Raw genomic sequence first — 122,050 nt, 5'->3', positions numbered from 1 at the left:
CACCAGTGTTTCCACTAGCCATTTATCCTCTGGCTTTGTTTTCCCGTCCGTCGATCACAAATTCTCAAAAATCCAGACTCCTCTACTGTCACAATGGCTGCTATTAAACCTCCTACGTACATACTTGGTGATTTTTTTCCGTAAAGCTTACACATATAGCTGTGAGTGTCACTCAGCCATGAATAAGAACAACTGATATCAGGTTGCTATTTGTGTTTTCAGTATAACCATACATTGTAATAAAACATTTAAACACATCTAAAACATATAATGGAATAAAAAAGGTCAAGAATGTTGTACTTAAATTTGTACTTAAAATGTTGAGGTTAGATTTGCTGATATTAACAATTAGTAATCTTTTGTTGTTGTTATTTTATTAAGGAATAAAAGACAAGGGTGTGTGTGTTAAAATACTCATGGAATATGAAGGTGTGATGATCATTGACCTATAACAACATGTTTTAAAGTGTTATTTCTTTTTTTAACACAAGAATTTTGTAACTGATGACATTAAGGTTTATCATCTGCATTTAATGTTCTGCAACATCTGTGAAACATGTTAAATGTGTTATTGCTTACATTCTATCATATATACAGCTTCTCACCAGCCTCTATTATCTCGATCTTTTTAAAAAAAATACATAGTGTAGCATATGTTATATAACTTAAGAGAACACCTAAGGGGATGGCTATACCTCTGACTCTTGCAAAGCACTGAAACTAGAGGCTCCTTCCAAACATGCTTCTTGAGAAAACTTTCCCATTGAATCAACTGCTTCACAGCCTTTTCTTTAAAACATATCTGCCACCCCTGTGGACATTTATACATTAGCATTGATAGTGTATCAGAACAAGCATATCAATGTATGTAATAGTTTTCACATTTGTTTTTCCTCTTTGAAAATTGACATAAAATCGGAGTTATTGACTCAAGTAGACTCAGCTAGTTAGTGCCATACAGATACAGCTCTATTTGTCATAAAATGGATTAAAGATAAAAGCTTTACACAACTGACAGATTCATTCAGAATCATTGGTGGAACTGTGTTTTCAAGTCTTATTAGTGATTTATGGAATGGTTATAATTCAATTGCGTAGCCCTGACATTAAAAGAATATGCACTTGGAGCCAGTAAATATTTAAGATGGTTACTAATTTATGTCATTTAATATATGTGCAGAAGGGTTAGATCCAATATATGACTTTTCCTTACTCAATTTTAACCAGAGAGCTTGCAAAGCTCCAGATATTTGAATGATGGCTTTGACTCTGCATGGTTCAATAAATAATTATTTAATTGGATAACACATGCTAATCTAGTGGAGGGTACGTGCCTGAAAACACCCACAACAACATGATTAACAGAATTAAGGCAGCTCCCTGAACCTCAACGAGACTAATCCCAAGACAATAACCCATTGCTTTGTACGCATTTTGGGAATACTGAACTGAATTTTCCCCTTTCTTTTACAGTAAGCCTTGTTTTTAAGTCTCCATAATAAACTTGGTGAAGATTTTGTGATTTGATTTTTTGTTCTCTGTGCTCTCTTCATGAAACCTTAAACTGCTATGTTTTTGCCCAGCTTTGCTCTCAATCAACACACACTGGGGGTGGGGTTAAGCCTTGTATACAGATATGGGCCCCTTCTGCAGCTGCTGTAAATCACAGTTGTTTAGTTTGGTTTAGCTCTTCTTATATTAGTGAAATTAAATCACAATTGAAATGAATACATTCATCATCTAGTTGTTGTCTTTACTGTAACTGAATGATAAGACAGACATATCAGTCTTAAACATTTTTAATTGCCTGATAATATGCAGCTACAGTAAAAAGACATTCAGAGATCCCACATGTAAAAGTGCTGTTTGTTAGGAGCTGATATTTCATCAATCATACCTTTCATACAAAAACATTTAACACAAAATTTAATACAAAAATAAGGAACATCACTTCAGTGCATTTGTGCATGTAAGTGCACAACAACAAATTGAAATGGTTAGCAGTTAACAGTGACATACTGTTCATGTCTATCAGTTAAGTTAGGAGTGCTAATTCTTTTTTAAAACCAGAAGAAGAAAACAGTGTTCATATCTATTAAACCTGAATAGGATTGAATATATTTAAAAATTTGAATAGTATGACACTTTGCTATTTGACTAAAAATAATCATTAATATTCTATTAGCCACTATGTGTGTAGAGTTGCTTTATTCATCATATGTTGTTCCCATAAACTGAGAAAATAAAACAGTGTTGGACCTTTACAGTCAAATTTAAATAGTGATAGTTTTAAGCATTCAGCCTGAAGGCTTCAGTCAAAAAGTTAAAATTCCAAATATTTCCTCTGGCTGAACAAAATCCTTAGTCCTAAGTCCTTGGTACAGACCTTATCAAAGCTCCTTAATTGTGGATACTGGTGATGTATATTCTGCCCTCTCAAAACTGAGTCTCTGTAACCCGTTCTTTTCCATTGCTGGTCACACGATAAGTTTCTACTTTTTCAGTCTCTGTGTTCTCTTTGCTAGACACAGGCCCTTCAGTGCGAGGCGTACTTTCCTGCTTCGTTTGACATTTCCCTGTGGTCAGAGACTTCTTAAAAGACTCTGAAGTGAAGTAATATACCACTGGATCAAAGCAGCAGTTGAGGGTGGCCACACAGAGCGTTACAGGATAAAGAATTCGTGCTAATCGTTCAAGCCAGCAGCTTGCCAAGGCTTGAGTGCGCACCATAGCGTAAACAAACAGAACAGAGTTGTATGGCACAAAGCAGACAATGAAAATGGCTAAATGCACCACAATCATGCGCAATACACGCTTCTTGTTGGTGCCAATTTGGCAGAGTGTAGCTGGCTTTCGAAGAGTTCGTAGCACCATGGAGGAACAGGCCAGGTTGATGAGCAACGGAATGAGGAAACCCACTATCTCGATGAAGATAGTGATCTTAGACAGGTAGGTCTTCCAGGTTTTTTGGGAGAAGCCTTCGAAGCAAGTAGTGATGGTGTTGGCCTGGTTGGTTGCAGAGAAGAAGGTCACAGACATGCCTCCACCCAGGATCAGCAACCAGATCAGAGCACATACAATGCCAGCGTTGCGGCGAGTACGAATGGCACGTGATCTAAAAGGGTAAACAATGGCCAGGAAGCGGTCCACACTGATGCATGTAAGGAAAAGCATGCTGCCATAGATGTTGGTGATGAAGGCTCCTCCAGAGATCTTGCACAGCCCATCACCAAATGGCCAGTGGCGCCTGATGTTATAGTAGATTTTAAAAGGTAGAGTAAATACAAAAATTAAGTCTGATAATGCCAAGTTGGTCATAAAGAGAGTAGTTTCATTGCGTATCTTCATACGACAGCAGAAAACAAAGAGTGAAGCACAGTTGGTGATGAGACCCAACACGAACGCGATACTGTACACTACACCATACAATTTGTACTTGAAGGAATCATCAATGCCGCAGTCCTCCAGCCCTGTCTCATTAAGAGCCAGACTTGCCATTGTGGCATCAGTAGACAATGTGGGAGGTTTGCTTTTTGGTGAATTTCCAACTGTCAGAAAGTGTTTTGGCTGCAGTGAACTTCCCAGCCCATCACTGGTACCCTCTGAATGCTACTGAAACAAGCACTTCTCACCATCTTTAGTACACACAGATAGTCAGTTTTTGCTTTCTGTAAGAGGGAACAAGATAACAAAAATGACAACATTAGTTAGCAAGCTGTCTGAGCATTCTTGGCAAAATTATGTCCATCCATCCTTTTTCCTTTTTCATCCTTTAATGTCAAATCTGTCAATAACAACTCATTAGAAGTAATTACTCAACACTATAGAATTAGAAATATGGCTATACGGCTGAAGGTGTCTTTGGACAAAGAATTTAAAATTTAAAAAATTTAAAACTTTACTTGACAAACCAGATTTAACTCACCAAAAACAGCTAAATAAAAATAAGAATGTCTTTAATGTATTAGTAGACGGACAAGTAAAATGTAACTCAATGTACAACTCTGCCTCTCCATGACCGAAATCTGTTTTAGGTGATTTGTATGTTTATATTGCTAACATTCATTTGTTCAATATGATTTTTATATGAACTCTAAAATCTAGACATATATTACTAATGAATGTTGTAACCTCTTAACTCTGTATTCATATACTTTCTCCCATGGAAACAAGTGGTGTGTTGGTAGGTTTCTAGTTACTACAGTAATTAATTGCAGGACTTCCACACCCAGAAGCTCTGAACAAGTAATTTTTTTAGTACTGCAGCAATGCTGACATTTTCTATAATAAAAATTAACGAAAATCGTTAATGAATTAGTGGATTCCAAGAAAAAACTTATTGACTATTATCGAAGTCTAATGTTTTTCTGAGGCCACACATTATTTTCCTTGTGGTCAAAGAGGTACTGTTAAAGAAGAAATCAGGAGAAAAAATCACTGTTAAAGAAGAATCAGGAGAAGGATTCACATTATGATCTCAGAATTGGTGAGTATCCAATAGCATATCATTCTCTTTTTAAAATCCAGTCTTAACATAGGTTTCTACATTGTAAAAAGAAATATGCATAAACAAAATAGTATTAAATACACGAGTACAGGTTCTTTGGCATTACAATTAGGCTTTTAAGAAAAACTTTTTAACTTTGACTTTTATATGGTGACTTAAACCTGTCCTGAGACCAAAGTTGTTTATTTTTTCCCCTGGATTCAAAACTGTTTAATTTGTTTAGCATCCAAATGACTAAACTCTTTTAGCATGTCTGGGAGGATACTTCCTCTATGATCTGCCTTCATGGCACAAAACTGTCAAAGTTTTCCAGTAACAGTAATGCAAACAGCATCTAGAGACTGCAAAGAAGAAACATGGCAACTTCGTAAGACACACATCAGGCTGACTATTTCTTTTACAAACTGTGGCTGTCTGGCTATGCCTATTCATTTCCTTTTCCAACAGATCTATTGAATTCAGGTTGCCTATAATCATTTATACACTATAGTATAAATAAAGTTGATTTTATTGTGGTCAAGATTATTATTTTATTCCATTTTTTTTTAGCAGAAATAATGTTTAATGTAGTGTTTTCATTTACTAGCCTATAGGCTAACTGTTTATTAATATTTTATGTGGCTTTCTCTTTTTTTCACTGCTTTTACTGTGTTTGTTGTGTAAAGTTGATGTGATTCCGTAAATCTGTGTGAAGTGTGGTTGGTCTCAACAGACAGAATTCGACCAGCTTTTCAGCTTAATAATAATTTTAGTCTCTTGAAATAGCATAATAAATACAGTATTAATAAACAATAAACCTAGAGACTAGTAAATGATTCAAAAGAATGAGAAATCCTCACTATAAATATATGTGTTATCAATTATTGCTGTCCATCGAGTTACAATTGGTGGATACTTACATTCTCCTGCATCCTTCCTTCAGTTACACTGCTTTCTCACAAGCTAACCACCTACAATGCCAATTATCTGGTCGGCTTACCAATCTTTTAGCAAAAATTATCCAAAATATTCCTAGTTACCCAGCAGAACATGTCTGCCACTAACGTTAGAGGGCCACCAAGAAATACGCATAGCATGAGTTTGCCAAAACTGATGCTAGCACAAATGCCAGTTTAATTTTTATTGGTTTTGTCTGTGTTGGTCCTTACTTGCAAAATGTAAAGATAAATTAAAATGAAAGTCGTATAAATCTTTGTTTTGAAATTTGTAGTAGCTATACCAGCTGGCTGGTCACAAACTAGTTTGTTTTAGCAAGGAAACAAACATTAATGATCTAGAGCTACAAAATTATTTAGTCTGTTCAACTGGCTTTAACTCTCTGAGTTGTATCTGCAAGTTGGTTGCTTTCAAGTCAAGCCATGCTAATATGAGAAGGGATGCTGTCTGCTCAGATGGCTACAGTGCCAGCTGTCTCATTTACTGTACTTGCCACTCTCTAAGCTAAAATTAGCCAAAATCTTTTACCAAGTTAAGCAATAGAATATGGCTGTGATTTGGCTACTGGTATGAGCCAAATAAAGTAAAGTTTGTAAAGTAAGTAAAGTAGCTCTAGAACAAGTGGTCTTTTGCTGAGGCACAATGTAACAATAATATTATTGTAGAATGGCAAAAAGAATACAATTTGCCAAGCTTAAACCCTAACAATTTCATCTGCATCTGTCTATTTATGAACAAAACATTGTTTTTCCAAGTTTGTGGAAAAAGTATTTTACAGTGTGATATTTGTATGATACCTCCAGTGAAATTGATGCAGGATCTAGAAGGACACTACCTCTTATACACTAATTATCCATTGGCATAATCATTGGTGTTGAAAACATTACAAAAAACATCATTTCTGTAATACAGGGTAAGGACAACCTTAGAAGACATTTCTGTCACTTTTTTACACAATTTCTGTAGTAAATTTGTAAATATGATAATATGGCAAATCATGATAAATCTTTAAGTGAGCATCATATAAAAGCGCAATGTCAGTATGTACAGTCTGTCATGCTCAGCTGAGATGTGACGTCTTTACTGGGTCCTTACATACCCCTTACAAAGCCTGTACTGTACTGCACAACCCTATACAATACAGTCAGTGTGCTGATGCAGACTCAAAAAAACTGATCCAGTTTGGTCACTCGCTGGCAGCCGGCAGATTTCGAGGTTAGACCATTTGCTCGTATGAAGTAAAACCCAAACAACTCATGCTATTCACTCTTCATTTGCTCAGTTTATGCTAAATAATATTGTCATATGCTTCATTTTCTGTATCTAATGTTCTTATTTGACTGTTACTATAACAATAAATGTTATATAAGAATTGTTGCCTGGGATATGAAAAATAAGCTTAAGCATTCCTGAAGCAACAAAGGGGTTGTGACACATACATTATGAATTATGTGATATTATAACTGAGATGATATGGTACCATATAAAATTATTATCTGTATTCTAAAAATGTGTTTTTATTAACAATTCCACTGAAACAAAAGTAATATTCTGATCATTCAAATGTATTCATATAACATGCTAACCAGCTATGAATCATACTATTATACAATATAAAAGTTTTGATCATATTTAAAACCCTTTTCAATATAATGAACATGCAAAGAACAAAATACAATGGGCATGCTGTTAAAAGAAATAATCAATAAAATGTTAATATAAAAATAACAGCGCATCGCAAGGGGTTTTAATCTTAAACAGCAACATGCAAATGTTAAAAATCTTTAATCTTTTATTTTTATAGTTGCATTTAGTGTCCAAGTTCCTGTTATCAGTTATGTTACTGCATCTATAAACAGTTGTTCCTTCAACTGTCTCCTTTTCCTCTCTCTCAAAGACTTTGCCTTTGCTCGTAATGATAATGAGACACCACAATATACAGTCCTACTGTATGTCTCTGTGCTTACCCAGGAGTCTACATGAATCTTAATATGAAGTCTTCATGCTTTATCATACAAATAAATAAGTTTGATTTTGTAAAATAACAACACATTTGAATTCTTTCATCATTTGGCTTAGAGTAAGTGAACCGTTCACCATAAAAATCCCTGCAGTAATTATTATTATTATTATTATTATTATTATTATTATTATTATTATAAAAAACTGGTTATTGAAAATGAATCAAAAAGGTATAACTACTTCAGCAGGAGAACTGAACACTGCTGAAATTTAATGTATGTGACATAAGTGCAATAATTATTCAGTTTTAAAACACCAGGCTGACCTTTTATAATATTTTTGCCTTTTATGTATGTGGTGAAACCTGATAATTATTTGGCTGCATATAAATAAATCTATAAATCAATAAATCAATAAACAAACAAATCAATGCCAATGTGAAAGAGTTCAACGACATGATGAACTCATGAATATATAGTCATAGTAGAAAAGTTAGATTTTCTATTTAGGAATCTAGATATGTGAGAGATAAAATACTGACTTTAACAAAAATATACATTTTTGATTTTATAAAATATGGTTTCCATGGAGAAAATAGGGAACATTGTACTTACCTCTTCTCCACTGCGTTCATGTTGTTCAAGCTGTTGAAAAAGTGCTCTCTTGGGAAAAGACTCGATTTAAGCTTTGGAAAAAATGCGCAAAGCATTATGCAGAGCTGAAAGGGGGCAAATAATAGTTGGTTATATTAAACCTCGCCTTACGCTCTTAGTAATGGAGCAGACGGAGCAGTAAGCTGTTAAAAACCGTTACTCTTCTCCTGGTAGCCTGTGAGTAGCAATTCTGCTCCAAGTCAAGTGGACAAGTGAACACAGGAAACAAGACAATAGATCCATCAGCTGCTTACCAAATCGCTCCCTATAGAACATATAGTGCACCATATATAACGTAAAAACCATTCATTCAGTGCCAAAGTAGTGCACTTGTGTAGGGTGCAAAGAATGAGTTGGGATTTAACCACTGCGGTTAGTGGGAGGAGCTAAAATGAGGGGAATACATCAGAAAGGTGCCAATGGAGGTTTCCAAATTAGTGTCATCCTTCTGCATGTCAAAAATTGAAGAATCCTGTGCCTTACTCTCAAAAAATAAGGCAAAATTTGTGGCATGTTCAGTATATAATATATATATGTGAAGTAAGTAGTATGTGCTAATTAACCTGGCAACCAGTTGCATTAATGTACTGTATGAATTAATTGTGCATAACAATTGAATTTGATGGATTGATTTTGTAAAATCTGTACTTAGGAGGACTTTTCTTTCTTTCTTTCTTTCTTTCTTTCTTTCTTTCTTTCTTTCTTTCTTTCCCATAATCAGTTTATTTTCATTTTAATTAATTAAATTTAAATGACCTAATTCCTTCTTGCCCAAGCCCTCAAGTGTTGGATGATGAAGACCCAGTATGTCCAAGCCCTTACATCATTACAGCCTTTGAATAATAAGCTAATCTTAAATAAGTTTGAACAAAGCTGAATAATAAGCTAATAAGCAAACAAGCACCAAACTGTTTTTTTTTTCTTATGAAATGCTGAGTTATTTTGAGTCTCACACAAGACTCATTCTAGGTGTGACAAAAGTGTCCCAAAATAGTTTGTTAAAACCTCCTAATACTGTACGAAGCTAAACTATGTGCTCTATATATAGCCTGCCACAGGGTGTTTTTGGAGAAGTTCCCATTGAATGACGAGCAGCATGAGTGAGTAAGTGAGCGTGTGTGTGTGTGTGTGTGTGTGTGTGTGTGTGTGTGTGTGTGTGTGTGTGTGTGTGTGTGTGTGCGTGCGTGCGTGCGTGCGTGCGTGCGTGCGTGTGTGTGTGTGTGTGTGTGCGTGCGTGTGTGTGTGTGTGTGTGTGTGTTTAGCAGGGGGTCCACTGACAGAGGGGATGTTGTTCTTGAGCCCAGGTCTCATGCAGACAAAGTTTTTGCACAATGGTGCTGTAGAACACAGGACATCCTGCTCTCTGCTCACCTCCATCCCCATTCTGAAAACAGAGCCTTCCGTCATGGCTGTCCTCTATGTCTTGCTGTTTGTTTTGTGAAATAGTGGGGAAAGCTTACCAAGAAGAGAAATTCAGTCACTATAAGTGTAATTCTATAAGATTATTTTCAAATTATAAATCATATTTTGTTGTTGCAATTATACAGTATCAATATGCAGCATTGCAGAAAAATAGAAATACACAGAACAACTGGTAGTATAACCGTAGCCAGTGTCATACGCACACTTTTAAACTCTGCTGTATGTGGACACCTGACTGACATCCATGCTTGTCATCACATTCTCTGCAAAAGTGTAGGTATTAATATAGAGTTGGTCCCTTATTTGTCTTTACATTAAAACTTTATTTTCCTTGGTATGGATGTTTTTTTCTTGCACAAACAAAGTGGGGCGGGGGGGGGGGGGGCACGGTGGCTTAGTGGTTGGGGGTTTGATTCCCGCCTCCGCCTTGTGTGTGTGGAGTTTGCATGTTCTCCCTGTGCCCCGGTTTCCTCCCCAGTCCAAGGACATGCATGGTACAGTAGGTTGATTGGCATCTCTGGAAAATTGTCCGTAGTGTGTGAGTGTGTGAGTGCCCTGCGATGGGTTGGCACTCCATCCAGGGTGTATCCTGCCTCGATGCCCGATGACGCCTGAGATAGGCACAGGCGCCCCGTGACCCGAGAAGATCGGATAAGCGGTAGAAAATGAATGAATGAATGAATGAATGAATGAATGAATGAATGAATGAACCATCAAACAGAGTTGCTTATTATGGCATTTCTGCCCATCACATCTATTCTTCATGTCTATTCTTTTCACATGAACAGAACAGACTCGGTCTTAATAACCAGTCTATTGTGCATGATCCCTGGTATATGATGGATACATGACCTACTGTATGAGCAGAATTCTTTTTTCTTTCTTATACTAACAAAGATCAAACTCATGACCATTTATGTAACATACACTTTGATGACAGCATGTAATGTTGATTAAATTAAAGTATTAAAAATGAAACTTTATTGTTATTATTCATATTCCTACATTGAATGCAAGAATGCAAGCCTTTAATTTATCATTTAATCTATCTCAGATAACAGTATTATTTTTACTATTTGCTTACAGTGTGCTCTTTAAATGTGTAACAGAGTTGAGATTTTTAAATAGAATTAGCAAATGCACAAAAATGTGTCAAAAATGTGATTAACTACAGTACCATCCATGTTAATGGCATGAGTACGTTAAGGGCATTCAGGGAGTAACCAAGAGAAGGGATGATTTTAAGCATAATAATATACACAATACATAATATTACATTATATGATTCACACATTGATGCAAAAAAATAATAATATTGTAATATGACCTGACATTGTAATATTAGACCTGACATTTGAGTTTGAAGTAAGGTATAAGGTGATTATAGTCCGTGTGTGAGAAGGAAGTAAGTTTGTAAGTTTACTTTAGTCATGTTTAAAGAGTCTGTTTAGTTAGCTATATCATAGATTTCTGAAAATGTTAAAAATTCATTCAGACAATAAGAGAAATAAATTCAATGTCTAGATCAAAACTTTTTAATTTAGTCACTTTTAATTTTGTCACATTAATGTTGATCAATTCATCAAATAATTCATGTCATTTAGAATGTTGTGGCTCACCACAAGCTTCCATCATCCTTCTGAATAACAAAAATCAAATGTGTATGAGTGCTGTGTTTGGTTTGCTTTGATTTAAAACGAATTAGGTAGAAATTAGTAGGAAAATGACTTTAGTGACTGTATTTAAGATTGGAGATAGAATAATTTTATTACATCTGAAATAAATGCATTCAATATTAGTGCATAGATAGATATTGTGTATAAAGTATATGCATATGTATAACTTATACATTTTTGAAGATCATCATCTGCGTAATAAAATATTCAAACATTGTGTCACATGGTTTCAGTTTAGATTTCTAGGTCATGTTGGAACAGCAGGTATCTCTTTCATTCTGAAATGCATAAGCAGAGAATATTGTGCTAAATGATTCTGTTAAACAGGGACATTTTAACTGGAATAAAATAAAGCCATATAGCAAAATCAGAATTTTTTTACTTGCTAGAAATTTTTTATACATATATAAATTTTTATACCTATTAGTTGATACAATGGGTCTTATGGAGTATTTTATCTCCCTGCCATAAAAATGGCTGGGAATTATTTACCATTCACACACTCTCATTTGTTTATTCCTGTAAGTTACTTTCTCTGAGAAAGCTGTCTGAAGTGGACCAGGGAGGCCCCAGATGTCATAAGATTGATATCAGGAAGCATGCAGTGAAAGCCTGGTGTCTTTTATTGTTTGTTTTCATGGAAGTCCAGGTTTGGAGGAATTTGTTTTCCTGGAAGATGAATTCCCAGTGGAGGACCTGGAGCCATAGTCCACCATTCCTTTGCCGTTGGTATTAAACACCATAAATTACACTTGGGAATCTGGGCTTTTTTTTTTCTTCTTGAGTCATACTGCAACATTTTGCCAAGCCTATTCATATTTGCTCAGCCTTAACCAGTTTTCACTAGACTTCTGATGAAAAGTGTTAATTAATGACTGATAAATTTTTGCATTAATAACTGTTTCATAACATTCAAAATCATAATATTAATATGACCATCTTTCACGTGTCCAGTTCACAGAAATACAACCCACGACTCAACTGTAATTAAGGGGATTTAATGGATTACAAACAATAACAAGGGCCAATTATTTGCAAACCTCTGCACAAAGAAAAGATTCTTTGTTTAAGCAGCACGGATTTCCATAAAATGGAAATCATTCAGCAGGCAAACAGTTCAGGCAATTTTTTTATGCATGTAAATGTACACTTGGGCATGTGATTCAATTCGTCCACTACCTCATGTATAGCAAGTTGTGTAGTGTTTTACATACTTTATGAACCATGAAATAAACAATGTAAGGGTCTTTCATTAGGCCATGTTGCTGCCGAGTCCAATACAGCTGTCTCTGTAATATTGTTTACAGAATGCAGATGCAGAGATTTACTTTATAAGCAAATCTGCTTTAGCTTGTTTACTGGGAAAAATAAAAATCAACATGTGTAAATTCCTGTGTGTGTGTGTGTGTGTGTGTGTGTGTGTGTGTGTGTGTGTGTGTGTGTGTGTGTGTGTGTGTGTGTGTGTGTGTGTGTGTGTGTGTGTGCGTGTGTGTGTGTGAACCTGAAAGTCCCACAATGCAGTGATCAGGGGTGATGAATATACCGTAAACAGGTTAGCAGGGATTATGTTTGAAAGATAAAAAGTTATTGATGATTCGTTGGAGGATTTTTGGAATCCTTATAGTGCACTATGATTTAACAGTTTACAATATAATGTATTGCTCAACCGTATTACTTCCATTGTTGAATTTTTAGACAGATATTAGATTGTAGACTTTCTATGTAATATCATGACCAGCCATCACTGGATCTGTTTCTTTGTAAGAGAGACTGATCAGATGCTATGGACACTGAAGTACATTCCTTGTGGATGCATTAATCATTTTTTCAACACAGACACCTTGTAACCATTTCAGTACAACAGGTCTTCTGTTTGCACCACAAAGTCCACAAGGTTCTCCTTCTCTAACTCTAGCAGGGCAGTATGTATGATTGTTTGGATGTTAGTTAATGCTTGGATTCTAAACACCATGCCACAGACCACCATTCCCAAGCTGTCTACATTTGCACACATAGTTTCAGCCTGACAACATCTTTAAAAGCTGAGCTTGAACCAATCCATGAGCTTGTAAAGGCTGACATTTTGGGGGTTGTCTGGCAATGTGCCTTGGGTTTAGCCAACATTTTTTGTTCAGGATGATTTGATTATCAATGTTGGTGCACGTCCTTAGATTTGAGTCGGAATGAAAGTGGGGATAACCTACAAAAAAGCAGGAATGTTTACACAATAGCCTATAGGCTTTCATTTTTTCCCTCACTTTTTTAAGACAGTTCCTTATGAGAAATGTAACAGTAAATAATATTTTTGAGTTTTTTTGTCAAAATGATATTTTCACCCACTTTATATTGCCAGTGTGTTTTCTAGTCCTGGAGTGTTATGTGTTATCAGAACCAGCCAGATAAAGGTTTCTAAGCTGCTGAGCAAATGAATTTAGAAAAAAAACTAAATCATCTTTTGGAAAAAAGAGCTTATGATTTTCCAGTAGGACATAAAAAAAGACAATAAATTAAAGACAATAAAATAATATTTTTAACCTAAGCTAGTGTAGCTTTCAGCTGAATGCTGATCAGTGGACACATTTAAGAGGAGATGTCGATGTGTTATCAGTCTAATAAACTGATTTGTTGACCCATGGCCTATCTCAACTTTGGACTGAGGGTAATATGGTATATTTACAAGAAAATGTTCCATATTAAGTGTAGTAATATTTCATTCTTAACATTACTACGGTGTGTTATGAGAGGAATGACAAACTTTAATTGACATGACAGCTGATGAATATTGTCCCTAAAAAAACTAAGAGTAGGAGATTGCAGGCAAAATTACTGTTTTTGATAATATTTGTTTACCTATTGCATGTTAATCCATTTCATCTGTATTCCAATAATACAATTTTGAACATCCCTGTCCTAAACTAAAGCACAAGCTTTTTTTTTCTGGCTGATAAGATGCACTGTTGGGAAAGTGGCCAAATACAAAACTCTCCAGTTTCCTGTAGTGGCCTTTGTGTATTTAAAGGGATGTTTGTATATGCTGCAAGGCTGATTGGGATTTGGGATAGAGACACTTGACCTCCATCTCTGCTTTTTGGTTTGGTACATAGGGTATAAGGTTGTGTGTGTGTGTGTGTGTGTGTGTGTGTGTGTGTGTGTGTGTGTGTGTGTGTGTGTGTGTGTGTGTGTGTGTGTGTGTGTGTGTGTGTGAGAGAGAGAGAGAGAGAGAGAGAGAGAGAGAGAGAGAGAGAGAGAGAGAGAGAGAGAGAGAGAGAGAGAGAGAGAGAGAGAGAGAGAGAGAGAGAGGTTGGGTAGGGCTGGGTAGTGATCTGAGGATAGAGATCTCAAATGTATTGGAAGCTGAAACAATAAGAGAGTTGACCCATTTGTCTCTAGCTTACAAGATAGATTACTGCAGTTTAATACATAGATAGATTACTAAGGCCTGACATGGTGTATAAACAAATCGTGACAAAGTACAGCTGTATATTTACACAATATCCTGCAAAATTTTGGTAAGCATGTGGATAGATGGAAGAGAAAAATATACAGAAAGACAGAGAGAGAGAGACAGAGAATGTGTTGTAGAGCAAGGTTGTAGAGATTTAGATCGGGATGAGCATGGACAAGGTCTTCAACAGTACTTAAACTCTCTTTGGCCAGGGGCCACTTATGATAAGGTCAAAGGAAAGAAGAGATCAAAGAAAACTAACCACTGGCAAAGGTAAACCGCCTCCAGCCGCTCACAACAGCTGGTCAACAGCCTTTGCGCTCACTATTTAAACATGTTTCACTTGCAGATTTGGGATTATTCAACCCAGTTGTTTAATAACAATGTGATCTTAGTCTGTGAACAATTGTTATTGCAGTAATATTCCTTCCATTTGATTTAATCCTTGTTATTTTTTCATTTGACATCCCAGACATTGCTCCAGTGATTTCAAAAGACTACCAGGGTGACAGCTGAGATGGTGATAATTAGGGGAGGCCGAGACGTGGGTTTTAGCCTGAGTTCCATAACCATTTGTGCAGAGTATTTAATTTGAAAATATAGCAGGACACCAGCTGTTCTTGGGTTCAGTTTACAGAAAGCTTTAGGAGCTTCCCAACAGATGTGCAAATTGCTGGGGTAGAGAAAGCATAGGAGAAGACAGACAGACAACCTCATGTAACACTAGTTCTGTGGGTCAGAGACTGAGGTAAGCTTCCCAAGTGCCACACAGTATCCTGTCTGTCAGGATGTTAGTTTTGTTTTAGCCATTTTATTAAATGTTGAGCTGTAGATGACAACATGAAATCCTTATACAGGATTTTTCCCAGCTCTGATCACTGCTCCCTGATCATTATTTTACTAAATGTCCATCTTATTTGAAATGTCAACATTCCCACCAACTTCTTATGCTATGTGTTTTATTATTTTTTGCATACCTGGATAATGACACTTCTTTTAGAATTGCCATAGAAACAGCAGAGGACCAGAATGAAGACATGATTGAAGATCTATCTGAAGTGTGGTTATACTCTCTTTTCTTGATTCTAAGCTTACAGTGATGTTCTACTTGGAACCTTATGTTCTAGGGGAGCACCCAGTTGTGGGTTCTTAGTAAATGAGAATATCTGCATGTCTGATTGGGAAAAAAACATTTAACTAGATATGTCAAACCCATTTTTAAGAGTGGGGCTAATTGATTCTAATGGGTTTCTAATAGCTTTCCGTTGAATCTATTTTCCTTAAAACATTCATCAGATGGAAAATATCTTTTTGTATGAACACAGTTATTGCAGTAAGCAAGAGAACCTGGGGTGTGTCAATTTGCAGAATAACAACCCAGGTTTTTGCTGAATAACGGTTTCATTTTGTCAATGTCAATGTCAACTTTATTTGTATAGCACTATTCAAACAACACATGTTGACCAATGTGCTTTACAACATCTAAGTATAAAAAAGAAATAAATACAATTTTAATAATAGCAATACACACATTAACAGTAATAATAACAAATATTTCAACAAGAGGGATATGCCATGGAAAACAAGTATGTCTTAAGTTGTATTTTAAAAACGTGTACGGAATCAGCATCCCTGATGTACATGGGTAAGCTATTCCAAAGTCTAGGTGCTACTGCCACAAATGCACGATCCCCTTTCCAGCTTAACTTGGTCCATGGAATTTTAAGTACATTTTGAGTCGTTGATCTCAATGTTCTTCCCGTTTGATGTTCAGTTAACAAATCTGATAAGTAAGATGGTGCAAGGCCATGCAGAGATTTATATACTAGTAAAAGTAACTTAAAATCAATCCTGTACTGTACAGGAAGCCAATGCAGGGAGACCAGGGACGGAGTATTTTGTTATTATTATTCATTAATAAACTTGCAGCAGCATTTTGAACCTTCTGCAGCCATAAGATAGAGGCTTGACTCATTCCTTTATATAACGAATTGCAATAGTCCAGTCTTGATGATATGAGAGCATGAATTGCAATTTCGAGACTCTTAAATGTCAGACAAGATTTCATCTTGGCCAGATTTCTCAGATGAAAAAAACTAGACTTCAGCTTGAGAGCTATCAATAAATACAAACATCAGACCTCTTTTGTATTCTTTTTTACAACAATGAAAAGCAAACAATAGTGCAGATGATCTTTATTTAGATATGATACTTCGCTGAGCTAATGCTTTCAAATTTAACAAACTACACATGGGAGGTGGCTGACTTACTTTTCCAGTGTTCTGTTTCCTCTGCTGTTCTGATCAGCCTGACTAGACCGGAGTGGGTATTTATAACCTGCCAAGGCCCATCTCCTCTGTTCCCTGTTGTTGAGGGTGGCTCTCTTTTCCTGTCATTCAGACCTGATCTCTGACCTGCCCAAGGATGGTGAATTGTATGAAAACAATTGCATGTACCATGCATTTTAAAGACATTGGCAATCAGTCCTTAGATGACTCATTTCTATTAAGTAAGTGTAAATGTCTTGATGACTTCATATGTCTAAAAGTTTGTCCTCCAGTACAGTACCATAATACCTACTCAAATATCTGAAATGGTCTCAGAGGTCTGATGTTTGATGCGAATATTAATTAAATCTCTGGTATCTTCAAGATTTTATGCATTGTGCTGGCTGATTGATTGGACAACTGGATACTGTATGTGACCAGGTGTACAGGTGTGTGTGTGTGTGTGTGTGTGTGTGTGTGTGTGTGTGTGTGTGTGTGTGTGTGTGTGTGTGTGTGTGTGTGTGTGTGTGTGTGTGTGTGCGCGTGTGTGCGTGTGTGTGTGTTTAAATGTACACCCTATTTGGCCCTCACATGATGCAGCCCCATGTCTAGTCATAACAGGGCAGCTGTATTTAGTGAAAAGGATATGAGTAACATGAGGAAACCTAGTTGGCCTACCCTCCCCTCAATGCTGAGTACAGCTTTTCCCCTTCCCTTTATATGCACTAGATCTTCACCTCCTTCCCACCCAGCAGGAGCTCAGGCTCATGCTGCTTACAAAGTTACAGATGTGTGTTGTGTTGTGTTGTTAATTACAGGCCAGTAACTATCCAGTAGGTGCTGCATTTTATACAATACAGCAATGTAGCCAATTTTACTCTAGTTTTTGGACAGTCATCAAACATGTGACAGACAATATGAGTATATTCATCTCTGGATGACAAATAAATGTTTCCCTGGTCATCATGATCACTTGAGTAATACAATCTTTAAATACAAACCTACACATCATACATACAGTATGTACTGTACACACTTTTGTTTGACTGTGCCCTAATGTTCGCTTAGATAAAAAAAATATAGTAATCAGGTAACCTATAAATATGAAATATTAAGTATTTGTAGTAGTTTGTAAATGATTTGTTATAAATGTAGTATTTAACTAATACACAAAATAATGCACATACAATTTGCATTTAAATCTAACTAAGTTAGAATTGACTTTGTGGATCCCTTTTCCTACATTCTAATCATATTATGAGCCTATGGCAAAGTAAGTATTGAAACATGTCATGAAACTGTCACAAGAGAAGAACAATAAAACAGACAAAAGTGTAACGAAAAAATCATTTTAGCTGAGTCTGCACAATCTATGAATACTAACCACCTGAAAACAAACTAACCATTTTTCTCTCAAATTGAAGGCACAACAAATGTTAGGGCTGTAGTATGAGCAGCATAGTCAAAGTGAACAACGAGATGTGTCTTTAGGGTGTGCACTACTTAAGACGTTAACATACCACACCACTTAGGCTACTATTGTCAGGTTCTAAGAGAGCATAAAGAGAAAACCGTGATTCTACCCAGGACCCTCCCCCAACCCTCGATTTAATGGATTTGTTCCGGGAACTCATGAACAATTCCCACTCTGTGGTGGCCAAGCTAATTGGCATGGTAACCTAGCAGCAAGGACAGAATGGACAAGTACACTAACTCCTTAGCTCTTGGTTCCTAAAAAATAAATACCTAAAAAAAATAAATACCTAAAAAAAAAACCATAGGATAATATCTCTACAATACATACACACAAGACTGTAACACTGTTAACGAAAAAAAAACCTCAAATAAAATATTTAAAGAAGATAAACAATCCATTTTACAAACAAACAAACAAACAAACAAACAAACAAACAAATAAATAAATTGTAGCTGTTTTGATGTTTCAGGTCACTACATGCAGAGTCATAGACTAAACATGCAGAGTTACATAATACATGCAGAGTCACATATTACATACAGAGTCATATACTACACATGCAGAGTCATATACTACACATACTACAGAGTGACATACTACATGCAGAGTCATACAGTATATTACACGTACTACAGAGTCACATACTACATACAGTGTCATGTACTACACATGCAGATCCATATACTACACATACTACAGAGTCACATACTACATACAGAGTCATATACTGCACATGCAGATTCATATACTACACATATTACAGAGTCACATACTACATGCAGAGTCATATACTACACATACTACAGAGTCACATACTACATACAGAGTCATATACTGCACATGCAGATTCATATACTACACATATTACAGAGTCACATACTACATGCAGAATAATATACTACACATATTACAGAGTCACATACTACATGCAGTCATATAGACATGTATTAATATAGATAGTGAAAATCTTTACAGGACTCTCTGAGGTACAAGCCTTTACATCATATTTGCTTATTTGCTGTTTGTGTGTTTAGCAGAAATCACAAATCCCTCTGCTCACTTGTATGTTTCTGGTCTCCTCAGCATTCTTCCCTTATCGTTCTTTCTCTTGTTCATCTCCTCTTACAACCTGGGTCAGAGTAACTGACTTGCTCATCCTGTTATTTTTTTAGTTGATCTTAAAAAAGTGCTCCCTCTTTCCTCTTGGAGTTCATCCTTCACATCATCCCTTAAGGCCAAGGAAGACCTTGTGAGAACTGGGAGTTTAATAGGTCATCTGGGTTTCAGAAAATCATGACAGTTTATTATCGTACTTCCTTTCTTTTCACCCTGCCAACTTAGTTCACAAGCCCCTGCATGATTCTGGCCCACACATATGATACACAGTTTTGTTGTTGAAGAAGAGACTGAATTAAAATGTAAATTAAACAGGCATAAATTACAGGCAAGGATCTTGAAAGTTGTGTTGAACTTCCAGTTGTCCACTAGAGGGCAGGATGGGCAAACATTTTTAAGTCACATTAGCAGTGCACATTCTTTTAGTAAGTATTTTATGATTCAAAGAGCATCAACCCCCGTTCTTTGCACTGTACAAGGAAATGTTGCCTGGATTGTATTCCCTGGCATGCATTCAAACTAAAATGTGAAAAGCAACTGCTTTATGTAGTTAGAGATTACTGGACCATGAAACTAGAAGGTAAAGGATAACATTACATGAATGCTTAAAAGTGATCAGGAAATTTTACTTCTTTGGATTTAAATTCTACAGTATTTGCATAAGTTGGTATGTGAATTGTTTCAAGCTTGAAGTTCCAAAGAGCACTATTTGGGTCCCTTTGATTCTGAGTCTCACTTTGTGTGAGAGTAAGTAATAATCAGAAAGCTCTACAATAATATTAATAATGGATTACAGCGTTAGTAATATTGCAGACTTGCTATAGTACTTATCTAAATAACACAACATTAAAGAGCACTTTAGTCTGAAGAAACAGCACCATTCTTTTTTATTGTTAGGAGAAAAAGGGCAGGGCAAATAGTTCTCTCTTTTGAGATTTGTGGTAAACACAGATAACAGCAGCTAATTGTTCCTCAATTCGGATGCACTTTCTTATAAGTTCATTCATCGCTAGTGCTCCTTATCACTCCAGACTTATTACAAGCAACCCAGAAAGTGACTTTCTTCACTGAATTTCAGCCTTTTTCATTATCTCCAGTATGTACTATACAGTGTTGCTATAGTCATACCTCACTGAGTGTTCATATATGGTATGTTAACAATTATTATAATCAATATTCTATATCTGAAGGAAATGTTTGTAATGACTTCTCAATTTACTTATGTTGATATTTCAAAAATGTAACATTCTATCGGGTCGTGAAAACATTTGTTTTACTGTGATAATTATGAGATGAGCCTTAAGATTATGGGAATAACTATGAAATTAAATGTGAATCCCTGACTTTTGAGACTTTACTTAACAGCATATTGTTGTTTCATTGGGCATTCATCTATGCACATTATGCCTAAACCTTTGATGAGCAGCATTGAGTCATAGGACTACTTCTAATTCTTAATGAATTGGAATATTTCTTTTAAAGGCATTAGCATCTCAAAGAAACTGGATGAGTCACACTGTTGTTTTTTGTAGAAGGTTGTTCTGGTATGTTTCATCTTGGTGCCTATCGTGTTGTAATCTGAGTTTTGTATAGTTTTCTCATTTACTTTGAAGCAGGTCTCACCAGTCTCTGCAGTTAGTTATGAGGCTGAGTAGCTGCAACTGTGATGCACTGTGTGTTCTGACACCTTCTGACACATCAACGTCTTCAGCAATTTGCTCTACATTAGATATTTCATCAAATTGTATTGGGTGTCGATGACCCAGTCACTGCTTCACAAGTTGGACTTCCTTGGGCGACTTTTGATAGCTACTATCCACTGAATACCAGAAACATACTGTTTTAGAGATGCTCTGACCCACTTGTCTAGACATCAAAATCAATTTTTCCTTGTTGCTCTTTCAGCTGCTCCCTGTTCACAGCAGATCATCTGGTCCATATATTTGATTTGGCACAGGTTTTAATGTCAGGTGCCCTTCCTGACACAACCCTTCCATTTAGGACCAACACTGAGATTTAACTCCTCAGTGTTAGGGTTAGGGTAATATAATATGGAAATTTAAATCCATGACAAGTAACATACTGCTTTAATCAGGAAGTGTGCAAGCAAGTTACGAAAGGAAGCACTGTAATTAGATATTAATCTCTGAGAGTGGTTTCAGCTGTCGGCACAGGAAATTTGTCTGATTCAACTCTACAAAAGAAATGTTCCTGCTAAAGTATTTTGTAAAAGCTTCATGAATATTGTAGTGTATTACTACTGATGTTCTGTTGGCTGTTATACTGGGTACAATGCTTATTACATGCTGTCTCACTTTTCAGTCTTACTGTTTTGCACAACCATTTACAATATCTCAGGTAACTGCTGCTATAACACTGTATTCATTCCAGTATTTCTGCACACGTAATATTGTTTGAACATACAGAATTTACACTGTTCGGTGCTGTCTCTGTTTCTGTTTATTGTCTTTTGTGTATTGTCTTGTTTGTCTTGTCCTGCACTGTCTTGTCTGTCTTGTTTGTCTTGTCCTGCACTGTTTATACCAGGTTGCACAGTTGCACTTTATGTGGTTAGAACTACTGAGCTCTGTCTTTGTTTTATGTAACACCATGGTCCTGGAGAAAAGTTGTCTCATATCACTGTGTACTGCAAAAGCTATACATGGTTGAAATGACAATAAAAGCTTCTTGACTTGACTCTTGACATTTTGTGGATGCCTAGTTAAACTTGAATCGGTTGGAGATCAATCATGACATCTCTGTAAAATTTCTACAGAAGTTCATGGACAAACCTTGGACCTGTAATTGTTCCTGTAGTTGTTGTAATTGTTGTTTGGAATTGTATGCTAAACCAAGTTTTGGTGTTCAAATTTAATTGCTTCATTCGTATGTACACATGGGGATTATATGATAACATCTCTTCTAAGTTTGAGGTTTGAGTTGGGTAAAAAAGGAATAAAAGTTATGGGGTATGCAGGAAAATATTCATTAATTGGGTGGTGTGGTGAGGCCCAATTTGTATGTAATGAGGAGGCATCAGAATCCATATGAAGGATATAAGCTTTTAATAGAGAGATATGAGCTTTTAATAGAGAGATTAGGTGCAAACAATCCAAACCAAGATACAGACTCCTAGTCGACCATAGTAGCAATCAGCATGTCAGACAAAACAGACAAGGGCAAGGCTAAAGATAACATAAAAAAAAGCACAGAAACACAGGTCATTCACAGAAAAACAGACATTGGAAATACAAAAGCAGAACTAACGTGTTCTTATAGCATAGTAGACGGGAAATGTTTAAATACATTTAATTATTAAGCAGGGCTGAGATTTAAATGAATGAATAATTAAAGTTAATTCTTTACCTATATAATTAACTACATAATTATTATTATAACTATATAATTATTTTGCTATGAAAGCACATCGCAAAGTGTTTACAAGTTACAAGTGAATGACTTGTTCCTATAGAAGTGATAATGTATTTAGAGAAAGCGCAATAATATATACCTGTATTTTTACTTGCTATTCCTAACCCTAACCCACATTGAAACTGTGTGCTAAGAGAAAATTAATCAAAATCTGCTGACTAACCAGATTTTAGAATGAAATACAATCAGTGTGAACAGCACAGATGTTTTGTTTATCCACGTATTAGATAACTCTGTCTTCCTTTTGTTTTTGTTTTTTACCTGTTCATTACTAAGTAATGATAGTATTAGAATGTTTTTGGGCAGGCTGGATGTACATAATCAAACCTTCTGCAATGATTAAGTATTAAAAAAATCAGTCAAAAACTATTTTTTAAGTTTAGAAATACTTTTTGAAGGGACTGTATTTCTGTAGTTTTAGGAAACAATATGATGTAATTCTAAAGAAAGCAAACAACTGCAGATGTTGTCTATAGGGTTCACTCCAGCATTTGGCAGCAAACAAAATGTCACAAGTGTCACATGTCACAAGTGTGGTACAGATACGTAGCAATAACTTTCAGGCTTACGTGGATGACTTTGATGACTTCACCTAAGACCTGAATGTTATTGCTACGTATCTGTACCACACTCTACCACACTCTATATCTTACTAACTAGAGCAAATACTTCACTTATTAATGATAGCATTAGAATGTTTCTCTGCAGCAGCATATAATGAGAACATATATGGTGTGGAAAGTTTTGAACTTTGATACAGTTCAGACCCTTACATTTTGGGAATTGTTTACTGCATGTATGGCTGCTTTAGTCAGCCTTCACATTTAGGAAATATCTGAACAGTTTAGTAGGCTAGAAATTAGTGGCAGCTTGTCAACAGGAACAGGTGATCCAGAGCCAAACCATTTATATCAGATGTCCAACATATATAAAATCTTCATCAAATAAATGCATTATCTTTATAACTCCACACATTTTAAATGACTAATGACCTCTTTTGCATGACCAGAGCTTTAAAACAGTGTTGCTATTTGATGTGACAAATGTAAGATAATGATCTTGATAATGATGAGAAAAAAAAGCATTGATGAACTAGTTGTTGCACACTTTCATAGGGTTAGTAATGTTAATTTATATTTCACACTTGTAGGTACAAGTTATGCTGAGTTATGAAGTTTGTGTTTTTTAGTAAACATTTATGTCAGGGATGTGGGGTAAAAACAGACCCAAATGCAGGATAGCTCAAATAAACTGGATTTATTAACTTAAAAAACACAACAGGAACAAGACGCAACAAGGGACGAGACGGTTAAATACACAAGGAAATTAACACATAAGGAACGGGTTTTTATATCTTTATTTTATGATTTTTATCTGTTTGTCCATCAAAGCTTCATGTAAATGATGTCTCAACAATAAGAGGTTGGATGTATTTGAAAATGTTTATTAATGGAAGGTAGAATCAAGAGCCAAAGCGTATTATTGACATTTGGGGAAAGAAAATTAAAAACAGTATGATATAAATGGTCATTTGTTTTCACTTATTTCAACTCTTGATATACACATTTCTTGATTTTTGGATTATTTAGGCTAAATTATAACGGCTAAATTGCCTTATAAATTAATTATAAATGCTAAATTGCCTTTAGGTGTGAAGGGGTGTGTGAGCATGTCTCTTTGCAAGGGGCACGCTCACACACCCCTTCACACCTAAAGGCAATTTAGCATTTATAATTAATTTATAAGGCAATTTATCCTTTATAATTTAGCCTAAATAATTTAAAGGACATATTCTGGATGAATAGCCAAACATATGTCAGCCTAAGTGCTACCTGGAATATCAAACAATTTACACACATTAAAGTATTCAATGTACAGAATATCTGCATTAAATGGGTGTTTGTGCAGTTGTGTCGATCTACCACATTTAACAGGTCAGGCCCACTTGCAGGACAAGACAGACATATATAGAGCAGAGCATCCAGGGAAGCAAACAACAGGTGAGAACACGTTAGGAAAGGGTGTGGCAATGCTTACCTATTAGACTAGTAAGGAACTACATCTGACAACTATAGTGGTGAAAGGTAAAACACCAGGAGTTTCAATGAGGCAAATTTGACTGAAACATATCGGTTTATCATGATAAATATACTTTAAACAGGAAGGAATATATTGAAGAGAAAATAAGATTAAGCCTTAAGCCTAACACTTTACACTTGACTTTGCTTCAATTATTTCTAAACTCTAATTAGTTCATCTACTAGTTTCAATAATAATAATATCAAACATTTAACCATTCATTTTTGAGGCATTAATTGATTAATTGATAGCCTGGTAGTGCAGTTTAAATTAATTATTTAAAAAAAATGCATCGCTTTATATTTCATCCATACTCAATGTCATCTACTGGTGTCGTTCACAATCACTTAGAAGTGAATAGTATTCATGGCTGTGAAAAGTGTTCTGACATCTGTTATGGCTGTGAGCAGTTCACCAATGCATGGCACTGGGTATGCACAAAATTTAGACACTACAGTATGTTGACTTTTCCAACATCATGGATTTAAACAAGAGATACTGGCAGATTGCCTTTGACTACATGTTGACTCCAATATCCAATATCTTAGAATACTCTACCTGCACAGCACATATGCTGCTACAGTACATACAGTATGTTAGATGATCTAACCATTTATAATAATGATTGTCAGTGCCATTTGCAACAGCATGAGAGCTGTCCTGAGACCCTTGAGACAGGTGGGAGTCACAGCAAACCCAAAGAAGTGCATAAATGGATGGGTAGAAGCATGATATTTTGGGCAGGTGCATACCCAAATTGATAAAACAGAAGCGATGTTGGCCTGTCTTGACCACCAAGACCAAAAAGAGAGTGAAGGTTTGATTTCTTTTGTACCTTTTTTTGACTGATCTCACTAAAAAGGGCTGTAAGTGGTATGCAGAAGGGGCATAGAAAGGCATTGGCTGCTCATAGAGAGGAATGTGGTTGTGATAGCAGGCAACCTATGATGAGTCTCACCCACATGTGATTATCTTAGGTTACTTATATGAGCGTAATATGTTCTTTCACTAAGGTGGTGGGCAAGAGAGAGCAAGAGAGCCAGCAGACTTTCTGCACCACATACAACACACAACTTTATGTACATAATTATGTACATTTCTCAACATAATGTAATTTGAATTGAGCTTGAAATGAGCTTGGAATGAGGTTGAATCCATGAATTATTGAGAGTGCCCTGATCGGGTAGCTTCTGTTAGGGATGGGCTACCAAGCAGAGTTCATTATCCAAATGGATAATGTGTTAAGAAAAAATAAACTGACAGGAAGCAAAAATAGTAATCCATAGCCGAAATAGAGTTATGTGATGGGCAAGTAGCAACCTCAGTAAGGATAGTGAGAGGGGGTATGGTCTGAGCAGGATGTGCACTGTGATCAGTACTCCAATGTGATAACTGCTACCATGAGTAATTGCAACAGAAGCAGAGCAGCAAGCTGCCGAGGGTCTCAGCATCAGGACGAATAATTATCTCTGTGTTGGCAGAATATCTGGCCAAAATATATTCTTTGAAGACAAGGGGAGGGGATCAGCTTATCATGGCTAACATAGGGCTCAGCAATAAATCTAGCACAGTTAAATACAGAGGGTTTGGAAAAAGATAGGGGAAATTACCTCAAATAATGTTCACATGCCAACTGACAAAACCCTGTGGTTTAAATACTGGCACGCACAGGGGGCCATGTGCATCTGGTGATTGGCCATGTTGGTTATCCTCTGGGTTGTTTTGGCCTTCTGCCAGGCCCTGGAACACTGGCCTGCCATTTGTTGCTGCCACGATCCCTAGCTCCTGCCCCTGTTCACAAACATGGATTGCATTTCGTCAAACTGACTGGAGAAATTTAAAAGGCTCAGTGGCAGAGGGTGTTATGGTATAAGGTTTTTTCCCACATTGATGGATTAGAGGAGGCCATTCAATTCCAAATGAAACCCTGACGAAAGGTTCATCATAGCACCCCCTAGATGATAAAAGGCCTTCAAAAAACTGCCTGGCAAATTGAGGGCTATGATCAGAGATCAAGTCAGTTGGAAAGCTGTGCATAATTACTACATGCTGCAGGAGAAACTCACAGGCCTTCAAGAACCAGTCCATTGCTATTTTCCCTTTCGGAACTCGAGCTGCGTCGAAACGCTATGGGAACACCCTCTGCGTGACTGCGCTCTGAACCACGTGTGTAATCTGACCAATAGGCATTAACAATAGTCGCGTAAACAGGAAGCTACAAATGGCTGCGAGATGGACAAGATGCTAGCTTCTGCTCGTTCAGGTTAGCGCTGTTTTCTGATACTGTGTTTTTCTGATCGAATGATGGCTAGCAGACAGAAATTCCGAAAGTGTGTTTTTCCGTGTCCCCGTTTTATTACCGCGAAGGATACGCACGATCGATGCGTTGTTTGCTTGGGAGTTGAGCATGCACAATCGGCTCTCGAGGGAGTCGATTGCTCGCATTGCAGCCGCATGGCTATGCGCACGCTCTTTGAGAAGAGCACTCTCCCTCGCGGCTCCAGTCCCGCTCTTGCCTGCCATTGAGCCTGCCATTTTTTCCCGATCTGCACGCCGAGGTGTCCAGATCCTGGAAAACCCCGTACTCTAAGCGCACTTCTCCTAGTCACTCCTCGCTTTACGCGAATGTGGTTGGGGCTAAGGCGTGCGGCTACGGGGTGATGCCACGTGTGGAAGAGACGCTGGCTAGCTATCTCTTCCATAGCGTAGCATCATCGCTAAAGGCTCCAGTGTTCCCTACTAAGCCGCTACGTGCTACGTCAGCCTTAGTAGGGAAGGCTTACGCGGCAGCAGGTCAGGCCGCGGGCTGCCTCCACACCATGGGTGTGTTGCAGTCATACCAGGCTGACCTGCTACGTGATTTGGATGAGGGACTTAGCTCCAGGACGGCTGATATTGAGGAGTTGCGTCGCACTGCCAACTTGGCTCTTCGGGCCACGAAGCACACGGTGCGGGCCATTGGGCGGTCCATGGCGGCCCTGGTGGCCAAAGCCCAGAGACAGAGCGTGGCCACCCGATCTCCGCGGGCAGGGCCTAAGGGCTCAAGGCGACGCTCTAGGCCCAGGAAGGAGCGTGGCCACCCGATCTCCGCGGGCAGGGCCTAAGGGCTCAAGGCGACGCTCTAGGCCCAGGAAGGAGCAAGGTGACCTGAGGGTCACCCTTGCCTCCGACAAACGGGGAGTGGTGCATAGATCCAGATGATCTACGGTTGGGGGGATGGGGCACACCTCACGTGACGGTGCCCATCCCTCCCCTGCACCACCGGGGCGCTAGGCCGTTGGCTCTGCCACAGGATGGCTCCGAGCTCAGAGCATGGCTCCCCTCCAGCGGGCACCTCCATCCACTTCCGCCCAAAGTCTCTGTATGGCTGGGGAAAGCCCGCCGCCTCTCAGGAGGTCTCAACGGCCGCAGTACGCTCCGGCCGTTCGAGTCATGGAGGCCGGTCTGTCTGCCCTGCCACAAGATGTGCTTCAGGGCGCGGCTTCCCTCCAGCGGTTCGCTCGCCACCTTTCCACCAGAAGGTTCGTTGTGGAGGGGGGGGTTTCTAGATAGTTTCTAGATCTACGCTCCTTGAACCGCTCTCTCAGGAGGCTCAGGTTCAGGAGGCGCACCCTCAGGGAGGTCGTGACTCAGATCAGGTCAGGGGACTGGTTCGTCACAATAGATCTGGAAGACGCATACTTTCACGTTGCCATCCTTCCTGCACACTGGAGGTTCCTGAGGTTTGCTTTCGGGGGCGAAGCTTACCAATATCGGGTCCTCCCGTTTGGCCTAGCACTCTCGCCCTGCACTTTCACGAAATGCGTCGACGCGGCACTGACCCCGCTGCGGCTCCAAGGCATCCGCATTTTAAACTACCTCGACGACTGGTTAATTCTGGCTCAGTCGGAGCGCCAGGCATTGTGTCATCGAGATGTCGTCCTCGCCTGCATGAAGGTCCTTGGGTTTCGGCTAAACACCAGCAAAAGCGTGCTCTCTCCAGCACAGAGAACCACCTTTTTGGGCATGATATGGGACTCGGCCAGGATGCAGGCACGGTTGTCACCTGCTCGGGTCAAAGTCATCCTCACCTTGGTCAGGAGAGTGCGGGAAGGCCAGCCACTCACTGTGAAGCAGTTCCAGAGGCTGCTAGGGCTCATGGCTGCGGTGTCTAGCGTAATCCTGCTCGGCCTCCTGCACATGAGGCCCCCCCCAGTGGTGACTCCGGGGCAGGGGGTTTTCTCTCAGCGGAAACCCATATCGTTCCATCAAGGTCTTGTGGCGTGCCCTTTGAGCCTTGGATGTTTGGAAAGACTGAACATTTCTGTCCCAAGGCCCCGTGTTGGGGGCTCCTTGTCGCCACGTGACGCTAACGACAGACGCCTCCCTCACGGGGTGGGGTGCAGTCATGAGTGGCCACTCTGCCCAAGGTCTGTGGAGCGGCTCACGTCTCTCGTGGCACATAAATTGCCTGGAGATGATGGCGGTGTTCTTGGGGTTAAAACACTTCCTCCCGGACCTGAGAGATCTCCATGTATTGGTCCGCACGGACAATACTGCGGTGGTCTCCTACATCAACCACCAAGGGGGCCTCCGATCTTGCCCTTTGTACAAGTTAGCACGAGCGGTCCTCTTGTGGTCTCGGGACAGACTCCTCTCTTTGAGGGCCATTTATATCCCGGGACGGTTGAATGTCAGAGCAGATGCCCTGTCGAGGCAGGGGCCGAGGCCTGGGGAATGGCGTCTCCACTCCGAGGTGGTGGAGTTCATATGGCGGAGGTTCTACATAGCCCAGGTGGATTGTCTGTCCCCTCTGGTTCTCTCTCTCTCACCCAGCCCCGTTAGGTCTGGATGCCATGGTACAGTCGTGGCCGAGGCTACGCCTGTACGCCTTTCCTCCGATTGCACTGCTCCCTGGAGTTCTGGAGAGAGTTCGCCGGGATGGAGTCCGTCTCCTCCTGGTAGCACCTCGATGGCCGGGCAAGCCATGGTTTGCGGATCTGGTGTCCCTACTCGAGGGCCCTCCATGGGAAATTCCTCCCAGGAGGGATCTCCTCTCACAGGCTGGCGGAACCCTGGTGCACCCCCGCCCAGAGCTGTGGAGGCTGTGGCTGTGGCCCCTGAGGGGGCACAGTTCATAGCGGCTGGTCTCTCTACCGAGGTAGGAGAGACCCTTCTCCGCTCCAGAGCTTCCTCCATTTACAGCCCCCGAACAGAAGCAACAGAACCGACCGTGTCCAGTGCAAGCACTGGTCACTTACCTCCGCAGGACAAGTCCGTGGAGAGAATCGGTGCAGCTGCTCGTCTGCTTCGGGCCTAACAGGAAGGGTTTCCTGGCCGCCGTGCAGACGTTGAGCAGATGGGTAGTGGATGCGATTGTCGGCTCACAAGCCCTCTGGCTTCCTCGCACCGTTCGGGGTCAGAGCTCACTCCACCCGGAGTGTGGCGGCCTCTACAGCCTGGTCCGCTGGAGTGGCACCCCAAGACTTCTGTGACGCTGCGGGTTGGTCCATCCTGCTGACCTTTGCCAGGTTCTCAGAGCCACCCCAGGCTCCTCTGTCCTACGTGCAGGTGCCGAGGCCCTCACTCTCTAAGCAGGGTCTGGTCAGTGTGGCATGATTGGACACTTGTTCCCATAGCGTTTCGACGCAGCTCGAGTTCTGAAAGGGAACGTCTGTAGGTTACGGCCGTAACCCTAGTTCCCTGAGGAACGAGACGCTGCGTCTCCGTGCCACACTCCCTGCATCCCTGCGGCGCTTACCTTCTCTCACAGGAGCTAGCGTCTTGTCCATCTCGCAACCATTTGTAGCTTCCGGTTTACGCGACGTCACCCACCGATGACGTCACGTCCCAACGCCTATTGGTCAGATTACACACGTGGTTCAGAGCACGGTCACGCAGAGGGCGTTCCCATAGCATTTCGACGCAGCGTCTTGTTCCTCAGGGAACTAGGGTTACGGTCGTAACCTAGAGACGTTTCACCTCATGCTCTAGGACTCTGGTAGGCCAATCACAAAGTCCAGGGAGAGGTGTGGCCATGGACAAGATGGCTTGGGGAGAGGGTAGAGGAAAAGATCCTGTGAACAGGCCAAATGAGCATATTTTGAATGCAGGTTGGGCAGGCTTTCTCATCAGTTTGGATGCCTTTATCCATTGCAAGCCACCAGAACCGAGTACAAGTGTCTGATAGCACCTGGGATCCACACCAATAGTGAGGTGGTCCCAGGAAAGAACCTGTTATCAAGCAGACAGTGGAACATAAAGCCTGCCTGATGGGAAACCACCTGGATCTGGTTCCTGCTGAAGCACCCAGCAGTCTGCTTCTTCCATGACCCAGCGCAGAGGGTTGACTATGTGACTAATTTGGGACTGGGGAGGCATGGTCCTGTGATTTCACTAGCATGAAAGTGCATCCCGCTGGATATAATTCATCCTGTGCTTAAGGGACATGATGAAAGGTTTCACCTCTTGCCTGCTGGATATAAATCAGGTTCTTGTAATTCATGAGAATGAGAAATAGATGTCTGGCCAAGAAGAAGGAGCTGTAGAATCCACTGAACATGCTCCTTTAGTGAGTTGCTAAAGATCAAGATCATAGTCAATGTAGTGAAATGCATAGTGGCTCCTAAGCCTGCAGATTAGATTTTTTTCAATTAAAATAAAAATTTTATATGCAGATTCTCAAACCTGCTTGAACAATGAACAATGCCTTTGTGTGTTTTTTTTGTTTGTTGTTTTTTAAATCTTAACTTACCTGATAAAATAGCTAAAGTGCATTTTGCCAGTGTATCTAGATAAAGCATCTATCTTTTTCTTTTTTCGCATTAATGCAGGTATTATTGTAGCTTTATCTCTTGAACCTTGACTACAATAAGAAAGAAAAAACAGTTGAAACATTTAAAAAACATAAAATAACAAGTAAAAAAATGTGAACACTTGTGAACACTAGCATTCAAAGTTTATGTCATCTAAATGTCATGATTGTCACTGTTGTCACTGTTTCTTGTATTTACAATAAGTCCAAATCAAGTTGCAGGTCTCAAGTTGCAGTTGCTCACCCTCCAATTCAGGTCAAGCTATCAGTATACTGCTGCACCCAGTACATGCAAAATTATTCACATCTTGGTGTAAAAATGTCTATGTGGTGTTCATAATTGACATTTAAACTAATTGTGTTATTTCTGCTTTGCAAGTTCCCTTACAATTGTCACAGAAAGTAAGCAAGAAGACTGGGGAGCTTATGCAATAGTTAATACCTCATCCTTATTAACATATAACATCAATAATGTGAGAGACAAAAATAAGACACATGAATAAATAGTAATAAAACCATAATTTAATGTATTTGTTGACATAGGATGAGAATTTCTTCATCTAGATAAGAGCATAAGCACTGAGCAGAAACCACATCCTTCAATAAATATGCAATAGAGCATAACTCGTATTGACACACAATATAGCAACAATTATAGCAATAATATAATTCTAGCTGTGCGATTGTGTGTGTTGTTTTTGTTGTTTGAATATGTACTGGTTGTAGATAATATATACATTAATTGACCATAATGAATGCTCCTCGTATGGCTATACCTTGTACCATTTGTGTGACAGCAGGGAACAGCATGCAAATACAGGTAAAATGTTATCACCTCTTTCTGAGATGCTTTTTTGCACATTACAGTAAAGAGTGATTATTTAATTTACTGTGACCTTCCTTTCAGATTGAAGCAGTCTGGCCATGTTACGTGTAAAAATTCCAGGTGATCAGCACTTTATAAAATATTAAATGAGCACATTTGCCAACAACAACCTTGTCAAAGTCAAATCCACTGAGATCACATTAACCCCATTCTGATGTATGACGTGAACAATAAGTGCATGCTTTTATGCTTGATACTGCTGAATCATGATTGGTTGTTTGGATAATTGCATACATGAACAGGGACATGTTTTTTTTTTGAGAAACACTAAATGCATGATGTTTTGTTGATATAAATTTATATTCAATGTTAGTATTTAAAGAGTTAGTTTTTAAAATCATTAATCATTAAGTGAAAGCAGGGACATGCATCATTAGTTTATTGGTAAATCTCTCTCTCTCTCTCTCTCTCTCTCTCTCTCTTTCTTGCTTGTGTTTTTACACAAGCATTTACACACTTTATTTTTAGTAAACCATCACTATTAATATACTGTATGTTAGTATACAAATTTTCATTTTTTTATTTGGTTGATGTGGCTTACTTGTGCGTTGATAAGGTCATATCAGACAGGCCAAGCTCACAAGTTTTATAAATCAGTTAACAGACAGTGGCAAATGGGGCATGGTTTCTCTCTCAGTGGGCAAGGTTTTTGTGTGTGTTTCCTTGTTTCTGTTTGTTTTACTTCTGCAGATTTCTTGTGAGGTTTTAAAAGCAGCCAAGCTTGTTTTACCAGATAACTATAATGTGAGCAGATAAATAGAATTCTCAGTAAATGCTTTAAAAAAGTCTTTTGAAACATGCTGAATGGTCTTTACAAATGTACCGATCTGTGCAAAAGATCACCAGCAATTATAGTCAGAAAATGTCGTCAGTACAAAACTGACAGGCTGTAAGAATGGCTTACTGTTATGAACAGTGCTGCAGTGCTGAAATCAGAACTTTACTAATGCTGTGTTTATTAGTGCTGAAATATGAATCCAGTATTAAAGTCACACCCTCTTTCCTGAGAGTGCTAGTGTTCTAAAAAAGGTGTGGCATTGAATGTGGTATCTATTAAAGTTCCATCATTTCACTGTCATGGGAGAGCAGCATTTGCCCCACAGTCCTGAAATTATGTCTCTAGTGAAGATTGGGCAAAAATGTAGAAATTTTAAATATGATCAAATATATTAATATTGCTTTCATTATCTTATATATAAAATCCCCTTGTCGTCTATCATTCACTGGTGACAAATAGGCAGAAAAAATAATTAATTTTTCTTTAAAAATTTCTCTTAAGCAAACATCTTAATCTGTACTGTCTTGTATAGTACGTTTTGTGATCATGATTACATTTAAACAAAGAAATTATCCATTACTGTTGTATTCTGAAAACAGTGGTTTGGTTGTAGACATCCTGATAGTTAAGGACCATGACATGTTAATTTACGGGAATGAGACTTATTAGAGTTACATGCTTTCAAATCACACAATTGTGCTGTTTAACTGACATAAAAGTATTACAGGCTAGTGAGTGATCAGCAAAATATCACGGCAGGCGGAAAGTTTACTAGAACAAATGTACAAATACATCAGAAAATTCTAAACTAAATACACTGAACTTCTAAACTACACTTTTAATTCAGAGTGGAGGAACGATTCACACTTAGTTTAGAATGGGTGTTTTAAAATACTGCACCAAAGTAAGTTTGCACAGCTTTGGTGGTGTCAGAGCATTACAGTTAGATTCTTATTGACTGACACATAATAAGAAACTGAACAGCTTGATTTCACATGCTTTGTATAGGCATGGGCAGCCATTATGTAAATACACAGACTATTAATAGCTGGGATCAATTGTTAATCCCAGGTAAAACATGAGCAATGTGAAATGTCAAACAAGATAACCCAGGATTTCATATTCATTTTTATTACATATTAATTCTGTACTTCTTAAATTGCTTTATTGATTTATTTTTCACATCCCCAGCTTTATGAACAATGCATTCAGAGGGAACTGATGTTGTTGGGTGAAAAACAATTTAGAAACTGTTTCTATAGGTGTGGATAAATAGCTAATCTTTGCTTTATTTAGAGGTTAGGTAGAGGTTTAGACATTATATACCTTTAGCTTCCTTTTATTATTCTTACTCTAATATCTTCAAAAAGACATACAGTATAAATGAGCAAAGTTCTAACCATGGTATGGTTAGTAAGACTTATAATGTATTCAAACCTGTTGACCTGAATTCTCTAACAGTTTGTGGCTTTATGCTGTGTAAGCATTACCTGTGTTCTGTGAGTTATATCTCTTGCCACATCATACTCTTTCGATTTCTTTTTGACTTTCAGTCTCCTTTTCAGATGCTTCGAATGCTCTTTCTCTGTGATCTTTTGATGCTCTAGATGATGTCCTCTCTGATCTTATCAGGGGAAACATGTCTTGTCCTGTGGAAATTGCTGCAGAGGGGATTTTGACATTGCACATCAGCCATTGTGTTGCTGAAAATGTACTGTGGTTCCTTTCTACAGTATTTGTTCTGTTCTATTTTGTCATGTTTTTAATGTCACAGCCACTTTGCTGATATATAAGAAAGACAACCTTAATTGTAAGTCTTAATTTCAAAAGTAACTGTGTATGTTGATATTGCTTCTGTTCTATCTACAGTTTTTTTAGATAAAAGGGTCAGCCACATTAATGTACAAAGAGGAACTTCAACTGAAATGGTTTATGTGCTTTATTTTTCTAGTTCCATTTGCAATTTGGGCACTGAAATCTGTCTTGATCAATATGTTGAAATCTGAAGTGAATACTAATATAAATGTCTAAATATAAATTAAACCAGTATAAAAATGGATACTTTTTGATCACAGATACTTTAATAGCAACACCTGCTTATTTATAGTTATCCAATGCAGTTTTCCATTCAGCACCAATGCATGCAATTCATGCAGATACAGGCCAAGAACTTGAGTTAATGTTCACAGTAAATATCAAAATAAAGAAAAGGTGTAATCTCTGTAACTTTGTTTGTTGGGTGAAAAAAGACAGTTAGAGAAAAATGACCAGATTGGTTGAGCTGCCAGAAAAGATATAGTGAACAGGCACAAAACATCAAACTTTGAAGAGGATTAGCTACAACAATAGAAGACCACATCAGTTTCCACTCCTGTCAGTTAAGAAAAATCTAAGGCTATTATGGGTACAAGCGCACACTAACTGTACAGCTGAAGGTTACGACATAACAAATCTCTTGGTCTTTTTTTTTCTCACAATTTTTCCACATCCTGATGCTTGCTGTGAACATTAACTGTAGCTCATGACCTGTATCTTCATGATTTTATATATTGTGCTACTGCCTCATTATTGGTTGACCGGATGTCTTCATAAATGAGCAGTCATACATATGTTTCGAATAAAGTAGATGTCTAGTGAATTCGATATGTATAAATTTAAATATATATTTCATAATTAAATATCATTATATCTAATTTATCCAATCTTATTTAATAAAGCTCACAAGTTTGTCCTAGCTAAGGCTTTGTGATGGAAGTTATATGGAAATGAATAGGAGTGACTTTCTGATGACTTTTCCATTAGAACCAATTAGCCGAGCATGCTTAATGTTAACAAGCCAAAACTTTGTTAGCATTTTGCATTAAATGTGCAAATTAGGTTTTAGGCACCAAGACATCCAGCCCAGTATGATCTTCTGCTGAAGCAATAATGCAGATCGTTTCTTTCTTTGTTATTCTCACCATTCAGTGTAAACCTTAGAGACTGTGTGAAAATCCTTGGAGATTCCAAAAGCTGTTTCTGAATTACTCAAACCATCCTGGCTGCCATGAACTGCCATGACACAAGATGCCACTGAAATCACATCTCCCGCATTTGCTGAATAAATATAGCTGGGCTCAAGCATTCTCGTCCATCAACCTTTGAGCAAAAATATGAATTTTACTAACAGAGGACCTGTGATGGCTGAAACGGTTAAGGCTCTGGGTTGTTGCTTAAAGAATTGGGATTCAAACCCCAGCAGTGCCAATCAGTTGGCCAATTTTGGGTCCATGAGCAAGGCCCTTAACCTTTGTGGTCTGACCCAAACTTCCAATGTTTGAATATGCAAAGAAAGAATTGCACTGTGCTGTAATTCATATGTAACAAAATAAAGGTTTTTATTCAATACTAGACAAAGAACATAATGAAACTTAATTGACTCAGATATGATAGAATTATACAAACCCACAGACAAGGCCAAGTACTAATTTGATTAAGACCAACCAATTTCCAGAAAGTTCAGCAGAAGTGCACACTGGCTAATGCACCATTTCCACTTGATCATTTCACAATTAATATATAGTCAGAGCACTTAGAACTTGTGTAAGCACAAGCTGATGGTCCTAGGGTCTTTCTTCTGTTCTATTATGCTTCTCATTGCTGTATGTAGATTCTTCTTATTGAGTTTGAACGTTTGCCAGCCAGGACAGCTGCTTTGCTATTCCACAGAAGTTGCATAAGCTGCAGGAAATGCAGAGCAAATAAATAGCTTAGCTGAAATGTAATATCTACTTCTCTTAGCACTGCACTGCTAGTAAAAGTAGTTGTATAAAGAAGTCAGGAAATAATTTGAAAAGAACTTTTTATATGAATACAACAAACAAAGTTACAGTAAATAAATTCTTAAAAACATAGCATTAAAAACATAGCAGGGTATAACTCCCAAATTATATATAGTACTACTCAGTACTAGTAAAATGCTTGATTTTGAAGTTTTTTCAAGTGCTTTTTATGTTGAAAACTATTTGAATTTGTAACATTGCAAGCACAGGATTCTTCTTTTAAACTGCTAGCAGTGAAGACACGTGTAATTACTTCCTATGATGGCTGTACTAATTTTCAAAGCACATGAAAGGAAGGGGGTTTTGGCTGAATGTGTGTTGTGATGACATCTTCAAATTTTCAGATAGAATAATTAGTAGTAGTTTCCAGTAGTTTACTTTTCACATGTTGACACAAAACATGGGCCAGGGATATGGTCACTGCTACTAAAGTGCATAAAGTAAAACTATCAGCAGGAAAGTGAGCTGTGTACTATGACTGAATTATATTCAATACCATAACATTAATATAATTAAAGGTTTAAAAATAAAAATATTGAATAAATATCTTATAAGCAAATTCAACTTATATGAATACTATATACTTTACGTCTTTATAGTCTATTACGTCTATTTCTATTGTGAAAACGTCTTCTACAGTATTGCCAGATCATTTTGATTATATCAAGCATTTGTCCTTAAAGAAAAATAATTATACTGTATATTTGTCTAAAATTAGATTAGAATCTTAAATCTGTTATATTGTCAGGGTTACTTCGAATCAGCACTGGACAAAAATACCCATCAGCCCTGGGTCCATAGCCTGGTTCACAGCCTGTATGTTTTTTTTTCTTTCCTTTTGGTCATTCATTTTAAACATTCAAAATAAAAGTCTGCCTATATCCACTGCCTATATCCTATATCCATCCACTGCCTATATGTTTACCTGGCATATATAGCAATCTCATATTAAGAAATATTACACATTTTATACATACATTTATTAATACATGCAATTACATTTTATATACATATGCTCATTTCCTTAACTCAAGGTATGTTGCAGCACATATAGTTATTGATTTTGTTATTACTGGGAGTCTCTCAGCATTGTTGTAGTTTTATTGGTGTTGGGCTCCAGGTTGCTTAAAGCACAGATTGACGTATGATGTCTCATATCACTACTTTCTTGTTGCTGTTTCTAATTTATAATTCTAAAGTATCTTAATAATTATTCTATAACCAGTGGCTTGGGACACAAAAATAGCATGGAGCAGGTCAGGAGTGTGTTCATTTTCTTTATCTGATATTACAATCTTGCATTGTTTATTTATTTTTCTGTACATTTGTGTGATTTTCATGTAACACTGAACCATGATGCTGGCCTATAGTCAAAAATATCTATATGTTTAAAAAATACTCTTCCATACATTTTGTCAGCTCAGCCCCAATTCAAACACTAAGCTTGGCCATTATTTTGTGGGTGATTGCTGGATGTTAGACTGAGGTTAATTCCCAAACTCTCACAAAATGCTTGTCAAACCATCAAAGTGACAGGCAGGAAGTGCAGAGGAGGTGTTTTACTGTTTACTTCCGATTTCCTCCATGATATTTCAGCATATTGGGGCAATGAAGACAGAGGGAGGCAGTATGGGTTTTGTATCTCATTCTTAGATCCGGTTGGTAGGAGGTGGTAAAATCAAATCGGGTAAAGAACAGTGCCTAGTGTGCCTGGTGGGGACTGAGGAATTTTGCACTCTTTATGCATTATTAGTTCTTGTGATCAGGTATGACCTGAAGATGCCATTGTTGCCATTCCTGCGTGGTGAGGGGCATGGTGACTGAGCTGTAGCACCTCATAAAAGTTTGCAAACCCAAGAAATCTCTGTAGCTCCTTGACACTGGTGGGGCTTGGCCATTCCATGACAGCTTTTACTTTGCTGGAGTCCATGCCTATTCTATGGTCACTGATCACATATCCAAGGAAAGTTATGGTGTGCTGGTGGAACTTGCACTTCTTGGGTTTAACAGAAACAGTTAATGTCAGCAAAGATCTCCCTCAAAAGTCTGGAACACCAGACCTATGTCCCCGAAATATTGGTCATTCACCGCCTTTATCCTGAGGGGGTAGGTGCCACTCTTCTACCAGTTGGGTTAACTGCAGACCTAGAGTCTATAAGGGATGAGACATAATGTACCTCATTAGCATAACGGATGAATCAAGCAGTTTTGCAGTCCTGAAGTTGCTGTTAGAGAACTAGTTCTATACTATCTTAAGGCTTTCTGCATTTAATTTTTGTGCATTTTTCTGTACAGTATTTATGTCTACTGATCAAGAGCCATGGCACCTACTTGCTCTCCTTGTGTGTATTTTTCTGTGTCTTAGGTTAATGTAGTAATAATATGGGGTGTTTTGACAGATGGGAGAACAAAATAGGCATATTACATAAAATACAAAGGGAACAGACCAGATAGTATGAACACACATATACACCCACACAGATGTAAATGTTTTATTCTCTACAGTGTATTATAACTTTTACACAAATGTGAGGGTAAACAAAGAAGCAGATGCCCAGCGAAGGAGCTATTACCATACAAACTTGCATGCAAAACACATTCAAACTCTGTTTTAACTGATGATCTGATGTGTAAAATATCAAAGCACAGAATGCTGAGTTTGAAGCCCAGAGCTCTCACTAGTGTAGCTTTTTTGTAGTGGACTAAAAGGCTGTCTTTTTATATACAGGTGTGCTCAAAATTATTTATACCCTTGGTATTAATATAGTGTTTTTGAGTTTTCTTCTGTGATTAATACGTTTTATAATACTGTAATATATTTAATATTTGACAAACAACTAAAAGAATAACATGTGATTTTCCAAAAATATTACATTTTATTGGCAAATATTCAAAAATCACCATGTTCAATATTATTTACTGTATACCCTTTATATGTCAATGTTTCAGTAATCAATGTTTCTTCTTAATGACAGCCTGCAAACGCTTCTTGTAGGTCTTCAGTCCCCACTCTTCCTTCACAAAAGCCTCCAGTTGTTGGAGATTGAAAGGCTCCCTAGCCCTGACCCGGATCTTCAACTCTCTGAACAAATTCTCATTTGGGTTCAGGTCAGGGCTCTGACTTGGCCACTCCAGAACTTTTTTGTTGTTGTCACTGAACGATTGCTTGACCACTTGCGCCATATGCTTTGGGTCATTATCCTGCTGGTAGGTCCAATTCTCTGGCAGGGTGAGCTTTTGTGCTGACACCACCAGGTTTTCATCAAGAATCTTGTGATAGTCCTCCTTCTTTCGTGATACCTTCTAGCTTAACAAGGTTACCTGTAACATTGGCAGAGAAGCATCCCCATACCATGATGTGACCACCACCGTGCTTGACGGTTGGAATGGTATTTTTAGTATTGAAGGCTTCTCCTTTCTTACACCAAACATATGCTACATACATATGTCCAAAGAGCTCCAATTACTGTAGGTTCATTTGTCCGGGTGACCAGAGGTTGGATGAACAGAAGTTTAGATCACTATCTAGGTAACACCTCGCAAAGGCAAGGCATGCATCCCCGTGTCTCTGGATAAGTAGTGGTGTATTTCTGGGGTGATGTCCATGGAGACCACCTTGATGCAGATTTTAGACTTTGCCTCAAATATATGCATTGTCAACACACGTACGAAGATCATCCTTTCTTCTTAGCAATGGTAACAGTGACTGAGAATAATTAAAGCTTTACCACTTAATTATACTTTACAGTGCAGGTGTTCCTATTTAACATAATTAGGCCTCAGTTGATTAGACCTAAATTGATAAAATTGATTATAGTCACTGGAGTGTGAAACCATGTGCACTTTCACTAAAGAAGGATTTTTTTTCTGAAATTGGGAATAGGGTATGATTAATTTTAAAAAGGCTCAAGAGAATCTCTGGCCATATCTATTGGTATACAAATAAAGTTTAGATAACACATAAAGTATGTGTGTTTGTGAATAGCAACTAATATTTATTAAATACAGTGGAAGTTTCACCTAATTAATTTAATTTACTAGTTTAAATTTAAAATGTAAAAAGTATGGATTTGATAAGGAGTATGCTTAATTTTGAGCACAACTGTAGATATTTTGTATTTCATGGCTGTAGAGCACCTGCATCATAAACCATTTTTCTGAAGTTGTGTGCACATGATAAATAAATTTGTAAGATGAAACTAGCCAGTTGGCATCCGTCTTTTGGAGTGTCAAGGTTTTGAGGGTAAAAAGTGGATTTTGATAACAAACAGAAAGAGAATATGATTTGGTTTATAAGAACATACAACGAAAAAGAATAATAAAATGCTTATTTTGAACCAATGATTAATGCTGAGACAGTCCAGTTGATCAGTCATGTACAATGTCCATTCTGGACAGGTAAATCAACTAATGACTACAAATCTAGGGCTGGTTTTATAGACTTTAATAACATGGTTATAATTAATGCTGTATTGGCTCATTTGAAAAGGTACAAGGCATTTGCATACGGCTCAAGCTGAGACTGCTTCAGCTTTCAAGCTCAACTTGTAGAGAGATGCAGCAGGCACATCAGTTGTGCATTCGTCTCTGTCTGCAAAATGTCCCAGCTTTTACACATTTACAATTTTTGAGGTTTTCACAATGTAGTGGATTTTCACAATGTAGTAGATTAAACCTATAAGAATAAATGATCAGAAATAGACTTTTTTTTCATGTAAAGGGGGTAAGAATTGGTGTCAGGAAACGTTTTGCTGATTTAGCAGAACAAATAATATTAGCCAATTTTGACTCATGCTTTATGGTATGTCAATGTCACTGGATAATGGAGAATAAGGATCTGCATTGAGAATCCTTATCATTTCTCCAAATATACTAACCTAGGATTAAGCTAAGGCATATTTAATAGCATTGCCATAAAATAGTCAATAAGCCTTCCCAAACAGAAAATATAATTTTTCTTTAGGGCCAAACAGAAAACCAAATATCCTACATTTGTGTGATTGCATGTTTGATGCCATGAATCTACAAAACAGATTTGTCCACTGCTCACTGGGTTGTTAGGATGGAATGCCCTCCCTTTCCTGTCAATTAGAGTGTCACTAGCCAATCATAGGCATCTATGAGCTTATGTATGTTGAAGAGGGCAGACTGCATTTTAATCCAAGTTTGTTTTCATAACTTTACTGCAGCATCCACAGCAGTTCCTCCTTTTGGTTTAATGGAAGCATGTGTTAGCTTATTTGGTAGCTGTTGTGTCTTGTTGGTTAAAAGGTGAGATGATGGAGGAAGAATCATACAAACAGTCATGAACGCTTCAGGCTGTCTACCACACACACACACACCAAATAGCCACACTGGCCTCATGAGCTGGACTTCAGTTAGATGGAGATGTCATCCTCTTTCCTGAATATAGGACTGAAACTAAACCTAACATTACAGATGTCGTGAAATTAGATTTGAGATAATTGGATTGAGGAAATCATTTTTGCTTCCAGTCCTTCTCTTGCAGAAATGAAAGTGTGGAGTTGTTTTTTTTATTATTCAAGAGCTTGAATACACAGTAGACAGTTAAACAGCAGGGCTAAACTTTACTCAAACTAAAGCAGGAAGATATGTGTTGAGCCTGATGAGCCAAAATGACTCCCTGGTGTCCAGATAACCATCCAATTCTTCGCTGAACTCATACAGTGGTGGAAAATACTTGACTAATTGTACATTTACTTACTATACATGTACTTACTACATTCTTGATACAAATCATCTCTAGAAAAAAAAACTATCAGCTAGCATATCAGCTCTGCAGTGACCTTCTCATGCTGCATTATACAGATAATGTCATCTATCAAATTGTCTTAAAATGTATCTACCTTGGTAAATATATAATATTAATAAAAAAACATGAGAGTTGTAAGATGTCTTGTCCACCAGATTCGATGGCCATCTTGAACATTTTTCTCATCCAGGGTCATTGCTTGGTAGCCCACCCCCTTCCACTATGTGAGCAATGCTACGAGTGTCAAGTGTATGAAGTTATCAAAATTGCAAACATTGTTTTTTGGACGAATAAGAGCATCATCTGCAAACTTAAACTGCACTTCTTTTTTTCTTGCTGGAATTTTCAGTGTGAACAAACTACAAAATGCTGTAGAATGTTGCATATGTAATTTGGGACAGACCTCAAGTGAGCTTGCTATCTTTGCTAATTCCAGGTTAAATTAGCATCGGTTCCAGTAGCTGACATAATTGGCTTCTTGGATTCTTGGCTATATAGATAATTGTAAGTACTATAAACTTACTGAGACTGATGAATGATGTTTTCAGGAACACAGCATTATTATTGTTTGATCTTCTAACAGCTTTAAGTCATTAAATATATTTTGTGCGAACACAAAATTAACTTCATTTGATCATAAAACCATTAGCTTTTTTTACTCATTAATAGAGAACCTTTAAATTAGCAAAGTGTATTTCTTATTATTACATTTTACTTGATACTTCCTCTTTTAATTGAGTTAGATTTTGATATCTAATCATCTATACTTTAACTTAATTATCAATTCTCAGTACTTTGACCACCTCTGGAGGAGGTGCTAAAGAAGTGGATAATGGACAAAATTGAGAGGATCTTGGGTTTTATAAGCTTTAATAACACGGGTATATTTAAAGTTGTGCAAAATAATTACTAATAATCTATATATATTATATTATTTGAATATCAAGTTCTTCATTCAGACTGAACAGATAAATGTTACTTATATCTAACTCTCAAAAGCAGCACAGAGCTCACCTTCTTTTGCATATTTGGCAATAGGAATCATTTTGTCAACAGCTACAATTCCAACATGTTTGGTTTGACATAGACTAAAGCCTACTTACTGCTACTAGCTGACAGAGATTCGATTCACTCATTTGTCAAAGGCAAACTGACAAACCTTCTTCATTTAATCCTTAACCCAAGCCCATTTTCAGTGGGTAACATTAGACAGAAACCATGCGTGAATAATCATACACTGATTCCCGAATCAATACTGACTTAAATATGAACTAACAATGAGTTAAGGCATGTAGTAATCAAGAATGAATGAAGAGCTAACCATATGAAGTGAGTCTTGTGAATTCAGGTGTGGATAACAACCAACTTAAGTACACTAGTACATGTTCATTAGAGAATGTATTGATTAACATGTTGGAGAAAACTAAATCCAATATATATATATATATATATATATATATATATATATATATATATATATATATATATATATATATATATATATATATATATATACAGCAAAATATCCTTACTTGCATACATCACTTCAACCATCATACTGTATCTTCCCAATTTTATTATTTATTATATTAGTATAGCGCTTCAAATAACCATTGACACCAAAAATGTGTTTTATGGTCCCAGGAGCAGTAGATATCTGACCTAAAAGATCTGAAAATGCATTTAACCTCAGATATAATTATCAGTTATCCAAGATCAGAAGAGACTCATATCAGGAATAGATCATTTTGTCTTTATTAGTCATTTGTCATTGTAAACAGTGTTGTGCCTCCTAGGAATTCTTCCTTATTTCCTGGATATGACTAATGAACAAAATTTTTCACCTTTCGGAATGCTCTGCTGGAAGGAAACCAAAGTAAACCTATGTAAACATTGGGAGAACATGCACAGAAACTGTAAGCTAAACAAAACTGAACAATGCAAGCTGGAGCTGTGGGACAACAGTGCCTGATGCTGAACTGTGCAGCACTTGAAAACCCTTTAAAACCCTAAACCCTGGAAGGCATGAATCAGTCAGTGAAGAAATTCTACTTTATTTTACACGTATTGCGTAAATTAAGTGATCCATAGGAGGGTGAATATTTATACAAGACATGTTAAATTCCTGTGCTGCTTGGTAACAACATGAATACTGTGTTGCTGAGAAAGATTTCTAAGGGAATTTAGGGTTTATCCCTGTTATGATTCAATGATGTCCAATGATGAGCATGAGGATCTACCATCAGCATGAAAAAAAGCATGTGCTGTAACTTTATTGGTTGTGTCAGTCAGCTGTATGGTCTTGTCTTTATCAGCAATCAGGTCTGCACTGAACTCAGAGTTAACGATGACCCAATAGTTCCTCGGGAGCTCTCGGTTGCACTATTATAAACTGTTGCAGAAAGGACATTATTTACATTTACACTATTAACTGTGTGTCACCCAAATGAGGATGGGTTCCCTTCTGAGTCTGTACTATATATAGTATCATAAATTTTAAGTCAATCTGTTTTAAATTAATTTTAAACTTTAATTCACTTAATTATGTTTCTTCTTATTTATTATTATTATTATTATTATTATTATTATTATTATTATTATTATTTCTTTTTTATTCTCTCTTCTGTTTCCATACTTCTGTAAAGCTGCTTTGAGACAATGGGAAATTGTTAAAAGCGCTGTACAAATCAATTGAATTGCATTATTGAGCTTAAACAATGCGTTTTACACGCGAAGTCACTACTGTTGACATGATTGTTAAACAGATCTACTGTAAAACGAGTGGTGGTTAACGCTTGAACAGCGCGAGGGTTCGCATGAAGCACGTGGTTCACATTATTATTTGACAAACGTTATTATTTGCGCGCGCACACACCGTAGCAGGCTCGCCTTCGTGACACGCGCTCATCTGACACACAGCGTCTTTAATCAGATGCGATCTGAATTGGGGAAGAAAGCTTTTTTAATCATCTGGCACAACCACAGCGCGGAATACCTGGAGAAGCCATCAGCACTTTAGGTAACCATTTTTCATTTTTAACCAGGAAAACGTGTATGCAGTTATTGCATGTTGAATAACTCGTTTTTTTCTATTTGCATCGTTATAAATTAGCCTGGCATGTAAGTAAACATATATTTAATCCAATCTATACAAGGCAATCCTGTAATTATGTCAGACTAGAAAATAGGGTCGAGAAGGAAAATAAATAGTGAACTTTTTCTGCACACATTTAATCTATGCCTCAGACCTTAAATCTATAGGATTTACAATATAAAAGACTAAATCCCAATATCCTTAAGATCAGTTCTCACTTCTACACCTTATTCGAACTACATAGATGTACAGATTTGAATGGATTTGTATACCTTGTAGACTTCTTGTAAGCTTTTACTGTGTTTAGTGCTAAAATGTCAACAATAAGTGAAACATGGGCATGTAAATGATTATATGGAAAGGCAAAAACAAATAACTGTGTACATCACATTGTGAGTGGTGGATCTTCCTTTGAATTGAAGAGGTGCCAGAACTAACATGGCATTGTTAAACATGAATATCTGAAGTGCATCACAGGACATCATGTACACACACCTTTGCACTCTCTATACACACGTTCACACCTAGTAACAGTTTAGGTGCTGCCAGGTTACTTGGGGACATGGGTAAAATGTTTAACCCGGAGTATTTCTCATTCATTCTGTCATTCAATAATTAACATCTTTTATCCTGTTCAGAGTTGTGCTGTGAGCATTAGATGAACCCCCATTTGTAAATGTAAAATGTATATATTTAAACTTTAAATCCACAGTTTATGTATTCACACAAATATGCTTTATGTCCTCTTTTTAAAATGATACACAATTTAATTTTGTTGAATTGAACCTTGAATTGGATGCCAGTTAGTTACAGGTCATCATGCATACACACTCATTCACAGCAATCAGACATAAGCCAAGTCACCTGCTGCCATTTCTCTGAGAGGTGTGAGGAAACCAGACAAACCTGAGGAGAACCACATATACATAAGAGAGACAATGCACAGAAATTTCAAACAGGCAGTAACCTGAGCTCAGGATAGAAACTTGGACTATAGAGCTGTACAGTGCCTATGTTACCTACCCCCGATGAAATTTTTATGTTTTTTACTTGAATAGTTTTACCTAAAGAGTCTGCACTTCTTATTTATTGCATGGAAGGTAACTTCTGTATTGTCTGAAGTTTATAACTTGTGTGTAATTTATATAATAATTTGTGTTTCAATGCCATTCATGCCATTCATTTTTTTTTTTTGTTTTGTGTTAAAGAACACAGAAAATGGCAAACAACACCACCTGTCCCTCAATCGATGACTTCCGCAACCAAGTCTATTCCACTGCCTACTCCATCATCACCATTTTTGGCCTGGTGGGTAACGGCTTTGCACTGGTGGTGCTCATCCGGACCTATCGCCAATCCTCTGCCTTCCATGTGTACATGCTGAACCTAGCAGTGGCTGACCTGCTGTGTGTGTGCACGCTTCCTTTCCGCGTTCTTTACTATGTACATAAGGGCCATTGGACACTGGGGGACTTTCTGTGCCGCATCAGCTCGTATGCGCTTTATGTCAACCTCTACTGCAGCATTTTTTTCATGATGGCTATGAGCTTTACACGTTTCCTGGCCATTGTATTCCCTGTGCAGAATCTGCGCATGGGCACTGAGCGGCGGGCTCGAGTGGTCTGCGCTGGAATTTGGGTCTTCATCTGTGCCACCAGCTCTCCGTTCTTGCTCTCTGGCCAGCACTTTGATCCAAAAACCAACAAAACCAAATGTTTTGAGCCACCAGAGGAATCTAGCAGCCTAAAAAAGCTGGAGGTGCTCAATTATTTCTCATTGGTGGTGGGGTTTCTTGTGCCCTTCCTAGTAATCCTGGTCTGCTATGTTGGCATTGTGCGGGCATTATTGGGCAACTCTAATGCGATGAAGAGGCAGCAAAACACACGTACCAAAGCCATCCGCATGATTGTGGTTGTCATGCTTGCATTCTTGATCAGCTTCATGCCCTACCATGTGCAACGCACTGTACACCTCCACTTTAAGAAGCAAGGTGCCTCATGTGATGAGATTAACTCCATGCAGAAGTCAGTGGTGATCACGCTGTGCCTGGCTGCTGCAAACTCCTGCTTCGACCCCATGCTTTACTTCTTTTCGGGTGAGAATTTCCGTAATAGGCTCTCTACTTTCCGCAAGGCATCAGTAAATTCCCTGATCATGAAGCGCAACCGCAATTTGCCATCATCTGCCCATCCTTTACAGCAGAGCGAGCATGAGAAATGCATTAGCTCGAGCAAACTGGGGTAGAAATGAAGATAACAGTACCTCCTGGCTAAAAGAATAGGAAAGCAATGATCAAGCAGGGTGTGGTTGGATTTTATTTGATGTCATTAATAAATGGCATTAACCCTGCCATTAAGTTTGCCCCTAACCTTTTCATACGAATTCAGTTGTGAAAACGGCTCCCTTATGGAATTAAAGAGACTCGTCGAACTGTTACTTATTGTGGTAAATCAGGATTAATCTGAAGGAAAAGGTAGGGTGATCGGTGATGGAAGTGCAGTATTATTATGGTTTAAGAAGTCATTCAACAGGATTATTGCACTTTTATTTTCTGGATGTTAATAAGCAAAAAAAAAAAAAAGGAAATTGAATGAAGATAAAGGCTTATACAGAGAGTATATAACTCATTATAAACAGACTAATGCACAGAACAGCAGCTTGCTTACAAAATAATGCATATACTGAATTAATGATGCTGCTTTCAAACTGTGACAGTTTGTTTGATCAATCTGCTTTTTTGTGGTCTATTATTATATGTTCTTATTATTAATGATTAGGGCTATCATACTTATATTTTACAATGTATTTATTGTGCATATGTTAATAACTGCAAATGTTAATGGTTTGTGCATGTATTGTGCAAATACACAAGGCATATTTATATACAAAGACAACTTTTTTTTTATACCAGATACCCAACAGCCTCATTCACATCTAGGGTCAAATCAAAGATGCCATCAACCTCCCATGTTATTTGGGACATGGGTATGGTAAGATAAGCCAAACTCAAAAAAAAAAAAAAAAAAAAAAAAACGCATAAAAGTTCAACCCTTCAATCAGGATGTGCTTAATCAGGATGATCAGTTAAGCTAACATTGACCTGTTATTGTAAACCATTTCTGTTGTAAGGTATATTCTAAATGTTAGGAAAGGATAAAAAGGAAGGTTTTGGAGCAGTATGTTTTTTTGGTGTTGATTTTAAGCAGTAGTTTGTCTAGAAATTTTGCTGAGACCTGCCAACTCAGTTCACAAGGTTATATTACCACAGTGGACTGTTATTAGTGCATCATCATTAAGTTCAGGTTGTATTTTACCGACATCTAGTGGCTAAAATGGTAAATGCATGAAATTCTAGATTTGAACGGTACATTTCCCTATACGTCTAAAATCCCATACAACCTCCTTCATCCCAAAACAACAGATTGCTAGCCTTAGTGCTCTTTTAATACATGTTTTCTTGAATATATGTACTGTATTGTGACAATAAAGGTGACTTGACTTGACTTAAAATTCAATCGAACATTATAATATGCCATACTATTTAGTATAGCTGATAGTAATTATTCTATTATAACGGTGTAGCTTTAATTAGAAGGTCTGAATTTGGGGTTTATCCGTTGCCTTAAATAACACAAATATTCTAGTACTTACCAAATTGTTTTGGTAATTTAGAATATTTAAGGATTTTTATTTTTTATTTTTAAAGTCCATTGATTAGTTGTCAAAGTTCACAACTTCAGAAAATAGTTAACTCGGCTTATGTTATTTTAGTTTTATTTGAAAGGTCAAACAAATCAACGTAAAACTAAAAGGGGAATGTTTCTTTCCAAAAGACAGAGTTTTTTCTCATTTTACTGTGACATTTGCAAATAATGTAGATCATATATGTTTGTGTCTTTTGTACTGTTGCTGTGAAAGAAACAACAAAAGTAAGCTCTCCATTGTATATTGTACACTATTAGGCTATTTGTGGCAATAAAACCTTGAAACATTAGACAAAACCATCTTAAGGATTCATCAATGTTCTGTACCGTTTATCCTACGTAGGGTCTTGCAGAGCCTGAAGCCCATCGCAGGGACACTCTGGACAGGGTGGCAACTCATCACAGGGCACAATTACAAACACTCATCCACACACACTACTTTGGACTGTGGAGAAAACCAGGGACCCCGAAGGAAGCTCCTAAAGAACAGGGAAACCATGTAAACTCTGTGTACACAGAGAGGAGGTGATAATAAAACCCCCAACCACAGAGGTGCTAGGCAAACGCTCTAAACCACCATAATCCATTTTATTTACATTTACAGCATTTAGCAGATGCCCTTATCCACAGCGACTTATATTTTTATCTAATTTTATACAACTGAGCAATTGATGGTTAAGGGCCCAGCAGTGACAGTCTGGTAGACATGGGAATCGAACTCACAACCTTCTGATTGGTGGCACCTTAACAACTAGGCTACCACATCCACATTACACACACACCACAAAAATTAATTAATTTTTTTATTCTGTTAAGGAAAAATATTGATTTCCAATAATTCTATAAATTAACATAGAAATCGAAAACGTCTTATTAAGCCAGATACATCTAAAATAAGTCAGTAACATTTTCCATCATTTCCTTGCCATAGCTTTTGCCCTTAAACAATTACATGGTATTTATTATTAAAAACACGATGGCCTACATCACAGGGCATAACACAAAGGCTCCAATCGCATTGTTTAATCAGTAAATAAGGCGGTAGACTGAAAGCAATCGTGGAACGTTGTAAATTCAGACGCCCGCGTTTTCTCTTCAGACTTTACTCCTTCCTCCCACTATGGGAAGACCCTGGTCAGGCTTACGGAATTTCGCCTGCACTGCGCATGCGCCTGCAGAACTTGATGGCGATGTAGAAGCGCGAGATCGGGAATTCACCTCAGATGTCTCCTCTTTCAGCCAAGTGGAGGTTGTGGTGGGGATGAACGCAATCAAGCAGACTTAACGGAATAACGAGGATCTCGGGGACGGATTCAAATCGATTTGCGACCCATCGCCATCTCGTGTAATCACATGCGAGCGTCTGCGTCGTCCATGTCTTCTCCGTTCCGGCACTATTGCGGTAGGCAAACGACTATTTCCTCTGTTCACACATGTATCGAAACGGCGCGGCTTTAAAGCGACGCGTTTCGGGTCCTGTCCAATTCCCATTTCCACACTACTCCCTCCTTATGGTCACCGACTCAGACTACGCCCTGTTCGTCATTAACTGACCCTCATCATTTTCCCAACTTCCGCTTAGATGCGAGGACTTCAGGGGGGAAAAAACAAACAAACAAACAAACAAAAACGATTTAATGAGTATTATTTATTTCCTTTTAACTTGAGAGCGGTTGCTGTTTAACTTATAACGCGACATCTGTTTGTTGTTACAACGTTACAAAAAAAAAACGTTAGTTAGTTTCCGAGTGTAATTCTTTCTATCCAACAGTGTTACTGTGTCGCTGTAGACGGATCAAATCCGAGGACGTGGCAACGTTGTGTTTATTTTATTGACTGGATGCAGCTACAGTCATGTATTTATTCTGTTCAGTGACCAAGTCAACACCTTTACACCAGCTGTGTGTTTTAGCTCTTTTGCTCGGCTTGGTTTTTAATAGTTGTGTGTTGTGTGTTTATTTACATTCAATCATTTTTTTAATCATAATAATAATAAAAACAAAAAAATAATAATCATAATAAAAATTGTTTTAGCACCAGTAGTGACCGTACAGGATAATTTTGTGCTAATGAAATTGTGATACTTGAAGACAAGTTTTGCTAAACAAAGCTAATAAATCACCAACTAAACAGTGGAGCCATAATGATTTGGGGGGGGCCGGGGGGGGGGGGGGTTTACTGGTAACCAAATACTTGTTATATAGCAAACAAAAGGATTTGTTTTTACATCAATATTACACCATTATACATGACGTTTATTTAACACACGAGGATATAGAGGAAAATGAATATTCATGCCAATTTAAAAGTTTCAGGAAGAAATATTTACATTCAAATGTAATGCAGACTTCAATTATAATTTTTAACAGTTTAAAAAAATACTGATGATAAAAATAAATATAAAAAAAGAATAAAAAAATACTGATGAACTCGGAAACTTTTACTCCGACGATTTAGAAGAATATCAATATTATAATAATATTGTCATATTTAGCATATCTGCTAAAGAAGAGCCTATGATAATGTTCATCAGTATCATGAACAAGCTGTAATGATGTATTAGCTGTTGAAACACAAATAAAAAAAAATGAGAAAAAATGGTGGTTCAACAGGTTATATATACATCATTTCAGTTTGGTCTGTTCTCACATCTCTGCAAATACAGTGGGTAGATTCAAGGCAGTGGGAATCCACCTACTAATGTTATTACACATAACATAATACAATAATTATCAGTTCTCATCATATCTATAGAGTAGCATGAATAGTGTTTGGAATAGCTCAGTAACACACTCTTACAACAATGCGAGTGTTAATAAATCATTCCTTAGACACAGGTCAAGTCCTGTTCTGTCATCATCCCAGTTCCAAGGCAATGATTTGACACACAGTAAAAATTCCCACTGAATGAACCCTTGCAGGTTGAATTGATACCTACAGGGGTATATTAGTTTGCACAGTCTTCATTTAGGTCCAGATGGATGTGTGCTGTAGGTGTTCATTCAGAGCTGTGGACCCTGTTATTTTGTTTTGCAGGACTCTGAGGTCTTGTGCAGGTCTGATATGAGGGAAAATGTGTGTTTGTCAGAGGAAAGGAGTGTGTGTGTGTGTGTGTGTGTGTGTGTGTGTGTGTGTGTGTGTGTGTGTGTTTGACTACAGAGTTGATCAGTTTAATTACATACAAGGACCATGAGACTCTGTACAGCAGATTACATTTTGAAAAGAAAAACTATATATTTATCTTAGACTTGATATAAAGTCGGGTTATTTTTGGACATGACTAATGATGTCTTCCAGAAGAGGGTAGAAGGAAGGTGAGAGGTGTGGCCACAGGAAATCAAGATTCCCCATTTCAGGATCTTTTGTCAGACAGGGGTTTGGTTTCCTCAGTGCCCCGTGCTTGGTGTCACACCCTTCAAAGCCTGGCCTCACTCTGGATGCCCCGAGGGCATTTTCACACTCTGATCTCATTCTTTCTGCTTCCCTTGTTCCCTCCCTGTGACACAAATGTAATGTTTCAGTAAAGCTGATATGATCTAGGGGTTGTACTATTAATTTTTAGTAGTTGACTAGTAATTCAAAAAAATAGTAGCTGACGAGTTGTCCGAAACCGGTTCAGAGCATCACTATTTTAGGCTGTTTTATTAGTGCAGTTAAATTCTGATAATCAAAAGCAAGGAATTTGTCCAACCGCACTTCAGTTAACAGCTACAAATGGCATTTCCAGCTTCAGTAGGTGTGTCGAGTACGTTGTCTATTCATGCACAGTTTATACTATTTTGCATTATAAATAGTGTGAGTAATAACAAGATGAAGTGCACTTTAAATACCTGGTTGACGCTTCATTCATATATAGTGTTAGGGGCGGGGCTACCCGGTGCTGAAGCTAGACGAGGAAACATTTTCAAGATGGCTGAAGACAGTCTAGTTTAAAAATGTACCACATTCTGCTAAATGCTATATCCTGGGAATTTACTTACTGTTAATTAAAAATATATCGAACAACATGTTGTTCCATTTAAGCTGATGCTACCTTTCTAAAACCCCTACACTAGACAGAAGAGTACATAGTGCATCATGTGTAGTAGAAGCCATTTGGGAATCATTTGGCAGCTAGTGTTTTTGGCTACACTGTTAATGACAGAAATAAATCAGTGCAATATAATCAATATGTGCATTAAGTTACACAGAATTACATCATGTGGTTGCTAATTTTGAGTTACACTCATGTTGATGACCTGGAGGCCCAGTTGCATCTGAAACTGAGAATGTGCAGCGTGGAAGCTCATGTCTGTCAATAGAGGCCTTATAGCTCATTCCCTAGTTTTCTTTGGATGTAGTGTGGCTGTGTCTACAGCAGTAAACTGGGACTCTTTTCCCATCAAGTTCAGCCCCAGCCTCAGCAGCATCAAAAAAAGAGTCTGGGTCAGTCTAAACTTGTGGATCAGGAAATGTGGCAGTGAATGAACTAGTGTGCAGATATTAAATACAGTGTAAGGCTTGTCTAATACAACTTGTCTAAAACTCTACAACAATAAAACTGGTATCTAATAATTATAATAAAGTTCCATTAAAGCAAAGTATCATCGTAGGTATATCTCCTAGTTTAGTCTTGCACACTGAAAAAATTCAGCTGTTTTCAGCTGTCCATGTGTCTCGACTGCAGTCTGTGTCTAGTGAATGTACATTAGATGAGTCAGGGGTGTTTGGACCTCTGACCATAAGACCTATATGTGCTTGTTGAACATCCCATTCCGGATTAATTCTCTTAATAATGTCCATTCTTCTGGGAAGACTTGCCACCAGATTTGTGTTCGTCACAATTCGTGGCAGAGGTGTTCACTGAGGTTGAGGTCAGTACTGTGTGCTAACAACTTGAGTTGTCTTCATGGAGATTGCTTGGTGCACAGGAACAATGTCATGACTAAGCCTCTGTGTTCCAGTGAAATGGGTTCTTAATGCTAAAGTATACAGAGACATTCAAGACAATTGTGTGCTTCCAACTTTGTGGCAACTTTTCAGTTTGGGGAAAAGCCATACTTTTGCCAATGTAGTGTTATTTATTTCTTATTATTTTTAAATGATAGAACTCTAATTTAAGATGAATACTATGAATACTAGTTATTCAACGAATAGTTTGAACCTGTGTATACATGAGATCACCAGGTGTGTAAGGTTGTGGTGTAAACGTCCTCGGGATCTTTTATCATACATCCACTTGTTATCGTGAGTCGGTCACGTTACACAAGCACTGACTATGCTTTCAGGAGTGTGACATTGAAGTGGATTGAGTCATTCTCATAACATTGATTTTATTTTGTCACACAAGTCACTTCACTCTTTGTCCACATGCGATTTTTAAGAAGCCAAAAAGCTAGTGAGCATCAACAAGTCCAAATGTATTATTGTGTCAAAGAATAAAGAATCAATAAAGTCATCACTCAACAAGAAAATGACAAGCTATAAATAATATTATAATATTAATGAGTGAATCAGCATTGGCACAAGTCTACACAGGACTGAACAGGGCTGGAGGTGCTTCATTCAAGGGCAGCTGTTGAACAGAGGCAAATGGAAGGAACCAGCGGACGCCACTGTCAAAGAGTTATTGTGTAGCACTGGTGCCCTTGGCTGAGGGGTGCCTAGCACTGCCAGGGCTCTTCACCCACAATCCCACACTAAGCTATCACCACTTACGGGCCTCCTTTATAACCACACATGAAATTTTTCTTGCTAAGGTTTCAAAAGTTGACTTTTGCAAGCAAGCAAATGTCAAAACCTTTATGAAAGCCTGATTTCAGCAGCTGCAGGAGTCCGAGCTGTGCTATACCCAACTTATTTTCATTCATGATAGAGAATAGATCACGAGTGTACATTTAGTCATTTACTGCCAGCAGGATACAGGAATCAAAAATATACTGTAAACATATCTACTAGCCATTTCCTCACTTTTTGTGGCATACAAATGCAGGATTCTACTGATCTGAAAGTTCAAGCTCTTTCAAGGAGCTCTTTTGTTGAGCAACTGAATTTTGTATTGTTTACTTCACTGTAAATATTTCTACAGTTCACTCACTCACTCATTTTCTACCGCTTATCCGAACTACCTCGGGTCACGGGGAGCCTGTGCCCATCTCAGGCATCGGGCATCAAGGCAGGATACACCCTGGACAGAGTGCCAACCCATCGCAGGGCACACACACTCTCATTCATATTTCTACAGTTATTGTTTGTAATTTATTTTACATTACAAATTTACAGTCCTATTGGTTAGCGACTGTAGTAGTGAGGAAAAGACATGGAGGGTTGTAGGTAGCAGAGATGAGGAGGTTCTCTTTAGGAGTGACGAGGATGGACAGTATTAGGAACGAGCAGATCAGAGGGACAGCTCAAGTTGACTGTTTTAGGGACAAGGTCAGAGAGGTTAGATTGAGATGGTTTGGACATGTACAGAGGAGGGAGATGGTTATATTGGTAGAAGGATGTTGGACATGAAGCCAGGTGAGCGGTCAAGAGGAAAGCCAAAGAGGAGATATATGGATGTGTTAAATGAAGACATGAAAGTAATTGGTGCGAGAGTAGAGGATGCTGAGGATAAAGTTATGTGGGAACAGATGATTCACTGTGGCGACCCCTAACGGGAAAAGCCGAAAGTGGAAGAAGAATTTTCTACAGAGTGTTAGCCTAACTTTAAAACCTGCTACACCACAGTGCTGCTGAATGCTCAATGCTGATCGGTCAAAAAGGGTCGACAGATGCCTGTAAAAACACGGCTTTTCTATCAATGCACTTGTTTATATCTTATTATTCTTACTTCAACCATATAACAACTGACATCACAGACATTTCCTATAGCCTGTAGTCTCCAGTGTCAGCATTCTGTAACAGTCAGACTCAAAGCGTGACCTGGAGAGATCAAGATTTTTTGTCACGGCACATATTTTTGTCTTATTAAGTAGGAGAGGTGTGAGAGGGATGCTAATGTAAGTGATAACAGGAAGTAAAGTGTTTTTGAGGGAGTTACACAACGTTTAACAGATCTATAAATGGATAAAAACATGGTGTTCTTTAATAATTAAAGAAAATGTCTAATTCATTGTGAGAATGCTGTGGTAGAAGTGAAAAGTACTTCAAGATGTGCGTTTTTCGAAAATTATGAGCTTTATGGTAACAACTCCCCAAAACCCCATGACAATGCAGATTATTTTCATTTGCGGCCACAAAATGATGACCTCCTGGAGGGAGTGAAGAATGTAAGCGTAAGAGCTCAGACTGGTGTCATTTATTGCTCACAGGCTACATTATGGAATAAACTCTTCATTCTACACCTTTCAGTAGTAATGTAGGGAGTGTATGGTGAAATAATGACCCTTTAATACTGTACACTTCATACCAAATAAACAGAAGAAGAAAATTAGCTTAGACAATTAGACATTGATAAATCTGATATGAATCCTGATTTTATCCTTGCCTGCTCGCTCTCTCTCTCTCTCTCTCTCTCTCTCTCTCTCTCTCTCTCTCTCTCTCTCTCTCTCTTTCTACCCTCACTCAGCATCCTATAGGACAGCAGATTAGTTTGAGCATGATACCCACCAGGCACGTGCGTGTGGTCCGAGCCCTACAGCATGCACAAGCACAGGTCGTTTGGTGCTCTGGCGTCATGCAGGCATTTCTGTCACATCGCGCGTGTTCCCTTTGTTTCCTGTTTACAGCCTGGGATGAATTTTCTACTGACGAGTGTGGAGTTATTGACTCCAGATGGGAAACCTAGCATGAGTTTGAAGCGACAGAGGAAAAAAAAAAAGACTCTTTACACATCATTGCACTCTGTTTAATCAGACTTTCCAGTTGTGGAGAAGGCTTCGACTTTTGTAGAAGACTGTATAAAGGTCAAATATGTTCAGATATGAAGGAAACAATTCAGCATCACACACAAAACAACCTCCCCTCACCCCCACTGGGAGATTTCTCAAACTCTGTATAAAAGCTAAGCTGATTTCAAACCCAGATCACAATGTGGAATATCTGTTAGCTTCTTTGCCTTTAGGGAAAAGTGCATGTTTAAATGTTTCTTGAAATCATAAACTTTATGAAATATTTAGAGACACGAAATTTCAGGAGTGAAATAAACCTATTCTTAGTGCAGCTACTACAGGGGGGGAGTTTCAGAAGTACTAACCAGTACTAGCAACTTCAACCCATCGATATTCATCGCAAAAATATGTAAAAGTATTTATTTTGAAACATTAGCGCTGCTGTGAATTGTGTACGAGTTTGTCAGCATGAGCTCGCTGGCGTGAGACCGGGAGAGCAAGAGGAGCTTCACAAAGATGAGGATGAACACTACTCACAAGATCACCAATCAGAGTGGAACAAAAAATCAATCGTACTCAGAAGCACATAGGATGCCATGGTTATTATGATGAAGCTAACTTCATCTGCTGTAGCTATCTGTCAGTAACAAGTTCAGGAAACATAGCCTTGTGTTCTATTAGCTACATTCAACCAAATAGTTTCTGTTATCAGCATCAACAGCGTTCATGATGGATGTCACGTCACACCGTCTTTGACCAGAGATTCTTCTGGATGGATGGATGGATGGATGGATGGATAGATGGATAGATGGATGGAAATAGATAGAAAGATCTATATGTAACGGTGAATTGTGTGGACAATGGACAATGCAGATATATCAAAACTGATTTTATTTTTATTTTTTTATTTAATAAAAAAATATCATGAAGCAAACCCATCCAAACCCCCAGTGTTCAAACCAAATCTACACTAGTTTGCTAGCTGTATTTATCCTTTATTTGATCATTGAGCTATATTAATGGCTGGGTTTGTTGAGAATGTTAAGACAGGGTTTAGGAAAGTACAGTGTGAAACATATAGTGTGAAAAGATTATTAATAACGGTGGTTAATTGTTAAACCCGGGTAAAGTATGAACAGTGTGAAACCTCAAACTATAGCTAAAAGAAGCTGTAGTTAAATGGAGAAACTGAAACTTTTTTCCAAACAGAAAGAAAAAGCAATGAAAATTTTGGCCAGTTCCTGTTATTTCACCAAAGTCTCGGAAACGTATTTATTCAGACGACTATCTCAGCTTGCCTCAGACGTTTTACGACCAGGATAAGCCCGAAGCCGGTTTAACGAACGCTGCCGTTTAAACAAATCCATAAAAAACTAAAAACATGTTTGCTAAGTGCAATTTCCTCTCACAGTAAAGATTAGGCTGCGCTCAACACATCCAGCAAATCATTCGAACAGCAGTAATCTTATGGAAACGAGTTAGTAATGTGATGTCGGCTGGCGAAACATCCACACGTCAGGATCAGCATCAGAACAGGATGAAGTGTGTTTACACTCTGAGAACAGTCATTTCATTTTTGAGGACAATTTAAAAAAGAAACAGTTTAATGGTTCTACTAATAAAACATTACTAAGAAGAACTTTAGTCAACAGAAGAGATTATTCCAAACTGGGTGGTGAGGGCAGCGCAAGCGCAAACAACTAAACGTTTGAGGGAAAAAACAGACTATGATAGTCAAAAACAGACTATGCGAGATGCTGTGGTACAGACACCACCAACAGCTTGACAACATTCAGCTACGTACAGATATTGATCCTCTTTCCGATATTTACTTTTATTGCTATTATGTTGTAATTTCATTTCATTTGTATGATCATTGTGTGCTTGTTCGTATGGACGGCTGCTGTTTGTTAACCCTGCACATGCTGTGATGCTGCAGCTGTCAGCTGTAAATCGTATGAAATATATCTTAGGAAGAATTCTCTCAGTGTACCACATGTTTTAAACTTTATTCAGAAGATCTTCTGTAACATTAATCTATGAAAAGGTATTTATTCCGTTATGATAAAATGGAGACCACAAACATATGATACACAGATCTCAAAAAAAAGAAACAAATCCCAGTCCTGTGTTTTGCTCCAATGTATTAAACATCTTTCTTTCTCTTCTCTTTTTCATCTCGTAGGAGTTGATGTCAATGAACTCTCTCTTCAGCTATGATGACAGATCAGCACCTCCCACTTTTGGAGGCCACGCCCATGCTGGCTGAAATGCCCCTCTACCCACACATGCTCAGCCGAGACGGCATGCAGCAGGTGAGTGAGCCGGTGCAAAACAGGCCGAGATCTTCAGATAGCAAGCTCTTCGCTTATTCGGAAGCCAAAGCCTACTCAGAGTAATAAATAGGCAAAGTTTTCTTGTCACTGAAATGAAGCATTCTGGATGGCGAGGGTTTGTTTAGCAAACAAAGGCATAAGGAAAAAGCTTCTACCCGACCGTCAGCTGATCACGAGTCTGAATCTCAGCATTTCTGAGCCAAGATGTAGGCTGTGCAGTCTGGGTGGAGGAGTTGGGGGTGGGTATGGGGGCATGTGGTTGGCATGCCTGGTCCTTTGCTTGTCAATCACAGTGACACTAGCCTAGCCGAACACGCGTTTCATTTTAAGATCTTCCAAATATTTCTGATTTATTTATTTATTGAAGAAATACATACAAAATGTTCTTTTTTCGCAAAGAACAAAAGATCCTCTATATTTTCCTTATGCATTCAAAACAGTTATCTTCCTTTTGCCATTATTGAGCGTATACATACGTATTTATAGTCACTATAATCATACAGAATTACGGAGACTATGTGTACAATGTTTTCAGTCTACATATACATGTAGTGGATATACAAGTGTATATAATACAAGTGTTTCTATGTTTTGGCAAACCGATGACTTTTAGTGGCGTCAAAGCTGCTGCGTCTACGAAGATACACAGACGACTGCATCCTACACAATCGTGTGCTTCCGAATTTGTAGCAACGCTTTGGACAAGCTTTTATCTGATTCAATGGTGCACATTGCTCATACTTTACATACACTTAATCCTGTTAATTCGTTGTCTGATTTTTCACACTGTACATCACTAAACCCCGGGTTAACGCACTTGTTTGCGTATTTGCGGTGTCAACAACCACGACTGGATCAATACGGCGCAGGATCATTTTAAATTGTCTCGTGCTTTTGCATCAGCGAGAAAAAAATGTCACATTGTAAATCCTCCGTGGCTGTATTACGGCTTCTGAGACTTACAAAGGCAACAAAACAATAAACAAGAAAAGAGATTTCTGTTTACACCATGTGGCGTTTCTGTGACTGTACAGAGGAAAACATCTAAAGATCTACAACAAAAACATCAAATTCTAGATTTTAGAAATAATATCGGTCTTTTCTCTTTCTCTCTCTCTCTCTCTCTCTCTCTCTCTCTCTCTCTCTCACTCACTCACTCTCCAAAGCCGAATGTTACACAGCATCAACATCACACCAGCTGAATTCTTTAAAGTGTCATATGTAAAACTGCTGTGTTTTTTTTTTTTTTTCACTGTTGACTGCATTTTACTGCAGAATTGCTCAAGAAATCCGCTGTCCAGCTGAGCTCTCACGCTCGGCCCAGTTTTTGTCTGCACAGCTGATAATGTTTTTCCACACTCCTGTCTGTACTCTCCCTAAAACATGTAGTGGAAATGCTAGTTTTCCCTTTCTGCTGGGGTTTAAGCTTAAATTGTTTATCACATTATTAAAAATTCTTCAAAATTGGGGAAGAAATAATAAAATATTGCTCAAGCCTAGTTCAAAGTGTCCTTTACGTAATAAGGAGATTGTTGCCTGTTCTTTAGTTTCGTTTTGTTGACATTTCTAGATTTATATTTGTCCCGAGATTGTTATGTCATCCTACGCCGCTCTCCTATTGGTCACTTCTACACAAGTGTAATAGCAGCAGTGTCGTTCGTACAGACAGCGAGTCGCACCAACGAAGCAACCAGAGATCATTCGTCCTTACAGAGAGTGACACCAGCTACAGAAACCGTCTGTGACTAGACATGGGCGTGTCGAGCGTTTCCAGTTATTTTCACATTCTGCATTCTCAGACCACTGATCTCAAGTCATTGGCAAAGATTTGTAGTGCAGCGTGTCAGGGTGAAAATCCCACAGTGGAAAGCAGACTTTATTCTAACATGAATTATTCAGAGCTGAAGCGGCTCACGTCTGTCAGTGGGATTTGATTGTGTGGGTGGTAAACTGTAGCAGTGCTCGTTCACCATTCTGTATTTGTTCTGTATTTATATTTAGTGTGTGTGCATGTGTGTGTGTGTGTGGGTGGGTGTGCGTGTGTGTGTGTGTGTGTGTTTTACTTTTATCAGTTTATCAGTCTGGTCTGCTTTTAACCACTGTAGATTCCTTCATTTTAAGAATTTTAAGAAGCAGCTATTTGAACAGTTTTGAGACAAAACTCCAGGTCATCTGAGTGCTTCGAATGTAGCCAAGCTGAGACGAGAGAGGAGAGGAGAGAAGTGTCTGCATTCCTCACAGCCGAGCTCTGCCAACAGAATTTCCAGGAAGAGGAGGCGAAAAGGGGGGAGGGAAAGGGGCTGGAAGTGTACACATCCGGAACTCGGGTCCTGATAGCCTCCGCTGATGGGAGGGTGGTTGTGTGTGTGTGTGTGTGTGTGTGTGTGTGTGTGTGTGTGTGTGTGTGTGTGTGTGTGTGTGTGTGTGTGTGATAGAGAGTGGTTGTGATTGTTTCTCATACACACACCCAGACACATAGAGTGGTTGTGATTGTATCTGTGTGTGTGTGAGAGGAGAGACAGGGAGTGAGAGAGAGAGAGAAAGACAGAAAGTGGTTGTGTGTGTGTTTGAGGGTGTGTGTGTGTGGGGGGGGGTGTTCTCTCAGCATGTGTTTCTTTTTCACAGTTGCTCTCATCAGTGTGTGAAGCAATAGTTACTCTGCTGTGTTGTAGTGTTTATTGTTTTACAGACTTTCTGCAAAAAGTTTAGAGAAAAATAAAAGTGTCCGAGTTTCACTGTGCATCATTTTTTACAAAAGATTTTCACAGACTAGGAGATAAAGCAGCATAAAGTAGACTTTCAGCGATAAAACAAAGGTCACGTCAAGTAGAAACAGATTACGGAAAAACAATATAATATCGCACTTAGACACAACGTCAAGTGTAAAAAAAAAAAGTCTTTTATTCGCATTCAGTAAACCTTAGCAAACGTGGTAAAGTTAGGCTTATTAAGTAATGTGTGATTGTGGCCCGATGCCTTCGCTCCATGTGAAAAAGCACAGCCCCATGAAGGAAGAAAAACAGTGTGGGGGGAATCTTTTATTCATTCATGGCTCCCCCTTGAAAAAGAAAGCCACATTCCATGCCTGCTTTCCCATCGTTTGGCCTCCAGATCAAAGCGTGCTGTGAGCTCAAAGGCCACACAAAGAGCAGGAACGAGAGCTCGGCTTGAGACGTGGCTTTTGAGCAACTTTATCTCCTTGAGAGCGACCGGCAGATTAGCCTTGATCAGTCCAGGTCACTGCGCCTCTCCACGCTGTCCATCAGTCCTGACATGGGGAGGAAGGAGAGCCAACATCAGCTTTCATTCCTTGTAGTTTTCCATGACGTTCTCCATCCCCAGCTCCACAACACAACTCCAACAACTTCCCATACACCAGAACAAGCATACCTGAAGAAGTGAATGTACATAAGCAATTAGCGATTCATTAGCCGAACGGAGCTGGACTTTGATGAAAGGCATTACGGATATACGATTATTCACCCTAATTAAGCCTCAGTGACTGGGGTGAGTGACTCAACCCGGGCAGTGACTGAACTTCCCAGCACTCCCACGGACACTTTACCAGAAGCTGTTTCTACTAACGCTGTGGATCTGATGCTATTTCTTTTTTCCTGCACTTTGTGCTCGTTGATAAATTTTCTGCCCTCTGCATACAGCATTTGCTACAGCACCTCTTCTGCTACAGCCTCTTCTTATTTTGCATTGTCTTGCTGAAGTAGGAAAAAAGTACAAATATTTACCCTGTGCCTTTAAAACTGCTTCCTCAGCCCATACACATTGTGGGATTTTTTGCTTTTGTTTTGGCACAGACCAAGCAGCTGCTTGACGTCGTTTGTGGTTTTTGGGACCAGATCGGACAAAGCTTGGATGTCGCTGCAGTTCTGAGTCCTGACTGTTGCTCGTATTACTTTAACTCTCGACTAGTGTATTCCTGTCAGTGGAATTTATCAGGGTTTGCTTTGTTTTTATTGTGACTCACAGTACAACACACACACACATCCTCAATGCCAGGAAGATCTGACCCAGTGTGGTGGAGTTTGATTAGTACAGCAGAGAGATTGCGCTTTCTTTTTTCTGAGCCGTCCCCTGATACACTAATGACACACACCGTCGCAGTATCATGTCAAGTCAAGCAGCCTTCATCATTCCTCTCATTTTGCTGTAACGCAATGACAGAACAAAATGTAAATACACTTTATATTTATGTAATGTAGTAATGATGACATGCTACTCTCCTTAACATTGACATGAAAACGCTAGTAGCAATCGAAGCACTTTTGGTGACAAGAATCGCTAAAAAGTCTGCAGAATGCACAAGGGACTGTTACATACTTTATTTTGTTACACAGGCCCACAGTGTTAATCTGTTTATTTTTAGTCTTAGATAATGTGGAGCATGTGCCATACAAATCCGTGTGAGCTGCTAGAAGAGTAATGAAAACAGATCAGGATTCTAACTAAAGGAAGCAGGGTTTTGTATTACAGACAGCAGTGATGTTAAAGTAAACAACTCCACAATTCCTGACCAATCAGATTAGAGAATTCAGAAGTGCTGTGGTACAACTAAAGTAGTTTGTGCTTGTTGTTTTCAGGGATTTTTTTGTAAATGCTAATCAGGTATTAGGTGTCTTGCATTTTTCCTTTCCATCTCCTCCTCCCTCTTTCCTCCCTCGTTTTCCCGCCCTCTTTCTTCACCTCTGGGGTTTGGCTCCCAGGGATGGCAATGGCTTTGGGGGCTGGTCACGGCATTCCATGCATACTTCATACTTCTGCCCCTCTTCCATCGTCTGTATCGTGCATTCCTCACATACTGCCTCTGTCCGCTTCCTCCCCCACTCTCTCTCTCTCTCTCTCTCTCTCTCTCTCTCTCTCTCTCTCTCTCTCTCTCTCTCTCTCTCTCTCTGTCATTCTCTCTGTCTGTTTCTCTGTCTGTCTGTCTCTCTCTCTCCCTCTATCTCTCTCTGCCCCCCCTCTCAGTCTCTCCCTCTCTCTTTCTCTCTGTCTCCCCCACACTGTCTCTGTCTCTCTCTCTCTCTCTCCCTCACTCCCTGTCTCTTTCTCATTCTTTCTCTCTCTCTTTCAACTTCTTACTCGACTCTTGCACACCATTAGTAATTGTAAGTAAAATGTTTTCTATTATTTCTTTGTCACTGATATATTTTGTTCCATGATTCTGACTGTCATGGTGTCAATGTGCAGGCAAGCAGGCAGTGTGTGTGCGTGTGTGTGTGTGTGTGTGTGTGTGTGTGTGGAGACTTATGTAACATCCAGGCCAGTGTACATTTCCCATGGAGGCGTAGTTTGTCAAACGGGGTCAGGGCTTTGTGCACACACTCTGCAGGCTCGGGGAAACAAACACGTGCTCATGGACGTGTGTGGACGAGTGTTTGCTCTGAGCTGGACCTCACCTCTGCTGGGAAACCACCGCACACATGCTGGAATTTGGATAGAAGCAAATATCCAATATTCTTTTTCTTCTGCTTATTGTGGTTGTCACAGTAAACAGCTTCTGTCTGAAAAGGGAGGCTGGAATCGATGCAGAGAAAGTTTTACTGTGACAATAAAAAATACACGATCAAAAGTCAGTGTGTGTGTGTGTGTGTGTGTGTGTGTGTGTGTGTGTGTGTGTGTGTGTGTGTGTGTGTGTGAGAGAGGCTTTAGATAGCGGCTGCTGTGACTGGAGACAGGGGTGTATGATTAAAAGGTGTGTTTTGGGAAGTGTAGTCCAGGTAGCCATGTTTGTAGGTTGTTCTGGGAAACTGAGTTCTTTGAGGATGTGGGAGTCAACCTGCCTACAAAATCTATTATTTAAAAAAAAGGGGGGGGGGGTTGTTGTCCATTAGGTGCTTCTGATCAAATAATTTTTTAAATAAATACATTGAAATAAAATTAATATTTTTCATTATCAGAATTGAGTTGGAAAAATTTCCTAATTTCCAGCAAAAGACACAAAATCAGCTTCACCACCTGCATGTGAGAAACACGGTAAATCCCGGGGAGAACATGCAAACTCGGCACACACAAGGTGGAGGCGGGAATCGAACCCCCAACCCTGGAGGTGTGAGGCGAATGTGCTAACAACTAAGCCACCGTGCCCCCCGCAAAAAATATTGACTTTGTGAAACATCATATCTAATCACGCACAACATCCCAGGAAACCCTTTCTAATAAATGCTGAGTTTCATACACAGAAGTGAAAAGTGTTTTCTTTGGGAGTAAAGATGAAAAAACTCTGCAAACGAATTTAGATTTAAAGAGAGAACTGTTGTTTCATGTCACGTGACTCACACCACGGTGCATCTGTTTGTTTGTCTTTTCCAGATGGTCCTGGTACAGGTCAATCCAGGAGAGACTTTTACTGTACGCACAGATGATGGCCAGATTCAGTGCATTACAGGTGAACACATACCTGTTTACACACCATCACATGCACACCAGTGCGTATCCAGGTTAAGTCAGTGGTATTTAACAGACTCTACATTCTGTGTGTGTGTGTTCAGGTCCTGCGCAGGTGCCCATGGTGTCCCCTAATGGCACCATGCCACCCATTTTTGTGCCTCCAGGTTACATATCTCAGGTACACCGTTGCCATATTTATCATGATTTATTATGCTTTATTCTACAACTAAAACGAATGCCCCATCATTACGGAATGGCATTTAGAACAAACAGATATTTCAAACAGAAATGTTTCTTGGTGATGTTATAAATAGCAGAAATGTGTAGTGATCTTGTGTGTCTCCTTCAGGTGGTGGAGGAGAACGGCATGTGGAAGGTGCTGGTTCTGCCTCATACGATGGAGTTTCATCCCTCTTTACCCCCTGTACCTCCACATCTCCCACTGTACACCCCACCACAGCCAGCCATGCTGCACCACCCACACTTTTACCCCACCGAGCTCTCTCCTCACTACATACACCAGCTGCCTGCACTTCCTGTCTACAATGAGCAGGGTGAGCATTACACACCTATACTGTAGAGTGGGCAGAACTGGGCCTTTTCGCATCATATTTCCTCAAAACCCTGTGTGCTTGTTCTCTTTGTGCTTCAGGGGTTTCTTCGAGGTACTCCGGTTTCCTATTGGGTGGCTGATTGTAACTGTATGTAGTGTATGAACCAGTGTGTGAGTGTGTGTGCCCTGTGATGGCTCGATACCTTGTCCAAGGTGTTCCCTGCCCTATCTCCAGACTTCCTGTAATCCTGTGTGGGATGTAGTTGCGTCGTGTTTAAGGTGTTGTTTAAGGTTGCAAGTTCAAATCCCATGTCCGGCAATGCTGAGCCCCTGAGCAAGTAGATCAGTTCATAAAATGAGATTAAAATTAAAGTCGCTCAGGATAATGTTTGGTAAATGTGTAGGATCAATCAGAAATGTATATGCAGAAGTATATATGCACTAAAGTACGACTCATTATTGGCCACCTAGTGGTTGATTCATGGCAGGAATTGTTAAATATTACTGACCTCCAGGGTGTTTTCCTGTCTGGTGTGCAGTGCTCCCGGGATAAGGTTCGGATCCCCCTGGATGCAGCGATGGATAAATGATCGAAACTCCTGCTAAGAGTACTGTGTTCTAAAGGATGATTTTTCCAGACCAATTTTTTTTTTTACATTGTAACGTGTGTTGTTGTGTCCATTTTATTAGGAGCACCTGCAATTATCCAGTCAGCCGTTCATTCTGTTTTTCCATGTGATTTTCACCACAGTTTTGGTTAGCTTGTGCCCACTGAAACCTCAGACTAGCTCTAAGAGTCCTCCTCTTTCACCAACAAGCCCACACAATGTGATTTGATGTTTAAAAGATTTATGGTGAAAATCACAGTTTTGGCAACCTGAAAATATATATATATACAGTGGTGAAAGTCACTGAGATGATTTTTTTTTTTTTACAATTCTGATGTTTGATTCAGATATTAACTGAAGCCTGACCTTTATTTTCATTATTTTATTTGTATTTTGGTACTTTTGTGAGCAAAGGTGGGCAGACGGTAACCTGACAATGACAGGCATCATTGTGTATATATATGTGGATAGACAGATCAGTAGGCTGCATGCCTGAGACACAAAGATTACATGTCTGGACTGTCGTTTGTTTGTTTAAAGTTGTCCAATGGACAAGTAGGCTCAGAGGACAGAACTTCAAATCTTAAAGTTGAAGCATTCACCAAAGACTTAACGACTCAGTTACCGAATGCTATTTCAGAAACTCCGAGGCTTAATGCACTTAAGAGGGTTGCCATATGCTATAAATTCAATGACTTGTTTACCAACCAAAACTTGGGACAGCACACTGCAGTTTCTATTTGCTCAGTGAACTAACTAGTAAATGTAATATTTGTTTACTCATGAGATGTGTGTGTGTGTGTATGCATGCAGATATGATGTGCCACAGTGTGTCAGTGCCCATTCGTGATGAACGTGCAGTAAAAATGCAGGATCAGCTACAGCGGAGGCTGAAAGGCGGGCATCTGGGAGCTGCTAACGGCATGCCACTCACCCACAACGGACACGGCAAAGTTCGGACAGGCATGGCTGCTTCTCCAACACCACCACGTCTTAAACACTCAGTCCGGAACAGAGGCTCTCCTCCAAGCGATTACGAGGTTAAAGGTGAATTATGCACACGTGTACATGTTGATATCCACTTTAATAGGAACACCAGAGCGCCTGCTTATACTGCAGTTCTCTAACCAGGCAATCATGTTGCAGCAGTACAGTACTTAAAATCATGCTGTGAAAAGCTTCAGTTTATTTTCACATCAAAATGAAAAGACGCACCCAACCAGGATGCTTAGAAGATAAAAAAAAATCTCCTGGTCATTTTCCACTCTTCAGCTGTCTCCACAACAGCCTCAGATTCTTGTCCTTGGCTGACAGAAGAGAAACCTGATGTGATCGTCTGCTGTTGTAGCTCATCCACTTCAAGGTTTGATGTGTTGTGCATGCTGACATACCGTTCTGCTCAACACAGTTATAAACCAGTTTATGTATTAAAATTCCAGGAGATCAACAACCTTCCTCATTCTCATGGTCGATCATTAACTGTAGCTTTTGACCTGTACGGTTTCCTTGTTACTCTGGTTTTTTTGGGCAGGTGAGAACAAGTGGTCATCCAAAAGAAGCTAAAGAACAAAACACTTTTCAGCACTGTATATCATGGCAGTGTAATGCTGTGTAAAGATAGTTACACTGTTATATTAAACAAAGTCACTTTGACTTGAGAGATCAATTCAAATTTATTTGTATAGCACTTTTTACAATCGAGATTGTCTCAAAGCAGCTTTACAGAACATAAACATAGAATAAAATGTTATTATTATTAAGATTAATAGAATACAAAATTCAAGATTAATGTTAGATATATTTAAATGTGTTTGTATTTATCCCCAATGAGCAAGTCTGAGGTGACTCAGGGACTGTGGCAAGGAAAAACTCCCTTGGATGGTAAAGGAAGAAACCTTGAGAGGAACCAGACTCAAATGGGAACCTCATCCTCATGTGGGTGACACTGGAGGGTGTGATTATAAATATACAGTCTGATAAATGTTGTATTGATGAGGAGATTGTTGTCCTCAAAGACCACATGGAGTTATTCAACTGGAGCTGGTAAATCTTTAGATTTAGAGTAACTTGAGAGTAGTCTGCGATAAAAATGTTCCCAACAGACACACAAAAGTCTGGAAACATGCATTAGACATATGAATATAACAAGTGTCGCATGACGCATTTCACTTTATTTTTCAGTCTCTCTCTCTCTCACACACACACACACACACACACAGACATACAACTGCATCTTCCATCAGTAGGATACTCAAACATGCAAAGGGCTTTTTTATAACACACCATATTAAAAACATAGTTTTTATTGCTAATATAAATTTAAAACATCATGAGAAATTATATTTTGTATAATGGAATTATTACAGCTGCAGATCCTGAAGAGGAAATGAGGCGAGTGCAAGAGCTGCTGTCTACTGTATGCAAACCCACAGTGAGTGCTTTACACTAATGTAGTACTCATCTACATACTGTCAGTTTTCATGTACAGATGCTTTATTATGATCCTTCATCTCTCCCAACCCCACCCCACCCCACCCCACCCCCTCCTCTCAGGTGGGCAGCATCACGTCACACTCTGCAGTTCTCTCCTGGCGTCCTCCACTCCCTATACTGTCAGAAGCAGATACACACTTACACTCATACCCAGCCCTGCCGCTCAGCTACGAGCTGGCCTTGTCTCAGAGTGGCACAGAGGGAGATTTCAAACTTGTGTACCAGTGAGTATCAATTGCTTCCACAATCCAAAATCAAAGTTCTAAGTACACTATATGGCTAAAAGCTTGTAGTTGTAGACACCTGACCATCACATCCATATGTTCATGTTGGTTATCTCATTCTAGATCTAGTCTCCCCATTGCTATAATAATAACCTCCACCGTTCTCAGAAGGTGTTCTACTAGATGTTGTATTGTGGCTGTGGGATTTTGAGCTCTTATCATTGTAATCATTTAATCCCAATCCCTTCTTACTCTGACATTGCTCTGTGCTGTTGCTCAAAAAAATACAAAACATTACAATATGCATTACAATAATGACCAAAATATGGCTTAAGCCTTTGTTTGTCTCACAGTTTCTGTCCGACTTCCTTGCATCTTTTTTTACGTTAAATTATACATTACAGCATTTGGCAGACTTTGTAATTTCGAATCTCTTTTTCTTCCAGAGGAAAAGACACTACGCATACACTGGGAGAGCTCAGACCTGCGACACATTATTACGCCAGGTGAGACCTGAACACCCTTTAGTTTATTTATTCTTTTCAATTTAATCCAAAGTGGTAACTCAGAGCTTAATCAGGAGGCTATGAATTGAAATATCAGCCGCCACATACACCACTTAAATTTCACTTTGATTATATGATCAGAAGACAGGATGTAAACATGTTCCTGAATCATACGTTGAGTGCAGGTAGTTTTAAATTATTGCTCTGTAGAGTTTTGTCTGAATATTTGGGCACTATTGTAATGAGTAGTGTCAAAAGATGAAGATGGTGACATTTCACCAACACTGTTGTGAATCGGAAACACGATCCAACTTTAACAGGAAGTGCTACACCCATGATCGGGACACAGAGGGCAGCAGTTAGTGGGTGGAACATTTCCTTTAAGCAAGGTCCATTTAAAAAAAGGCAAACAGACCGCTCTTTACAATAAAGTAGTGCTATATGTACTTGTTTGGCAACACTGGCATTTTAGTAATGAACCATAACACTAAAACCTAATCTGCATTGAATTATGAATGGTGAAAGTTTATAACCCATGAACACACACTTTTTACTCAGCATACAGAGTTACTCAGCAGATACCTACTGCACTAACATTCTGCTTCCTGGTGCTTCTTTTTATTGGTTTATCCATTTTTTTGGCCATTTATGTTCTGACTAGCTTATGACGGCATTACATTACACTGTTGCAACCAGCTAATTGTCCCTCTTGATTCCTTGACCTTTAGCCCGTAACCCTCAAATGCTTTTATTCTTGGTCATATCATGTATTATTTTTAAATGGCTTTCAGTTAAAGTGTCTAGCAAATGAATGAATGTAAATTCTATACAGTTTGTTTAAGAGTTTAACGACTTTAAAAGAATCCACTAGCTGGCCTTCGATCCTACTCGATGTTCCAACAGTGACAGAAATGCAGCTGATTAAGCTAACAATTTATATGACATATACAGTATTAAACTTCATTATTTTATATGTTTGGGTTTTGCAGTGACTAATGAGGAATATCGTCAGAAATTCATTCACCCAATGTGTCGTGAGCCAGTTCCCAAAACTGATTCACAAGCTAGGGAGCCAGAGAGCTGATTGAGATGCACCATGATATTTTCTGCTTTGAGTTATTAAATCTGTGTATAACCGCTAGCTATATATATATATATATATATATATATATATATATATATATATATATATATATATATATATATATATATATATATATATCACACAGCACACAATACTGATCTCTTTCTTTGTGTCTAAGGGTGTGTGTGGCTTGTAGGTCAATGAAGGGAGCCCCATCAGAGAGTGTAAATTTCACTACACTGTGCAGCGTTCCCGACACTCCTGCAGTCCCCCGATTTATCCAGCGCACCAAGAGCTCAATTAGCCTCCAGTGGAGAGTACGCCTTTTAACTTCAGCTATTATAGAGCCAAAACTTTATGTTCTATAACTTTAACATCAACAATAATCACTTTATAATCATTTAAAAAAATCGTACAGCTCATTCTCTGTTTTTTCTTGCGTGTCTGTCTCAGTCCCCCAATGACAACGGCTCAAAAATAACTGGGTTTTGCTTGGAATACCACGAGGTAAGAATCTCCTATCTTTTCCACAATAAAGCCTTTTTTTTTTCAGGTCATGTCTGTGTGCTCTGTATGTAAGATTATGCATTTGCTATTATTAGCAGGGAAAACAAAGTGCATTTATGGAGGTTTACAGTGGCCTTGCCAAGCAGTACAAAGTTGTGCACCTCATGCCTTCAACAAAATATGCCTTCAGACTTGCTGCTAAAAACGATGTAGGAATGAGGTATGTCTTGTGTCCCTATAGATCTCACTGAAATATTCCTTCAATTACATTATGGCTATTAACATTCTTGAGCATTGTAGAACAAGTTGCAGAATGTAATAATCAATTGAAATTTGATGTGTTTTCATTAAACCTCACCACAAACTGCATTTATTTATAATCCTGGTTTAGGATTCAAATGCTTAATCATTAGCTCAACAAGATGTGTTTATATGTATCCGTGCTTTCCAGTGCCTTCAGTGCTGTTCTGAGTTGTTGCACAGACAGCTGTGTCGTGTCTCCTCCTGCTCCTCCACCTCCACCTCGTCTGATGGAGGCTGGAGTAACATGGCTGAGTCTCGAGTGGAGCACCCCCTGTGGGACGGTTAGTCGAGACACACACTCTTACATACTGGAGATGGAAGAGATTGGATCGGTGAGTATGTGGCGAACAATGTATTTCTCCTGGAGTTGATGGCACACGATACTCAGTATTAACTTTTCAACATTTATCATTTCATGAACATACACAGAGTTTCCCATGATATTTGACACTATAACACTATTTAAATATAAATATTTTCTTTTAAGAAGAAGCCCAGCATCAGCCTGAGAATACCCTCCCCAACAGTGAAGCATGATGGTGGTAGCTTTTTATTGAGCGTTATTTTTGCCCTCTTTGATGGCTTCTATGTCTAATCTCCTCCGTAGACAGTGACAGAGCCTTCTCTGTCCATCAGGAGAAAAATAATCACCCAACTGGACTCTGTGTGTTATAACCTGACACTGAAATGGATAGAATAACTGAGATTATATGCCAAGAATTTACACAAATCATCCTATAACACTGAATAGTATTTAAAATTATTTGCACAGTTGTGATTGCATACTGTATGTATTCACACCTGTTGCTTGTGACACCGCTAAATTAGTGCCGTTGCTAGCAGTTGCCATCAGACGTCACATCATTAGTTGAATGTAGTCGACCTGTCTGCAGTTGAAGTGTCATATATTTGTAATAAAAACTCAGAGCCATAATATCGATCAGGGTTTGGTTCTAAAAAAGAAAAGAAAAAGAATAATAAATCACCATCCGCAAAGCAACGTTAAATCTATTATTAAAAGAAATAATAAAACAGAAAGGATATATGACAATTCAAGTCTGTCTAGAGGAAGCCATGCACCTAAAAGCAAAAAGTCCATTCATCATTAGTCCGAGAAGATCCATAGCTCTGATTAGAGAAGATCCCTAACCTTGCACACAGCTACATTTTACAAACATGTGGCAAAGTTTGGCAAATATCCAAAACTATCCACACACTGCATGAGCATGATTGTGGGAGTATCATATCGAGAGTTACCCTCTATGACTAATCTCCCAGTCACAGAGTTTTGTAAGAATGTACTGAACTGGACCATCTGTGTCAAGAAGTTGTGAAGTGAATAAAACTACTATTCAGATGTACTGATGCACAGGAATACTTGACCCTAGCCTTAGTTATTCACATACATGAACCCAGCACACGTGTGCAGTGTCCATGGAGAACATGGTGCAGTGTGCCTAATTAGTGCCAGATGTTTGAGGCTATTCATGTGTTGTTCCTCTCACACATCTGACTGTGGATTAATCCTGCTCAAGCACAGTGGCACGCTAAAGGTTAAAAAACAGTCACAAATAACAAACTTGTTATGTTTTTTTTTTTTTTGTTTTGTTTTGTTTTTTTTTTTTTTTAAGGCCAGGAAGTGACTAGTAACATAGTCATGTTGTTTGTGAAATATTTATGAAATGATGTTGACAGGATGTTTTTTTTTTCTGTACAGGGGTGTGGATTTCAGCCGAAGCACAGTGGAGAGGAGCAGTCATGTATAGTGAGCGAGCTCAGGCGATACACCTCCTATCGTTTCAGGGTGAGCTATGGCAGAAGCTTTTAATGTTGTTTAATGTCACTTAATTTACTGTAATCAACTTTTGTCCAAAAATACCAGTTTCAGCTGTTTGATGAGCAATTTTGCCTGTAGTGGAGGGTTCGAATCCCATCTCTACTTTGGGTGTACAGAGTTTGTTGTCTGTGTTTCTGGGGTTTCCTCTGGGTATTTCAGGATCCTCAACCAGTCCAAAGATATGTGCTGCAGGTTGACTGGCAACTCTAAATTGTCTGGAGAGTGTGAGTGTGTGCCCTGTGATGGCCTGGCAACCTGTCCAGGGTGTTCACCACTTTGTCCCATTAGTATGCACAATACCCAGGTTCAATGAGACCTTGTGTAGGATACAAAACCTGGATGGATAAATGTTCGAGTGAAGATTATTTTACTTATTATGTTTGATGCAAAAGGCTGCACAGAATTAAATGAATAAAAAAAATGTAAAAACAGTAGTTTTTTTTTCACAACCTACACAGCTACCTTCAACAGCTCTCCAGCTATACCCTCTTGTTCAATTTGCCATTTTGTTTTTAGTGGCTCACATGATGAAATGCCGCCTACAACCCCAAACACTCAGCGTTTGAGATGCGTGTTATTTCCTGTGGACTGACTGAATCAGTGGTTGAATTGTGTTCTCACTGCAGTCAGACTGCACCTGGCTTCTTTTGAACATGAACCAGACTGAGAAACAATGTCAGCTTGGTTATTTTTGTCCATTCTCTTGAAATTGCTGTTAACATCTGTGCATGGAAACTATATCATTGAATGTGCTGAATGAACCAGGGCTTGATTTCAACTAAAAACCTGCATATATGAAACAAAACTTTAACAGCTTTCATTGACAAAGCCAATCTGCATCAGGAGTCAGATTAACAAAAAACCTAACACAGTCTAATACCTTCCTAGCGAAGTGAAATTTCCTTACATACCATAATGCAGTGCTAGTGGAGGGTTACAGGGACTTTCTCAAGGGCACCACTGCCACACTGAATAGAGAGACATCTATTCAAGTGTAATATATGATGTGACATGTTTACACTGAAATGGTTCCCCCTAATTTCTTTGTTGAGCTCACTGTCTAAGCTCTACGTGTTTTTAATTTTCTAATATTAGGATATTTAATTGTAATTGTACAGCACTTTGGTACAAAGTGTTGTACAATACATACATACGTAGATAGATACGTTTACATGCATACATCACCACCACCACCACCACCACCAAAAAGAAAAAAAAAAAAAGAAAAACCAAGATATTTTAAATGAAAAGTTTATGTCTCTGTTTGCTTAAGTGGTTCTTGTATTATCATTTTCTTGTTTCTTGTGTTCAAACAGGTGTCTGTGGCTGGACAAGAGGGTTACAGTGTGTCTAGTGCAGTAGTGGACTATAGAACACTGCCAGACCAACCAGGCAGCCCAGGAAAACCATCAGTGTACAATTCTGTACAACCACACAGCCTGCATGTTGTCTGGGGTAAAGAGTTATTCATAGTCTGTTCTCTAATCACAGATTACTTCTGGGCTCAGTTGAAAGCATAGGTGTATAACTGTATTCCAATACAAGAAGGTTTACTAGTACTGGCCCATGTGATAACTTTGAGCAGTTCTAATGTTTAACCGAAAGCACATCCCAAAAAAGAGTGTAAACAGGAATGAATCAGCGTTTTGCAGTTTTGGAATATGAGGGATTATAAAAGACCTGGTTAACATTCCATGCTGTACTATTTCTCTTTATCTTCAGTAACAATACTCTCCTGGTAAATCCAGTGAATCCAGATGTAATCAGGAGTTTGAGGTGGAAATAAATCCGAAAGTTTAACTCAGGGCATGCATTCTTACCTATAAGCAAGGTGTGAGGAAACCTATATAGACACAGTGGAAGGAAGAACATGTAAAAGTCTACACATACAGAACAGTTAGACAGGCTTAGGTGTGAAGTGGGAATCCTGGATGAGTGTATCTCATATAAAAATGCCATAGACTATGCTCCTCAGATAACACAGTAGTATTAGTCTTAGTATTAATCTTAGTATTAGTATTAATCATACAGTCATATAGACCTAGTCACCGTAGGCTTGATGCTACATTAAATGATCGCAGAAACTCTTGAAGAACTCTTTTCCTAGGTGTAGATAATATGCATCAAGAAACAAATACCATTACACATGCTTTTGAACAGTAATAAATATACAACACTGGCGAATTCACAGTTCAAATCATATTAATCAGTTCATTTTAAAACATGAATCTATACATACAATATGTTATATACATTACTATAGACTTGTACAATTGTGTTTTGGACACGATAAAATAGCCGATTGAAAAAAAAATCGTTATTTGATGATAAGCATAAACATAGTTTTGAGTAAGTATTCGTTTGTTTAACATTTACGGAAGTAGTCTTGGGTTTCAGTGCATTTGAAAGACAGAGGAAACTCTTCAGGTGTTCGGCCTTGCTGTTGACTAGCATTGTTGTTTTTTTTTTTCAAAGGCCAGAGGCTATAGCATATCTAAATAAAATTATTTTTAGTAAATGTAACTATAAATGGTAAAGCACAAAAAACCTGTTTATTACTTTACTGTAATCACTGACAAATTACTGAAGCATGAAAGGAAATTAAACACTACAGGAAGTGCTGTTATTAGAAAATATATAATTACCATTGATTCTTTCTTTGAGTGTTTTCCCTGCCTTGTTTTATTCTTTACATAATCAGTGTGTATAAATCATCATACTTGTCATACTGTACATATTACCTGATATGCCGACTGCTTATTTTTGTGTTTTCTTTCATTACTTGCATGTCAGAGGCCCCAGATGATGACGGAGGCTCGCCAATCTCTCTATATATACTGGAACTCAGTCAGAACGGTGAGAGAAGCTTCTGGCCTTCAATCACACCACCATCAAGCCGTCAAGTCAACATATTAGACCCAGAACATATTTAGCAACATAAAATCTGATAAAATGTTTGATGTTCTGTGTGTGTGTGTGTGTGTATAGACCACCACTGGGATGTCGTGTACCGTGGGCCTCTCAGACAGTATGTGTGTGAGGGCTTACAGGAGGGCAGATGGTACAAACTGCGGGTGTACTGTGAGAATTTGGGAGGTCAGAGCCAGGTAATCGCATCCCAATATTTTGGAATTCTGAGTTTCGTAGTGTTTTGTTTTGGTTGAAGAACATCTTTTTTCTTCAGGTGTCGGAGAGTCTCTGTGTGCAGATGGCTCCTCTGCCTCCTGGACCATGCTGTGCCTTACACCCTGCAGAGGGAGCCACATCCTCAGAGATTTTACTATCATGGGGTGAATCTTCTTACATTTTCCCTGAGTTCACAAACATCTTTCACATGAATTCCAGATACATTCTTTGTTTAACTTTAAGCATATGCAAAGAATTGTACTGAAGAAAAATCATCACTTATCTGATAATCAAGGTCAGGAGTTTGTAGATAAATAGCACGGTATACAGATCATTAAAACAAACCATGAGACAATAAAACCATGGCTACAAAATTACTTTCTAAATATAATTGAATTCCTTTAACTTAGTTTTATTTGATAATTCATGTGAAGTGGGTTTGGAAGTTATTGCTAACGCTTCTCTGCAACATGATCTATTTTTACCGTATCTGTCTATTTTCATGCTTCGATTTGTTACCATTATTAGCAAATATAAGATACAATTTATATAGTTTGAATCCTTGGATTTTTTTTACCTTCCTTTATTATCAAATATATAAATCATTTTGTGGGGATGTGGTAGCTCAGTGGTTAAGGTGTTGGAATACTTATCGGAAGGTCATGAGTTTGAATCCCAGGGCCACCAAGCTGCTACTCAATTAATCCTCAATTGCTCAGCTGTATAATGGGGATAAAGTAAGTCGCTGTCGATAAGAGCATCTGCTAAATGTCGTAAATGTACATTTTGTTGATTTTACTTACTCAGGGTTTTTTATTCACCTCTTTAAATTCAGATCCAGATTTAAATACAAATTGTGTCTGTTGCAGATGCTCCGGTGTGTGACGGAGGGGCTGCAGTGTCTCAGTACTGTGTGGAAATGGCTCGGTCAGTGGGAGACTCTCCACAGCAGGTGTACCAGGGTTCAGATCCCTACTGCACTGTGGGACAACTGCTTCCTGGCACATCCTACCTGTTCTGGGTGAAAGCTTACAATGCAGCAGGGGTAGGTACATACTAGAGAGCTGCATGACGATGGGTAAAGCAATAATACTGCAATGCAAGATGGTTATCTGTGAGTAAAAAGAAACTTACAAAGAAATTGAAAAGGTTTTGTTTCTCCTGCAGGAAATTATGTAAAATTATGGCTTTTATTCATTATCTAGAGTATGGTCAAACCTGATCCTGTGTAAATTCTTCCACTGACATTTTCCTTATTCATTAATATTATATTTGGAATATCAAAAATTGCTTTAACAATCAGAATTAGTAAATTCTCTCTAAAGGAATAACACTGTATTACTGTATTTGTGCATGTGAGAAGCTTGTACATTGCACTAAAATGTAGATAATGTCATTCATAGTCAGTGTGTAAATGGCAATCAGAAAGTACATACATATATTTGTATATATTTTCTTTATTTACACAATTATTCCAGTTGATTAATAGTCACATTTCTAGCTTACGAAAGGCACCATGAGATGCTACGTTGAGAAATTGAGCCTCAGGGCAAATCACACGCTTGGGCTTTGCAAAGAAGCTTTCACAAACAACTGATCTGTTTGAGTTATTACATGAATAAAACACCAAAAATAAAGATCAAAGAACTAGCGGAAGATGGAAAATAGTAAACATCTATGACACAATTAATGGCCGCTTTGAAATTATTTTTATTGCGTGGACTTTATGTGCTTTCCAAAAAAAGGACGTTTTATTATTTTAAAAAAAATCCCAGACACAAAAAACTGTTAGAAGCTTTAATGTCCTTTATCTATTTAGTCATTTCATTAAACATTATAAAGTATGTGGATGCCTGACCATCACTGCTACACGTGCCCAGTGCAAACCCAAAGACATTAACATGGAATTGGTTCCTCGTTACGGTTATGACAGCCTCCACTCTTGTGAGAAGGCTTTCTGTTAAATTTCGGAACATGGAGATTTGTCCATTCATCCCCATGAGCATTAGTGATGTCAGACACTCTGAAGAGAGAAATCCTGGAGCACAGGCTGTGTTCAGTGGGGCTGAGATCAGGGATTAGGCCATTGGAATTCTGTGATAATTGGTGATAATTGTATGTTTAAAATTTTGTTGCAACAGTTTGTGGAAGAGCCCCATATGGGTGTGATGGATGGATGGATGGATGGATGGATGGATGGATGGATGGATGGATGGATGGATGACAGACAGACTTAGTTAGTCCCACAAAAAAGAAAACCTTTTGTACAATACAGAACAATGACATTCTTTGCTTATCCCAACTCTTTAGGAAGTTGGGGTCAGGGCACAGGGTCAGCTTTGCTACAGCACTTCTTAAAGCCTCGATCTTCTGATCAGTAACCCAGAACTAAGCCACAGCTACTTTTAACTGAAGACGAATAACATAGCTTGATAAATGCATTCCATTTATTGGCTCATTATCACAAAATTTGCAAAAATGAAAGTGTTAATAATATATATATTAAGGAAATTAGTATATTAAGGAATGTGTGGTGTGTCAAATAATTATGGCCTAGAATTAAGGGACTAGTGAGAAGGAGCAGAGGCTGGTTCTTCAACTGTACTAATCACCTGTTTTGGTGATTTGTTCATTTCTGCATTATTCTGAGTGAATCTGTTCTCAGTTTTATTCAGTGTCAGAGTAATGGAAAGATGGAAAGATTAATTAACCAATCACATATCCAGTTGGTAAATAAAAATAGTGGATGGAATGGGGTCAAAGCTACAGGTTTGATTCGGTAGCTGCCATCTTCAACCATTTACTTAGACACCATTTGTTATTACAGCATTTTAAATGTATCCCACATTTTTTAAATATTATTTTAAGCAATCGTTTACCAGTTCTTGCTGCTTTCCCTGCAGTGGAGTCCACTTTCAGATGTGTGCCAAGCCTCCACGACACCAGGAGGCCCTGAGCAGTGCAGTGTCCCAAATCTTACACTGAGCTCTTGTAACAGCGTACTGGCCACCTGGGAGGTGAGCTGCCATATACTTCACTTTGTCTTTTGATTGGTAAAAGTTTGAAAAATCAATTAATTTGAGGGGTTTTTTTAATCCTTGTTAATACAGAGCCCACCCTGTAATGGGTCAGAAGTGTATGAGTTTCAGATGGAGTGGGGTCCGAAGGAAAGTGCCCTGGATGTGCTGTATACTGGGTCTTTATCTCAGTATGAAGTGAGAGACTTGCAGCCTGCCACACAGTACTATTGCAGAGTGCAGGTAGGATTTGGTTTGTTTTTCTGTTGTGTTGAAAGGAATAGCTAGCAATTAGTAGGTTTGTTGCCAAGAACACTGTTTGTCTGATCTGAATCAGAGAAAAACTGACACTTTTTTCATTAACATTTCTGGCATTTGGCAGATGCCCTTACTCAGAGCAACTTGCATTTTTATTTCATTTTATACAGCTGAGCAATTGAGGGTTAAGGGCCTTGCTCAATGGCCCAGCAGTGGCAGCATGGTATACTTGGGATTTGAACTCACAACCTTCCAATCAATAGTCCAACACCTTAACCACTGAGCTGCCACACACAAATGTGAAATTTCATTTGTTGATCAGAAGCAAAAAAGGTAAACAGACCAGACAAGTGTGTGTACAAATGACTCAAGAACACAAATCTGATACGAAACAAACAATTAGGTATATAAATAACTAGTTTTAAATAGATTCCAGTGTTTCAATTACCTTTTCCGTTTTGCTCTAATATCCAGAACATGTCACTTTTCTGCAGTGACATTGCGCTGAGCTTTAACTCAGTTTCAAACTCCAATTTTATTTGACACATTTACACAAAATAGAATAAAAATAAATGGAGGAATCTGTAGAAAATATTAAAGTATAATATATGAGATAGTACTAACCGGTGGCAGAAAAGTATGACTATTAAGAATAAAGTGCAGATGTATGTAATTTTATTTCAAATATGCAAAATCAGCTTGAACTATTCAATGTTGTGCAGACGAGTCCAGAAAAGTCCAAGTTCAATGCGTTTACATTGATGGGGGTCTAATGGCCTGCAGGAAGAAGCTCCTCCTCACTCTGACTGTGTTTGGGAGCAGACGCGCTTCCCTGACTACAACAGATAGAAGTTTGTGCCTCTGGTAATGTCTTATGGCTCAGTTAAGCAGCTCATCTACAGAAAATGCTGACTGCCACCCAAAATAGTTTTTATTTAGTTGGCTCAGTTCAGGCTGGAATCGCTTTCTCGCTGCAGTCGAATCACTCTATTAGTGCACCCGGACCACACAAAAAAGTACCTGCCTCAAACAGTCTTGGCCATAGCAGTGGGAAAACGCTTTTAAGTAGAGATTTGATGAAAAGTCAGAATGGGTGTAAATATTTGTGGGTCAAAATATTTGTGTTTTTTTCTTATGAAACACACAGGCAGTCAATGCTGTTGGGGCAGGCCTCTTCAGCGATTTTGCCACAGTGAAGACCCCACCATCAGTACCAGCAGCTGTGGAGCATGTGGAGGAAATTAGGGCAGATTCTCTGGCTACTGGTACAGTGTGCAGCACATCTAACAGTTTGGCTGTAAGGTGGACAGAACCTAATTGTCATGGAGCAGAGATTTCTGGATACAACATAGACTTTGGAGAGGAGCAGCCTCTGTCTGTAGGGAGGACTAACTACCACATACTGGAAAATCTTCATTCGGACACTATGTATAGGTATAACCTACATGAAAATCTAACCATAGAAATTATATTACCAAAGATAATCGTGTCCTCGATAGGCTCCAAATTGTATTGCTGTGTTCCAGGATACGGGTGCAGGCAGTGAATTGCATCGGTGCTGGTCCTTTTAGCACAGTGCTAAAGCTCAGGACACGACCCTTGCCACCTGAACCCCCAGGGCTGGAGTGTGTGGTGGCTGGACCTCAGAGTCTGAAGCTGAAATGGGGAGACAGGCTTCAGAACAGTCATGGCACTCATTACTGTTTGCACATGCAAGCTGCCACGGACAGGTACAGGCCAAGTTTCATGCCTCTAATCTAAGTTGACTGCATGAGAAATCTTAATAACCCTAACCCCTCTATCCCCCAGCCATTAACTCCAACCCCTGACCCAAATTCTAACCTCTAAACTCTATCCCCTTGCAGGTGATTCTTTGGATATTTGATACTTTAGCATGCAACATACAATTGATTTTATTAATCAGAAGACCATACCGAAGACTTTTAGATCATGAGTAGATGATGAGGTGTTCAGCAAGGAGTTCAGTTAAGATGTTATGTGCTACAGGACAAATCTACATGATTGGGTGATTGCCTTAGGCCATCAAGTCTAGCTTGTTTCAGAGGGATTTATTACTGTTTTTAAAATTATGTTTTATAGTATTTAAACTGTCACGTTACCAAATGTGGTTAGGATTAGGTCAATTTCATTCGTCCACCAAGACCAGGTGAGCGGTGTAAGAAGCTTATTGATGGTTATAGGAAGTGACTGATGTCAGTTATTTTTTCCCAAGGGTGTTCAACCAAATATTTTCAATACACACAAAAGAAATAAACATGTGAATAGCAAAACATGTGTAATTGCAATATTTTTCTGTGAGAAATACTTCATTTTCTGGAAAAAATTTAGGGGTGCCAACAATTTTGTCCATGACTGTATTGTAATGGTTAGAATATGTGTATCTGTGTGTTATAGGATGGTTTGCATCTACAGCGGCCCGTGCCACACATTTAAAGTGCAGCGACTGTGTGAGGCTACCGAGTACCAGTTCAGCATTCAGGCTCAAAGTGTAGCAGGCATGGGCCCCCTCTCTCCACCCTACACCTTCAGCACCACCCGCTCTCCACCACCTCAGCTCAAACGTAAGCCTTGATCATCTTATTTCACCTTGTTACACTTGTGTGCCTAAGGACCATTTTTCAATTGTAAGTTCAAAATCAAGAAACAGGAGACAGTGCTGTCAATTGTTCGAAACAACGTCATCATTTGACACCGTAATAATGTACCTTCAGCATAACATGGAAGAGCTTGGCTTAAAGAAGACCCATAGACAGGTGACAAAGAAAAATATATAAGAAGTGTGTTATTAAGACGTTGGTCTTCTGTAAACCCAACAGAGAATAAGTCTCTGGTGGATGTTGGGAGGATGAACACCTTTAATCCATAAGCTACACATTCAGCCAGTGTACTGGAGAGGAGAGACCAGTACAATGTACACACTCTCATGTCTTTGTCATTGGTGTGTTGCTATCCCCAACCTCATCTTTAATTGCACTTAGTTCCTGTTGGTTCCAGATCATAGGTCTTGTACCTGTTGTTAATGGACAAAAGGACATTTTCTGGTGTTAAATGCTGTTGTACTTAGCAAAGTAGAAACAAAACTGTAGTATATGCCAACAAATACAGTATTTCTCCATTAGATGCTTTTCTGCTTGTTTGTAAAAATTTACTGTTATGTCCATTTCATAGCACCAACAGTTGAACTGGTCGAGTGGAACAGGTATACAGTCACGTGGGAGGCTCTTCAGGCCATGAGAGGAGACCCAATTGTTTATGTGCTGCAGCTGCTGAGGGGCCGTGAAGTGGAGCAGGTATGTTAAGGAGCATCTAGTCTAAGTGTGGATGGATGGATGGGTGGATGGATGGAAGGATGGACGGACGGAAATATAAAGATGTTCTCAGATGTTACTCAGCTGCTCTTAGATTTTCATTATAAGTGTAAAATAATCAGGTGCTTGTCATCAGCATTTTCTGCTTAAAGAAATCTTCTGAGTAAAACTCCTATCTTTTCCAGCTGTATAAGGGCTCTGGAACCTCATACACATGGCATAACTCCACAGTGAGTAGCATGTGTCGCCTGCGTGTGTGTGCTGGGCGTCGGAGCACAGATGGTGGAGAGCTGTGGGGTCAGTGCAGCCTCAGCACGGCCCTCCCTGCAACTAAACCACCCCGGATCTCAAGCTCCCACAATCCCCAGCCCAAGAAGAGTTGGTCTCTTGCAGATGAGCGCTTTGCAAGTGTTCTGCTTCTGGGCTTTGTCATACTAGCCATTCTGTTTGCTGTGCTCATCCAGTACTTTATCATCGAGGTGCCGTGAGGAGATGAAGGGAGAGATTTGGTTGGAGGAAAGGAAGCAAGGTGATAAAAGACGGAGAAAGAACGAAAAAGCGGCGTGTTAGAGCAGAGCAGGCCTCGAAGCACATAGCCGCACTGGCTAGCACAGAGCATTTTACAATGGTCATTCTTCTTCTTATTATTATTATTATTATTATTATTATTCTTTTTTAATGACTATTAATGCATGGAGGAAAGAAATCTATATATGGCATCAGTAGGTACTTTGTTATGTAAACTGTGACGACTGAGACTTCAGTGTGCCGTCGGGGTACTTTTTAGAAGGTCACTTCACAGTAATAGCCAGATTTTTATTATTATTTCACACGAATACAGATTATTTTTAGATCACAGAAACGTCTCTAGGCAAGGACGATCACTCATCACTCCGCAAGAACTTGGCTGCTATTTCGTACACAGCAGCCTTTTCCGAACGTTAAAGGACCTCATTCTCAGTTTGGAGGTCATGTGATTTCTTCTGGAACAGCCTTGAAGATTTTTACATCAGTGAAGTTTCTGTCACTATAGAAAGATGAAGTCTTATAGGCTGAGTGCTTTTTGCTGCATTAGAATAATAATAGGAGGCTTTCGGGGCTTTTTTATTTGCGCATATCATGTAGGCTGTATTCCAATTGTTCTGTTTTTCAGTATAAGTGTTAAAAGGGAGATCGTGCCAAAGCTTTCATAGACATATACAAAGGAGCATACTCATACGACTGGAGTCTCGTACTCTCATCTGCAGAGAAGACATATTTTTTATGTTTAAGAATTTATAACAACATAACCACATTATTCCATAATAATTCCATTCATTTATCCAAGACATTGGGAGAGCTAGATTTTTTTTTTATGTTCTGCTGTCACCAGTGTGTTCTTCTATGATAGACTATACATACATTCTAGCTATGTTCATGTACATACAGATATGGCAGTATTGCTTAGATAGCCGATATGGATATGCATTTGTTATAAATGTCTCTATTTAGCTCAAACTGAGCAGTGTAGTCCCTTTCTGAGTTCTACTTTATGCTGAAGAGTTTTATTTTGAGCTTTACGTTTGTTTAACACTATATTTTCTCTGTACGTAATTGTAATGACTAGCCCATGGATATCTCATCCAAAAGTTACAGATTTCCATGGAGCAAATGTTAGCACACCTCAGCTCCCGTGCCAGTGAAGTTGCTCCTTCCTATGTTGCTATTTTCTTGAATTGGTGCTTGAATGCAGCAAAAGGAGTATACATCCCTCTCTCCCTCCTTTCCTCACATCCTCATAGGTCTTTAAAAGGACACAAATGGAATTTTAAATCCTTGAAATCCAAGAAATAAAGATTTCTTTTATATTTATATCAGTATAGTAAACTCAACCACCCTGGTTTCTTCCCGGTGCTCAGTCCAGCTGAAGCGAATGGTTTTTCATATCGCTTTTCCAGATTTGTTATTTGTCATCATATTGTTATTGAAATTAGATCCATAATTCAATGTGATTTTATATCCTCCCTTCAACTGAATCATTTCCTGTCTAAGACCTAATTGATAATGCTTGATAAAGTAGACCCAGAGTGTGGTGCCTCTATCCGAAAAGGCACTGTGTAAGTTGCAAGTACATCAGTGTCAGTCTTGGAGCTTTGCCTTTTTTTGCCTTGGTTCTATTAAGGACTTTTAATAGAGATTCTTAATTATGTATTCTCCGAGGCTTTTGAGCGAGGCCTGCTTGTGAGCTTCTCCTGCGAACGCAAAGCCGTGTTTCACTACTAAACATAGTCATTGATTGATATATATATATATATATATATATATATATATATATATATATATATATATATATATATATACATACATATGTATATGTATGTATATATATATATACTATATATATATATATATATATATATATATATATATATATATATATATATATATATATATATATAGCTGCAAGAGCTGTGTTTTTATTTACGAAAAAGAAAAGCTGCTGTCTGAACTTCCTTCTTTTGGAACTTGAGTAGAGCTGTAAGCTGTTCAGTCTTTATACCTCTCTCATGTCACATAAGCCATTCTGTCTCACAGCTTTTCTTTCATTTTGTCACTCACTTTATTTCTTCTTCAGGTTGGTCTGAGCCTTACGGCTTTTTACCTGTGCACGTTGCATCGGTGCAAATTTCATAATAGGACCTGAAGTAGCTCAAGGTTTCTGTCATATTGAATGTGATAGAAATTTATTAGAATATTATAATGGGAGTTTCCATATAAAAAAGTGCTGGTAGCAGGAAGCTGTTGGGATGAGAGAGGTTTTTTCCTTTTTGGTAACATCTTGCATAAAGGTACATTAAAGCCACTACGAATAAAAATTTTGGAATTTTTTCTAGTTTCATCTGGTAAAAAATGTTATTGCAAACACTTATAGAAAATTTCCTAACGAGACTGGTTCCCTATCTTGCACTCTTTGCTGAGGTGTCTGGTTTGCTGTCTACTTTATTATTTGCTGTCTAGTTTGTTATTAAATCTGTGCTTATGAGGCCATGAGATACTAAGTTATTTAAGTTGGGGTTATGAAATTGTAGTGTGTGTGCAGGTCGGCTATTTCATTGCTATTTGAATTTTTTGCGTTGCTGATTGATAAATATAATGGCAATATTTTCGTTTGGAATCTTCCCTCTACTGTAATAGCTACAGGCTTTTTAATGTCAGAATCGCTCATTCTTGCTTACTTTACTTGCATATATTTTCTCTTTCTCTCCTGATTGGCTGTGTCTCCTTTCAGTCACCTTTCAGTGTATAGTCAGTATTCTTTCGTACCCACTTGGGTGACGTTAGATGAATCTGATCTGATTTAATGATTTTATTAATTTCCCACCAATTAAAGCCGCAATACAGCTCAAATACAACTCTAATACAGCTCTAATACAACTCTAATACAGCTCTTATACATCTCTAATGCAGCTCTAATACAACTCTAATACAGCTCTAATACAACTCTAATACAGCTCTGATACAGCTCTAATAGAACTCTAATACAGCTCTGATACATCTCTAATACAGCTCTAATACAGCTCTAATACAGGTCTGATACAGCTCTAATACAACTCTAATACAATTCTGATACAGTTTTGATGCAGCTCTGACTGTGTTGCAGCTCTGACTGTGTTGCAGCTCTGACTGTTGTGCAGCTCTGACTGTGTTGCAGCTCTGACTGTGTTGCAGCTCTGACTGTTATGCAGCTCTGACTGTGTTGCAGCTCTGACTGTGTTGCAGCTCTGACTGTGATGCAGCTCTGACTGTGAGGCAGCTCTGACTGTGAAGCAGCTCTGACTGTGAGGCAGCTCTGACTGTGATGCGTCTCTGACCATTACAGGGTTGTGAGTGAGAGCCTCAAAAGCCTGAGGATAATCATATTCTGAAGTATATTTTTTCTCTCCTGCTCGTATAGCCGTGTCTTTTTTTAATTCATGCACCCTGTAGAATTTTAAGCTCCACTTTTGGTTCACTATTTCTACATTATTTAAATAAACAATAATAAACAAACCATAAACTTCAGCATTATTACATCATACATTTTGTAATCAGTAGCCTACTTTGTTTTTACTGTTTTATTCTTTTTAAATAATGAACCAAATAATGACCATCTGCAATATGCTTTCATTCCATCTATTAGTAAAAACCCAAAGCTCATAAACACAGATTTAAAGTTATGTGCTAATGAATCTGTTTGTGCTGTTTATATATCAGAGTGAATGCTGGCTGTGATGGACACAGTGCACCTCTGGGGTTGTGGGTTTGATTCCTGCCTCCATCCTGTTTGAGTTTGCTTGTTCTCCCTGAGTGTCCAGTCCAAAGACATAGCATCTCTAAATTAATCCCTCTAGGATTTTTCAATCACAGCAATAAACAAAAAATCAAACAAACTTTGTGATATTTTAAGTCAAGAAGATTTTAAAGAGGTTCACATAATTCGAGGATCTTGTTATTTTTCTGCAGATTTTGTGTAGGTGGGCCAAGATGTCTTGTATGACATAGCACAGCTATCAGCTATCATGGAAATTAGTTATAGCTGTGTCTTGGGGCAGTGGTGGCTCGTTGTTAAGGCTCTGGGTTGTTGATTTTAAGGTCAGGGTTCAAGCCCCAACAGTGCCAAGCTGCCACTCAGCGGGGATATGTGAGGAACAGAATTCCCCAGTTCTGTAATGTATATGTTGCAATAATAAAGGCTCTATGCCCACAGTTTAATTCAGCAGTATCTTTAAATAAGAATTCTGCACTAGCAATTGAACTAGTATTTGGTGACAAAAAAAAAAAAACAGCACAAAATCTTGGCCAAATCAAGTGTTTTTGTCCACAACAATCACAAAAAACTGCAGGAGGGACTGCATTAACATGTCAGTGATGTGGGATTGAGTCCTAAATGTTTCTTCAGTAACTTGATTTCTTTCCTAAGATCTGTGCTGAAGTTTATGGATTGTTAGTGTTAAGTAATTCAGTAAACTAATGTAGGTTTACTGCACCTTCATGTAAGTGTTCTCTTTGTAAATCCTACCTTCTTGCTGCTACCAGAGACTGGACTGTTTATCCTTTAATGTAAGCCAAAAGCTGAACGTAGTTTATATACCTTACACAAATACAAAGTTTTAAAACATACAAATAAAACAATAGCATTTAACAGTGTATCTTAGGAGCAGACATGGACCAAAGATGTTACTGCTGCAGTATATTTAAATATGGTTTAATGCCAACGATGCATGTTTAAACCTCATGAAATGTTTGATTTATTGATTATTCTTTTCTATCGGTCTAACCTTGTGTTTCTTCCAAACAAACTGTGCGACTCGTAATTCACTTTATGTGAATCGAGCGGCTAAACCACACGGAAACGCAAGAATGGCGTACTGAATTACAGATTTCCAACAAAATGGCTTTTTTTTTTCTCATACAATTTTCTATATAAAATGCGTAATAACATTTTGGTTTGTAGCTGTAGCCCTGAGGCTTACTGACCTCTGTGCTGCTTTCAGTTTGCGTGCAAGTTTCTCACAGCATTTCAGTTTCCCAACAATGTAACCAAAGCCAGTACAAAGACTGTTAACAGGCACCGAGGTTACTGTGCACACACTGTCTTGCTTTTCATTTGACATTTTGCCATGATTTTTTTTTAAAAAAAAGAAGAAGAAAAAGGAAAAAAACTGTCATAAAGCATAAAGAAGCCATAAGGGGCAGCCTGAATTATCATGGTCTCTCTATCTTTGGCTTGCTGCTATAAAACACTAACAAAATAAACAGGCTTATGAAATGTTTTTTAAGCTCTAAGTAGTATCTCAGTGTTTTAGAAAGTCGTGTTTAAACTAGGGAGATAGACTGGCAACCTGAACACATGAGCAGTCAGTAGCTGTACTGTGTGCCAGCATGTACATGGAATCATCTTTATTTTAATCTACCAGCTCCAAATTACCTTTTTGTCATGCCAGTGTGTATAGACCACATTTTTGATACTGAACATTTTTTTTCTTATTTTGAAATACAAAAAAGATACATTCCAAAAAATATTTATCTGTTTTTGTTTTGTTTTACTCACATTTAAGACTGCCATGTACCGTATGTCATAACTGTAACAATCATAGATAATATATTTAATATGTTCAATAAATTATAGTCATGCTGTGTATTAATTGTGTTTTCTGAGTTCTGTTCTGTTCTTCTTCTTCATAAAATACGGTAAATGATGCTTCAATTCTGAAAGCGGATTTTGGGGAAAATAGGAAAACTTCAAAATGGAAGAGTGGGAAGATGATAGAATGATATGGAAGTCTGTCTTTGCAACAACATTACTTTACTAAAAGATTTTTTTTCATGCTGCTCTGTCATTGTTATAAACCCTAAAGTTAACTTTTATCTTTTAATTTCCCACTAATTTATAAGCAGGTTGACTATTTTTTGTTTGTTTTTCAGGGGTTTTTTCAGCAGCCTTAGTGGTCTGAACCTTGCATTGTTGTGTTAATGTGTACAATGCTGTGTTGGAACGTTACACCTAGATGCTGTAAACAATAGCTTTAGAGCTTGAGGAAATAAAAAGAGAGATGTTGGCAGAAAACATATCATCTGGAACTACTCAAGAGGAAACACTTTTATTTTTTAACAGTCATGATCAGAAACGTCTTTGTTTTTGTCTTTGTTTTCTTGCGTTTGAGTGTCTCAGAAGGCTTCAAATAGCCAGGCAGGATTAACACATTCATGTGAAACACAAGACAATCCATTACATAAATCGTTTGATGTTTGTATAAATCCAGTCATGATTTTTTTCCAGTCATGACAAAGCAAATATGCAAATGATAATATTAACCCAGGGTTTAGGAATGTACACATTAGGAATATGTGTCAAATTATATTTAGCCAGGATCATTAATTAAGTACAGTATGAGCAGTATCCATGAAAGAAGCTAACTCAGGATTTTGTTTACACAGAGTTAATAATCACTCAGACTGAACTGTTTTAAGTGTGAAAAGCTCTGATATGGCCAACATGTTGATTATCACACTCCATATGTGATCCCCAAACTGTTGCCACAAAGTTGAAAGCACACAATTGTTTAAGACATATTTGTAGGCTGTAGTATTACAATTTCCCTTCATTGTTCCAAGCCCGTCCAAGGACTGTGCCTCACTAACATTCTTGTGGTTGAATAAACAAATCTCCACAACCATGTTACAAAATCTAGTGGAAAGCCTTCCCAGAAGACTGAAGGTTATGATAACTGTAATGGGGAACTAATTCTGGACTGGTTCCAAAACAAAACGATAAAGCATGTTGGTCAGGCAAAATTAACAAGATTGTTGGGAAGAAAAGGAATTTTGCCTAATTCTAAACCTGATCTGTAGATGCTAGGATATGACATTTGGTAAATGCCACAATGAATGAGCATGAATGGATCCAAAGCTTGACAGTTTAAATGATCCAAAGCATGCTTAGAGAGATGTATGTATAATTCCAACTGGGATGTCATTTAGTCCTTATTTTAAAAAATAATAATAATATAAATTTTCCAACACCAAATTTAAGAAAGTAGATTTTTAACTTTAAATATTTTAATCATTTTTAAGTAAGTAAGTAAGTAAGTAAGTAAATAAAAAAAAATGAAAGAAGAAAAGAATGAGAAAACTCCATACCATGATCACATGATGAATAAATTATACAAAAAGGACTGTCAATAAATTACCAATTAAATGATACAAAACTATGATGCCTAAGATAGGCACAGGCTCCCTGTGACCTGAGAAGTTTGGATAAGCCGTAGAAAATGAATGAATGAATGAATGATACAAAACTAGGTTTTCCCCCCAATAATTTCATGTCACGTGACCCAGTGACTCGAAAACAAAGAAGAATTGTATTACTACAAGAGATAAAAAAAGACACACCTCTTTTAGTTGTAATTGAAGGAGTTTTCTATTTTCTTTTAACATTTTTATGAAAACATGAAGTTGAAAGTTCACCTTATTCATACTTTAAATGCATCTGTTGTGTAGGACACTTATCAGAATCAGAATCAGAATCCGGTTTATTGGCCAAGTGTGTTTACACACACAAGGAATTTTGTTCCAGCTGTTTGTGACTCGCAAAAGTACAGACATAAATAACACTATACTATACTTGGACTATACAAGACAAGACAAAACAGACTGTACAAGACAATGCAGACAATGTAAGACAATATAGACAGTATGAGTATTAAATAGGAATACAGAATATATGACAGATCAGTAAGGTACAGTGTGAGAGTCAGAGCAGTCAGAACAGCTTAGAGCTAAATATTTATACCCCATACTGATTTTTGCCGCATAATTAATATATACAATTTGTCTATTTTTTGTTACACCAATGATAACTGACAAGGATTTGTTTTTGTTGATGTTCAGGGATTTCCTTTTCATAGGTAAATATTATTTCAGGTTGAGTAGGTCTGCGCAGAACTCTTACTGCGTTTTATCAGCGCACCCTTTGGCTCCTTAAACGCACCCCATGTTTACAATTGGTCACATGCTCTGGTTATTTTAAGGCAATTTTTGGAGTAGTGCTTTTACAGCCTAAATAAATCATGAAATGGGGATCTTAATGGCTTTAAGGTTTTAACAATCGAGCTGTTTATGGATGCTATTTTATAAGAAGAAGAATCCAGCAACTGAGGATAAGGTACTTGTCTATTTTCGTCCGTGTATGTCTGAGTTTCTAAGGAACAGTTATGATGTCAAGCTCCATAGCTAACTGAACTAACCAGTTTAAACACATAACCTGCTCATAACGCCTCGTAATACCGCCAGGTAATAGTGCAATATAAATGAATATAGTTTTAAAAAATAATTTTAGTTAACGATTTTGTTTTATTATTTAATTAACATAACGAAGACTTTTAGCTAATTGTAGCTAGTAGAATAACGAGCTAACTAGCTGTGCAAGCTGGTTTTTGGCTAATGCTGTAAGTTAACGTTCACTTAAATTATCTTGAATAATCGAGATAATAAATGTAATTTCGACCGATTCCCAGTTTCACTTGGGTTTACACTAAATGTAAAAACAATGTACTTTGCTTTTAACTAGCCATCTCGCTAAGCTAACTGTAGCTTCTTTATACTCAACCTAACACTCTTATTATGGCTTCCGTCTTATATTTAGAAACAGCTTCCGACTCCATAATTAGATGTACTCTGGTAATTAGAACGTTATATTAAGATAAGATATGTTGTTTTTATTTTTTTATGTATTTTTTTTTTTTTTTTTGCATAACATTCTCTGATTTTAACAACTTTGTCACACGACAGCCAACTTGTGATCGTGTCGTCACGTGACTGCTATTTCTCAACACAGCCTGAAACGCCACAAAACTCAAAAAGTGCATTCTGGGTATTCTTTTGTCTCGTTAGTGCAGGTTATTTAGACTATATAGACAATATGTTATTGCATTGTAGGATTTTATTTACATTGGATTTACTTTACAGTGGGAGCTCCCAAACATTGCAGATCCTGGGACTTCCTTTATTTTGTATTTAAATAAGTCATGAGCTCATTCTACAGATGTTGTTTCACAATCTTCAGGCTTTCCAGAGGGTTCATTCAATTTAATTCAAATTTATTTGTATAGCACTTTTTACCATCGATGTCGTCTCAAAGCAGCTTAACAGAACATAAACATAGAACAAAATGCTATTATATAATATAAAGATTAATAGAATACAAAATTCAAGATGAATATTAGATATATTTAAATGTGTTTGTATTTATAACCCAATGAGCAATTTATCCCCTGAGGTGACTCAGGTGACTGTGGGGAGGAAAAACTCCCATAGATGGTAAAAGAAGAAACCTTGAGAGGAACCAGACTCAAAGGGGAACCTCATCCTCATGTGGGTGACACTGGAGGGTGTGATTATAAATATACAGTCTGATAAATGTATTGATACAAAAGACCACATGGAGCTGGCTATTGGTTAATTGGTTAATGTTCTTATTCTGGTTTTAGTGTTATCAAACATGATTGGATAAATACAGAACGTGACTGCTTTAAATAACAACTTGTCTTGCACTTGAACAGGAGTTAGAAATACTGACTTAACATTTGGTCAATCTTTAAGAATTATACTAAAATAAAAAATAAAAAAAACGTTTGAAATGATTTTTATTTTTCCTTCAAATAATTCAAATGCTGTTTACGCAACACGCAGGGTTTCTGTGACTGTACAAAGCATGTGATGAGGCACACACTGTTCAGTTTCTCATTGGGTTTCTGTTCCTTTCACGCCATACACAATTGGCATCGCAGTATTAACACTTCAGGGCAGGCTTTCAGAAAGCTGACTAAAAAGCCATGCTGAGCCCACTTTTAACTTACAGATTCAAACATTCTTCTGCCCGGGATTAAAAGCAGTGTAGAACGTCGGTAGCTTGGGGTTAAGTGAAGGGTGGAAAGAATTTTGGATCTGGATGATAAAGTGATTTCAAAATGAGTTTCTTCATTAGGGTGTCTGAAAAGTCAGGAAAGCAAAAGGAATATGTTTTGTTTTTTTTAAGCAGCCGAGAGGACATGTAGTGCGAAAGACAGAACACATATGTCTTAAATAATAAATACAAACTGAAGTCTATGGAGTATTACTTTGACTGGTTCCTGACTTTTTCGACCTGCTGTATAATGAGAATGGTGTCGTTTTTGGTCTGCGGCCTTCATCTGTTTATTATGTTTTGTGTAGATGGTGAAATTTGTTTATTATAAAAAAAAAAGCTGATTCGACCAGTTCCTCTGATTGCACTACTGTTTTTCTTCTGTTGCAGTGTTGAAGACTGCAGGAGGTTCTCTCTTGTTCTCGGTTGGGACTTTTCACAGTAAGCTCTGTCACTGACAGGGGAGATGTCAAGTACAGCCATGAAGAAAAAGGTGATTTTACAGAAACATTTTTACACAGAAATTAAAATGAACCAGTGAGCAAAATCAGAAAGACAAGAGAATTATTTACTCTGAACAATTCACAATTTAGTGCAGACGTTTTGGAAAAAATGCATCTGTATATCTCTTTTACATAGTGATAAATGAGAAGCTTTCTTTAATGACACAGCTGAAGCTTCTGCTTGCTGCTTTTGCTGAGTTGTTCATGTTTTTAGGTGTTACTGATGGGGAAAAGTGGTTCAGGAAAGACCAGCATGAGATCAATCATCTTTGCCAACTACATCGCCAGAGACACTCGCCGACTCGGAGCCACAAGTAAGACAGTAAAACCCGAACAACCAACTAGTTATTTGGTTCCTCTTTTGGAAAACATAATCTTATGGTTCTTGTACCAGTGTTAACAAGTTTAAAGCTTTTCAGTCGAAATCGTGTTCATGGTTTCATAGGATCTGAACGATTAACAGACTTTTCACACTACAGAATAGCTTTAATCAGTCCCTTCAGGATCCCACTGAGCTTTTTATGATTGTTGCAACCAGAAATGCTTGATTTTGAAGCAGTGTTTTTTTTTTCCTCAAAATTTAAAGTTTTTTTTTTTAAGCCTTTTTTTTTAATGGAAAAACTGCTTGAACTGGTGAAATTGCAAGCACAGGATTCTTTTAAACTATTGGGCTACTGACACGTAATTGCTTTCAATGAAAGCAGTCCTTATGTTCAACACGTGGTTTTGTCTGAACATGTGATGTTAGTTGTAACGTGTTTCTTGGCCCAAAGCTGCAGTCATTTTGAAAGATAAAATTTGCTTGATTTTGCATTCATTTCTAAGATCACAAAACTGCAAAGTCTTGGTGGAAATGTTTTATTATCAAGAAAAAACAAAGGGGCCTTTCAGTGTTTTTTTTGTTATCAGAATCAGGTTTACTGTCATGTACTATAGGGTTTACATGTTCAGGATTTTGTCTTGGTGTGCGGGTGCATAGTAATAATATAGAACAGCATACATATAAGAAACAAAGGTTATAAATAAATAAAAAAGTGTATAAGCTTAAAGATTTACAAAAAAACAAACAATTAGAGGGGAATAATAATAGCAACACAAATTGTACATTAATGCAGGATGTGCAAAGTGGCCAGTGCAAATGTCCATTAAAAATGTTTTATAACATACATTACAACTGAAAAATGAATTGTACATTAGTGCAGATGTTATACCACAGCAGTGCTAAATGTTTTAATATTCCAGGTCAGAGGGTGTGGATTAATATTTCAGCTGCATCTCAATCAGCTCTTCACTTCAGTAGTCAGGGCACGGATAGACCTGCGTAGACAGAACTTTAGAATGTCTGGACTCCATTGCAGCTTTTACTGGTTAAGGATCACCAAAGAGAGTGACATGTAAAGCAACCAATCACAGTTTGCTTTGTTCAACATCAATTTTTAGGGGGTGTTGAAATGTCTCTAAGTTGTTAACGTCACTACAGAAACAGACTGATGTGCAACTATAGATTGTAACAACAATGAAGTTGTGCAAATGAAACATTATCAAATGAGTCTTTACCGTGAACTTGAAATCATTTGAAAATCCAGATGATCCACATAAAGCGCTCAGTGTCACAGAAAACACTATAGCTTTTTCTATGACTGAAGTAAAGCGCCACTACCGCATTGTTTCCAGTCAGGTCGTTAAAAAAATTGACGCACACTGCACCCGGAAATAGTGTAGAATCCAGCCAATCAAATGATGACTTTGAAACAGTTTTGTTTGCCGTATGCATCAGATGTATGTGGGCCTGATGTCTGATTCTGAAATTAAGACACCGATCAGGGAGTCGATCGATTGACGGAGATCTTTTTGTGACACTGAGACTTCTGAGACAGTAAGACAGTCTTCAGGGGAAAAGAGGGTTTTTATAATTGACCTGACGTCAGAGAGAGAAGACAGGCTGACCAGGGACCAGCTCTTTATAGCTGCTGTTATATCATCGGTAAGATGAATTAACTTATCTCAAAGACATTCCATTATATTAAATATGGAACTATAAACAGTTAAAAAACATAGACACAATAATGCCAACCATTAATAAATACAGAAGTAGAACTGGACTCGATGACGTCAGTGGGGAAATTCCTTAAAATAAACTTCTAACAGGAAGGAAGCTACTGAAGAATTGATAACACTGTATAAACCCCTCTGAATATTCAAGCATATATTAAGATATGAGCTTGGGAGCATGGCCTGATAAACCCAATGCCTCCAGCACTTTGTGGTGTAATATAATGATGAACATGGTGCTGTGGAATAAAATTTGTTATAGAAACGGCACAGACTGTTGCATCAATTAAATATAAAAATCACATTGGTGTCTAAGATGAAAATTGGTAAGACTTTTTGGCTACAATTCTGGCTCAGGTTTTAACAGATCACCACATCATTGTATTAAGAACGACGACTGCAGCAGGAGCCTGTGATCTTTATTATCTTGTCTTAACCGTCTATTTCTCATGTTTACTCTTTCCTGTTCCATTGCAGGTTCAAGGGTTACTTTAGGTACATGCTCACTACTTCTTGCTTTTCTCTGCAGTTGATGTGGAGCACTCCCATGTGCGCTTTCTGGGCAATCTGGTGCTGAACCTGTGGGACTGTGGAGGGTGAGTGCACCGCCTCGATGATGTTGAAGACTGCTTCTTGGGTTTAAGATAAAACACCTGCTAAACATGCCTGCACAATTTGTGAAGTACTTAACAACACCGCTATAAGCTCCTGAAAAATTTTTTCTTTTCAAGTCAAGTTTCTTTTTCCTTTAAGATGTCAGAGTTTTCTGGCTTTATGCTAGTATCTCAGTACCTAAATGTAATCTAATAATAGTAAGATTATTCATAGTTGCACTAATAGTTACAGTAGAGTGGTTTGGGAGATTTGATGGTTTAAAAACATCTACAGAACTTCCTTTGGCAACATCTAAAGCAGTTCCTTGTGGTCAATTCAGAATCCTGATATAAGCCCAATCAAAAATCTATTCAAAATCTTTATCATAAAATGCCACAATAACGTTTGGCAAATTAAAAACGAAGCCCAGACCGTGGAGGCATCAGGCTTCTGACCAGTTCTATGGCATTGCAATCATTTGTATAAAAACATGTCTGAAATTTAAAACTGAAACTCCTGTTGCTTCTTAATACGTGACAAACATAACCAAGACAAAATATTAAACATGTAGAGTATAATTTAGTTATGGATTCTCAAGCTCACTAGATTTCAAAGATTTTTCACTTTTATGCCACTATATAAACTTAATTCATGAGCTGTTACTATTCAATAAATCTAGTGCATAAAATTTTACATTTTCATCATTCAGCCATAAAATTAAAACCACAAAATTTGTCCTTGAAAAACAAAATTATTGCTAATGAACCCAATAAAATTACTGAATTGTGGAACAGACTAGAAGAAGAGTGGTCCAAGATCACACCAGAGCCGTGTAGGAAACTAGTGATGTCCTGCGGCTGCAGATGTGCTGAAGTCATTCAAAACAAGGACTTCTACACTTCCTGCTAATTTTCTACAGTTTGAAACCCTTAAAATGCAGCCGTAACTGTGCTCTAGTTCTTATTGCTGTGTTTTCCAGCAACATGAAAGCTTTTGCTCAGGTGTCTTGGTTATTTATTTAAACATGCTAGTAGATCAGTTTTAAAACCCACAGCTAATATTCCTTCACATTTTGCACAATAAAGGTTAACAATATTCCAGAAAAGTGTTTCCAAATCGTTCGTTTATTTTGATCCATGTACTTTTTATGGTGTAAGTGTCCTGTTTAGGGTTGAATATGATTGTGGTGCACTTTTTCTTCTGTGTTTTTAAAGAATAAAAGACATTTAGATTTGTTTGCATCGCTCAGGTTCATTACTGAATAGCGGTTTGTTTGTTGAAGCAGACAAGCATCAGCACTACTTTGTGGAATCACATTACCCTGGAAAATATATGTTTTAGGTTGTTTAAATAAACAATAATACTATTAATGATCGTAAATCCAAAAATTTAACGTGTTGATTTCCACTCCATTAGGAGAACTATTACCTTTGTAGAATGCTGGATATGATCAGTGTGTAGCTGCACACTTTGTGTTCATTTGCTCACACATTTTTTTTGTCTGTAGGCAGGATACCTTCATGGAGAACTACTTCACCAGTCAGAGAGATAATATCTTCCGCAACGTGGAGGTGCTGATCTACGTGTTTGACGTGGAGAGCCGTGAGTTGGAGAAGGACATGCATTACTACCAGTCCTGCTTGGAAGCCATCCTTCAGAATTCACCTGATGCTAAAGTCTTCTGCTTAGTGCACAAAATGGACCTGGTTCAGGAAGATCAGAGGGACCTGGTTAGGAAATTGTCTCCATAAACAATACAAAATAGATAAATACAATTTAAAAATGTATCATAACATAACCAATGAAAATTCAAGATATATAATGCTGAAAAGGAGGGAGGGTATTTGGGGAAAAAATTCAATTCTACAAATTTCTGAAACGATTTTAATGAAGTATTAAAAAATATGCTGCAATATCAGCACTGTATTATGACATAATTGATCACAGTAATGTTATGGCATCAAGTCTCAATAACTGTGCTCACCACCTGGTATTACAGATCTTTAAAGAACGTGAGGAAGACCTGAAGAGACTTTCACGCCCGCTGTTATGTACCTGCTTTAGAACCTCCATTTGGGATGAGACACTCTATAAGGTAACATTCGAATTCTGTGTTAACTTCACAACTCCGACATGTCTGATAATGCGTGCTGTAGCTACATTAAACCTATGTTCAGAATTTTGATCGGCAGAACATTAAACACTAGAGTAACTCATGTCAGCTTGTATATTAGTTAGTTGGTATTTAACCAGGATTAAACTCGCTGAGATGAAAACTCCTTTATAAGAGTGACCTGGTCAAGAAGGCAGCAAAATACAACAATCAATAAAGACACAACAACAAATAACATATTCCAAACCTCCATCCTCAGAGAGAAGATAAACTGATTAAACACCAAAATGCAAAAACACACCTGACTATTCTACATTTTCTAGAAGTAGAGTTGAAAAACCTTGCTGTATTTTTTGTAATTAAATGCATCTCCATCTGGCTTCAACTAAAGTGACTTGAGTTCTATTCTCTATGACCCTCATCCTCTGTGTGCACAGCTGATGCTTGACCACACCCCATAATTCCTATAGATCAATTTGTAGCTTATATCAATGTCTTACAATAAACTTTAGCACAACCATTATCACATCAGAATCTGTAAGCTTTTCCTCTAATGACTGGATTGAGTGTTCATTTTCTGGATGACATGCTGCTTGCTTCCCGGTGAAAGTTGTGTGAGCATGTATAGTTATGCTGACACGACCACTGGTTTTGTGTCTTTTTGACTGATGTGTGTGTGTGTGTGTGTGTGTGTGTAGGCGTGGTCCAGCATTGTCTACCAGCTAATCCCAAATGTACAGCAGCTTGAGTCCAATTTGCGCAATTTTGCCCAGATCATTGAAGCAGATGAGGTCCTGCTTTTTGAAAGAGCCACCTTTCTGGTAAGTATGACCTTCAAATCAAGTCACTTATCTTCTCCTTCATGACTTACTGCTTTTATAGCTGTGTTTAGCTGAAGCCTTAGATATATTTAGGAAATAGTAGGTTAAAAAAGATAAGGAACGTTCTCACATCTCTGTATGTGCGAATGTTGACCGTTTGGCTTCGTTTGGTAAAGGGTGGTATGCTGTAGCAACAGGTAAGGCAAGCAACAAAGGTCATTTTTTGATGTGCAGAATCACAGAAATCTGGCCACAATCTAGTCTGTAACATGACAGCTGAAAGGACAGCATGAAGCGGTGTCCTTTCATTTCAGATTCTCTCTTACGTTTGTCCTTACTTTTCAGGTGATCTCTCACTATCAGTGCAAGGAACAGCGGGACGCTCACCGCTTTGAGAAGATCAGCAACATTATTAAACAGTTTAAGTTGAGCTGCAGGTGAATTTTTGGGTTCTTTACATTTTTATTCGCCTTCTCTTCTGCTTATAAACATTGTGATGGTTTTGATTTTTTTTTGTTTTTAATCCCACAGTAAATTGGCTGCTTCCTTCCAGAGCATGGAAGTGCGCAACTCCAACTTTGCTGCTTTCATTGACGTGTTCACCTCCAATACCTACGTCATGGTGATCATGTCCGACCCTTCCATCCGTAAGAGCTACCAGCTGCTGTGGTTATCACAGGCTTCACTTAGAAGACTGTTGTGTGTGTGGGTGTTTGTGGGTGGGTGTGGGGGGTGGCCAGTGAGTGGCAGTGCGAGTCTTTGTTGGGGTGTGTGTGTTGGTGGCCAGTGAGGGGCAGTGTGTGTGTTTGAGTGGGAGTCTTTGTTGGGGTGTGTGTGTTGGTGGCCAGTGAGGGGCAGTGGGAGTCTTTGTTGGGGTGTGTGTGTTGGTGGCCAGTGAGGGGCAGTGTGTGTGTTTGAGTGGGAGTCTTTGTTGGTTTGTATGTGTTAGGGGCCAGTGAGGGGCAGTGTGTGTGTTTGGGTGGGAGTCTGTGCTTGTGTGTGGGTGTTGCAGGGTGGTGGTCAGATTTTTTATGATGCTTGTAGATGCAGAAATGTAGATTTCTGGGTTTTGTATTCTTTCTCACTCTTTCTTCTCTCCTCTTCCTCCCTTTTCTTCTTGCTGCTCCTTTGCATCTAGCCTCTGCTGCAACCCTCATCAACATTCGTAATGCCAGGAAGCATTTTGAGAAGCTGGAGAGGGTGGACGGCCCCAAGCACAGCTTGCACATGCGCATGCGTTAGACATCTAAACCCTTTCCACAGGTAAGGTGATCAGAACACGGCCAGAATTCTTTTGGGGAATCATTAGGGTTTCTGCTCCAGAATGTTTTCTGTATACCAGCAGCTCTAGGCAGATGTGCCAACATTCAGAGAAGAATGTAGTCTTGAATTTCATTAGGGGTCATTTGTGATCTCTTGCTACAGTGATGTGCCAGACACCAGAAAACAGAAGTTAAAGCAACACTCAGACAAAAGGCAAATATAATCCTGCCTTTGGAAATGCCAATTCACTGAAGGGGAAATGCAGCACATAAAGGCTCTTTCTGCTAAATTTGTCTAGGCTAACTTTGTCTTCTCAGTTCACTTCTCACTTCTTAGTCTTATAAGCCAGTAGCAAAATGGGCAAATATTTTTACATAAACAGTTCAGCGGAGTAAAATATGTGGTTATTTCAGATTTCTTTATTTATTTATTTTGGTCATTTCCTTATGATATTGCTGTATTACCATGCTAAAAGTAACCTCTGCTAACATATTTACTTATTCATAAGGATCTGTGCTGTCTATTTTTTCGTTATTAAATCTCTGCTAGTGTTTTTAATGTTAGTCATGTTGGCACCCCTGTGTCTGGGCTCAGCTTGTAGTGCTGAACATCACTGAGTGCCTCAACAACCATCCAGTTTTCTCTCAACCGATTAATTTCTTTTTTAATCTGACTGTTTTCAAATGTTGCAATAGTGAATTTTCTCGAAAGGCTTGTAGTGTGAAAGGAAATCTGTGCAATCTTTTCATGCACATCTGTTAAACATTGGAACTTTGTAGTTTGTCACGGTCATGCTAGATTGCAATGAAAAGTGGAAAAAAAAGTAAACTGTAGTAAAATCCTACAGAGCCAGTAAAAGCAAACAAAATTTAATTTTCAATACCATAAATATAATTTTTATTTATAAAAAAAAACCCAAAGAGCTCATGTTATTTACATGATCTACACTTGGCTTACTAAGTTATGTCTACAGACTAGAGACCTGTTATGATGTGTAAAACGAATTGTTTAGCTCTGGCTTATCTTGATGATTATCTAAAGCAGAACAGCTCATCTTGAGAGCTTTGTGTAGCTCAGGCAGGCATGCTGTTAATCACGAGGATTCCTCGCAGCTCAGAAGGAAGATGCTTCCTCTCGTATAGTGCTCCAGATAAGCTGAGAAAACACTCGAACACTAAAGACCTTTTTAATTCCAGATTAAAACCAAACATACTCTGGCTGACACTTCATTAGGAACACCTCGACACCTACACATTCATGCAAGTAACAAACTGACCAGTTGTACAACAGAAGCACAACGTACACAGTCTTGCAGATGATAGAGATTTATTGTGCTGTGGATGTTGGTGCCAGATGAGCAGGTTAGAGTGTTTCAGAAACTGCTAATCTTCACACACAACAGTTTCCATGACTTTACTACGGAAGTCCTAAGAGGCCATGTATTATTATTATATTTTTTCTTGTTTTTCTTGTGAGCACGACACAGCATCGTAGATGAGAGCATGGGCTTTTAATTTGATCATGTGATTGATTTGATCATGTGACTTCCACATAAGTGTCTGACACTTAAGAATTAGGCTGCGATGTCTGCATCTTTCTCATCGAAAACAATATAGCGACCCTACTGTGGTTAATCCAGCCGCTGTTTCTGAAAGCCGGTTTGCCGCATGTATATTGTAGGAGTGTGGCTTTTAGGTACGTAGTAGTAATAGCGCGGAAAAAGGAAAGCGAAAATCTGCAAGCTCTTAAGCTCTCAAGTCTCAGAACAATAAATGAATGCAAAACGATTAGATTTTAATAAATGCGCAACAAAACAAATACAAAACAATTGACTGTATTTATGAGAATAAAGGATTTAACTCAATAAAAGGTTTTGTTGGTAAGAGCAGTCGGAGGAGAATGGCCAACAGGACGGATACAGACTCAAATAAGCACTCTTTACAACCGTGGTGAACTGAAAAGCACCTGAGAACAGCCAAAACATCAAACCTTGTGGAACATGAGCTTCAACAGCAGGAGACCACACCAGGTTTCTCTTCTGTCAGCCGAGAACAAGCATCTTAGGACCAAATAAAGAATCCTGGGCACAAACTCACTAAAACCAGACAACTGAATACTCAAAATGTACCTGCCCCTTTTTCCAGTCTTCAGCTGTTTAGTTTGGGTGATTCAGTGTCCATGATGGTTTTATTCCTCAGAGTTTCATTCTTGACTGTCAGGAGTTGTTTTTTTTTCTTCTCACTCTAGAGACTATTGTGTGTGAAAACGCCAGGAGGTGATTGAGTTTCTGAAATTCTCAAATCAGCTCATACGTTCCAACTGCGCCACAGAAATCCCATTTTAGCCCATTCTCATGGTGACTGTGAACATTAACTGCAGCTCTTTACCTGTATCAGCATGATGTATTGCATTGTGCTGCTGCCACACAATTGTTTGATTCAGTAATCGTATAAATGAGCAAGTGTACAGGTGATTTAAATCCTCACTGTGTGTATTTACTCTGACCTAATGTCTGCTGATGTAATAATATGTAAAGCTCTAGTAGAGTTGATATTTCAAAATGTCCATACTCCTTATACTCCTTATGTCCAAGCACAAATTAGTGGGCGTGACAAGTGTAGTGTTTTAAATAATGAATGAATGTCTTATTGCCTTCTGTGCTCAGTCTGCCATCATGGAGCCAGATTCTAGTTGCTTCATTCCTTTTAGTTGCCATATTTGAATGTTAAGTGATGCTTAGTGTGAGTGTGTCTTTTTTGTTATGACACTTGTTTGTGTGTTTTCTTTGTATTAATGTGCACTTTTTTTTAATGCACCCTGCCAAGAACTGAAACAAACTCAAAGTTATTTATGTATATCAGGAAAAAACTGAGGCCAGTGGCTTGATCTTTTCTCTTTTTTTGTAGTGTTTGTTTTTATTTGACATTCAGTGGCATGTCAGTCATGGATGTAAGTCTAACACATCAGAAAGGACATAAAAGTACAAACGTTTCATTATCGTGTGTCAGGGTACTTCTCAGCCTGTGTCTGATCACTTGTTCTTGTGTTTTGTTTTTTTCTTTTTTCTTCCTGTGATCCGCTAGAGGGCCTGCGTGCCAGGGAAATGGAACCCTGGGGAATTCCTCATATCTGCTGACTTCACTGCATCCAGGGGGGTTTTCTAGAGACTCTCACCATTTTTAGATAAGAAACTGTTTTTTTTGTGTGTGGCACCTTTCCTTACAAGACCTGAACATAAGGCTGTTTGGGATTAATAAGGAACTGGGAATTAATCATGAAAATCTTGGTAAATGGGTGAGCTGTTAAGCCATTAAATAAACACTTTAAGGATGATGCACATTTAAATATCCCTTAATCTATGATCAGTGCCATAAAGGGAGCAAAGTTATATTGACTCGCACAAACAATGGACGTATCTATCCTGTCATCCCCTTCCTCCCTCCTTTGAGTTCACTTGTGTTTCTTTAGCATTGTATAAGTGCTGCCTGTTCTGCAGCTTGAAACAGTCTGGTTTGTTCTGAAAAAGTTATTCTTGTTAAAAAGTGGTCACTGGCCACTTTTTAACAAGCAAAGTTCACACCTCTCCTTTTCTATACAGATGTTTATTTTCCCTATTTATTGGCAACATAAATAAAAGCAAAGCAAATAAAAGCAAAGAATATTCCTTTTCATAACTGTTCAACATTTTTGATTTTTCTTTTCTTCTACATAAATCTCTCACTTGACTTGGGGTCACCGCTTGCTAGAAGACTCAGTATGGAGGAACTGCTTATTATGACAGGTATATGTTCAAACCTGCAAAAATATTTGTTTTAATGGGTTATCCAAAGCTAAAATGCAGTCACAAACTAGTTAAATGAACCCACACATACAGTAACTACATTTACATTAACAGCATTTAGCAGACACCCTTATCGAGAGAAATGTACATTATCTTTTTTTTTTTATACAACTGAGTGTTAAGGGCCTTGCTCAGGGGCCCAAAAGTGGCAGCTTGGTGGACCTGGGATCGAACTCACAACCTTCTGATCAACACCTTAACCACTAGGCTACTGAATGCCCTAGCCTATGGAAAAGAATGATAAGCTTCTTCTGCATTTCTTCTGCATTTCGAATTCTTTTAATTCATTTTCAGTAGCTGTTTTATCCTGGACAAGGTGGCTTAAATCAGGAAAGTCCATCAGTTTAATCAGGCACAAGGATTTTTACAAACGTATGTATAATACACTCCCAGAAAGGTATTATTTGTGGGGGGAAAAACAGCAATAGCATTCAATGCTAGGGAATATGGGATGGATGAATGGATTAAGGTGTATATGTCGATGGATTTATGGATTGCCTTTCTAGAGTTTGATCACAGAACCCCAAGGATTTTACAAAAGTATGTTTAAAGTGTAAAGAGGCATACGGTAAACCTCACCAAAGCATTTTATTTAAATCTGGTGAATATGAATGGGATGCTATGAAAGTGTATAGTATTTATTTCCTTCAATCCCCAACTAACATTTTTGTGAGCTAATTATCTAATAAACAAGTCACTTCCAAAAGCTTTCACTGATGAATAAATCATGTGGCCTGTAACATAATTCCAAATCACGAGATAAGTGAGCATTCAAATCTATGCCATGTAAATGAGTTCTGAAAATCTCACTTAACAAAGCACAAATTCACATATTACACATTAACCCTTCGATATGTGTTCACGTGGTTGCTACTACTCAGTCCTCAGCTACAATGTTGTATTATGAATTATCTTCTACTAAAAGTCAACATTTCTACGGAGAAAGGCAAAGGAGGTGGAGCACAGAGAGGGGGCGGGGCATGCAATTAAAGAGGATACGCAGCAGCTCAAACATCACCTTAACCTGCCACTCACCCTCACCATAAATTACTCTGATTAAGATCTCCACACCCGACCGTCACATTACACTTATTCTAATTCTTAGTTTTCAGCATGATGATATGGTCAAGGAATGGTTCTTTTTAACAATGTATTCGGTGCTGATTTTAAATGAACATTCATTCATTCATTAAACAAAAGTTTATTTTTTTGGCCAGATTGTTACATTTTATTAATAGCATAAACACAGACTTTACTCCCTTTCAGACTTTAGCTGGAATGTCACCATTTTAGCTGGAATGTCACCTCCCGAAACGGGCGTGCACACATTCAACACAAATGAAATTTGCTCAGCCTGAGCAATGACTGGATATCGGCTATTAGCCCCATCTTCTCAAAATACAATTCAGAATATTGTACCACAAATTTCCAAAAATTCATAAAGTAACAATTAAGAACTTTTTTTCTCAATAACACTGTGATTATAGGCTACGGAATACACCATATATTTATAGCCCTACAACAAAATTTGGTTAAAATTTAGCCTAAAACAACCAACCATGTTAAATGGCCTTATCTTATTTGGCCTTTTTCTTTGCACTGTGAAAAACAGAATAGCATTAACATGCCAGGATTCAGGTGATTCTGCCTTGTCTTGTTGCACTAATGCACAAGATGCTGAAATCGTGGGAATAGGTCTTGTTTCGTCCCGAATGAAAGCATTAATGCATTTATAAAATGCATTTAAAAGACATTCATATTTAGAGTATGTAGTTAATATTTGCATCATTAATGACTTGTGCCTATCTCGTAGCTGGTGCTACAATCTGGCTTCTTGTTTAAAACATTCAAATAATAAAGTTCAATTAAAAAGAAAGCCTACCAGACACATGGACTGTAAACTAGAACTCTGGAGAATGTGACTGGGTTCACAGCAACATTTCAATAAACAAAAAGTGTCTATTGATGCCCATGGGTTAAATGACATTTGTTTATATTCTGTGTTATCAAACCATATATATTAGTGAGAAAATTGTGGCTGAATCCAATCACACCTCTGTTTTATTCCATGTTGCTGAGCCAAAGTGATTACTTCACTCACACCTTTTAAAATAAGCTTTTTTTTTTAACTTTCCATCCCAAATTGCCAAATTCCCATAGAACATATGTTGCTTGGCCTATTCTCAATCATTTTCTACTAAGCTCCAATTCCCTGCTTTTGCACACAGTGCCAAAAAGTAAATACAGTCATGCCAGTTACAGAAGTAAACAGACTTAGAGGCCACGTGCCCCCTTTCACTTGACAGTCATGTGACCCCTTTAATGCTTTAGTTAGTGGCTAAAATTTATCTTATGCGATACTGTGCCAAAGGCTTGGGCACTAATAATAATTTTATTATAAATGTCTATTTTATAACTTTATTGGCATTATTGGGTCAGCAAAAACATTTTAAAGAAGGTAGCATATATGTAATAGACAAATTTACAGACCTGAAGAAAAAAAATAAACAAACAATACGCGAGTGCAATATTCAAAGACTCCAGAAGAACTGTGGCTTATTCTCCAAGGCTGCTCTCTAGATAAATAGTCAGGGCACTGACCATGACTCTCAATTGCTAAATAATTCCAATGCACTGGAAAGTTAATTTCCTAAAAAAATCCCATAATGCATCATGACATAAGAACATACATATCCGTAAATTACTGTTTATAGTAATAGCCATATTACATTACATTTTATTACGGCACATATCTGTATATTGTACAGATTCTGTACATCTGTATATTGTTCATAGTACGCACACAACTGTAAATTACTCCATATTACCACTTAACTTATTTAAATCTTGTACAAACTGTAAATCCTGCACTCGCTACTATTGCACTCTGGTTAGACCTAAACTGCATTTCGTTGCCTGTACTTGTACATGTGTAATGACAATAAAGTTGAATCTAATCTAATCAAATGACAACACCCCCCCTCCCAAAAAAAGGGAGCATCAGTGCTTACTTTATTCTCTTATGTCATGTTTTCTGAAGCTGCTAAACTAAATAAAAAATAATACATTTTCATCAAATGTAAGAGGCTTCATTGTTGCAGCTCTCAAATAATTAGTTATTTTAGTGGTTTTTAACTCTTATATATATTTTTGTTTGTTTGTTTTTTTAAATACATTGCAATCCTGCTTAAAGTTCCATACATGAAAAACACACGTGATTACATTAAATAAATAAATATCTGACATATAGAACTTTTATATATTTAAAATATTTTTTATGATTGGATTTTTATTAGAATGTGACAGATAATTAAATCACCAGTGTCCCAAGAAACATACATAAACTCTGTAAAAACTGCCTTTCTTTACATGCACTTAAGACCTTTGCAAAGTACTGCATGTAGTTATACACTCACCCACCACTTTAATAAGAAATTAATATAATTTGCAGTTATCTAATAAGCCAGTCATGTGGCAGTAGCAGCTGCTGGCTAATCTTCACAGCAAACATCAAAATGGAGAAACATTGTGATTTCTGTTATTTAAAAATGACGGTTGTTGGTACCAGATGGTCTGGTTTCAATATTTCAAGAAACTACTGATCTGAGATTTCACACAGAGTTACAGATTTGGTGCAAAAACACAAAAACCTAATGTGTTTGGAGGATCTGCAGACTGAAACACCTTGTTGATAAGAGAGAGCAGATGTAAAGGTGTTCCTATTAAAGTAAACATTTAGTAGGTCTTGGATATATGACAACATTATGCTCTATTTATATATTGTTAGAGATTTCACATCATTATAATGTACCTGGAAGTATGTGAGAAAACTCTCTCAGCCTGCAGGTTGATTATCCCACCTCTCAGTCGTTGGCTCTAACATCTGTTTGAGTGTGTTTTAATTGGATCAGACATGATAAGAAAGTTTGATTTACTGTATCTTTCCTAAGTTCAGTCTAAACAGCTAGCTTCAAAGGGCATTTACTTTCTAAAGCTCAGGACAAGGAGGTCTCAGCCCAGTGCCGCTAACTGATGTTTTCATTTCTGGAATTCAGATGAAGTGCCAAAATCAGCTGTTTTACCTGGGTTAAGGTTATCAGCATGATCGATTCTCATTTGTGTAACATAAATCTGCAGAAAGCTTTGGCTGTATTCCCAGTGAGATGGGAATGTAATACTAGATATAGAATAATAATACTGTAATTTTATAGACAATCAGTAACTGTTAGCTATTTCATTGTGAAGCTTTGCATTCAGCCAAAATCGTACACTACATTCATACAGTTAATCGAATAACACTTTTTTGAAATCTTTTGCTTTCGACATAAAGCACAGCATGGGAGTAGAGCAAGTAGTATTGCTGCTTCATAGCCAGGCAGATCAGCGAATGTTTTAAGTTAGAAATTAAGTCACATGTTATATATAGTGTGCAGTTTACATGTTTTTGTCCATTTTATTAGGTGAACTCTCCAATCTATCTTGCATGTGCAGCTGTGATCCTGTTTTTTTTTTTTTTTGAGGCCAAGGCTGAGCCGTCACTCACCGTATGTGTTCCAGACACACCCCTACTATCTGCACACACACACACACACACACACACACACACACACACACACACACACACACACACACACACACACACACTTAAAAAACACAGCACTAATAAATAGCAGGTCTAAAATGACTAAGTAGTTTCTTGTTACATCCTCCCCAGGACCTGCTTTTAAGCCTGGAATTAGCCAGATCAAATAGTTTGCTGTTAATAAGATAAGGATCTTCAGCTGTGTTTGTAGTATTGCATGCAATCAACAGAAAAAAACATCCTAGAAGAAGAAGAAAAGAACAATATGGGAATTCACACTAGCGGTCAAGAGGAAGTGAATGAAGAACATGTTTCTCTATTCTTCACCATTAGAAAAGTTTTGATACTTGTTATCTCATTACTGACTTTCAAAAAAAGAGTACATTTTTGATATCAATGTCACTATTTCACACAGAGGTTGCTGCAGCTTTCTTGAATGAGACACCAAGTGGTAAAACTTCACTGATTAGCCATAGCATTGAAACCGCTTGCCCTGCATAATATTGTGTGTCTTTGTACCACCAAAACAGCTCTCAGTCATTGACAAAAGAAGACCTCTGAAGGCACCAATACATTAGCAGCAGATCCTTTAAGTCCTGTAGGTTGTGAGGTGGGACCTCCATAGATCGAATTTGGTTGTCCAGCACAAAACACACATTGTTTATTAGATTGAGATTTGGGGAATTTGGAGGCCAAGTCTTGATCTTTTTTCATGTTGCCTGAATCATTCCTGAACAATTTCTGCAGTGTGGCAGGGAGTATTAACATTGTTGATTAGGCCACTGCCATTAGAGAACACTGTTGCTATGAAGTGGTGTGCTTTGTAACAATGTTTAAGTAGATGTTATCGTTCTATCCAGAGTTAAATTTCAGTAATATGTTGTACAGTAGCTATTCTATGGGATTGAACCAGATGGCTCGCCTTTGCCCCCCACCCGCATCAGTGGGTCTTGTGAGTCCATGATCCCGTCACTGCTTCACCAGCTCTCCTTCCTTGGACCAATTTTGTTAGCTACCAGGATGTCAGAACCACCCCACAAAACCTGTTTTGGAGATGCACTCACCCAGTTGTCTAATCATCACATTTTGACCCTTGACCCTCAGATCCTTACCCTTGCCCATTTGTCTTGCTTTTAACACATCAACTTTGACTTGCATGCATGCTGCCTAACCTATCCCAACCCTTGACAGGTTTCATTGTAATTTTTAGAGCTCGGTGTGGATCCACCAACAACAGTGAACTGACAGGAATCACAGTGTAATGTCAGCAGTAAAGACCTTTCCTGTTCAAGAGTTCATCCCTTTCCCCAGAGCACCTGGAGTTAACTCCAATGCATTGATGCAGATCTGTTCGATGGCTAAAGAAAAGCTGCTTCAACCTACAAGAAGCACAAATCTTAAATGATTAAAAAAGGATTGAAGGATAATATAAAATATATTGCTGTTTTCTCGCCAAGCTGCTATTTATCTGGTGGAAGAGGTTTTCTCATGTCTCTCTGCCACTTCTTTGTTCAGTGTTGTTGTTGTTGTTATAGTTTTGTACTGCATAGTCCTGCAGAACCTTTTATTGGTCATAATCAAGAACCACTACTTATAGAGAAAAAGCCAATCTCTTTTGTAGCAAACATTCTCTTTTACTCATTACCTGTTGTTAAAGATTGGATTCTGTGAACTTGCAGTGCACTGTCTGCGGTGAAATCATTGCTCTGAAGAGCTTGTTTTGTCACTAAGAAACAGAAAATCATTCCATCATAGTGGTGCATGAAAGCACAGAGAGCCACTCAGACTCCAGACTTTAGATTCTGAAGGTTGTTATCAGAGGTGAATAAGGAAATGCCAACTGCTTTGTGGCCTGAGTAGAGTACTTGAGTCTGAAATTATGATTTATAATATATAACTACATAACATTTAACTGAAAATGAAGCGCTCCAACCACTGTGCAAGCATGAATGGGGTCATGAACGTATGACATAAGATTAAGTGCCTGACAGTGGCTTAACATCAAAACACTGGATGCATAATCATGGCTAAATGCTTAACCAGCAGAGAGAGAGAATCTTTTTGTGTTCATGTGTATTTCTGTTGCTTGGAAACAGTGACGCATATCCAGCTGGCAAAAAAAGAAAGAACTTATAGTCTTGCAAGTCCCTCCGGTTTAACATTATCTTGTCTCAAATTCCTGGCAAATGATATCAAGCTACATTATATTTTGTAAAGCAGTGATTATGTTTAGGAGTATGGCATAGTGATGTAGGTTTTCATAGCATCACAAAGATCATCTATTGTGGCATAATTCCAAGTCATGGTTTTATGATTAGCACTAGTGCTATGACCTACAGGATCCAACCTTAACTGAAGCCAGTCAATGCTCTGTGTCTGATAGAGATTAGATTGCAGGGTTGATTAAAATTTTAGTTGTTTAGAAATATGCAAATAATAGTGGACAGTACAAGACATATGATTTGTTTTCATACACTTCCACACTTTAAACATGTTTCTATGGCTGCTACATTGAGTTCGGTGGGTTATTTAACCAATCTGAGGATGGACATTCAGGGGCTTTACTGCTAATAATCAAGCATTAACTTGATAGACATTTTAAAAGATGGTATATTATATAATATATTATATAGATTGATAACAAACCCAAAAAGCAGCTAGTTAACTATGGATTCAAAATATTCAACTAAACATTAGCTTATTTACCTGATGCATTAGGAGAGCCTTGCTTTATTTGTAGACTTTAAATTTACTGGGGAATAAAGAATTCTGTGGATTTAAAGATATAACTTATATCTAAGTTTCTTTTTACCTTTAGATTATGTGGAGATTCTGCCATACAAGACTTGGTGTGTGAGCTATTATAACATACTATGGGTGCAGTAAAATACATTTTTCATTTATATAATTAGATATATAACATATGGATGCAGCTTATTGACATTAACTCTGCTTTTAACGTGTCATCCCCACTAAACTGATTACCAAGCTCAATGTCCTGGGCTTCATCTCTTCCATATACAAATGGAATCTGGATTCTTAACCAATAGACCTCAGTTGGGCATCATATGGAAGTGGTAGCTCAGAGGTTAAGCTGTTGGACTACTTATCTGAAGGTTGTAACTTCAAATCCCAGAACCAGCAAAAGCTATAAATGTAAATATATTCTTTACTCTCACAGTGAACACTTGCATCCCACAGAGTAATCCGCTGCTGTACTCCATGTCTGTGTGCCTCCGCATAACTCCAACAGCATACTGTACATCACCACAGTGGTAGGTCGCATCAAGGCAAGAATGATGAGTCAGCCTCCAGGGAGTATATCTAAAGCCTAGCTGCATGGTGATCCAGCAGGTTCAATGTCAGCTTCTTCCCCACAACGATTACCCTGTTGATCTATACACTACACTACAGAATGCAGAATAAGTAGGGTCGCCCACAACTAGCCTCAGTGAAAGAAATTCACCTACCTAGTCAGAAGATAAGAGTGACAGAGACACTATCTAGATTGCACATACTTACAGGAGAGTCACAATTTTATGTCATAGATTAATTTTTCATTTTCAGCCCTTAGTCTTGTGTTGACTTATGTAGCACTTATGTAGGTTCTAGAGGATCATTTCATTTTCTTAAATGAAACGATGAAGCCGAAGATCTTAATGAAGAAGTTTATTCCACGTGTTTTCTATTTGAAAACATAATGAGTTTATGAAATTTGCAAACATATGATTGCCATCAGATTTTTTTATGGTATTAAATGCCGAACCATCTCTTAAAAGGTTGTCGGCTTTTAGTTTTGTGGCAGAGCATATAAACAGAATTTCTGCACTGTCTCACCCAGTTAGCGGACCATGTGCCCTCATGTTGGTAGTTTTTTACCATGACTTCATCACTAATTTCGACTTTGTGAAGGTGCACATCATGACCAAAATGCTGACTGTGCCAAATTTGCTGAGTGACTTTGTGGTAAATAACAGAAAAGGAGTTACACAGATTCTTGAGCTTCTTAATCAATCTGTTTATTACCTGTTCTTTTAAGGGAAAATTTGCATTCCCTGGAAAATTATCACGGTTATAAGGGGGTCTTTCTTTTCTATCTCCAGTACTATGGTACTCTTTTTCCAGGACACCCTGTGGCCTCTATTCTTATTGAGCTTTCTTACACCTAATGTTGAAACAGGATAGAATCTCTTTGAGATAGCATAGCTGTTGTAAAAAGCAATGATGTCAATTGTGTTCAAAAAGTGAATTGGTACTATAGGAAATCTTTCAGGATCTTGGTTACACAACGGGCCACATACAGGTATCTTATTGGTGTTTTTCTTGGTTGTACCGATTTTTTTTATCAGAAATTGACAAGTGAACTTTGCTTCCTCCAAATTGCTGGGCAAGGTTTCCACAGATGATCTAGCATGCTGTTGTTAATTCCAAGAAACGCATTCTCTTTCTGAATCCTCTTTCTGAAAATCTTTCTTCTTTCCAGATCGTTTTGCTAGTCTGGTAATTTATTTTCGTGATTATCCTGTCATCACATCTAGTTTGAAGTTGCTCATTTTCAGCCTTTAATGCATCTTGAGTTTTTCTAGTCACTTTTTATAAGGCAGGAACTGCATGAATAGCATTTGCAATATTTATTTTTTGCTCTTAGGCATTCTGGATCATTTTCAAACTCATATGGCTCATATGGCTTATCAACAACATCCTCTATTCCATCAAACATTTCCTGAGTGCTGTGCCTAACGATGTACTTAACAATCAGCTGTTCTATATTACAATCTTAAAATGATTCACAGCTTTAGTGACCACAGGCTATCTACTTACTCTAAGATATCCGTCAACATTGAACATTGGAAACAAGGAACATTGTTGTATTTTATAAAATGGGATTTTGAATTTATGTCAATCTATAAATCTGTATAAGGATATTAGTATAAAAATTCAAATATGAAGAGGAGTAAAAGAAGCACTAAGTCAGTGTCTAGGCAATGAGAACCAATACCAAATGCAGCGCTAATTGTAAACTAGATGGTACTTATTCAAACATGCTTGATGCAATAATCACTGTCTATGAAAATATCCATATATTAGAGTTATATATATTAGGTTCCAAGATAGAACAATCCATTTAATCAAACAATAGTATCTCATATGAATTAGAGAACATGGTTGTAGCTTGTTTTATTACTGAGATTAAATTGAAATGAATTTAGCATTAGCATGGGAAATCGAAAATGTGTTTACAGTCTAACAACTCACAGGCAAGGCTCATGTGACATTACAGTTTATCTACGTGTAGCTTCTTCTGCTTTAAGCATTGGTCTATAAATACAAGGCTTAGATTTAAATTTGAAAATATCCCAGGGCCATCCCTAGCTCCCTCAAATGCAGTTAGGGATCGTTACGGTTATAGCCTAAGTCAAGCCAAGTCCACTCTTCCCCTCAGGGTGTAGAAAAAAAGAACTTGGGAAGCCCCTCTGATAATTGGAAGGCCATTTATTGTCCGTGATAAGGGCTGTGTGACTAAGGCTTTCAGCAAAAGAACAAAAGCCAACTATTTTCCAGTTTAACTGCAGAGGCTCATGTGCCTTTCTGCATGGATGGGAGGATTTTACAACATCCTGTGACTCTGGGTAAAGTGTGTTCTGTGCCCAGAGCTAATGTACTTGGTTAAGAAAACCACAAGTGAACACACACATTTTGTGGATTGCAGATGAGCCAGTAAACTTTGCAAATTCTTAAATTATATATAGTCATTTGTATACAGTGACTAATCATAAAATCATCTATAAAGGTCATAAAGTCTTCAAAAATGTATTTAGGTTATTAAGTTATTAAGGTTTTTATGTGATCATTAAGAAACTGATATTGCATTGGTTTCTGTTGATTAGAGAGGATTATTTTATTAGCAATTTAACAGTGTGAAGCCCATTTCCATTCAAACTGCTCCGATACCTAGGCCACATTCCACATGCTCTCTTATAACCTCTGACACTGAGTTGTCTTGCTATGTTTTGTCACAGTTTATCTTTCACTTGCACTATGTAGCATCTGACAGCAAAGTCAGGCCAAACAGCCGGAATCAGTTATCCTGGGACACACCAGGGGCAGGCATCATTCTTAGGGGGTCTGTCACACAGAATAAGCTTCTTCAGAGAGATGAGATACTCAGACTCATATATTACCATGACATCCTCTTGGAACTTGTGTAAATGTACATAAATTTCTTCTGAAAATATTGAACACAAGCTTAAAAAATACAATACACATGCTTTTTAAAAATAAAAATGAAATTAATCCATTGTTGACCCCCTGTGAGCAGAAACACATCTTGGGAACAATCTCAAGCTGAGTTTTACTTATGTTTTTTTTACTTTTTACTTAAGGTAGCAGTTGAAACTTCGTTTTTAGGTTTAACCAACTTGAAATGTCTTACAGTCTTATAGTGCTATTTGTATATAGGGACCATCTAATCCACAAGGCAGTTAACACAGTTTTGATTGAATTTAAAGATCAATTAGCTAATGTACATAAATTTCTTCTGAAAATTGGAGACAAATTTGTTTCTTGCCATTTATTGCAATATTGCAATTTTAAAAGAAGCCACACATTTTTGCCCTCAGAATTTGTTAAACAGTGCAGTATTTTATTAATCCACAAGCAGAAATTTGGTGCCATAACACAGGAAGAACAGAGAGAACTGAGACATAACAGTTCTCAAGACTTTAAACATACACAATAAACTCACAATTTCATATAAACAACTCCAACATAGTTACAGACTAAGATTTCTATGTTTGAAGCATTATTAACTTCATATCACAGTTATAAGGCCTAATGTTTCTAGTCCTATGTTAAGATTAGCACAAAAGGTATGATCAATTAGGGGAATCATTTTCCTTAAATCCTTAAAGAGACTTCCTGTCTCTTATAATGATTTAGCTATAATTATTAATTGGTATAGTACAAATGCTTTCATTGCTGGAAAATTGGCAGAATATCTTGCTTTAAATTCCATAATGATGGCCTAGTTATTATTTTCCCACCCACAGACTGTCTAATGTATTCTGGCCATGATACCTGGTCACCAGTCATCAATAAGGCTATAAGTTTACATAGAGTTGAAGATAAAATTTTACAAACTGTATTTAAACAGTATTTATTTACTGTATTTGGATTTATTTCAAAATCACAGTTCACAATTTATTAGTGTTGACTATTCAATGTTATTGTAGTTTCCACAATATTTGCATTTATCGGATTTTTACATTTATCTAATTTCTCCATGTGAATTTAATACAGTGCTAAATCACAGATGTTTAGGTTCATTAAAAATCATTACAGTTCCTGGACTGTGTCTGTTCCAGATGTCACAACGTTGGAAACAACCAATTTTATGCTGTAACATAAAGAACAAGAGGCCTAAACCAGTTCCAGCATGACAAGGCCCCTGTGCACAAAGCAACTTCTATGAAGACATGGGACCTCATCCCCACTGAACACCTTTGGGATGAATCAGAATGCTGGCTGCATGACAGGCTTTCTCATTTGAACTCAGGGCCTGATCTCACTAGTGCTCTTTTTGGTCTGAATGGGCAAATCCTCTTGTTAGGTTATTATAAATGGGATGTTCAAAAGGCAAAAAAGAGTGAGATAATCAGGTTCCACAAACCTTTTCCCATATTTTGTTTACCTCTCTGCTAATTAATAATAATAATCTGATAATCACTGATACTTTTAAATTGACTGTTATGAAGAAAAAATGTTTGTACAAAAACAATTTAGCACTGAACAATATACCTTTAAGCTCAAAGTCTAACACATTTCTGACATTGATATGCCATATGATTGACAGTGACACTGTATTTAATTAACTGATCATTGCCAAACAACTGCATGCAACTTGTTTCTTTTCCCTAAAGCAGTATGTACATTAGGTGAACTCTTATGTTAATGCCACATATGGGTAGAACACAGTTTGACTGCTGCCTTGAGCTCAGGGACACTGTGTTTCTTTGATTACTTCACAGGACTGGCATCTGTTTCTAATAAAAGTTTCACGATAATCTGTCTCTTGACCTCCATCTTGTAAGCAAATGAAAACAAATCCAAAATCACTGTTATTATTTAATAATCTGTCTCAGATGTACTCTATGAAAGCAGCCATTTTTAATCAGTGATAAATCTGTGTTGTCAGCATTATAGATGTGTCTGCCCTATAATAGTAAATAATCAATACAAATGACTGCATGACAACAGCTATTGGGAAAGCTTAAATTAAATAAAAACCTTATGCATTTAAATTTTTTAGGTCAAGCTCCTATGTGATGCACATATTTTCATCTAAAAAGCTTAATGACATCCATATATTTGTTCATGCAGTAAGTGCTTTAACCTGGTCAGAGTCACACTGGGTGGGAAAATTCAGCCCAGATGGTACACCAGTCCATCACAGGGCATTCACAAACATATACGTTCACACAGTTGTTGTCGATCAGTATAACTAATCTGCCTGCTTGCATAACTATGGAGAGTGGGAGGATGTGGACGATCCAGAGGAAACCTGCAAAATTCTGAACAGACAGAGCTCACAATCAGCAATGGTAGCCACTGCACCACCATGCTGCCTTAGGCGTAAAATTTATGTTTGCAAAGGAAGTGGAAGCATTCCTCAAATGACGCAGGAGGTAATGTTATAGTAGGGAAGATGCTAGTGACACAGGCACCCCTGTCACTCTGTTGTCTGTACAACACACAGAGACAGCTTAGTGAATGCGCTGGTGTCTCTACCATCTCTGATACCTTGCCAACTTCAAGGTCTCCCTCTGGATGCTGAATGATTCCTGTCCTTTCCAGATTTCTTTCCCGTCTTCTCATAGCGAGTATCACCACATGAGTCAGAGGCACTGTGTCCCAGGACTGAATGGCACTGTCAAAAGTGGTGCGGAAGCAGCCATCAGAAATTCTCTCTGGTGCATCAAAGACATCTACAGCCAGCAATGCAGGACCAGGACCAGGAGAATTATCAGAGACTGTCACCACCCTAAACCCCATCTCATCTCAGTGCCTGGCATTAGGAAAGTGCTAACAGATCCTAAGGATCTGGAGACTCAAGTGGACTTTCAATCATCATGTCATAATCCTCTCTCTCTCTCTCTCTCTCTCTCTCTCTCTCTCTCTCTCTCTCTCTCTCTCTCTCTCTCTCTCTCTCTCTCTCTCTCTCTCTCTCTCTCTGTCTCTCTCTCTGTCTCTCTCTCCCCTTAAACCTTCAACTTAACATTAGTTTTTAATATATGTCTGACAGTAACAAATTATCAGGTTTATTAAGGTTAATGAGTACAATAAATAAACACCAACAAGGAATTATGCAATAATAATAATAATAATTATAATAATAATAATAATAAAGTGATGAGAAAGCAAATAAAGGCAGTTAAGCAAAGGAAGTCTTTGTTGAAGCAGAGAGGTAAAATTTTAGGTTTCAGTGTTAAAATTGGAATATAATCAGCTTTTTGTCTTTTTGCCCATTCCAGGTGTTCTCTGTTCTCTGTAGGTGATAATAAAATTATAGATAATTGTATATGATTGATTTTTATATGATATTAGAGTTAATTATTAGAAAAACACCACAATAAAGCAGGTATCTGCAGACATACTGTCCAGACTCTGTTTTGTTTTGTTCTTACATGCACAGAACCCAGTTTACATAATGAATAATGCTTCCTGTCATAGTTTTTTCTTTTCTTTTCCTGTCCTTCTCTGTCGTGAGGTCGGACCCCTCCCGTAGCACTTGTTTTCTCACTGAACTCTTCAGCTTCTCATGGAGAGTACAGGAGAAAGGAAGTGCCTGCCTATCCTGAGTCTCTCTCCTTTTCTTTTATATTGTTGCTGGACAGGAAAATTGACCTTTTTATCCCCTTCCCCATGAGGCCTCTCCATGTGGTTCTAAACAAATAGCAGGGATGTGTACAACTGAACTGTACTTGACATTATGGGTGTTGGCTAACTATAAGAAGACATTTACTCCTAATGTTACTCCAACTGTTCGCTATGAATGAAATGACCCCCCCCCCCCCCAGCACCTCATTTAATGCTGATGCACACATTATTTATGGGAATATACAAAATCTTTCCTCTGATGGCATATATACGGGCAGACATGAATATTCAGATATTATTATTATCATTATTATCATTATTATCATTATTATCATTATCATGATAATGATAATGATAATAATGATAATAATGATAATAATAATAATAATAATAATAATAATAATAATAATAATAATAATAATAATAATAATAATAATAATAATAATAATAATAGTGGTACATTGTAAAATATGTTTCAGTTATTTTTTTCTTTAACTTCAAGTGTAGTGACAGGTTTTGGATATTGAACACAAGCTTAAAAAATACAATACACATGCTTTTTAAAAATAAAAATGAAATTAATCCATTGTTGACCCCCCTGTGGGCAGAAACACATATTGGGAACAATCTCAAGCTGAGTTTTACTTATGTTTTTAAGGTAGCAGTTGAAACTTCGTTTTAGGTTTAACCAACTTGAAATGTCTTACAGTCCTATAGTGCTATTTGTATATAGGGACCATTGAATCCACAAGGCAGTTAACACAGTTTTGATTGAATTTAAAGATCAATTAGCTAATAAACAAAAAGCTTTGCTTTGATAGTTACCATATTCTTCTCAGTGAGGGAAATACAGTTGTAAATAAGGAAATAAACCAGACTTTTTTCTGTCTACATTGTTTTCACTTACAGGACTAGATTGCAAATTTATTTTACCAAAGAGAAAATTAAATAGAATTTATTGTGAATTTTGTTTGATAAAGGAAAGGGAATTAATTAATTAATGCATAAAATAAATGTATTAAATATGATGATCAAAGCAATCTATTTTATCAAGATCCTTGACAAAGGTTTGTCATTCCGGATTCCATTTTTTATATATATTTATATTTTTGTCCATTTTCAATGAAGGTCTTCAATCATTCTGGAGTGACTGTACTGTATATCTAACAATTGATAGGTTAGATACATACCACCAAACCAAAACTGATCAGTACTGTATATACTAGTTGTTCTACATAAACCTAACACTTTACTTGTTTGTCAGTTTAAAAAACACAGCACATTTTAATTAAATACTATAAAATTATGATACATTCCTGATCAGATAACCAATCAAATAACTTTCATAAGGGTGAATTAAGTGAAAGTCATTTAGTTTATTTAAAAAAAATAATTTTATCAAATTTATTTGTTTAATTTAGTTCATAAACATTCATGCATACAAATACATAACAGATTTTATATTTATTGAAATTCCCAAAATCATAAATTCTCTGCTAACAGATTTTTTCCCGAAAGAATCATGTGTGTATTACTAAATTTATTAAAACTGTGAGTTGCTATTTCAGCTTTGTAGCTCTCATGAATGTCACTGTTCCTTTCCCTGTAGTTGTCTGTTCATGGCATGAATGAACAAGAGTTACTGTTTTGAATTCTGTTTAAAATTTATTAGATATAAAAAATGTTCTATAATTTAAATGAGGAGGATTTTTCAACACTGCATGACAGTTCTTATGAGTAAGTTGTAAGTGCATGTTCAAGTAT

The 122,050-nt window shown here is 38.0% G+C and overlaps 4 protein-coding genes across 9 annotated transcripts; 3 read left to right on the top strand and 1 right to left on the bottom strand.

The window, feature by feature from the left end:
- Positions 1–1,783: 1,783 nt before the first annotated feature.
- lpar4 (lysophosphatidic acid receptor 4) lies at positions 1,784–8,385 on the bottom strand. Its single transcript, XM_027135164.2, has 2 exons — positions 8,020–8,385; positions 1,784–3,668 (listed from the first exon to the last, which is right to left on the bottom strand). Exon 2 carries the CDS (start codon positions 3,496–3,498, stop codon positions 2,437–2,439), a length of 1,062 nt encoding a protein of 353 aa, XP_026990965.1. The 5' UTR covers positions 3,499–3,668; positions 8,020–8,385; the 3' UTR covers positions 1,784–2,436.
- A 37,435-nt stretch (positions 8,386–45,820) lies between these two features.
- On the top strand, positions 45,821–50,900 carry cysltr1 (cysteinyl leukotriene receptor 1). Of its 2 annotated transcripts, XM_047802384.1 has the most exons (3): positions 45,821–46,042; positions 47,326–48,212; positions 50,165–50,900. In XM_047802384.1, exons 2-3 carry the CDS (start codon positions 47,336–47,338, stop codon positions 50,179–50,181), a joined length of 894 nt encoding a protein of 297 aa, XP_047658340.1. In that variant the 5' UTR covers positions 45,821–46,042; positions 47,326–47,335; the 3' UTR covers positions 50,182–50,900. The 2 variants fall into 2 exon arrangements, with proteins under 2 accessions (XP_047658340.1, XP_026991041.1); XM_027135240.2 differs by lacking the exon at positions 50,165–50,900 and having other exon boundaries at positions 45,822–46,042; positions 47,326–49,620.
- Positions 50,901–50,996: 96 nt separating this feature from the next.
- On the top strand, positions 50,997–85,715 carry LOC113635933 (fibronectin type-III domain-containing protein 3A-like). 3 transcript variants are annotated; one of them, XM_047802383.1, is made up of 26 exons: positions 50,997–51,223; positions 59,821–59,950; positions 66,296–66,371; positions 66,475–66,551; positions 66,723–66,927; positions 68,348–68,581; positions 69,901–69,965; positions 70,088–70,251; positions 70,698–70,757; positions 72,020–72,158; positions 72,295–72,348; positions 72,447–72,568; positions 72,800–72,983; positions 74,369–74,455; positions 75,805–75,943; positions 77,282–77,344; positions 77,477–77,595; positions 77,673–77,778; positions 78,484–78,659; positions 80,518–80,631; positions 80,725–80,874; positions 82,037–82,323; positions 82,416–82,619; positions 83,305–83,471; positions 84,079–84,200; positions 84,404–85,715. In XM_047802383.1, exons 2-26 carry the CDS (start codon positions 59,852–59,854, stop codon positions 84,704–84,706), a joined length of 3,516 nt encoding a protein of 1,171 aa, XP_047658339.1. In that variant the 5' UTR covers positions 50,997–51,223; positions 59,821–59,851; the 3' UTR covers positions 84,707–85,715. The 3 variants fall into 3 exon arrangements, with proteins under 3 accessions (XP_047658339.1, XP_026991500.1, XP_026991502.1); XM_027135699.2 differs by having other exon boundaries at positions 72,444–72,568; XM_027135701.2 differs by lacking the exons at positions 50,997–51,223; positions 59,821–59,950 and adding an exon at positions 65,025–65,091 and having other exon boundaries at positions 72,444–72,568.
- Positions 85,716–92,391: 6,676 nt separating this feature from the next.
- Positions 92,392–105,658, top strand: rraga (Ras-related GTP binding A). 3 transcript variants are annotated; one of them, XM_027135768.2, is made up of 11 exons: positions 92,392–92,413; positions 95,032–95,134; positions 95,359–95,458; positions 97,726–97,792; positions 99,298–99,520; positions 99,790–99,885; positions 100,602–100,724; positions 101,070–101,161; positions 101,256–101,371; positions 101,863–101,987; positions 105,071–105,658. In XM_027135768.2, the coding sequence occupies exons 2-10, from the start codon at positions 95,108–95,110 to the stop codon at positions 101,964–101,966; spliced, it is 948 nt and encodes a 315-aa protein (XP_026991569.1). In that variant the 5' UTR covers positions 92,392–92,413; positions 95,032–95,107; the 3' UTR covers positions 101,967–101,987; positions 105,071–105,658. The 3 variants fall into 3 exon arrangements, with proteins under 3 accessions (XP_026991569.1, XP_026991568.1, XP_026991571.1); XM_027135767.2 differs by lacking the exon at positions 92,392–92,413 and adding an exon at positions 92,726–92,901; XM_027135770.2 differs by lacking the exon at positions 92,392–92,413 and adding an exon at positions 93,008–93,029.
- The last annotated feature ends 16,392 nt before the right edge of the window (positions 105,659–122,050 follow it).

The sequence above is a fragment of the Tachysurus fulvidraco genome, chromosome 17, assembly GCF_022655615.1.
Source record: "Tachysurus fulvidraco isolate hzauxx_2018 chromosome 17, HZAU_PFXX_2.0, whole genome shotgun sequence".
Classification (NCBI taxonomy): Eukaryota; Metazoa; Chordata; class Actinopteri; order Siluriformes; family Bagridae; genus Tachysurus; species Tachysurus fulvidraco.
The sequence above is the reverse complement of the archived record's forward strand: the minus strand, read 5'-3'. Positions and strand labels throughout refer to the sequence as shown.

Excerpts from the sequence above, each read along its gene's own strand:
- rraga (XM_027135768.2), top strand. The coding sequence starts at position 95,108 with ATGTCAAGTACAGCCATGAAGAAAAAG. Across the intron at positions 99,521-99,789 it reads AGGAAGATCAGAGGGACCTG|ATCTTTAAAGAACGTGAGGA; the intron begins GTTAGGAAATTG and ends CTGGTATTACAG. Across the intron at positions 100,725-101,069 it reads TTGAAAGAGCCACCTTTCTG|GTGATCTCTCACTATCAGTG; the intron begins GTAAGTATGACC and ends CTTACTTTTCAG.
- LOC113635933 (XM_027135699.2), top strand. The coding sequence starts at position 59,852 with ATGATGACAGATCAGCACCTCCCACTTTTGGAGGCCACGCCCATGCTG. Across the intron at positions 72,984-74,368 it reads AGATGGAAGAGATTGGATCG|GGGTGTGGATTTCAGCCGAA; the intron begins GTGAGTATGTGG and ends TTTTCTGTACAG. Across the intron at positions 77,596-77,672 it reads ATTTGGGAGGTCAGAGCCAG|GTGTCGGAGAGTCTCTGTGT; the intron begins GTAATCGCATCC and ends TTTTTTCTTCAG.
- lpar4 (XM_027135164.2), bottom strand. The coding sequence starts at position 3,498 with ATGGCAAGTCTGGCTCTTAATGAGACAGGGCTGGAGGACTGCGGCATT.
- cysltr1 (XM_027135240.2), top strand. The coding sequence starts at position 47,336 with ATGGCAAACAACACCACCTGTCCCTCAATCGATGACTTCCGCAACCAA.